Below are 144,179 nucleotides of genomic sequence, written 5' to 3'. Positions count from 1 at the left end.
TAAATTTCATAATTGGATAAAAATGCAAATCCGAAAACGAGTATCCTCACGGTGGCATCTCCCGTCGCACGCGGGTCACGCGGGTGTTGAATTGCGATGTCGTGACGCATTTTGTGCGCACTTCGTTTTTTTTATAAACTCACCAACTCGTCTTGCCGTTGCGGTGTAAAGAAGGAAACGTAACGTGGCAGTTACCGTGAGCTGCCTGACAAGTGGTTTTCGTTCAAGCCCCTAACAAGAGGGCTGTCGCGAATGGATTCGGTGAAGGTTTATTTGTGAAGGACGTTAATAGGTCCCGTTTTTTGTCCTTTTGCTAGGTTATTCATGTTCTGCAGCGACTTTTTTTTAGCGAATTTCATCTTTTTGCAAACCTTGGAGAAGATACTTCTTTTGAGAGACGACACAGTTTTGTGCCTTGCAACTAGTATACAAGAGATGGAGGTGTAACTGCAGAGCTGTAAATGAAACGTGGAATCTCTTTGGTTTGAAATGTTTGACTATGTTTGCCAAGTCTTGGAACAACTTCAATCCGGAAGTCCGGTTTGGTTATTAGTCAACATTGAGAAATTTCACTAGTTGTTTGAAGATCTTCATGAGACGCCGCTGTTGCTAAGTGGAATATTCTCCAGGTTTGAAAAGAGGATTCTCAGCAATCCAGCAGGAAAAAACACTGTTCCTTTGGAACGCCTTCCTTTCAATAACTAGGTATATCAAATACTATGTATTTCTTGGAGTAGCTTCAAGATCCCTGTTTTATGAATATCACTTCGATGTATCGCCTTTTAGGAACCAAATGCGACTATTTGTCATATTTCGTTGTCATACGTACTTTTAGTCTGAATCTCTTTCAGACTTTAATGGGCTTCATTGATGATCAAACACATCAAATTAAAGTCCATCAGTTTTGAGCCTGTGTCTCTGCAAAGACTTTGCATCCGTGAGCATGCACTGCAACATCATCAAGAATAACTTCCTACACCTTATATCGGTGGGCAAGTGCATAATTTCGCATAACCTTAATGCTATGACCTATTAAAGCTAGTCCTAGAAATTCTAAATCTCATACACCCTACCCTTCCCCAATAACGGCTAATAGATTTCGAGCATCCAGAGAGGTGATGGTGGCGCATCAAGCAAAACGGAACAGAATTTCCTCCACAAAATTGTTAAAATTAGAACATCAGGAACCGACCAACAGTTCCCTGTCGACACGTTCACAAACTCATCGTCTGGCGTCGGTGAAATCTATTCTACAGTTTCGCTGGCATTGCCAACATCAACAATAATACCAAATCGGAAGGAAAAGAGGAAGAAAAAATCCCCAGCGCCAGAGTCTGCAACCTTCAAAGCAGAGCCGAGGCAAGCCCAACTGCCCAAACAAAACTGAAAAATCGAAAAGAGCATTTGTGCACACTCCCACCACCGTCGCCAACAGCGAGCGGTGTGATTTCAAGTGAAAAGTGGATGCCCTTTCCCTTCTCCCCTTAACGGATTCCCGACCCGAAGCCTAATCAAACGGATCACGGCGGAATCTTTGATGTGTTTAAAAAATTGATATATTGAGACAGCGGGCCAAAAAGGGACAGGATGGGCAGAGCAGAACGAACCGGTGAAAACGGGAGGGACGCGCTCGGTAGCAAAAGCGGTACACGAGTGAGCGCGCCCCGAGGCCATCCTGGCGCAATCGGTAGCATCGCGCTGGCAAGTGGAATGGAAAGACAAGTGTTCAAACGCAGCGTTTTTGAAGTATAGATATGAATTTTTTACCACACTTGTGAGTAAAGGAGAAAAAGGAAAAAGAGAGAGAGAGAGATAAAGAGAGAAATAGAAAAGAGAAAGAGAGATAAAGTGTGTGTGAGAGAGAGAGAGAGAGAGAGAGAGAGAGAGGAGGGGGGGGGGATAGATCGCACAGGAAGCTTGCTAAAAGACGGTTGCCACGTGAGGCGATATCTCTTGCGGTGATGTTCCATGCGCTGGTCGAAACGTTGTTCTGTTAGCTGAAAACAATGTTGCCTACGGATTCGGGGCAGGGCTGGTCGGGTGATTAGGATACTGCGTTTGCTGCGGAATGGCAGCTCTCTGCTCCTCCCGAATGACCCAAATGCCCAAAATTACCCAATTTTCCAAGAAAAGCTCGCACAAAAGTGAACCCATGCCAATGTGCGAATGTGCGAAACGGGGGTGAGTAACCAGAACCAACAACAGAAAGGAAAAAAAGATATTGCTGAAATAGGCACAAAAAATATTTCACATTTTTCCTGCCCCAAAAACGATACGTGTCTGTCTGTGTGTGTGTGCGTACGTGTGCATGTACGAAATGCACAAAAATTGTGAAAACAAAACGGAAAAACTTCGCTCAGTGAAAAGTTTGCTGCCCTTCCACCTTCGGGGCATCGGAATTTTGGCTGCCAAAGTGTTCGAATTTTCTTCCAGCCTTCCGCTTTATGTTGTCGGGTTTTTTTTTTTCTTGTATCGCTGATATCCTGCCTTCTTGAACCTTTGCAAACATGGCATTTGTAAGCGGGCGGGCAGACGTGACCCACACGTTACAGCGACGGAACACGTCACCGTGGTCTAACGTCAGGTAGGCATTCGAACTATAGGAAGATGAAGATAATTGGTCTTTCTGGACATTTTTGTTTCTTTTTTTTCGGACTTGTCCCTTTCCCATTTCGGTCGTTTCAATCTTATTTCGTTTGATAACGAAATCCGTCATCCTCTATTTGCGCACGTTCCATTCGGAACTGGCGGCTCCCGGAAGCTCAACGTACCCGAGTCGGTAATCAAACGAGACGTTTGACAGACATTGATATTTAGAGTTTTCATTCTCCCCGCCCGGGTGGAACGCAACCCGGTGCGTACAATTTTCATAACTCTTTGAAGGATGTTTCAATCAATTTGTGTTAGCTGGGTTTATGGAGCTGGATATCTTGAAGCGTACAGGTATCATTCGGGTTGTGTGAACCGATGTTTGGCCTTCGTGAGGCAAATCGTGGATTAAGATGACACAGATCGAATGTCTTATGGAAGAGGAGTCCGGAAAATACAGTGCCATTTGATGGGGAAGCACATGCAATTGATTAATATTATTAGATAAGGTATACATGTTTTTGGAAAGCAAGAACTCTTACCATAAATCCTATAAAAGTAAAGATGCATAAATGTTCTTCAAAGAAACATCTGAAGTCAGTGGAAAAGCTGTACAAAATGTATTGTTACATTTATTACTATTCTAAGCCTACAAAAAAAAGAAAAAAACAGATTGAAGAAAGTTCCACCATTCTCAAACTGTTCTCTTGAAATTCCTCAACATCTTTAAATCTTTGCAACTTTCTTATGCCAATGGTGCAGCCGTTAAAAATCGTTAAATTGCCTTCGGTGTACCTTTCTTGCACATTCCCGAAGGTAAAATTAAAAACTTTCACACCTTTACATCATTCCCGGTGCCATGTCCCATGTGCCGTGAAGTGAATCAGCCACCCTCCGGCCGTTGAACCGCGTAACGGGTCTAAATCCCAACGCTCTCCCTCACCACAGCACCTGACCGAAGTCGGAATCAGCCCGGTCCTGCAGACATTCGCAGTATCCTCGGGGAGATAAAAACTTTCCTCAGAATCGTGGGGGCAGCTAGTGCCAACGTACCAACGTTTGATTTCATTTCGAAAAGGCTGAGAGGAGACGGTGGTGAAAAATAAAAACGAACGCTACTAATCTCCTCTACAACCTCCCGTCGTCAGCTTTCTGACAGCTCCCACCGCTAGCTGTCAGTCTGCCTGTAATGTTTTTTGTTTTATTTGGTTTAGCTTTGTTTTTGTTTCATTGGTTTGTTTGTCTGTTTCGGTTGACTGATTTATTAGCCTGCTGACTTGCGAATGATTCCAATTCCAATTGCATTTCATGTGCTCTAATCCCAACCCAACAATGTACATGTCTGTATATGTACGCGCGTGTGTGTTTGTGCAACCCACCCCTTCCCTTTTGAGCGATTCGTCGATATTTTTGGGCAGCGCACGTATTACAAAACCGCCCGAAGACCATAACTATGCCCCGGTAAAGCCAGCTCAAATGCTTGCCAATTTGCGTGTAATTGGAAAATTAGCATTATTCAGTTGCAACCGATTATGCAACCGGTGCAGCGGCCTGCAACAATGGTGCACACCGGTCGAGTCCGAGGGGCCATAGAGACAGTGTGTGTGTATGTGAGAGAGTGAGAGAGAGAAAGAATGAGCGAGAGTGGATAACGTTTCAGGTCGTTGCTACAACAACTGCATCGCGGGTGCATAAATTGATATCACTCGTGCGCTCTCACTCCCGCCCAAGCTGCTGCCCTGCTGCCGTACGCTGTTAGGCTGCAATAAATTTGCCAACATTCATGGTACATGTGTTTTTAACAGCAATCCGACGGTTAGGTTGTTGATGTGCGCGTGTGTGTGTTTGCATTCCCTACACCAGTGGTTGGCAAACTGTGCCACAGAATCCTTGGGGTTAGACGTAAAACACCAAATTGATAAACCTTGCATCAAAATGAATGATGGGTACGAAGAAGGCAAACAGCCGCCTTCCAGGCAGCCAAGCCGGGAGTTTGTCGACCACTGCCCTACACCACAACCCATAATGCTGTTCCTTTTACTGCAACGCAAAGTACGGCCAGGAGCTGCATGGCTTATCTGGTGGTCAATAAATTCGTACCAGAAAGCCACGAACGGCATCGCCGGCTCGCTGGATGCACTTTTCGAGGTCGGCCTGTTGGTGTGTGTGTGTGTGTGTGTGTGTGTGTGTGTGTGTGTGTATGTATGTAGCAAGACGTTCAGTACAAACGGGACCCGGTCAGGCGAATGGCCGGCACACCGGAAGGATGATAAATTAGGCTAATTGTTGGGCAGAGTTTTATTGAGTCGCGGTGTACCTGCGCTTGCACGTATACGAGGTTTGCCGCGCGCGTGGGCTTTCGTGTTTAGCAGTCCGCAGTTAAAGTGTTGTGCCCGGTTTTAGTGGGCCATTGCACTGCATTGTTTTTGCTGATTGCTGATACAACGAAAACGGCAACAAACACACACACAAACACACGTATACTAACAGGATGCGAGAAAAACTTTGCCCCGCAGGCGTGCAGTGGAGCGTGAAATAGCCTCACTAAACGCTGGCAGATCGTTGCTATTGATTCTTGATTTGCCGGTTCCCGCTGGCAACATTTTGAAGCAATTAACTGTGTTGCCTTCACCCTTCACCCCTCCGCTCCTTATTATAGCACACACACACAGGCGCGCGCACACGAAACACTTTCACCTCGGAAACGACGTCGCGAGGTTTCATTAATTACCGAATTATCGCTCACCACGACAAAGACGCTCAGCGCACATCCACCGGCAAAACTGGAGCACCCATTTTCCCGCTTCCATCCCGTTTCCTGTCTTCCCCCAGCCTCGTACTCACCTAGCTGGAGCATAAATGTGTTAGTTCATTGCATTGTCACCGGTTTGCGATAGTACCACAAGCACCTCGGTACAAGAAACCCTTGCAAAAAACCGTGTCCCCCGCCTCAGACGGTCTGCGGTCTGTCTCTGCGTGTAAATGAACTTTCCAAGTTTTTAGCACTGTATGTGTGTGTGCTAGTGTGTGTACGAGCGCTCCCTACCGGGCGGTAATGATGCCCATTCTCCTTCGATCTCATTTTCACACTTTAAAACCCAAACACAATGCACAACCATTTGGCTGGGATGGGCGCAGGGAATGAATAGAGTGGAGTGGCGACACGCTGCAGCTAGACGACGACGACGACAGCGACGGTGGCGGCGTTGTCGACGCAGCCTTTACCGCACGGTCTTTTCTGCAAATTAACACCGAAAAGTGGTAGTGAGAGTGTAATAAAAATTAATTTTATTAAAAACATAAGTTTCACTTTGTCTTTTCGCTTTTTCGCTCCCCGGGGCTATGCTGTTTTCGAATCCATCGGAGCTGGCGGCTGTGGTGGCTTGGTCGGAGCGGCGACCAAGGCGGGGTTCGGTTCCGGGATGGTGTAGTATATTACCCGGGCGCTTTTACCCCCTTTAAGGGACGTTCAATTGTACACTGCCGCACCGTGCTGGCACGAGCCGCACTGGAAGGTTCAACAGGACGAGCCTCGTGCGGTAGTTTTGCGACTCCTCCTAGATGGCGCTATCTTGTGTGTGTGTTTTTTTTTTGTTCTCTTCTATTCCTGTAAGTGTTAGAGTGTGTAGACTTCTTTACGATTCAATTTACACGCGAATGCACATTTCTGTTTCGGAGTCTGGCACCGTTTGGTGGTCGTTTACTCTTACATTGAATTATGCACCGTCAGAATTGGCAGTGCATGCGGGCAACAACCCCGAAAGATGGATACCGACAGTTGCGAAAACATACAGCTCGATTACATGAACCACGAAATGGACGCTGCTTGTGCTATTGTCCGTTCTATGGCTAAAACCTTGATTTGTTGCAGTCGTAGAGTGTGTTGCTTTATGGAATTTCTGGCAAACAGAACAGACGTTATTCTGGTAAAGGCCTAAACTCTCCTACATTCAATGTCATCTTCAAACCGCCTCAAATGTCACACTCAGTTCTTGGCGTACAGTAAAAGGACTGTTATTTTAAAACGCTGAAAGCAACACTCCATTCTGTACTCCAACTACATCAGGAACAAGCACCAAGTAAAGAGATTAAACAATTTATGTTGCCTGCAGTCACGAGTACCGGTTGCCAGCACTCGTGACTGCATGCTTAAAAAACTTTCTGTCCAAAATGCAGAACTGGATTTCGGGAACCAAGAGCCGAAGAGCTCGCCAGGCAAATACCCATAGCCAGAGATCCCGTGGACCCAGAAGCTAGTGTTAAAGTGTTGTTTATAATTGCGGTGGCCGTTGTTTTGTGGCCAAATGTGTCCCAGGACGTTTTGCTAAGGGTCACGTGGCCAATGTCTGTTCCAAAACCGTAGCCAAAAAAACTGCATCAAATATGTCCTCCAAACCGGCAGCATGACCACTAAGTGTTGCCGAAATGGTTCATCATTTTTGCGGATGAAGCTCACCGGAAACGGCTCATAAAATTTTCTCAAGGATCATCAAACTTGAGCGCACCGAGTTTGGTCGCTCTTCAGAGGCGTTCAACTCTGGAACAATTGTTTCGAGATACTCCTGGTGAACTCGTGTTGAGGTCATGGTAGACACTCGCTTCTCAATCTCTTCTCGCCACACATAAAACCTAACCCAGGTCAAGAATCTCCTTAGGGTTATAATTGCAAAAGCGAACTTCCTCGACGAACTTCCAACGAGTGCTGAGTTGCTTCAGGGGGAGCAATAGATTTAGCCTGACTTTTTTTTAGTTCTTTTGCGAAATCAAATAAAAACCCTCGCTCAAAGTAAGCTAACGAGCCCGCTTTCCAACAAACAAAAAACGAATTAAAGCGTGTTTGCAGCGATTTGCTGCATTTTCTTGCCACCGTGCTGTGTAATCTAGTTTTGCAGATCGGCGAACTTCACACCTCTCCACGCTCTCCGCTGCGTTACTGTTGTTGCTTTCTTTTCTTCCGGTCGTGCGCTTGCAACCAATATCCATTACAGTTCGCTTTACAACCAGGTACCGATACCTGCTGTTCGCAAGCCATGCGCAACTTTAGTAATTAACAATTCTTCCTTCGCGTGCCAGATAGCGCCGACGGCCTGGACAACGGCACCGGGTGGACCGGGAACACCATCCACGCGCACGGTAACTTTCCATCACGAGCTGCACACCCGAGGTGGGTGGTAGGCTAGCTGGTGCACCGGAAATGCAAAGTGATACCGGCATGACTTCACATGCAGCTCATCCGTTACACATTACAGTTTGCGGGTACCAGCCGATATGTAGGAAGCATTGTAGAGGATGCGAGTGGGCTTGTGCGTGCTGGAAAACTGGAGCAGAAACAAAGGAAAAAATATCGCCAGAATGTTGAAAGGTACAGGGAGGCATCAAAGGAATTGTTCTCACTGTCTGGCGAGGGACGGAGTGTTTGGATAGAATGGGGAAAGAGCCTGCTATAACGAAAGTTATATCCTTTCAATGTTCAATGTAGTGCATTTTAACGATGTGCTTTCGGTGCCTACGTAGCACTGGAATCATAAGGAACACCATTTGGCGTTGTCAGGGAAAAAATGGGGAAGTCATCACACACTAGCAGTCGAATATGTTTTAGAGAACCAACAGATTCTCCTAAAAACTAAGTTTTGACATAATTTTAGACCTTTTCCCGAGCCTGTGCCAGTTCTGGAACAAACATCTAACATATTGTATTCTTCTTCTTCTTTGGCACAACAACCGTTGTCGGTCAAGACCTGCCTGTACCACTAGTGGGCTTGGCTTTCAGTGACTTATTAATTACCATAGCAGGATAGCCAGTCCTACGTATGGGGACACGGTATATTCTGAAGTTGATCCCATGACAGGCATGTTCTTAAGCCGTACGAGTTGACAACTGTACTACTAGACCAGTCAAATTTAACCAGATCTAACCTGTTTGCGGTAACCGATTTTAAAACCGCTTCCGAACCTATCTCAGATGTGGAACTAATCAAAACCATGTTACACTCCTGAAATATATACCACATTGTTGTTTTCGGTTCGCTTTCTTATCTTTAGGGCTGTAATCGTGTGACGTCCTCAGTGAGGATCACGGCATGAAAGAGATTATACGATCTCTCCCTCTTTCTCTTTATCTCTCTCTCTCTTTCTCTCCGCACTGCCTTTGTTATTGTTATTTATCTGTATCCCGTGTACAATATAAAGTATACCAAATATAGCAATAGATTTATATAGAGTTGTATCCTGTGAAGACACAACACGCCACTTTTGGAAGTAAAAAATTACGCTTTTTTGGTCCTAGAACTCACAAACCGTTTCCGATTAAAAAACTTATACTAGATTGGAAACAGATGCCAATTTACTTAAGATGCTGGTACAAGTATTGGTGTTAGAATTGTTCATGAACGATTTCTCCGTCGTGTAAACGATTTCTTAGACGCGAAAGCACCAGTGGTTTGATTTTGAGTGACTATGATCTGATGCACTCATCTTCAGCACCTCCAGATGGCGCTGTGTATCTTAAATATTGTTGTGGTTGTGGTTTAATATTGTATAATCACACCACCATGACTAGTTTTAATCAAAGGGAAGTTGTACTCTTACGTCTATGTCCACCTATGTACTATCCTTTTTAGGTGTCCATCATCCTCACTACACGATTTGCGTATTTTTATTTGTTTTTATTTCCTTTTTTTGATCCCCCCTCAAATGTCCCCTATCGAAGGCCAATACATTCATTACACTCAGTGAGCGTAAAAGAGAATCCAATCGTCCACCTCGAACGGTACGGTGTCGATGTGGTGCGACAAAACAAAAACAAAAGCCTCGAAACATACCGAACGACAACTATTCGCACACACACGCACACGTGCGCGACAAGGGGAGGACAAAACAGGATTCCTGCTTCCACCATTGTCAGCACCAGCCAGACATAAAGGCGGAAAGCTGCCATAAATCTATGGGACCGGTCACAAAAATAAACTCCTACTGCTTGTACTAGCCGCTCCTCCACACAAATACGCACAGACACGAACGTTGCGAGCAGGCGAAAACAATTCTCCAGCCGATTTGATTCAATTATAGATTGTGTAGTGTCGATTCGGTAAGGCTACTAGGCTGCACACGCCTTGTCGAGGCAGGCTGCGAAGCAGGGTAGAAAGCGGACGCGCTGAGGCGATGGATTAAACGATGGCACCGGGCCTTCGGGCTTGTGTATTCAATGACCGCATGCTTCCCGCTTCCCTGCTGGACAAACAGACAGGCACAAGAAGCAGACTCCGGCAACTATACCAATATGGCTGGCTCCATCCTCCTAAGCTGCGGTGACTCGGCAAAGCTCCGGTAGTAGTAATGGTAGTATTAACTGTCGATGTTGTTCATTGTTGCTGCTAATTGTTGGAGGTGGATTATCTCCCCGGAGCTCGCTGTTCTGCTTTAACGTACAACTTTGGCAACGAACTCACTCCCCCTCGTGTACAGTAATCGATGAAACCCGTGCACTCGGTATCGACGGCAGTGAGGAGTCGTCAGAGGGCTCGAGATGGCTTTACAATTGTGATAATTGCCCTTCGGAGGCAGCACGGAAGTACGCGGGAGGATGCAAATTTTCCTATCAATTGACCATGACCAGCACGGGGGGCACAGCTGGATGTGCTACCCGACCCTCCGTTAGGCCACGCACTCAACACATCTCCTCGGGACAGCGTACAGTAGCTGGACCGAAATTGAACCGACCGGGCGTCGATGCTTAGTAGCTACAAATGGTCCGGAGTAACCCTGACAAGTGGGAGGCAGGTTTTGACATTTGCTTCATCCATTCTGGATTTCCCAGTACATCTTCTCTAGTTTTTATTTACTCGAGTGAGTCGTGTCGAGAGTGGGCAAGCCATGGGGAACGGTAGCCGGGAAGCTGCCAAATGGTGGTGGAAAACACTGGGAAAAGATTTATGAGTTTTTGCTACCCGCTTTGTTGTTTTTTATAGCTGCTGTTGTGTTGCATAGTTTAAATTTGTCTTCATCACGCCTTTCTTTTCCCATTCTTCTTCAACACGTCCACGGAGATAGAGGCGGGCGATTGGGACCAACAGTTACTTCAAGGGTTAGGCACCAAGCGAACCCAATAGCAGCACAAAAAATCGCAAAGCAGGGCTTTAACCGACAACTAGCGACTAGAAGATTGTTGCACGATGCCTCGAGCGGAAAGCCATCAATCATAGGCACAAACCGGGAACCATTTTCCCTCGCTAGTATTGGTGGCTTCCTGGCAGCGCACTTCAGCGACGAGTGGAGGCAAAAAAAGAAGCATAAACCACAATCTACGCTAGGTAAGTGCTCGCACACCAGAACACCGACACATTGTAGTGCTTGGGTGACACACACACACACAAACACAAACACACACCAACACCTTGCTCTTTAAAGATAATGGCATATTGACAGCGGGGTAGTGTGCACTTTTTGGAGGAAAGTGCTGTGATGACTAGACAGACATCAATTAGCGTGATGGCTTTGGCCCGCGTATGATGGGTTTGGCGTACCGAGCGGTGCTACGATTGCTACATTGTCTCGGTATATGGTTTCCACATTGTTTCCCGCTTGAAGTTGCCTGGGAATGCCGAACAGGGCTTTGAAATACTTCAAAGTGCTAGAAATTTCTCGATACTCTTTGAGTCGAAATGAGTGTGAACTACAGCCGAAAGATATCTCAACGCTCCTGTTGACATTTCCAGTAAATGTGTCAAATGACAGCTTTTCGCTGTCAGTAATGTACTAAGTCAACACAAAATTGACTTACAAGCCAACGCATTTGCTAAACTCATACAGTCCATATGCAAACTAACATGGAAATATTAGTCTAAACTGTCGAATGGTACACTTTAGATGCAATTAGGATACTTTTTACCCGCTCCTGTCCACTGAAACTTTCCCATGTAGTTCAAACTGGTCCACAGTCCGTACGAACTCACCGGCTCATCCGGCAGCCAAGAGATACCTGTAGATGGTGGTCCGCTCTATCGGGTCAGGTTGAGTTTGCTAAACAGGAAATGGGGCTGCCCCAGTCTCGGGGCCTAGAATATGATAATATCGTTCTGATTCAATTTCCCCATACATATGGATGAGATGGGTTGATAAACTTGCCAACCCAGCACGAGATGCTCGGCGCCCGGAAGACTACTCCAGGGGGCCCATTGCTAATCGATGTGGAGATGCTAGAGACATGCAAACGGAAAGAAAGCACTAACGATTAAAAAAGTGTCTAATGCAACCCGAGTACATTGAGTTTTCCCTTTACTGCAGGGGTAGGCTTCTTTAAATTTTGAATAACATAGTGTTGGCTTCAATTAGAAGTCATTTTTTGTCTCAAAGGTTGGAAATATTTACTATTTATTTATCAAAAAAATTAATGTATTTTGAAAATAAGAAATGAGCGTGAAGCTTATACACACACTCATTTTAAATACTCGTTCAAATCTACAAATGTTCTTCCGTGAAAATTTGTTAATTGATTAATTAATTAATTTATTTATATATTTATTTTTATGTATTTATTTTTTATTCATTTTTTGTTCATTTAAATATCATTTTATTTATTAATTTATTTATTTATTTATTAATATTTATCATTTATTTATATATTTATTTGTTTATTCATTAATGAGTTTATTAGTCTATATTTCCATTTATTTATTTATTTATTTACTTTTTAATTTATTCATTTATTTATTTTTTTATTTTTTTATTTAGCTATTTATTTATTTGTTATATGCGAAGGCACCCGCATTAAAACTCCCAGAGCGTAATAAATCCTATCGTGTCACGATGCAATATTATAAAACCCTGCATTTAACCACACCGGCTCGACAATACGTTTCTGCATTTGGCCACGGGTTTAGATTTGCGTTTCTGCACCCATTCCTGTGAGGCACCCAAGCATGACCGCCACAACAGACAGGCTGGTCGAAAACAAGTGATAAATCGTTCCTTCCAGAGCCTGTAAGGACTCACGGTTCGGTTAAGGAAAATGAAGAAAAATAAAATAAACAAAAAAAGCAAAAAATAGACACCATCACACCGCAAACGTTGCCCGCTGTAGTTTTGCTCTTTTTCCACTGCGCAGGAAGTGCCCAGCCCAAGCATGGTACTGGGAGCTGTGTTTTCGGTGCTTTATTTATTCAAATGTTGCATGGTTCAATCGGAACGTGTAGAGAAGGTTCCGGCCAAAAGGTTAAGATTAGCATTGCCCCACCCAGGACTGACACACTGTTCCGACGGGTGTGAAGTAGGGAAGGGGCCAAAACCCGGGAGCTCCGGAAGCTCGATTGCCAATTCGGTTGTACATTTCTCACCCTTTTGCTTCTGTGCCACCGGCAGGCGCTGTAGGGTGTACCCGAGCTTTGCATTAGGCTCTGTAAAGCAGGATTTAGCTAAGGATCAACACCGGTAGCTCTCGGGATTAGCCATTGGGGAGAGCGATGACAGGTCCCGGTATTAGGCCTTTCGGTTCGGTATCTAACGCTAGAGAAAATTACTTAAAGATTCACACTGTGCTTGAGCTGCAGCCAGATGCTTCTGGGAGAGATTGAAAATAGGTTTGGCCTGGTTTGAGCGTTTGAGTTTGCAGGGAATCGTTGCTTATTAGTAGTTCATAGAGAATTGTCCGAATATCCTGAGTTGTTGTGTACTGGTATGGTGTGCTTGGAGACTCAAAAATGTCTGACAATGGAGAGAATAGAAGAGAGAGATAGAGAGAGAGAGAGAGAAAAAGAGAAAGAGAAAGAGAGAGAGAGAGAGAGAAAGAGAGAGAGAGAGAAAGAAAAAGAGCATTAGCAATCGAAATCAAACGCGCTTGACGAAACAAAAATATCTTACGGCTGCCTATCGGTCCCAATTAATTCCGCAAGCCGAAATCTTACCTCAAATTTTATCAGGGTGTACGCGCCTTTAAGCGCCTGCCAAAATTTTTTTTTATTTTCATCACGAGCAAGTGGGCATAATTTGTACTACTGACATCCAAAGAAACGAAACATTTCATATTGATTTTGAAAATTTTCTGTAAAATTTGCTTTACTGAAATGCATTTAGTTTTTTTTTTACTGAGTACCAACAAAAACGTGACGTTTGTGCTGGAACTTAGCAAAACTATCTGTTACTGAATAGCTTGTAGCTCAGTAAAAAAATACTTTAGCAAGCTAAAACATTTTGCTGTGTACACCTCAAAACAAAACATAATACGATGCCCGCTTGTTTGTCATGAGCAAAAAGTTGATTTGGTATAGGCGCTTACAGGCACTCCAATAGAGTTTCAGGTGAGATTTTAGGATTATATTGTAAGAATTTGCAGTTGTGTTGATGTGTAAAATCTTTACACCATTGTGAGCGCTTACTGAACCATCAAACTTGTTATGGCAGAATACAGAATACAAACTGTATCAAACATTATGAAGCAAAAATGAGCTGAAAGGTCTGAGAGCTCTCTGCGCATCAACAAAAATCTAAATTAGATTTTTTTCTCGCCACTTTTTCATAGCTATTAATTACTGAACAATTGATAATATCAAAATAACTTTGCTACGATTTCAGTAAACGAGCTTTCAGTAAACGATTTTGGTCAGCATACAATGCTACTGGATGGTTCAGTAAAAATACTTTAACTCCAATGATTACTAAACTTTCAGCTGCAAAAAACAGTTAAAAATTAACTGAACTGCAGTAAAAAAATCGTTAGTACAGTGGACGGCAAAATAAAGTGCTCATTACTAACAATTTTACCTATTTTTCATTTTCCAAAATTTATCAAAATCACTGTGACAAAAGAAAGTGGCCGCTTTATTCTTTCCACAGAAAATATTTTTTTGAACAAACATAACACCAAACTAATAATGTATATGCATTCCTCTGGGATTCTATACTTGTTTGAGGATCTTTCACATTTTTTTAAATTTATCTGCACATATTTGGTATTGATTCTTCCTAAGAGCATTTCTGAGCTTTAACATATTTTATTTTTCCTAATCACGTCATTTTCACCACACTTGCATCGCACACGCTTCTGGGACACATTCACATTCGCATCGCAAATCGCACACGAAATCTCTATAGGATTAAAATTAAGTCTGAGTGGGGGCCATTCAAGAAGTTTTAATAGATTCGATTGAAAAAAATCTTCCTATTGGAATATTAGTTTATTTACTAACATCGTATTTTTTACAGAAAACAGATAGATTCGCGCATGATCTGTATAAGCTCTGATTATGCCGTCGATTCATACCACGCTGCCCACGTATAGCATTATTTTGTCGCAGTGATTTTGATAAATTTTGAAAAAAAGTTGTTCTTAAAGCATACTTTTCATTTTCGTCATGATAGGGTACTGCACATTCATAAGCATATAACGAACAATGTTTAAAAAAAGCAGTACATAACTTCATTTTTCACGAAAAAATAAAAACATGTAAGATTGTAGAAAATGGGCACTTTACTTTGCCGGCCGCTGTAGATCAAGTAATCAAAAGTAAAGTTTGAAGATCAAATTGTTGCACCAAAACGAATAGAAAACTCTAATTCAATGGAAGAATTTCGTCGTATGATTTGTCCTTTTGCGGCTATCAGGCTTTTTATGTGAGCCTAAAATTTTAAATTTCGTCCTTATAAAACATTTCAAAATTTTTTCACGGGCTGCACAGAAGACACTTGCGACCGCATGAGGCCCGCAGGCTGCGTTATTTCTCAACACATTAATTGAATATGCTGTTTTCATAGATTCTATTAAAATAGATTTTTGAAGAAATATAAATGAATGAAAATATTGTTTTACAAAATCAAAAACAATTTAATCCATAATATTGGCCAATAATGAAAGCAATTTCCTATTGGCCAATAATGAATTGTTTATGTCTAGAACACAGGTAAAATCTTCCAAAAATGTTTGTCTTACATCCAGCATACCGGAGTATAGTCTTGTGATTTAAAAAAAGGGTAAAAGTCTATCATCTTTTGTATTTATATTTTCGAATCTTCACTGAACAATAATTTATTAAAACCATAACGCGTAAAATATATAAAAATATAAAAAATATCAAAATAAAATATAAAAAATATAAAATATAAAATAAATATAAATCTGTCCTTTCAGAATCTTAGGCAATTGACTGAATTCTAATAAATATTGGAAAAAATATCGCATGTTTTAATGAATCCTTAAATGCTCAGATGATTCACACGCAATGTAACCAAATACAGTGCATCGTGCAAAGCGATAGATTTAAAATAAACAAGAAAAGAAGAGTCAAATAAGAAAAGAAAACTGTAAAAAATCGAATATCTATAGCGCGACAAACAAATAATTTTGAAACTAATCAAGCTCCAATGAACACTATTCATTAAAATTGCTTTACATAAAGACCACCCGTTTGGAGCACAGCTACAGCATGAGACTCTCTCAACTACTGCTCCATCATTACGACCGAAGCAATGAATTAATGCGTTAGACTTTTACAGTACGTTTACAGTATAACATAACACCACACAACGCACACATACACACAGCACAAAGAAAGCGAAGTGCGTGTTGAGACGCGTCCCAGGCATACATTCTGCCCGCGAGTGGGCTACGATATCACGAGTCGCATGGTGTGAAATTTATCATGCATACCTTCAGGCGCAATACTCGACCAGCTTCGGCCGCCCTAAAGACACTCTACTTTTGTGTCTCTCCCCCCCCCCCCCCCTTCTTGCCTACGTCTTTCGCCATTCTAATCGAAGACATGGGCTGGTGCTGGGGTTGCCCTGACGCCGGCTCGTCCCTTTTCATCTCGCCCCCGTTCACCGCATCGCTCTCCGAGGGCAAGGAGAAGGAAAAGCAAATTTATTTTTTATTGCACCCCTGGCGATGATAAAACCGATGCTGAAGTAGATTAAAAAATTCCACATCCACCTCGAGCCCGGAAACTTCCACATTCACCCCCCCTGCCGGCCTTCTCCCCCTCATGCCAATCGCTCGCGGGATTGGTCTTGATTTGGGGGTTTGCTTTCTCCCCCTCCGATGCAGCGTGCACAATTTTTAACCCTCCCATGTCTCGCCTGCAGAGTGTCGCCTTGGCGTCGTTTTCATTTCGCTCCGAACCGGGCCCGGGAGATGTGTGGCATACGACCTACAAACACACACACACTCACACACATACACACTCCCTCGGCAAGCGTCAACCACCATCGTCAGAAGTCGGCCACTTCCTTGCCGTGTGTATTTCTTGTTTGAATTTCGTCTTTTTGCCTTTGCATCCTGCCTCCCCTTCCCCATCCCTCCAAACAGTCCATTTAGGCCCCGCACCCATTCACCGAACAGAACACAGACCACAGCAGAGGGTTAGAAATTTCGATTGCGCAAACCTGCCACTTTCTGACTCTGTTCGGTTGAATCTTTTTTTTTTAAGGAAAGGAAAAACAGGAAATGCTCTGTCCACAGAACGTCGTTCTGGTAGGACGCCGAGTGAGAAGGAAGCTGAATATGTAAAACCAACCAGCCCCATTGCCCGTGATGCAACGCCGGACTGCAGTCCGACCTGTGCCTGCGTCCGACAGCGTGGAGCGCCGTCAGTGGGGTAATTGAAAAGTGCCGTCCCGTAAAAGGGTGCGTTTGAAAGGGAGCCGCCGGTAGGTAAATTGGAGAAAGGCTTCGGTCACATAAAGAGATGAAAGGGTAACGAGATGAGGCCGCAATGAGAAGGGGTCGGTGGCTGGTGACGTTCGAGAATGGCACCGAGGCAGGGACGTGCTTCTATTAAGGGAAGGATTTGAATTTAAATTATTGAAAAGCTTTACATTAGAAATTATGAGCGCCAAAGGGTACGAGTCGGTGGAGTGGAGTGTATGTTTATTTATTTAGCCAGCCGTGAGTGTTCCTGCTCAAAGGGCAATCGAATTTTTGTTTAATTTGAATGCCATCGCGTACCATCAGCAACTGCAGTGGAAAAAGTTATAAACACACACAGAAAAAAAAAAACCAGATATTGTTATACCACTGTTATACTGTAAGCTTTAAAATGCAAACCATTTGCCATCCAGAAAGTCGTTGCTCCAGAAATCTTTTTGCAGCTTCTGTGTCAGGGCGCTGTTAAAGCTTCTCTTCGCTACACACCGCGCCTGCTTGAACGGCACAATGAGCGTTTGGTGTTTTGTTTACTCTTGCAACCTCCCGTGCAACGATAGGGTGGTGCGCCCGCCAAACAATACGCGCCCTGTCATCGGTGGGCAAACTTGCACTTTAATGAGAATTAATTTTCCCAAAAATTAATTTACCCCTTGAATGTATGCAATCGAGCGCATCTCGGCTCGGGCGCGTCTCAAATGCTGTATGCCCTGTTCGGCGCCGAAAAACCAACTCAAACATCTCGCAGCGCGCGGCGGGGGGACTGACAGTCGAAGCAGCAGCAGCAGCAGCAGCATCAGGAAGGAAAATTAATCTTCCCACCACCGCGGGCGGGCGGTGAAGCAGGGTGCGCAAATAAATAAGGAAAGCTAAACTTCATAAGCACGAGCATTGCTGAAGGGGAAAGGCAAAGAAAAATACCGACGCAACAGAAGACAGCAGAAGCAGACCGAAAAAGAAAAAAAAAGCAAAAAGCGACCATCGGAAGAAGCTCCCATTTCCCATGCAGGGAGGGCAGTTTTGTGTAGTATGTGGCCCGTTCCAGTGCCCGGAAACCGACGCGAGAAAAAAAAACCCTCCAGCAGCAACAACAACAATCGTCAGTAGCCTTTTTTCAGTTTGTGCGAGCGAGGAACGAAGAGGCAAGGAAAAGGGAAAAGGGAGTGCGAATCGGTGGAAAATAAAAATCAAAACAACGAACAATATTAGAAACGTGATGTATCTTTAAAAAGTTCCTCTGCAAACAGTGTATAAAATTTTATTAGAATGTGAAATCCAACGTCGAGTGTGTGTGTGTGTGTGTGTGGGTGTGTGCTGAGAAGTGGAAACTCGTTTTCGAAACGGTCCATTCGGCTCGGGGGCGTTCACTCCACATTTCCCATGACAGTAATCGAAGCCGTTGAGCTGCCGCAGGGGAAGGGGCGAGCAAAACTCGTTTGAGAGCGGCCCGAGATGGTGGCGAGTGTTTGTCCAGTGCGGAACCACGAAGCTTTCGTCAGTGTTTTCTTTACCACGTAAAAAATTCTTTTCTTTATTATTATTATTTGTTTTTTTCTTGGTTCGCAAAGTAAAGCCAGCACTTTGAAACAACGATAAAACAAGTTCAATTGTGATATTCAGTGCTTCAGCACAACACACTGTAGCAAACAGTTTAAAATGGTAATAGTACACTAAGAAGTGCGTTGACCATTGCATACTATTAGGCGCTCTATTTATATTGTTCAATAATTTGTCTTCTATTATTATTTTTTCAATAACTAACAGGGAAATGCATTGACTGTTTTATACTGTCAGGCGTTTTAATTTTTTTTTTTCAATAATTGTTCCATACGCTAGAACTACCACTTTTTGATAAAAATACACCAAAACCAATATAGCGTCCAATCTTCTAGCACCAATTTCACATCGAGTGGACCAATAGCACCACTTGCCATTATGCCAGTGCTCCGTGAAGACATACTGCTGCTGCTTGGAACGGGTTGGACGTCTAGCTTACGTTCCCGGAACCGATTCGATGCAGAACAAAAAGTAAAATAAACCAACGCTTTGCCCTGCTTCAGCTCGGCCCGCTCTTACAAAGCTTGCCATTTTTCCAACTTGTTAAGAAGCTAATCGGAGCCGAAGATTGGGGATGGTATCGAACGCGGTACGGAAGAGTGACTGGACTCACACACAGCCACACACAGATACTCACAAACTGACCGAACGTGCAGCGCGGGAAAATGAATGATGGAAAATCTAATATTAAATTCCTTATACGCCGAACCGAATGAAGCGGAAGAACGGCAAAAGCTTGCCTGAGGAGAGAGCACGAGATGGAGCGTGCAGCGTGAGAAGTTTGAAAGGCACCACGCTTTCCTTTCCCCTTTCGGAAGAGTGGTAGAAATTTCTGAAGTGTGCTGTTTTTTTTGTCTTCTTTCCTAGTGTATGTGTTTCCCAAGATATCGCCCGTTTGGACAAACTCCTACCACAAAGAGCCTTTTGGCAGAGCGCGAAAGGAATTAAAGGATTCTTATTATACCGCAGCTGGGCAGGACGCAGCGGGCAGAAGCGAATCAAACCTGTCTCCGTTGCGTCCTCTCCTTTTCCCGATCTACCCTCCCGTTTGGCGAACGGGTGAACGTGATGATGGGAAATTTGAACCAGCAGCAACCACGCTTCTACCACGACGAGAGACGGGAGTGCAACCACAAAGTGATTCGATGCATCCGAGCAGCGACCGCGATTGGAAATCCGGTGGTAATAAACCACCCACTTGTGCCCCTTTCCAAACCCCAAAACCCTTATCCCGCTTGCTCCATGTGGGAACCATTCTAACAAAATTAAAATCTGCAAACCCGAGCAGATAGCGCGAGAGTGTATCGTAAGACATCCTGGTGCAATGTGCCGTGTGTGCGGCCCGGATTGCTCCGCCCGAGGCGCTTACCCGGCACGAGTTCGATTGGAATAATATTGCTTGCAAGAAAATATGAACACAGTACACGGCCAGCTGCGGAAGCGCTGATGAAAGGTTATTGCAATATCTTCGCAATGGCCAGTGAGTTGGAAATGTGTTTCAGCGGACAAAATAAAGCACAAAACCAACCAAAAAATGACCAACTTGTTTCGGAATGGAACGAAACGAATGAGACAGGGCGTCTGATACTGTAAACCACTTAGGTAAGTAGTAGCAGCGGTCGACGTAAACACCGCCTAAAAGTATGCACTGCACAACTAAATACATACTCAAGGTATGCAATTGACTGTTGAAAGCAGTTTCCTACTGCATTCATTCTAAAGTTATGCAATTTGCTGATTACGCCAGCCTGAACTATATTCTGCCTAAAGCTATGCAATTGATTTTTTAAACCAACTCGTAGCTACATTTGGTCCAAAGTTATGCAATTGCCCTGTTTTAAAATGCCCATATAGTTTAATGGGTTCTCTCATCAAGTCTGTTCGCAACTAAGCGTGCAGACAGCATTTAGTACAACTTTTTTTTATTTAAAATTAGAGTTGTGCCGCTTTGGGCGTATTTTACTACATGACTTGCTTTACAACAATACTAAACAGAAACGAATACAATTTATTATGCTTTTGCATTACTATACAAAGATACGTTTCACGTTATACGAACAGCTCAATCTAGATTATGGTTTTACGGTAGTAAGTGCGTTTTCAGTCAAACATGTCCAGCTATCAACGAAATAAATAATCTCTCTACACGCATAAGCACATAACAACACGTCTGTCGTTATACTCACTTCTTTGCAACTTTCAATAAGTATCACTTTTGTTTCGTTTAGTAGCGCTCCTCCTCTGCGTACCATTCGGTTCCATACACTTCGCTTTAACGTTTCTATTCGATAGAGTGTCAAATGTTTCCCTTCTCGGAAAAGTAGCTAATCCACCTATTGCTGCTTTCCTTCCACACTAAGTAGGGTACCAAGCTTGCCCGTTCCATTCGCAGCGTGCACAATAACTCCCGAAAGGTTCGGATCACGTACCGGAACTACACGCACGTGATTGGCATGGCTAAAGTGCAGCCCCTACGGTGCGCGGTGAAGCAGCAACCGGGCTGCAGACGCTCCTTCGCATGCCGGCTAAAAAAGGTGTCGAATTGATTTTCCCTCACGAGAGTGCAAGGGTACGCTTAAGGTAAATCGTTCCGGATAACCATTAGGACGCTTACCGAATCGTTTCAAGAGGGCAAAGAGAGACTGAGAGAGAGAGAGAGGGAGAGAAAAAACGATAAGGCTAGGGCTCCAAAACCCACCGCAACCCGGGTACGAGGCAAAACTTTAAGGCGACAATGGTGACAATTGATACCTCCGATCCCGAAAGCCCCTCCTGCCTGTGCTATGCATTGGGAAAGTTTTATTCTCTCACGAGCTGTTGCCTTCGGGAGTGGAGAGGCAGCGGATAGGTCAATAGGGCGGGTTCAAGTGGTCATAACTATAAATTTATGATGGCGTCCTATTCAATGTTATTGCCCTAGATGCCTGAACTGCCGGCAGGTGTGTCCCTGGTGGGATATCATTCACTACTCTGGTGAGAGGCACCGTTCCAGTCTGGCAGAGGGCAGCCTTCTACACTCAGCGGCAGTGGCAGGCAAGCGACACAGGCTAAAGGGCTAATTGATAATGGCAAAATTAGCATAACTCGTAACACTTTCACTTTCACCATGCAGTCGAAGGGCCCTCGTGCCTACACGCCATCAGCCATCAAAAGGCATCCGACGTGCAAAGTTTTGCCTGGAAGGTAGGCAATAAAATTTAGGACACTTTGTATACATTCAGGGGCACTGTTTCCCTGTCCCTCATTTGCGGAGGGTTCATGTCATGTCATGTTTTTTTAGATCTTTTTATGATATGAATGTTTAAAACCAGTTCCTCCGAGTATGCTCAAATAAATTAAAACAAAGTTCAACCTAAATAGATGTGAGTGTTTTTTTTCCATTACCAATATATTGCAACCGCACAAACAGGCTGATGCATAATGAGTCCCATTTTCCGGTTGCACGCTAAATGTAATCTGCCACGGGCATGGGCGTGAATTTTGCGCACAGTGTCAAATGGCAGACCCCGCCAGCACAAAACGATCGCTGTACCGTAATCGTACGCGGTCGTAATAAAATCAACAACCCGGGCATTATGTATCCCGCCGCCTACCCCCTGAAAAGTGGAAGGTCGCCAACGCCGTTCGGCAAACCGTCCATCATAGTGCTAATATTACAACGGCGAGGCGGCTGGAGCAGTGCGAGATTTCGATTATACCAAGATTAGCAATGAATCTTCCACCGAAAATGGCCCATAAAAACCCACGGATCCCACGGTAAATCGCCACTTTACGCTCGCTTATGTCGCTCGGGCCGCGTACAGAGGCCAGTGGCAGAGCCGCCGGAACGAGAAAGAGGACGAAACACGCAAAAAAAAAAACAGGAAGAAAGGGAGAGACACTAAAAGTAAAATGATGAGAAACCGGGCCGGGAGGACGCTGAGCTTCATTCAAAACGTATCATTTCGTCCCCTATTTTCCCCCGCTCCCCCGGTACCGCATATTCACAGAAGGAAATTACTCACACGAAGCACTGCCACTGCCTTTCGCGACCATAGCCACGGGCCGAATGATGGTCCGCGGGTTGCATATGTGCCGGGAGCGGGCATTACGCGCGGGCCCATAACATTACTCTTTCACGATAATGGTTTGAAGTAGTCGGCTCATAAAATTATGATTATTATTCCTCCTACCTCCTCTGTAGCACCCGAGTGGCCAGAGCTATAGCTAAGCCCAGCAAACCATGGCCATGGTGATGTTTGCGATCGGGTATATAGTGTTAGTGTTGGTTTCCATGTGCGTATCTGTACTGTTTGGATGGGAGTGTATTTTCTCTCTCTTTGCGGAAGTTTCAATCCTATGTTATGTATGTTGCATATCATTCGAGCTGAGAAAAGATACCCACAATTGTTCTATTTTGTCATGAACAGTGACAAAACGAACTCCTTTATGATTTTTTTTCTTCGCATGCAATAATATTTTCAACAATATTTACAAATATCAAGGCTTCAAAGAAACCACAAATGCAATTGAAACTTTAAATTTATCTTTAATGTAACTTTACCGGCATGGGAATTATGATCTGGATGTCGTTTGCTCCCTCTCACTGTCTTCAGCCATTTTGATGGCTTCAATTAGGCAAATCAAACGATATGCCATTTGCCATGAACTTTGCATACCTCTCGGGCGCATCGCTCCCTGTCGAGGCCGGAGGTTATGGAGTTTTTATTTACGCACAAGTTAATGAAGCTGAAGTGTGTCTCGCTATTTTGTTTTGCCTTTTTTCAGCCTGGGTTTGAGGATGTTGAGTGTCAGAAGTGTTATTCTTTCATTCTTCTATTCTCCTCCTTCTCTTCTCACTGTAGCCTTCTGAGACGAAGACTTCGCTGCTTTAACGTTTTGCTTCGCCGTCACAAAAAAGGAAAAATATTTCCCATTCAACACACAAACCCGGCACTCTCTATCGCTGACGCAATAGACCATCAACCGAACCGAACAGCGACGTAATGAGATGAACAAACGCGCGCCCGCACACATACACACACATACACAAACACAGAGCAAATGCGAAGAAAAGGAAACTTTGCTACGCTTTTCACTATTATTATTTTGCTTCGTTCGTTCAATTCATTTTGCAACGCTTAAAATGTGGCTGTCATTTTTACCAACGCATATCCCCGAAAGCACACTTGCTAGTTGGAAACCTCCACTCTGCACAGCGCCAGTGTTTTACCTTTTGTTCCATTTGGCCTTGCACGCACTCGGTACCGCTCGGTGCGAAAATAGAAAAATAATGTAAATTTAATTTAGAAACTTTGGCGAATGCGCGCAATTTTTTATTTCCTCATCAAAGGCAAAATCAAGCGAAGGGGAATGCTGGCGATGCGACAGAGCACGGTCGCGGGCAGTATCACGAAACAACGGCACTTTTTTGTTGTTGTTGTTGGGCGCCAATTGTGCCTTTCATCTCGATGTATGGTGTTGTTTTGTTTCTCGGTGAAAATGGTACTACAAAACGCGAAGAAGCTGGCACTGCTATTTCGAGCGAGTGTCACTTTTTCCTTCTTTTTGCAGCACTTTTCTCCCGCTCAACGACACGTTAGCATATCGTTTGACGATTTTATTCCACTTCGCTCATCATTTTGGGGCGCGTTTTGGCTCACCGTTGCTTCTGCCTCACCGTTGCTTGCACGTTTGCACTGTAAAGATATGATTATGTTTATTTTATTGCACTCTGCCATCGACCAGCCGATGGGACGCTTTTGATGAGCTTGCTGTTCAAATTGTTTGTTTTCGTATTTTTGAGGCACTCAAACAGACACAAATTGTAAAAACTCGGCAACGGCAGTTAAGTTTCGTGCTGCAAGCGTCCCTTTATTCAGCTCCACAAATTATCTTACACAAAACCCACCATACGTCTGCCAACCATCGCTGGGTTTGCTTCATCGTACACGTATGGTACATCCGTTTCTTCGTTTTAAAACTCATCTCTCCCTGCCCTATAGACAAAAATGAAAGTCCAAATATTCCGAAGCATGCTACCTACCCCAGTACCCGGTTATGCGGTTCCGTACCCGCATATAAGTAATGAGAGAAGAATTGAAATTTTATTACTTAACCGCAGTCGAGTGCAAATAGCTTCAGGAGATGAAAATTACTCGAATGGTCTCCCGGTCGGCCCTTCTGCCCCCGAGCACTGTCACTGTGGGCTTTTTTCCCTTCGCTTCACAGTCACGGTGCATGTGCGCCGGGAAATGATTTACAGGGCGATAAAAGGGATGAAGGCGATGAAAAAGGACAGCAAAAGCCGAGTCACAAACGGCGGTTGGCGGAGTCGATAAAGCAAGACACTGTGCGCCCGTTTTTGTGCGCTAAACCAGGCAAGTAGTAGCAACAAAAAAGCGAGAACATGGGATCTACTTCTTTGCGTACGCTAACGGTACGCGGTAATAGAGGTAGCCTTTGGCAAAATCCGAAAAAATGGAGAGAAAAACGTACCGACACTGTAAAGGCTACACTCACTGAGATAACAGAGCGTTGAGAAGTAAAACAAAACGAAAAAAAAGTAGACTCGCTGGGCCGGTGAAGGACATGATTTATCATTAGCCCTTGGCGCGTGAACGGTATGAATTATGTGATACATGTGAACTTGGCGGTGCTTAAGTGGGTTCTCATCAATTCGGGTCGGCCCTGCTGGACCGAGCGGATTAGCAATAACATTTACCATTCATGGGCGAACAAGTGGCTCGAGCCGGCACGTAGTGATGGGTTGACGAGAGCGTTGAAGGCACGTGTGAAGAATTTAATTCGCAGCAGTGTACACCGATAAGTTATAGCGTCGTTATTTATTTAGATGTTTTAAACTGTTGTATTTCTATACAGTTGTAATTGTTTTGTGAGTGTGTATGAAAAAACGTGAACAGTTGATAATAAACTTCCAATAACGAGCTAATGTCGATAAAATTGCATACAAAGAGGCGAAAAAATTGTCCCTCTCATAGTACGCTTAAATGTATGCAAAGTGATGCATCATTCGAAAGTTGCCTAAAAGTATGCAATTATAATAATTATAATAATCATAACGCATGAAGCTTTAGTTGGAATACCGCTGTGAGCGTTGTGTTGTGACTATCAATTCAAATTTACTTATCTTCATTAGGGTGAATGTACCATTAGTGGTGGTAGTACCAGTAGCAGTATTGTTAGCGGTGACGTTCTTCGACATGAAATTGCCTACTTTGACACGATTTGAAGTTTCGCATTCAGTATTCACTTTTTCATTGTACAGTTATGTCAAAAATTTCGTTTGCTTCGATGACATTTTTTGGCGACATTAATTTGACTTTCATTTTCGAGTGCATTAGATCTCCTTCTCCTTGTTTTGTAACACACTTTTCTTTTAAATTCATATACCCCAGTAAGAAGACTCTGTATGTAAGAAATTATTTTATTTTTCCGTCATTTACGATCGGTTATGTCACGAGGCAGTTTTGGATTCACAAGCTGAATGTAAATTGACATTCTAACACTGACCAAGAGTGGTTGTACTGCACTAAAATACGTGTTATATGATAATTTAGAAGTCCTGAAGTTGTTTATGATAAAACGAAATAATATCTGGTCTTTTACAATAGGTTTAAAAGTTCAACGAAGTGCATTGTTTGATATTTCTTATACGAGGTTTGAAAACTTAAGACATATTCCTAAAGGCCAACATGGCAAAGCACACTATAAATTTTAAAAAATCAACTCGTATCGAATAAAATATCTTTAATGTTCTCCCCAACCTCTAAATCTTGGTGTCATCGATATTTTGTAACCGATTCTTCGTGCGATATGGGATATAACTAGCGTAGCAAAAAAATAAATGAAAATATAAAGCTCTGGATAACGCATCAGAAGAACCGAATGCAAAAAATAGATGCAAAACTAGTTAAATTTTTAAAAGTTTATAAAAAATACGCCAAGGATCCTGAAACAAGTTTGAAATGTCAGGGAAACGGATATAAGAAAAATTAGATTGGTATTATATTTGATTACAAAAAATCTCTATAATAATTATTTTTCTAGAGTAATTTTGATCCATTTAGGAAAAAAAAATATTTTTCTTATACCAAACTTCTCATTTTTGTCATGGTTTGGTACTGCACATTCACAAGAAGCAAACGAAAAATATTTCAAAAAATAAACCAGTACGGTAACTTCGTTTTTCACGGAAACAGCAAACAAATGAAAAAAATGAAAAGAAATGAACAAATGTAAAAGTGTAAGTAGGTGGCATTTTATTTTGCCGACCACTGCATAAATTGCACCACAGTTATCAAATATACTATATTTAAATATATACATGTTCACAATACCTAGTTTATTTTGTAAATTTTAAAACTTGTTCTTAAATTTTTTGTTTGTGGGTGTAACATTGCCAACGTCTTGTTTTTTTTTTTGCTGCATGCCAAAAGTATCATGCTTGAATTGGAGCGCTTAAACTTCAGAATAACCAGCAGAATACTGTAGCCACTCGAATAGCCATCAATCGCTTTGCTCCAATTTTATCCGGTAAACACACTCACAGACACACACAACGACTGATAGAGCTTTTCCAGTTCTCCCTTGCCAGTACAGCAAACAAAACTAAAACTGCAATAGTACATCACAAACACTCACACATTGCAAGGTGGTAATGAAACGGAATGGAAGAGGAGGGGAAAACGTAAATGCATCGTAAACCGAAAGACCATAAACACCCAAGCTAACCCTTACGGACGCTTACAACTGAAACACTTCCAGGCACAACGTCGTGAGTGAAGAAGATTGCTTTTTCTGCTAGTAACTGTGAACAAATGTTCGGGAAGATGCGTCGAAGCGCGTTTGCCGGCAAACAACAAAAAAATAACAGGACAGAGCTATCCTGAACGCAAAACGCATGAGAAGTTTGTTGTTGATGGGATTCCATCTGGGGTATAATACACAAAGCAAAATTCTTTAAATCACAAAACGCACACCGCACAGCGAGTGGGAAAGTGAAAGCGAAACTCTACCAGCCATCGACGATGCACACGAGACATCACACACGAACAGTAAACGAGATGGACGAGCAATTGCGCCTCCACTCGTCCGCCCACGGAGCAGAAACAGAGAAAAATTGGCAAATCGCTCGATATCACGTTGCTGATTCACGTTTGCCGGGCGAAACGGAAACGGCTACGGCATCAGGCATCGTAAACCGATGATGAGGTGGCAAAGAGCGTGACACATAAGAACGCGGCATTCGTTGGGGCAGAGCGGCTGGGTGGGTGATAAATTTCCCATAAAAAAAGAACAAACAAAAAAGAACAGCACTCGACCGGTGGCTTACGTTGTGATTTTGGGGGAGTCAACAAAAGGCGGGGGCAAAAGTTAATGGAAGGAATGGGGCGCTTGAGGCAAGTGGTGAGAACGACTGGAGATGAAAAAGAAAAAGCAATAGAAAGCACGTAACGGAGAAGAAGCATTGGGATTGGGGTAGAAACAGTGATGGTAAAAGAAAAAGGAAGAAAAAACATCTGCTTCAAGCCGCGAAGTGGAAAGGAGAAAAAAACACTTGCACAGACACATACTAACAAACAAAATACAAAATAGCAAAGCATGAAGCTGGAAAGGGCGCGCTCAACCCGTCACTCCCTTCCCCCATGACGTGTGCTACTTGCTGCCGGATTGCATAACTAAACCATTCCTACCGGCGACCGGTGATGAAGTGATGTGATCCGCTCGAGAGACACATACTGCGCGGCTCGATAGATGGATGGAGACAATAAAATATTCAATTCCTGCTGCTGTCCGCTTTGCGCTCGCCTGCCTATCGGTCGCCAGAGCTGCCTGGTTGCACGGCACGAAAGGGGGGGGGGGGGGGGGAGGTAGAACACTATAGTCACAAGACTTGGACATGGAAATGGGCTTGGTTCATTTTTGTCATAGTTTAAAGCCTCCATTTGAACGGCTTTAAAGCGCCTAACAATATGCAATAATTATTATTCAGCATGGTTTTTGCATGCGCCACTGCTGTCCAATTTATTTACGTTTTCACCTCTTGACAGATTATTTATTTTTAAAATATTTTTAATTCCTTCAGGTGCTTTCGAAATGGTCGTTCTACAGACCTGATAAAGGTAACTGGCTTTTTTTTTGTCTAAATGAACGCCTGACAGTATGCAATCTGCTACTTTTGGTGACGTATTGCTTTATTATTAATATTAAGAGTAAAAATTAAAAAAGCCTTCAGCAATCAGTCCACTCTTTTACCACCGTGCATGTGAGCTGTACAATCGTAAAACAAAGCAAAAATCACCTCGTATGTTGCATACATGAGGATGAAAGCGATCTCCCGATACTTTCACAACCCCATACAACTTGACTGCCTCCTCCCAAACATCTCCTCTCCAGCCCATCACCAAAACGACACGCGAATGATTGCTAACCCGGAAGGCGAACGGGATGAATACCAATAGAAGATTATGTTTTGATGGGTGAACTCTTCCCTCCTCACCGGGACGGTAAGGCGCGCGGGCATAATTGGGCAGGGAAGGGAGATGAAATGCTGTTACAATCGTCAAAATCGACTTTCAAACTCAGTCTCAGTGGCAAACCTGCAAACCATGGGTGGACGGTGGGGCAATGGGTGAAGATTGAAAATGAATGCATGAATACCAAGCAGCCATGCATGCAAACGCGGGAACGCGGGTACGGGCAGGACAGGGATCGGTTGAGTGGGGGTAGCCGGTACTTCCCCGGCTGATGGGGTAGTTATTTTTTCATCGCGGCAGCAGCCACCCACTTAACGCCTGTTTCGTGTTTGATTTTGTTTCCGATTGCCTTCACATCCGATCAATCGAAACGAACGCCGGGAGGGGTGGAGGGTGCACCGTGAAAACCAAAGAGCAACCAGTCCAGCAGGAATCCAAAGGGAGAGAGGTGGAAATGGCTGGAACGAGGTTTCGCTTTTCCGCCTCGTTTTGTAGCGGATTTACGCTTTGGTTCTCGTGTTCCGCACACGTTTGCCGAGCGCCGCGACAGTGCTGCGCCCGCATGAATGGCTGCATCCGATTTTTGTTGCCGTTGTTTCATTACAAGAACCGATCGTTTGCGAAATGGGTGCTTCACGGATCGTTTGGATGCACTGATTGGTAAAACGGTGTACGTTCGATACATCGACGAGTGGATAGGAGACTGATGGGCTGGTTGTTCTGTATGCGTGTCTCTCGTACTGGTACGGTTTGGGCAAGCATCAACTCCCACCTGGATATGCAAATCGGATGCTGAGCTGCATAGTGCATCAGCTGCTGAAAAGGTTGAGGCTATTAGATGGTATCCTGGTGAGTTTGTGGACACATTAAAATAATACTAGAAGGGTTAGGTTTGGTTGGTATTGCTGTTGCATACATTACATATTAGTTGCCTAACTTTAGGCGCAACAAATCAACTTCAATAAAATTGTCATCATTGTAGTAATTGTTGTACATTGTGTAGGATAGTCAATCCATGCTACGGGGGGACGGTCCATTCTGGGCTTGAACCCATGACGGGCATGTTATTGAGTCGTTCGAGTTGACGACTGTATCACGAGACCTTCTCAGCACCTAAATGTATAAATAAAAAAATTGGAAATGCTCCGGTAAAAATATCACAAAAAAATCGTTGCTCTTTGCTATTCTTTGAAAACTCTGAAAAAGTCACTCACAAAACGTAAACAAACACACACTTCCTCTCATTTGTCTCATACTGCGTATCTCGTGCTCTAACTGGTGTGTTTACCATCGATTTTGTGATCCAACCCAAACCGATTGATTCTACTCACGCATCGCCCATAAATGTGCCGGTGCGATTGGCTTCGAAACCGATTACGCTACGGAATATTTCAAGCACCGGCCATGTCATTTTGGCCAGCGTACGAAGCTGCTGACAATCTTGAGCCTTGAGCATTGGAATGTTCCAGCTACGTCAGTTACGGCAGCATTTAACAAGCGTTCGAAGTCGTCTAAAGGAAGTAGAGGGGAAGAGAAAACAAAAACCCAATATAACCGACCCAGTTCGGGGGCCGATTCCGATTCAATGTCAACCGCCTGCCCAAACGAAGCATTGTCACGCGCCTAGCCTGAACAGAGCGTACCAGAACTGTCACGGTGACACATGTTCGGAGTTCGATTCAGCCTAACAGTTCGGAACGCCATTGATAAAGCTTCGATTGCAAGAATAATAATGAATTTATTAAGCAGGTATAGGCAATGCTTCACCTAAAACCACTCATGGTACAATCCCATGATGTGGCACAGACTATTGATTGTTCATACGTAATATATTGTAATATTTTAGCTTTATTTATGTCACAGCGTTCTTGGCGTTTGATACGTTTGATAAACATAAGTAAAATGAAGTAATATTAACGGCAATAAGGGTTGTACAGGGTTTTCCAAGGGTTTTTGGTTGTTTCCTCAAAACTTACGGGTGCTTCCCATAATTTGTTGGATCGTTCTGTACGATTTATTGGATACGATACCCATATTTTTTGGATCAATTGTATTGATATCCAAAAAAGACGATTCCAATCAATCACCCTCAAAAAATTACGGAAACCAACCAAGCTTTAGCATTAGTGGGAAAACCCTGTATTACACCAATAACACTATAATGTAACGGGTGTTGCATAGTTTAAGGAGTTTTTTTTTATTGAGATAGCCTACCTTAAAAACTGTTTGCTAGAGCCACATTCATCTTTCATCATTTTCCAAACATAGTTGACCAACGTAATAATATTATTATTTTTTGTTTGTTTCTGATATAAGAATCACATGAATGAATGAATATTTTACTTAAAAAAAAAACAAACAAACAAATACATAGTTTTGGATCTTAATACTGCACTCTACTGGACAAAAACAATTGTGAATTGATTTGTGGTTTCCAATCTCAACCAAATAGGTACAAAAAGCAAAGGACCTTCCATTCGTCGAGGTTCCCACACACGTCCGTCGTTTAGAGTAAAAAAGGACAAAACTTGCCATAAAAAAACACTTCCATTTACCATTTCCCAACGCTTTTCTGGCTCGGCTTCGACGGGCGGCGTGTGATCTCTTTTTTCTTGTCGTTGCTTTTATTCACTTTCAAGAAGGCACACCCTGTTCCTAAGCACCAGATAATAGCCGATGACAAGGGGATGCTGATGACGGTGGCTGCACGTTCTACACGATGATGCGGTTTTTGGCCGCAGAGTGGCTTTGTCAATTTAGCCACCTTTCTTTCGGCGAGCGGCCTGAAAAGCCATGCCTTTATTATTATTTTCTCATGTACCCCTCACAGCTTCACACTGGTCATTCTACACACACCACGGTAAGATTGCGGAAATCATTCCACTCGACTATAACAAACGAACAGAAAAACGAGAGACACACTCACACGAAATGGAAAGAAAACGTAAAATCTCTACAGTATCTGAAGCGTAAAAACTCGTCACTCGGTGACGTGACCAGGATCCAGTGGATTTTTTTTTCTAACTGTCGACACGATTCACCCCCTCGCTTTTGTGTGTGTGTCTGTGTGTTTTTGGAGACGCTTTTTGGGAATTTACCCTCTCATGTTGGCATTATTCTCGCCCATACCCACCCCATAACCAAATTCCCCTCTCCCTACTCTGCCTTCTGCACACTGTAACAAACCAACTCAAACATGAAGCTAACCTCAAAGGACGGACATGATACGGCGGGGTTCGACTGCTCCGACTGTGTTTGACTTGTGTCGTACTCGCCGCTTCCACGCTGCTCAAGATACAATGCTGTTTTTGCTGCTTCGTGTACGTATGATTCGTCCTTGCTCACTTCCTGCCAATGTCTGCCATCGTGCGAGCCGATCTTCGGCAATCCAGCTTCCGCTACCAAGTGGGGCCAATAAAATATATTGTTGTTGTATCAATTCACCTTTCCCAGCATCCGAGTATGTGACTTCCCAGTCGTGTTGTGTGCGGCAGCCTATGTGTGAAAAAATCCTGTGCAAGGAAGCAAACGGAAAGATCTGTGTGTGAAGAAGTCTTTTGCTGCCAGGTTTGTTGTTTTCTTTTTCCACTTGCTGTTAACCATTTTTCGTGTGATTTTTCTTTATAGGGAGGAAAGTGTTGTTGTTGTTTTTTGCTGTTGCTGCTTCTTGTAGTGCTTTTCCCACAGCAGGGAGTTTTATGATACCACGCACGTAACAGCCACTTCCTCTGGAATCGAGGCTCATCGAGACGGTGTGCGTGTGTGTCGATGAGCAAAAAATGGGGAAAAATCAAGCCAGGAAGAAAGGCGAATCGATGAAGACTTCCGGTAGGGACCAGGAAAGCATCACACTCTCTTCTCGCCGTCGATGGCAGCCCGCAGCAAACACACGTGTCATTCGTTAAGGGGATCCCATTCCATTCCATCGCAGTGATCTTTGCCCATTCTCTATCCCACTCTTGCGTTCCCTTTTTCTCAATATCTTTTTGCGCTGGGTGCTGATTGTTGCGTTCCAATACACGAGTAACGAGCGGAATCGGAATCGGATTCCCTAAACGGATTCTAAGCTAGGCGACAAAGCAATCCAAACAAAAAAAAAACACTCACACTCATTTATTGGAACCTGATTTTCTTGTCCCATCCTGGCCAATAATGTGAGTGTATGTTTTCGTTATCTTGTTTGTGCTCTTTACTCCCGTGGGAGATTGTCCCTTTCGTCCCTGCACTGTTCTAGTATCTGTGAAACGATAAGCAAGGGGCCTTTTTTGTGAAAGAGTCTTTTTTACAGCAAATATTTCATATTTTATTGTCGTCTGACACCGTTTGCGAAACGTTCTTTCACACCTACACCGTCGCGTGAACTAGATCATCGGGAACTGTACTAAACACTCACTCAGCGAAGGGGCCACAAATAATCGTGTGATAAGCGAAGTATTACTTTAATCGCCACTTCCATCACTAGTGCTCATCAAATCTTGGATCACAATTATTTATGGGTTAGTGATGCAGGCACTGGGCGTACAGTGTCATACGGTTTCCAATATCATGCACTAGAGTGCCGTCAATCAGCCTGTTGTCATACTTTAACAGCCAGCCCATAGGAAAGGGAATGGGTACAAAAAAACGGCGAGGAAATATGTATTAAAATATTATTATTATGTTTTGTTTATTCCACCCCCAGGACGGCTTGTCCTGGCAAATGTTGAAATAGTTTTCCCTCCTATCTCTGTTCCCTATACGAGGATAAAATGGTTCCTTTTAGTGATTTGCACGAGCAAGAGGCCAGATGACCATAAACAACTCGATGGCCCTCGCGTTCTTTTAGCGTGGAACCTAACGTAAGTCCGATCACGCGCCGCTCCATTTGCGTTATGCTCGGCAGCTCTCCATCTATCACCAAATAAGAGCAGAAACAGCACACAAATGCTAGCAAGATAATCCAGCGTCGCTTTGAATCCCGAGTTCGTCATAACAAAAAAAAATCGGTAGCTTGATTTAGAATACTGGGGCAGATCTGCGTGGGGTAAATGGAGCGTTAAAAATCTCCTGGATGAAGATGGAATAGATGTCGACGGCAAAGAAAAGAGGGGCCGAGTGGGGATCGCCGGAATAGAAACAAACTTAGCACGTGGGTTTGCTCAAGAATCTTTCTAAACCGCTTCAGAAAAGTCAGCCGAGAACGATGTCGTTTTCGAGATATACATTTTCTATTGACACAATTATAATAGATATTTCTTATACCTCACCAATTCTTGCATTGATTTCATAATAAACGGTAGCATCTGTCTGTAGCATGTAGGAGGGATTTTGTAGGGGTTTGAATTGTGCTAAACTGTTGCGCATTAAAAAGTTAGGCAGTTTCGTTATGACTTTCGCGATGGAACGACGCTCCAACGAGCAGTCAAGCATGAAAAAAGTCAACAAATCCAGACGAAAATAGGCACAGACACTTTATGACAGCGGTCGGCAAAGTCCAAATGTGGCCCATCACAACATTAATTCTGGCCCGCGAATTATTTTTGTCTGATTTTGAAAGACGAAAAGAAACTAATCGTGTAAAAATTATTGAACATTTTTGAACATGACGTATAGTAAGTGCTGCTAATGTGAAACAAAACCATGTCAGCAGTACGAGCTCTACTGTGATGGTAAGAGGTGAGACTCAAATAGTCGACACGACCATCACAATTTTGTGGTGAAATTTTGTGAAACCAACTCTTAGTCACCCACTTGATTGCGACATTTTCTGTCAGTGTTCATCACCGTAGTCATGAGAGTAGTGGTGAGAGCTCAGAATCGGACCTACCCGATTCCGATTTCGTGTTTGGAATCAATTCCGGAGCCGATTACGATGCTGCAGTCGATTCCAATTCCGGAGCAGATTTCGGAGTTGGTTCCGAAACCAATTCCAATTCCGGAGCCGATTCCGATTCTGGAGCCAAGTCCAATTCCGGAGCCGATTCCGGAACCAATATCGGGGCCGATTTCGGAACCAATTCCGGAGCCAATTCCGGAACCAATTCCGGAGCCGATTCTGGAACCAAATCCGGATCCGATTCCGATATCGATTCCGGAAACTAATTCCGGATGTACTATCTGGAATCGATTCCAGAAAACTTCGGAGCTAGCCGGAATCGATTCTGACAAAATTCTCATTTTTCCCATCACTACAAGAGCGATATATGGTGCTTGCGAGTGGTTCCAAGAATCAATAAAGGCATGTTTTCTGGCTATGGCAAAGGTCATGAGTATTGGCAACTAAAAAAGTAGCATTTGGCAGCACTTTTCACAGCCAGAAAAAAATCATGATTATACTTGCGCCGCCATTAAGGTCAGCTGGTCGGTCAGAATCTCACGTTTGACTCAAATACTCGTATGTCGTGTTCAGCATGTCATGGCGCACTTTCATTGAGTATCAGCAATGAGCATCAAGCTACCAAGGATATGTTAATTGTTCGTTAGTGAACATTTCATGATGCTCATGACATTTTGCAGCAATGCATTTAGTACATACTGTCGTGCTCTTCAATCTTTGATTATCGTTAAATGGATAGACCCATACGGTATGCGGCAGATCTTGGAGAAGATGGCAGTGCACCGACACAACACATACCATCTCCTCATTGACTTCAAAGCTGCATATGATAGCATAGCCAGGGTAAAACTGTACGACGCTATGTCACTTGCCAGGTGAAGATGGATGGAAAACTCTCAGAGCCTTTTGCTACCACCAAAGGTCTGCGCCAGAGGACGGGCTTGGAAGTCGAGGATGGAGACTTTGGGAATCATCTTCTGCAAATCAACCCAGATCCTGGCACACACTGATGATGACATCATTGGTCTACGGTTCTCTAATAGAGCAGAAGGCTACCAAGAGATCGAGCAGGCGGTAGAGAACCTCGGATTTCAGATAAACGAGGCAAAGACCAAATTGATGGAGGCAACATCAGCGGGCTTACCAATAATAAATCCAAACATCCCAATACAGATAGGTGAAAGCCCTTTTAAAGTCATCCAAGAATTTACCTATCTTGGGTCAAAGGTCAGCAACGACAACAGCATGGAAGCTGAGATTCTACAGCCTAAGAAGGCAGTTCACTTCAAATAATCTGTCGTGACGGACGAAGCTGAGACTATATACGCCTCTGAGACATGGGAGACGTAAGAAAGTAAGTAATATGGATAGATGGACTAGTTATTACCGGGGTTTATAGGAGTTCTCATAATGTTGGGACACTTTATTGACCCTATGCAGGCCATTCAGATGAAATAGGCCAAATTCTTGAACGATTGAAGCCTTATTGACTGGAGCAGAATCCTGTAGCGAGCAAACACTGTCTTTTCCAAAAAAGTTTGTTAGTGCAAGGCTCCAAATGGCTTTTAATAACAACGACAATTTTTCCTCTTATTAAGGTAGCTCCCCGACCAACTCCCGAGCCAATAAATTTTGTTATCGTTGTATATGCTGCTTGTATATGATAAAGCCGTGGAATGCTGGTATATCAAGACATGATCCATAACAACGATCATTTTGTTTGTTCAAAGCCATCACCAGAAAAATCATTCAATGTAACTTAAATAAATGGAGATGTTTGCAACGTAGAAATCATTATAGATAGATACTCAAAAATATTTGTTTACTCAACAAGTTACTTGACTCCTCTCTTCAAAACGATATGCTGGTCGTTTCAAGACAACCTAAAACAGACTAAAATGACAAAGAACCGCTGTGATTTCCTCGAAACCAAACTATCGCCATAATCCAGATTGAGAAGTTTGACTTTAATCGAGCAGTTTCCCGTAGAACCGGAAGCATCTGAGAGCGGTTTCACATAAAAAAAACATCGCTTCAACCCAAAACCACGCAACACCGGTAACAATCTGTTTACCCTGTCGTCCTTGGAGCGAACCACGATCGTACCGCTCAATTTCACTCACAATTAAAAGCCTCGAAAGCAGTAAGAATAGTGCTTCGGCACCATATTGAGGACTTCAAGATTGGTACACCATTCCTCACTCTCCACACCAGCCTGAAACTGGATGCAACCGCCGTCACTGGAAGTGCAAACAAACTGCACCACCGAGCCGGACACTTTTCACGCGCGCGGTGAAGTAATAAATAACTTGCGGAGATTAAATTTCCCCTGGAAAAACAAAAAAGGCCTTAAGATGGTCCACCAACGCTGAGTGCGCTGTTTTGTGTGAGAGGAAGTTTTGGCTTTCGTGCTCTAGCTGCTGCCTTGTCGCTTCCCATCGGTTGAAGAAACAAAAGCAAAACTGCTAAAGTCTCCCTCCTTGCCGCTTCTTTCCGAGCTGTGGGCCTCATTGATTGGACACTTGCGTGCGGCGAGGATGGGGGACGAGTCCACGGCTCGAAACCCACCCATCGGCTGAGTGATGAATTTATGTTTTACGGAATTTTTCGGTGCGCGAATTATCCTCACGCTTGCCGCTGTCTATTTGTTGTATTGTTGGCTGTTTTTCGTCGCTTACTCTTTCCTGGTGAAGCTCTGTGTTGCACCACCGTCTACGATTCACGAAATGCTTGCCACACACCATGAGAAGAGAGCGAGAACAAGAGACCGGAGGAAGGGGAGAAGTGAAGGGGTTTGCTTTCTCTACGGTGGGTTCTCCCTTTCGGATAACGCACACCGCCAGTCGCGCTGGTTGCTTAACGCCATCGACACAAAACGGGGATTTCTTGTATCTTCTGGCCTCTTTACGACCGCGCCTCACTTACGCAACCGTTGAAGTTACTGCCACGGTTGAGCAGACGCAAAGCAAGCAACGAAACTGGTAGCAAAAATGCTTGCCTGCCCCTATGCTCCCACGAACTCATCCTACTGTCGGTTTTCCGAAACTCCGTCAAGGACAACGCATGAACACTCGCTTGATGGGAGTTTTTGTACCTTCTTCGGTCTCGTTCTCTCTCTCTTGCTCTTTCTCTCTTTCTCTCTCTCTCTCTCTCTCTCTCTCTCTCTCTCTGTCCCTCTTTATCTCTGACTATCTTTCTACTGAGTCCGTTACCTTCACTTACACTTTCTGTCGGTTATTTTCCAAGTTCTGCTGGGAGACGCTGCTTACCAGCGGACACATCACGCCGTACTGTATCAATACGCTTCGTATGGGGATGGGGCACTTTGGCAACAACCAACACGAAAAAAAACTCCAACGAGTGGATAAAGAAATTTCTTCAAGCCCACTAAAAGAATTCAGTTTATTAAATTCTTGCTAAAAATGCTCCTGCAAAAACCTCTTCGCCATTACTGTCGGCCAAGCAAAACAAAACAACCCAACGGGAAGATGGATGTTGCCCCGGGAGGTGTGGAATGTTTGCGTTTTAACTAGGGATCGTTGATCTTTCTGCTTAAAGAATTGAAAGCCAAGAGCAATAGCATACAACGACACACACACATACACACAGCGAAAAGAGAAAACCGTAACATTCAACTCCACTGACCTGGGGGAGAAGAGATGGGAAAGGAAAAAAGATGAACCATGCTGGTGAGTGGATGATGGGTATGGGGGGGGGGGAAGACGAGAAGAACGTTCCAGGGCATCCGGTTTGTGCGCAACGGGAAGCAAATACACATTCCTCGGTTGTATTAGACGAGTGGCAAACAAAACGGATGCAACAAAATGAATAAAAATTGTTTCAAAATAAAAACAACTACACTGCATCGATCAGGCACCGGAAGACGCAATGAGAAACCCTCGGAGTAGCTTAAAGCAGCGCTAATGTACGATGTAACTTGCAGGTGAGATGTAGCGCTGCGCGGTTTGCATGCTTTTAGGCGATTTTTTTTTGTACTTTTTGAGTGAATATGGGAAATGTAGTGAATACTTTTAGGCGCTCGCATCCAGGTAACATACCCAAGCAGCAAACTGACGAGACAGCATTGATATTGCATAACTGTAGGCGCGTCATCGTCTTTATAACACGCTTTTAAAATAAATAATGGGCCATCATGAGATGATGTTCAGCATTAAAAATAAATGTAGAAAAAGGGCGTAACAAAAGAATTGTATTAAAATAGGTTTAAGACATATTCGTTAGCTGCAAGGTGTACACACACACACACTTGCCATCCGGATGCTCATTACTAACCGGTTTGTGGCCTACCCCGCATTAGCACGCAATCTCACTCAATCATGACGTCGATTCCCATTTCCCAAACTATTGCTTTAGCTCACCAGTGCTTTCCTATTTTAAAAAGCAACATAAATTGCTGTGCCCGGAATGTGCGCACTTAATACGTCGGAAGCGGTTCCAAACTATTGCGCCATTTGCGTGTTCGAATGCTACAAATCGCTTGTAAAAATCTGCTTCCGTTTTTCCGTGGATTGCCTGCCCTGTGCATTCTATCTGCTGCCTCGTGGCTGATTGTGGGATTTTTCCCGCTCGCCGTAGGCTCACGCCAAAGGAAACGGTGTCATTTAAAGACTAATGTACGACTCTACACATTGCTCTTGCACACACACACGCAAAGATATCAGAGGTGCAAGGTGAAAAGAAAGAAAAAAGAACAACGCATGAAACAGTTTTTCGTTCCAGTTTTGCTCTGTGAGAATGTGAGCGTGACGCACTAGCAGGCAGGAAAGTGTGCTTTTGTGCCCTTTTTTAAAATAAAAGTAATAAACGAACGGCAGAGAATGAATGTCCCATCCCATCCAAGCCGGCACGGGAGCAGTTAATGGCACAAGATAAAACGGCGTCCATTTTTCTGTCCACAGTTGCCGCTCCTGCGAGCGATAGTATACTGGCAGGCGTAATAACCAGTTCATGAAGTGATAAAGAAATTAAAACCAAAAAATAAAACCACCCGGAAATGGCTCCCATCTGGACGCGTGTGCCCATAAACACACGTACACACACACAGGTTTGGCATTTCGTTTCTGGTTCTTTGCTTTTTTTTCTTTGATAACGTGTCACAGCGTCCAGCAATGCGCCGACTGGGTGGAAGGAGAAACAATTTTCAACCCGTTGCGATTTGCACACCCAGATGAAAACATAAAAACCAATTCATTCACCAAACGGGTGGATTTGGGGCAAACGGGAGGGGATTTGGGGGAAAAGCGAGGAAAAAACACACTCCATTTCATGCGTGCGTACGTGTGTGTGTGTGTGTGCGTATTTATGTGTGAGAAACAATTTATCACCTCACACCTTTGCTTCCTCTGCCTCATGCCACCGGTTCGTCGTCCGTTCAATGTCATCAGTGAAATTAGTGAGCGAGCGAGGGAGAAAGTAAGTGCTGGGCAAGCAGGGCAGCTTTTTTCTCCCTTTCCCTCTACTCACAGCACATCCGGTCGAGCAAAGTTCGACTGTCCACAGCACACACACACACACGCGCGCGCGTGAAAGCAAGCGCCGGAAGCAAATGGCACGCTGAACGCTGAGCAAAAAAAAACACTAACGCACAAAACAATACTATGTAAGAATTGGCTCACAGAGAGAGATGCACACACGGGCGCCTCCGTACAGGCGTACATAAAAATAAACAGCAGGATGGAGGACGGGGGACAGGGCACGCTTTTCATCGCATCGACACCCCGTCGGGGCTCGCCCGGGAGCATAAATGAAAATTAATTACCGCTCAGGCCGTGACGCACCGAAAACCAAACGGAGGACGGGACCAGCAGTAGCACCCCAGTGGGTTCATCCTGGGAGAGCGGGCTAGCAATCGGTTTTGATAGCTTTATTTGTTTTCCAGAAAGCCTTTTGCTTTTCTGGTTTTGATGTTTGGAGGTTGCCATTGTTTGTGTGTGTTTGTGTGTTGCTGCGCTCTGGTTGCGGGTGAACCGTTGCTGCCGGACGAAGTGCAAACAGCGCTTGGTAGATACATATACTGGCAGCGCTTCTTTAAGGACCAAGCACACTGTGGAAACGAGCTGAAAGGTCAAAGTTACACACATTGGTTCATTTTAAGATACATTGTACAAGCTCAAAAGGCTCTAAGAGTGCTTGAAGAGGATCTACCAGTGTACATTGCGAAGCAAACGATATCTTAAACACAACACCGCATCATCTGGCCCAGATCGTCCCATCCATGAAGCTGCGTTGGCCACAATCGACTCGACGCTTCCAACGATAACAATAATCTCTTAATCTACCCCCCAGCCAAACAAAACACACTCCGGCTGTTCAACAGTCCACTCGGCCCATCCAGGCTCAGCACTCGACGCCTTCAAGTCGAGCGTCTTTGCTCGATCACCCCAAGGTAAGCACTGGCAGGGCGTTAATGCTTACTCTTATTATTATTGCCAGCGCCAGCTACCTGTCTCGGAAGCCCTCTGCTGCCGCCGCTCGAGTGGCTGTTCACTGCTAAACGGGCACTTGAGCTTACCGGCACCGGTGTGTGACGGTTACCGATGCTGTGCGCCGTGCGGCATCGGGCAAAGGTTGTCCACTCGAGCTTAGCTAAGATGATAAGTAATGCTCTCCTGCGAGGAGTACTCTCACTACCAGCTGCTAGCGATCATTGTGGTGAGAGGGAGAGGGAGAAGGGAGGAAAACCTCTCATCGACGATAGGGCATGGGTTGTGAAATTTGGCTGTCTGCGCCCGTCTAGCACCAATCAAGCATTCTGGTTTTGCATTTGCAGGCTCGGCGTACACCCACGCACTGTTGCGTGCGTGTAGGTGTACCTTTGCTGGCTCTTAGGAAGTGCTGTCACACTTCATCTAGCAATGTAACTACGCATTCAGCAACAAGCTTATTGTGTTAAAAGCGCCAGAAGGTATGCAAAAATACATTGTGCTTCACAGTTATGGGTGGAAAACAAGACAATAAGATACTCATAAATACCATTCGCAGAGCGCAAAGTCAAAATGCTTAAAATAAACGATCCCCTTTAAGCTCCATTTAGTGATAAGGTGCAAGTGATTGTCCAAAAATATGTTTTACGGTAACTCACAAAATACTTATCAAAACAAATAACATTGAATATTAAGTGAAAGAATATTACATTTCCCAACTATTAGCAACGAGATCTGCTATAAAATAGAACATAGATTTTAACGAGTACAAATAAGCACAAACTCGCGTTTTGCAGCGCCTAAAGGTATGCAATATGAGTTTTTGTTAGTTAATAAATAGCTATTCTACAGATATTAGGGCAAGTGTACGGATGATGGCTATCACGAACCTTATTTTAGCTCTAAAACAATCAAATTTGTTCTGCTACACCATGAATGGATTTTTAGTTCAAATATCAACATTTTAAAACATTTATCCTTCATTAGTTTCGTGCTCGCCAAGATTATTATCATTAGTATTGTTTGTGTGTCTCATCTCCTATCATTTTGCTAAGAGGAACACTGTATCAAGGCATGTATCCATCACTTCATCCATAAAATTATTATATTGGTGTAAAATGTTAGTTGATTAAAAATGTTACTTCAAAATTTTCTAAAATTGCTACGAAAATGTGCATGTGCCCAAAAATTTAGAATTGGCTTATCTATCATCACAGTATGCAGTAAGTATGTTTTGTTTACAATCGTAATTTTGGTCGTAGTGGAAAGTTAACAAGAGAATAAAACGGGTTTCTGGTTGTTATTTTTCTAATTGAAAGATCTAATTTGCGTGTTATGTATCAGTTACGTGTTAGAATGTTATACAATCAAAAAAGTTTCATCAAAATATCGCAGTCTTTTATGATTTTCATACAAAAAAAAAGCGTTATCTGAACACCGCTCGTATGGTCTCGTTGACAAGGGCCCTCTAGTTCTTCCCTCATCGTCACATAGCGAAAGTCTCAGCCAGAATGTTTACCGGTCTTCAAGATAGATGGATAATGGCCACGATTCTTCGTTTAAAGAGATTCAAATAGATTATCCTGAAGTGGGTCAAAACTTTCGATTTTTATTTGAATTTAATTTTTATTAAGAAGATTTCAGCCCCATCAATGTGGTGATTTATTATTCGCAGCTATAAACACAACCAGTGATAGAAAACGGCAATTTAAAACTATTGATTCAACACATTTAATGATGTTGTCATACAGTTATTTACCTGCAATGAATTTATTCTAACTTGCTTTGAGTTTTAAAAAAATGACACACAATTATTTTTGGTGTAAATATTCACAATGTTTTGTTTACAGTTATAGCTATGATTATGGTTTATCTATGGCAGACTTTTACGAATACTATAGCCATAATGGGTAACTTGAGATGCAATTATTAATTGAAAGCCTCAATAATATCGATGAACATACAGTCAAAATAGAGAAAAAATACTCTCTTACTTCACACATATAAGACTTCAAGCCAGACCGCATGCAAGGACTATGCATGTTCGCGTAGGTCATTACGCCGAATAGAAAAAGCTAAAATTGGTACATTTATCTATTAAAAAAATATAGTTCAACATTAAACCAAAAAACTAAAGTGAATTCAAATAATTAAACATTTGTTGCCCTCAAACAAAGTACAGTATCTCAGCTTATATAACCCATCGGGGGTCAGTTTCTGCATTTACCGGCTCTTGTCATTCTTCGCTGACATAAATTTTTACCCCGAATGGATCGTGAAAAGCTATGTGAAGCGCATAAATTATTTAACAATACCTTTCACATAATCACTCAATGAGCCATAAGTTGGCAGAATAAAACGCCTGAACGTATGTAATAATTTTTTTTTTTCATTGTATAACTTTTATGAATTTTTTTAATTTAAATTATTGTTATTGCGACTTCCACTTCCAATCGAGAATATTTTTTCCATTTTTTATTACCTCTATGTATTTCCTTTTTTATACGAAAATTGTTTAACATTTAGAGTACTTATATATTTGCATACTTCTAGGCGCATATACACAATTCGTTTCATTTCAGGCGATTCATTTCGTTCATTCTTTTGTTCAATTAAGGAATAAATTTGCATACTTTTAGGCGTTTAGCGATGTGTCTCGTTATACAGGGCTGAATGATGTGCAATTGAAAATCTCTAGCCACTTTGGGCATATATTCATCCCACAAAACGAAGCAAACGTTTCACAAATTGTCGTAAAAGCGCCCAAGGTAGCTCAAACGAAATGATAATTGATGAAATTAAAAGCTTCACTTAGTCAGCTGTCAGTTGGTTTTGTTTATGCTCCTTGACTTTCTTACTAGCTCTCCGGAACATCTGTCCATCTCTGTGCACTGGCAAAATTCCGCCAAATGGCGTGCTACAGGAATCGATGTGTTTATTAAATTACCACCGAACGCTTTTCGTGCAATCCGGAACCGAGGGCAAATGTTTGAAAATGTTGTCTTCGCGCTGGTTGTGAATGGTATCTTGACGCTCTCTTCCGCCGTCCCTTCCGCCGACACTTGACGAAACGAGCAAATCAAATGAAGGTGTTTCAATAATGCCCATCAAAAGTAAGGCTCACGAGCGCATCAATTTATACAGCACTGCTATTCCGGTTGGTGCTTAGCACGGCTCGCTCGATTCCCCTCCCTTTCCTTCTCCTCTAGCTGCACAACGACACCGACAGGTTTCATTTCATTAGGTGCTAACAACTTCATAGCCATTGCAAACAATTAACCCGAACACAATATTGAAAGCACCGCTACCGCTGCCCTACACAGTGACATTATTTATTAATGTCATCATTGCCAATGCTCATTATGTTCACATTTGTATCATTAGACGTTTGATGCCGTGTGTGAATGTGTGGTATTTGTCGTATTCACACAGCACAGGCTTGGTTACGCGAGAGTCTACCCGTCCCGTTGCACAAAAGCTCGGCATGCGGGCATTTCGCACGAATCGCGATTTTTATCCCAGACCAAACGCCATTCCTATCACTTCCCTATTCACGGTATGTGCGTGGGTACGATATAAAATAAAAAAAGGCATAACAGTAACCACTTTATTCTCTTTTGCTCGCTGTCTCCAACTCTCCACACAGGTTTTGCTTCGCGTCGTAACGCCACGTTACGCCGCGCGGTTAATGGGGCTAAATATTTGCATCCCAGCTACGCAAAAAGCGTGGCTAGCGGCACAAGTGGGTGAAGTAGACCACTGGGAGGTGGTGCGTTGAAAAGGAACAAACAAACCACCATCAGCACACAACCGCACCATAACCATCAGCGCGATTGTTACTGCCACTGTCCGTCGGGGATTATATGACGTTTTAAAATTTGAATTTTATGAAAATCTCTCAAATTAAATTAAATTTTATGCCCGCGTACGATGCGCCCACAGGAACTGTACAAGAGAGAGGGGCAAAGAGAGGTGTAGCAGAGGGGAGAAGGTGTCCAGAGAAGCAAAGAGGGGAAAGGCAGAGCACGATATGCGTTCGCATGATTCAGTGAGTAAACTGTCCTGCAGGCTAATGTTTTGGCCGTTTGCTTTACTGTACATCATTTCAGGATTTTTTTTTTGCTATAGAATTTGCTGCCATTTAATGTCGATTCATTTCATTATATGCTTTTGAAAGAAGTTTTCACTAACAATCTTTTTGTTTCTTGTAACGAATATTCGTGAATTATGCAATTTTACACTATAAATATTAAACGCCTATTTATTTATTTTTCTTTTGTTTCTTTTGGCCATTAAAAAAGGAGTCGGTGTAAAATTCAAATTGGTAAGTAACTACAGTGAAACCCTTCATAACGTGTACCCCTTATTTTCGCATAACCTGCATAATAAAGTTTTCTATTATTAACAGTGAGATTTTTTCTATTTTGATTATTGTTGGGGCAAATATCGATACTAAGGATATGTTAATACAAATCTGATGCGAAGAGGAGAATTGCTGTATATTTGTGCAGAAGTGTGTGGTAGATTGTCAAGTATTTCTGGCGTTTCGATACTAAGATTAGATCAACGCTTGATCTGTTGTACGTTTGATGCCAATGGATGTATCGAAATTTTGATTCGTGTGGAAGAATATTACCCAAAAATCAAATTAAAATTACGAAATATCAAACATCTGAACAACTCTGACTTAACTCTTCATAGACACAAACCAATAAAATATCGTTTTATACTTGTTACACAAGCGGTAACATGAAATTGTTTCCTTCTATGTCTACAAACATCATGCAAATTGTGTAATTTGTCAATTTCTGGAATAATATATAAAATACAAAACTGTCACACCACTTTTTCAAGAAAATTTATCAAAAATGGTGATAAAGAAATAGTAAACCAAAAACATCGTCCCAAACATTAGTTTATATGCTCATATGCCATTATATAGGACATTTGCTTTCTTGGAACCATTTTTTTTTACTTTCAAAATTCTTTAAAATTTTATGGAAAAGTTTCTCCCACATAACGCATTTCAGTTTTCGCATAACGAGTGCATTGCTGGAACGTATTCAATTAGTTATGAGGGGTTCCACTGTACTTATTTTACTTGGTTCAACCACACCTCATTTGTACATTTGCTGAACTAAACTGCTAGTTAGCCGGTTTGGTGGTACAGTCGTCAGCTCGTACGACATAACAAAATTCCCGTCATGAGCTCAAATTCCTAATGGACTGAATCTCCATACGTAGAAATAACTATCCTGCTACGGATTACCAGTAAATTACTGAAAGCCAAACCTACTAGCGGTATAGTCAGTCCTTGACGGACAATGGATGTTTTGCAAAAGAATAATAAGAAATTGAAGAAGAAGTTTAAAAACTATTGTCATGAAATATTTTACCAAAAAATATATGTATTTCAATTATTTCATCTAAAAAAATAAAAATTTAAGCAATTAATTAACCATTGTACTCTAAGAGTACCTAAGCCATTACAAGCAGCGAATCGGTAAGGGTTAATCATTACTTTAAACAAATGATCGTATTGTAGCGACCCCCTGTGTATAACGATTCCCTTAATAAATTATTAAATGATAACTTGATAAATTTTTAAGCTTAATAATTTGGTTTTGACTTTCAATGTAAAAAAATGAACATTTGTATTGTTTTGGTACGGTTTGGGCAAATTTAGCTTTTACATTTTTGGCGCTTAAGGCTTACGAATTTGTATGAATTTCATTTCCGATTTTCCCGGTTTCAAAATAATCAACTATTCAATGAATACAATTAAATTTAATCAATACAATAATATAAAAAATAATATAATATAATATAATATAATAATAAAACATAATTGTTATCTCAATTTCCAAAGTTCTTTCTGGCGGTTATGCATTTTCTTGTTTTTTTAGTATCAGCTTAGAATTTAATCAATTTATTGATTTTTTTAGTAAGTAATTTATTTATTGCCGGTCTCATGGTACAGTCGTCAACTCGTACGACTTAACAACATGCCCGTCATGGGTTCAAGCCCCAAATAGACCGTGCCGCCATACGTAGGACTGACTATCCTGCTATGGGGGGAAATCAATAAGTCACTGAAAGCCAACCCCACAAGTGTGTTGGCAGACCTTGACCGGCATCGGTTGTTGAGCCAAAGAAGAAGAAGAAGAATTTATTTATTGAACAAAATTGAACGTAATAACTCAGTAATCAAAAAGTTACAACCCGTGTATAACGACCTCCTTTATCTGAAATTGTTTATTTTTAACCTAAAAGGGGTCGTTATGCACGATAAATATGGTACATTACATACTGACAGGGATAAAAAAGAAACCTTCACAGTTTGCATACATTTAGGCGTTTGAAAAAATCGTCTTACTTAAACAGCGAAAAGTTCAGGTAAAAAAAGTATTGTAAAAAGTAAACAAAAAGAATAACAAAAGCACTATCTAGCATGCCTGCAGTCACTTTTATTTGCAGGAAAGTAGTCTAATACTTTATTTGCTCTGGTGCAAAAAAAAAATGCAAAGCACAAAATCCAAGTAAATAAGCAAAAATCATTCACTGCCTCCAAAAGATGCCCAAAAATAGTATTACCTGCATTAGTGATCGAAAAAGAGAGTGAGAGGCATAAGAAAGAAAGTAAAAGAAATAAAAAATAACTCTTCGTTTGACTTCTTGAATGTTAGTCCCGCACCCCGCGCCAAAATTCCCACGCCCGAGAAGAATTAGGTCGATGGGTTCCATCCCTCTCGCCGTCTCTTCTGCTCTCTCATTCTTCTTCAAATGCACCTAAAATACCCTGGCGAACGTAATGTGCCGAGTCGTCGAAGCAAAATTTATCAGTCGCCTTTGAGCTGGCTGGTTGTATCGGTTGTGTAAGCACCGTACCTTTCCATACCGGAAAAAGGCTCCCCAGCCGTCCCCCTACCTACAGCGTCTAGGCAACTCAAGCAAGCAGCACTGGAGCGTCGAAGAAATTGAAAATGATCCATCTTTACCGGCAATAGTGTGTGACACGAGCGGGCACACCGCGCAACGGAGCAGCCGCGTGGGATACGTCACTATCTTCAAAAGAAAGTGCCACCATGACCGTCTGCTTGGGTCGCTGGGAGGGAGCTGGCAACCCGTCCAAATGTTTGGATTCACATCCTGGCTAGGGCGACAACTGGCGGGCAGGTTCGGACGGGCCGTGGGTTGCGATTTCAGTAAAGTGCAGAAAGCGTATAATTTATGATCATGGAATTACGAAAATTTTTTGCCTGCTTGAGGTTTTCCTTTGGCTTTTCCCCATTTTGTTGTTTTTTTTTGTCGCTGCTACGTATATCTCTCTGTACATTCCACCAAGTGCTGTTTGTTTTGTTTCCTTTTTTGCTATTCTGAAAACCGGTCGCATGTCGCTCGCTCCCATACCAGGACTATTCAATACAACTTTCACCATTTGCTTCCCAGCATCCGCCAACTTCACCCGTTCCCATTAGCTCACACTTTTTCTCGACTTTTCCGTGTCGGTTGTTAGCTGCCTCGTTAGCTTTGCCACAGATAGCCCGCTACGAGTTCATTTTTGCTCCATTTTTGTACCTGTTTGTTTTTTTTTTTCATGCTCAGCTCTATCGGACCACCCGGAATGACATCGCTTTCTTGCGCGCTTATGTCCCTTCTGCCCTTCTCTTGGCACAACCCGGGCTACGGATCTTTTATTTGCGGTAAGTATCTCCCACCGTTCATCCGGAACCGGAAACATTCAACAGCCAAACATGTGTACAGTTTTGGAGTCCATTTTTAGGTGGAATCACAATTTAAGTGCTTAGATTTAGCAGCAACTTACGACGGGAAGGAGAAGTAGATGGTCGCGTGAGATGGTAAGGTTGACACAGGTTTTTTTGCATATTTACCATCCTGTTTGGGTGATACCCTAGAAACAGTTCACATTAATGCAGCTGCATTAGTTTTATGATGATGGGTGAGAAATGTATTTATTATACTTTAAAAACGGCATTCAGGCAACCCTGTGCGCCATTCATTTCGCCCCATATAGCACGCAGACAACAAATACACAACTTAAGTCCCACAGCTTAAGTAAGTAATTCTAGTCTCACAGGGGTTTGAGTCAAGGTAACGGACTCTCCTGTATGCTATTCAACATCGCCCTATAAGGTGTCATTCGAAGCGTGGGGCTGGATAACGACATCCGTGGCACGATCCTCTACCGGCTTGTCCAATTTCTTGGCTTCGCGGATGAAATCGACATCATTGGCAGGACAACAGCGAAGGTATGTGAGGCGTACACTCGACTCAATCGCGAAGCAGTAATAATGGAATTGAAAATCAATGCGACGAAGACGACGTACCTGCTTGCCAAAGACTCAGTCCGTATTAGGGCCGACCTGGGAGGCCATGTATTGACGACGATAATCTCGAGGTGATAGAAGAGCTCTGCTATCTTGGGACGGTCGTTACTTCAGACAACGACATCAGCAGCGAAAGCCGGAGACACATTGTGCAGGGGAACTATGCTATAGACTTCGCCAACTACTGATATCGAGAAGACTTGGAGACTGCACGAAATATGACATATATTGATATATTGTGCTTAAATAGCTCATTGATCCGCCCGGTGGTCCTCTATGGACACGAGTCTTGTACCATCTGAGCGAAGAATGCAAACGCTCTGGGCGTGTTTAGGTGACGCATCCTCCGCACCATCTTTGGCGGTGCATAGAGTAGATTACCTTCATATATTTAAGGTCTCGAGTGCACAGTATATCACGAATCGGAGTGTATGGCTGTCTACCGATAATCTGAACTCCGTCCATAAATGAGGATCTCGAGAGTTAACACGACATCACAGCACCGAAAGCAAAACACCAGCACCGAAACAATGCAACACCATTCATAGCGAAATATGCTATGAACAACAAAGTAATCATCGGAACCAGAACCAGCACCAACATCGTATCAACATCTGGCCAAATCAAATATCTAATAAATAACCGTAGCATAAACATAATAACCATAGCATAAACAATGAAAAGTAGGGAACCGAACATATATAACATGAAATCAGGAAAGTTTAGGCAGTTCTAATCAACATCTTGAGCTCAGAATATGTGCGCGACAAATTGGATAAATAAAATTATTTTTTTATTACAATTCCAACGCATGTGTTCTTAACTGGCGCCCGAATAGGGACCCGATATTGTGAAGTTTTTATAAAATTGTTTTGTGAAGTGACTACGTAAGAGTAATGTTGCAACAGGACAGTTTGTTAAAAACGAGTGTTACCTATCGCCCCGCAAAAAAGTGACATTTTCAGTGGCAGCAGTTCGTGTGATACCGTAGTATCAACAAGTGGTTAAAAGCTCATCTTGTTGAAAAAAGGAGCCATTATCTACGAACCGAGAAGTACCGCAACATTATCGGGTCAACGCCACGACTGAATGACTTCCACCGTAAGAGGACAGGAGCAGCAGTCGTCATAAGAATTTCAGAAACATCGCCGTAAGAGGATAGATACTGATTTTCTTCGCAGAGAATTCCAGACCATCACCGTAAGAGGCACGAGGCGGAATTTTCATTATCATTTTGAGGTATCCCCTAAAATGAAACTTATGTAAGTAAAAGTGAAAGAAGCGTGAGTACATAAAAATCAAATGCAAAGTGAATCGAAAATATAAAGTGAAAATAATAAGAGTTTCCAAATTGATTTTCAAAAATTTCTATAAAAAAAACATAAAATTTAAATCAATTTATAGTAATCCTGGACGAATTAATAGAATCACTATATAATTTTTCATTCAAAATGTCTCAACAAGAAGTAGTGGATAGAATTCTAAGCAGACTAGCTGCTTTAGAAGCACAACAACAATCGATACCTGGAGTAATAGATTACTCGGATCCCCCATTACATTTTACGAAAACTGACGGAACAGCCGTAAGCCCTGAATCATTCGATAAAATACCTGATCTTGTAAAAGATTTGCCTGTTTTCTCTGGTGAACCAAGTGAGTTAAATAGCTGGATTGATGATGTTGATGGTATAGTAAAACTATACCAAACCAACAGTAGCAATACCGTGGAACAACAAAACAGATTCCACATGGTTTGTAAATTCATTCGAAGAAAAATTAGAGGTGAGGCTAACGATTCTTTAGTGGCCTCAAATGTTGGAATAAATTGGAATTTAATCAAGAAAACCTTAATAACATATTACGGAGAGAAACGTGATCTTGAAACACTTGACTTCCAGATAATGAACGTACAACAAAAGGGTCGATCGTTAGAAGTGTATTATGACGAAGTCAATAGACTATTGTCATTAATAGCAAACCAAATTCATACTGATGATCGATTCTCTCATCCAGAAGCATCTAAAGCTCTGATTGAAACTTACAATAGGAAAGCCATTGATTCCTTCATTAGAGGACTTGATGGAGATGTGTACAAATTCATAAGAAATTATGAACCCACATCATTGGCCGCTGCTTACAGTTATTGTATTTCATTCCAAAACATCGAGTGTCGGAAAATGCTTACCACACCAAAATCATACATACCACCTTCCGCACCCAGGAATCTTATCCCAATAGTATCAAGGATACCAACAAAACCAAATATGTACAGACCACCAACCACTCCAAACCACCCTAATTCACCAATTTACTACAGACCTCCTACCTATCTGACTCCGCAAAATAGACCAAATCAAAACTTTTACAACCCACATTTACGCATTAGACCACCTGTAATTCCACAGAGAAATCCGTTTAAACCACCAGTCGCACAAAACCCGCCACAACCAGAACCCATGGAAGTTGATAGTTCCATCCGTTCTAAACAGGTAAATTACGGTAATCGTCCTAATTTTTCAGGAACATATAAACCACCATTAAAAAGAACAAGAGCATTTAATATAGAAACAAACACAGGAAACGAGCAAGTAGAATATGAAGAGGAAATGGCAAAAACATTAGAAGAATGTGACGATGATGTGCTCTCCGCCCATGATCGATACTTGGCATGCATTAACAGACAAGATGGATCAGAAACATCCGAAAATGGAGAAGAAGCCGAATTGAATTTTTTAGAATGAGTTCCACATTACCATATTTCCTTTACTATGGTAATGCAAAAGAACCATTACGAATCTTAGTAGACACAGGATCTAACAAAAACTATATACATCCAAAATATGCAAAAATTTCTCACGACTTAGAAAAACCATTTTTTATCTCAACTGTTGCAGGAGACGTCAAAATAACCAAATATTCACAAGCTAGATTACTTAAACCATACTCGGACAAGATGATAAATTTTTTCATCTTGAACAACTGAAATCGTTTGATGCTATTTTAGGTTGGGATTCTTTAAAGGAAAATAGTTCATGGATAAATACAGTACAAGACACATTAATAGTAAATGGAAAATATACTATTCCATTATTGCTATACAAGCTTCAAGAAGTAAATCAAATAAATATTCGCGATGAACATTTACAAACTCAAGAAAAAAATGATTTAAGAAACATGCTCTACGATTTTCAAGATATATTTCAGCCTCCCGATAAAAAACTACCTTTTACAACAAAGGTTAAAGCTGAAATAAGAACTACCGATCAATCACCAGTTTACAGTAAAACATACCCATATCCACAAGCACTAAAATCGGAAGTGCATTCCCAGATAAACAAACTTTTAAACGATGGAATTATACGACCATCTCGATCTCCATACAATTCACCTGTATGGATTGTCCCTAAAAAACTTGATGCTTCAAACGAAAAAAAATATAGACTTGTCATAGATTACAGAAAATTAAACTCAAAAACCATAAGTGATAGATACCCTATTCCAGATACTGCATCCGTTTTGGCCAATTTAGGTTCAAATAAATATTTTACTACATTAGACTTAGCTTCAGGATTTCATCAAATTCCTATGCATGAAAAAGACATAGAAAAAACTGCGTTTTCAATTAACAATGGCAAATACGAATTTGTACGTATGCCTTTTGGTTTAAAAAATGCACCATCGATTTTTCAAAGAGTAATGGATGACACATTACGTGAACATATTGGAAAAATTTGCTATGTTTACATAGATGACATAGTAGTCTTTGGAAAAACTGTTGAAGAACATTTAAAAAATTTAAAAACTGTGTTAGAAACACTTAGAGAAGCTAATTTTAAAATACAACCAGATAAATCAGAATTTCTCAAATCAGAATTTGAATTTCTTGGCTTCATTATTTCTGCAGAAGGTCTTAAACCAAACATGAAAAAAGTAGAATGCATCAGAAAATATCCCGAACCGAAGACATTAAAAGATTTAAGAGCATTTCTAGGACTCTCCGGATATTATAGACGTTTCGTAAAGAATTACGCAGAACTTGCGAAACCACTTACGAAACTTTTAAGAGGAGAGGATGGACATCGGCAAATTCCCAAAAACCAGTCAAAAAATTTCACCATAACTTTTGATGAATCAGCAAAAAAATCATTCCAATACCTTAAAGAAGTGCTATGTTCAAATGATGTTTTAGCTTTTCCGGATTTTGAAAAACCCTTCATTCTTACTACAGATGCATCAAATATAGCATTGGGAGCAGTACTTTCGCAACAAACCTCGGATGGAGAGAGACCAATTACATTTATTTCCAGAACTCTTTCCAGAACGGAAGAATATTACGCGACTAACGAAAAAGAAATGCTAGCAGTAGTATGGGCATTACAAACTCTAAGAAATTTTATCTACGGAGCAAAACTTAAAATTTTTACCGATCACCTCCCACTAACATTTACACTTTCCCCAAAAAATAATAATGCAAAACTTAAAAGATGGAAATCATTTTTAGAAGAACATGATTATGAATTATGTTATAAACCAGGCAAAGCAAACATTGTTGCAGATGCTTTATCACGTGTTCAAATTAACTCCTTAACACCCACTCAACACTCAGCAGAAGATGATGATAACGATTATATTCTTTCAACAGAGGCACCCATTAATGTTTTCCGAAATCAACTTATATTCCGATTAACCCCTAATTCCTCCTATGAACTAACAATACCATTTCAAGGGTATAAAAGACACACCTTCTGTGAATCTGAATTTTCAAGTGACTTCATTAAACAAACTTTTAAAAAATTCCTCAATCCTAAAGTACGTAATGGTATATATTGCGATCAATCCATAATGGGAAATATTCAAGAAATTTTCAAATCAATGTATAATTCAAAAGTAATAAAAATTCGTTATTCTCAATTGATAGTAGAAGATTTGCAAACAGAGGAACAACAATTAGAAAAAATTAAAGAAATACATAACTTTGCACATAGAAATGTTAAAGAAAATTCTATACAATTCATAAAGAAATATTATTTCCCTAGAATGCGTAAATCCATTCAAAACTTCATTCAAAATTGTGAAATTTGCAAACTAGAAAAATATGATAGAAAACCACAGAAGTTCATTCCAATTAAAACCCCAATACCTACCTACCCAGGAGAAATAGTTCACATAGATATTTTTGCCTATAATGCAAATAATCTTTTTATTACATCCTTGGACAAATTTTCTAAATATTTAAAAATCAGACCTATAAAATCAAAATCAATAGCCGATATTAAAGATGTCTTGTTACAGCTTTTATATGACTGGAATCTTCCAGCAGAAATAGTAATTGATAATGAGTCTTCTTTTGTATCAAATGTTGTAGAACAATCAATATTGAATTTAGGCGTGAAAATATTTAAAACTCCGGTTAATAGGTCAGAAACAAATGGTCAAGTAGAAAGATGGCATTCAACTATACGAGAAATAGCCAGATGCATTAAATCTCTTAATCCAGATATGAGTATCACTTGCCTTGTACAACAAGCCACTTACAAATACAACAACTCTATACATAGTTTCATTAAAGATACACCGAGAAACATTTATATTGGAGAATTTTCAAATGACCATTCATTTGCAGAAAGATCAAAAATACGTGAAGAAAAAGATAGGAAAATCGCTCAACTTTTCAAAGAAAAAGAAGAGAAAATAGTCGATCAGGAATATCAGATTTATGAACCAGGAAGCATTGCATATGAAAAAATAAAACGAATAACAAAAGAGAGAGTAGATACTATCCCATAAAAATTAAAGAAAATCATTCGACTTATATAATCGATTCTAATAACAGAAAGGTACACAAAGTTAACCTTAGGAAAACCAACTAACAAAAAATTTTAACATTTTTTTTTCTCTTTTCAGACTCGCCATTTGCGTGTCATTTACAATTGTTTATGCTAACATAGGAATACATGATATAACTAACAACCCCTTAGCAGTAATTCCATTAGGTCAAGCACGAGTCAAGACAGGAAACATAAGAATCATACACCCAATCAAGATAGATCTTTTAGAACAAGTTCTCATTAACAATGAGGCAGAATTAAAATACCATGTGAACGATAATCCTCTTTACAATATTATAAAATTAAAGGTTAATAAATTGCATGAAACATTTAACAAGATTAGGCCACATACGAACAGAGAACGACGATGGGATACTATTGGCACCATATGGAAGTGGATCGCAGGAACACCTGATGCTGAAGATTTACGTGTTATAAACTCCACTATTAACTCCTTGATTGAACAAAATAATCAACAAGTACTGATTAACGACGAAATTGATAAACGCTTGTATGATATAACCAGAATTGCAAACAGCGTACTCCAACTGGAAGAAGAAAGATTTCATCAAAGATCGAATGAAATTATCCAACTAATTATCATCTCAAATCTCGATACTCTGCAAAACTATTTAGAAACACTGGAAGATGCTATTTTACTAGCAAAACATGGAATACCCAGCAGCAAACTATTATCTCTTGACGACCTGAACCAAATGGTTAAGTTTTTAGCTGAGCACAACATACATGTATCATCAACCGAAGAAATGTTGATAAGATCCACAGCTCAGGTAACAATGAACAAAACACATATCATATATATGTTGAAATACCCATTTGAATCCAAACATACTTTTGAATACAATTATATTGATTCAATTATAAAAACTGACAAAAGAATTCTCTTGCATCACAACTATATACTGAAGAACAACACTCATGTATTTGAATCGTCACAGCCCTGCGAACAAATAGATAATGGTAATTATCTTTGTGACAGCATACACCTAGAACCATCAAGTAAGTGTATTCAAAAACTAGTACATGGACATCATTCCGATTGTACTTATGAAAAAGTATATTCCGATGGAATAATTAAACGTATTCATGATGCCGTTATACTCATTAACAATGCCACAGTCAGAATTTCATCGAGTTGCAACAATGACACACAATTTCTCACAGGCTCATATATAATACATTTTGAAAAATGCAACATCTACATCAACGGAGAAGAATTTCCAAACCTGGAAATAACAATCAACCAACACTGGGGTTAATAGCAACCGAAACCGACGTCATCGACATACCACCATCAAAATATCTAAACAATCTAACTATTGAGCATAGAGAAATATTGAAAAAAATCAAACTAGAGAACAAATCTTTGTCATGGAAAGTTAATTTGTTTGGATCAATAAGTGGTTCAATTGTATTCATTGTGTTTATCGTAATAGCCGTATTGATAAATATTTACAGATATCAAAGCCTGAGGTTCATATTACCATCTGCATCAAGGGAAACAACATAAAGTAAACGAGAGCATCTAGAAACTTCGAGGACAAAGTCATTTAAGAGGAGAGGAGTTAACACGACATCACAGCACCGAAAGCAAAACACCAGCACCGAAACAATGCAACACCATTCATAGCGAAATATGCTATGAACAACAAAGTAATCATCGGAACCAGAACCAGCACCAAGATCGTATCAACATCTGGCCAAATCAAATATCTAATAAATAACCGTAGCATAAACATAATAACCATAGCATAAACAATGAAAAGTAGGGAACCGAACATATATAACATGAAATCAGGAAAGTTTAGGCAGTTCTAATCAACATCTTGAGCTCAGAATATGTGCGCGACAAATTGGATAAATAAAATTATTTTTTTATTACAATTCCAACGCATGTGTTCTTAACTCGAGGAGTCAAATTCCTTGCAGGTCCATAAAAGGTTATCCTTCTCCACATTCGTATACTTTGGATTCTACTAGATTGATACGTTCCAGGTGAGCTTTTAGTGCAAAGTGGTTCGACATGTCCTCATGTCCAACATGTCATGCAAATGAACGCACGTTCAACAGAAAGGCCAGGAAACCAAGGGAGAAATGGAAAAGAGTTTACGCCCTAGTTCATCGGCTTATCACAATACAGGGTTTCACACTTTATCTCAAGACCGCGGGACCCCTTCCCGAATCTGTCTTAGTCAATGCCAATGCGGTATGATGCTTGAAAACGTTGATGATACCTGAATTCATAGGATGCAATGCTGAATCTGCGGAACATTTCTCGTAAAGACTGTTCCGCGCCGTGGACATGCGGTCGAATAATTTTTTACACGTATAACCTTTATGTACATCAGTGTAGTGGAAACATCCAATTATTCTTTTCGCGTTTTTACCAAATAATAATATTTAAGGCCTGGGTCTATCAACATGTTGCGGCAACATTTGTTCAATGGCAATATTTTTGGATCTTCCTATTTATTTAAAAAACTGTGCACAAATTTGCTCACAAAAACATTTTAAAATTGTAGGCGGTATTCTACGCCAAAATACCCCTGCATATACTACTAATGGGGTAGATGACGCCGAGATTCCAATCACAAGACATCGGTGCGCTATCCCAAAATTCAGTAAAAATTTATTGAATCTCGTTTTCTAATCGTGCCCCTTTATTATTGGCCAGTTCAGCAGTGATTAAAGTCGCGCAGGTACCTGGTGCCTTGTTTTTTCATGTTCTTACTCTTTGGGTTTCGTCGATGCTATCTCGGTAATATGGTCGTTGAGTTATTCATCAAAGTACTGAGCCCACCGCGAGAGGACGAAAAGACAAGGTCCTTGGGTATAACGTTGTTTCGGTGACTTGCTATCGCAGCTTGGTAAAACTTTCGTGTTGGTCCGTATACGGCTTGAAAGTATACACTACTGGAAAGGGAAAGAGCAATAAATAAACATTTGTAGTCTACAAGTTCCTAAACCAATACAAGTATAGAACCGGCGAAGGTGAATTGTTACTTTCACCCATTATTTTGCCTCAGCTTGTATTTTTTTAACATCATACTTATTTATTTATTTATTTATTTACTTTTGTAAAGTAGTTGGCCTCCGTGGCCTATATACATCACTGAAATACTAAGGGACCTATAACTAAACCTAACTAAACGTTCCTATGATCTAGCACTATATGTTCTTTTAAGCGTTGCAAGCATTTGGTAACATTAAAGAACAAGTCAATTACACTCGAGTAGTCATTAAAAGTTGTGAACATCTAAAGTAAAGGATCCCTAGCTCAATACAAGCGAGAACGATGGTTAATGTATAAAAAATGTCTGTTTCTTAAATTTCTACTTGGGATGTACACATTCTCTTGTACATTGAGTACAACAATTGAGGTACATCTATGTGACCAGTCAGTACTTTAAAAACAAATATGCACTGAGCAACAAATATGCTCTTCTGTACTCTAATGTTTCCAAAAAAAAAAATAAAAAAAGCTGAAAACAAAACAATACAGAGATTTTAAGCACAGTGGCTGGTGGAACATTCTTCTTGTCCTTAGAATATTTCCTAGCATCCTGTTAGCCTTGGTTATTTCAGAGTCTTTACTGTCTTTACTGTCTCAGATCCTGGTAGAGGCTTGCCATAAATACAATATACGAAAGTTATTGGAGCACTAGAACAAGTGAATGAAATAACGGTACATTTTAACGGAGACTGATGAACAAACAATTCACATGACACCGCGAACAAAATATAGAAATAATGTATTATATATGCTGACAGTCACTAACAGATCTTAGGCGTCATCCATCAATTATGTAACGCTGATAGGGAGTGGATGGGGTGTCGTCAAACGTTACGATTTATTACATGGGGAAAGGGGGAGTTTAATTGGTGTTACGGAAAGCATTTTGTTTTGTTTTTCGAATAACAAATGAGTAAAAAATGAGGATTCTTTTTGGTAACTTCACAACCTTTGCGGAAAAACTTGCTACTTTTTATGCCCTACGCAGCCAAATAGTCCGTCATTTGGTCCGTCGAATGTGGTTACCACGGACAGACGGACAGATGGAAATAGTTAACACAGGATCGTCCCAGTAACGTTGCATTCCGTTACTGCGACGACCACAGTGTGCGTGCCACTTGATTGGAAGCAAAAGGCACGAAAATCATCTGTAACGCTGTAAACAGGTGTTTTGCTAATAAAACTCCTAACAAACTCAATTCGTTTCAAACAAATTGGAGATGAAGTTTATGCAGTCAGCCGTTTTTTCATCAGAGTTGATCGTTGGTCGTAATATTATAAATATATCGTAAATGCAGCAGAAACTCTAGCAAACATTACTATTTTTTAACGTAATTTGTAGGACATCACATGTTATGTGAAATAGAATAATTAATTTTATGATGATATAACATCTGAAGCCAAAGAAACATTTCTGGAAAGATAGACATATTTATGGAGGACCAAGAAGGTGGCTGGATAAAAAAAAAACGCTTCTGATGATGGTGATGCAATCACATTGCAAACCGTGCTGAGGATCCGGTTAGCAGCATCTTTTTGAATTTGATTACTGTATGGAAGAACTTTTCTTTATATTAAATATAATGTAATTTTTTGGTTTATTTAAAAAATTGTCAATATACCATAACAAAGTTTAAAAAAAAGAAAATCTCAAAATATCTGATTTTGTTCTATAAACTAAGCTATTTGAGGGGGGTGGGGTCCATCTGTTACGTAATTTGGGGGAGGGGGAGTTTCTTCGAACGTTACAGTTTGTTACACTAGGGAGGAGGGGGTCGAAAATTTGCAACTTTTGCGTTACGTAATTGATGGATGACGCCTTATTGGGTAGCACATTTTTGATTGCAGATCTTTAACCGTGCTAGTGAGTATGCTGTTCTTGTTGTGCTTATTGTTACAGTCAACCGTACTACTTGGTGGTTAGTGGATCAAAGAGACAGTTTATTCTTTCTTACTTCCTACCTTAATTCAAATTACACCTAACTTTGTTCTAGATAAGTTTAACTTTAGATTGATTTCGATTTGATTGGTACCGATCCCATCTGAATCCTATCTGAATCCCTACAGTTGTGTATTATTAATAATTACGAAAATACCATGAAATACAATTCAGAGTATATTCGTGCAGAACATATTGTTCGGTCATGCTCCCACTAAGTTCTCAAAGCATTTGACTTTACATTTTTGTACGAATGCACGTAATGTAATGCAGCATAACTTTTGTTAACAATACTCGCCTACAAGTAAGCAATTTCCTATTTTCAGATGTCACCGTTTCATGGTACATCATGTCGGCTCACGTCTGCCAGTTGATTGCTTGACGCAAATCGAGTTTAGCCCTTTAAAATTTGCCATAAAACATGTACCTATCTGCAGTACAGTACGTGGCTAGTTACGCCTAAAACCATTCCGCAAGACACAAAGGCAGCAATGCAAAGCCAACGCCAAACTTACACTAGCCAACTAGTCACCAAAAACGCACCGAGCACAGGCCATAACAAACAAACAAATAAACAAACAAAAACCCGCTAAACCTATTGGCAATAAATTACTCAACGCTCGATTTCACCCAGCCGTCAGGGAAGGAGGTCTGTCAGAAGATTGTTTTACAAGCGACATCAACAACTTGAGCAATAAACATTTTACAGCACCGTCGTCCACGGCGGGTATTCCAATTCGCGAGGCCTTGTCCCACTACTCGAAACGGTCGTCACCGTGCCCGGGCTGCAATGGAGAGTGCCTTCGGTTTGGTTTATTTACTATTATCTATTACCTTTTTTGCATTTGTTTGTATCGGGAGAGGATTTTTTTATTATAGAATCATGTGTTTCTGCTCAAAACTAACACGATCGCTCCGCTTACTTGCATCGTAAAACCTTTGCCCTAGAGCAAATTCAGTTCAGCATTCAGGTGGATGTATTTGCGAATGACAAAGAGCGAACTTCGGTGGAACATAAAACGAGAAAAACTAAATCTTCAGATTAATTTCAATAAACAACTGAATATAATAATTTTAATTTTCCAAGTTCGTAACCCCTCCTAACAACTCTTAACAGCTTAACAAAAAGCATTAAAATTATACATTCGCTGACCATCCGGTGTCTTGGTGCAGGTGCGGTCCATCTCACAGGAGTCACTTGTCACTTCTGTTCGCTTCTTTCCGACGCTCTACAGGTCGGAGTGGCATGTGGCGCCATGCGTAACTCCAGCGAGCGCATCCGCAACCGACCGGTACCCAAACCCAAGCCCACAAAGCTGGCGAATGGCAGGGGCAATAAAAAAAGGCATCATTACGAAGTGATTTATCGGTCCCGAATGAGTTATTAATGAGGAAAATTGATTTATGGCTAGACTGTGTTACGAGACATTCTCGCGCACCCGCGATATCAACTTTTGGACCGAAAGCTTCGGTCCCTTCCATGTACATACTTTTTGGTTTTTTTGTTTTTTTTTCTGTTGTTTTTTTTTTGTTTTCGTTTTTGGCATACCCGCAATGCAAACACACAGGACGCGCGGGACAGGGTGCAGTAAATTTATTGTCAATCACAATGCGCCGGCAATGGTGGCTAACACACAGACACGAACTAATCATAAAAACGGACCGGTTTTGATGGCAAAAGTCCGACCGTTGGCCCGGCCCGAAACCGAACGCGCCTAAATGTATGCACCCGATGCAGGATACGGCTTGATCGGGTGCGCTTGTGTGTGTGCCGTGGAGGTTGTATGGGTGACAGAAACAAGGTTAGCGTTTTTAGGCATGGATGGATTTAAATAATTCTCGCTCTACACCAGCGTCCCCGGGGGGCGGCGCGCAAGCAACTGTCAACAGCGCGAAGTTATGGGCAAATAATCGCCTGCCCCGGTTGTGGAGGATGTGGATAAAAATGGTGAAACTAAACGCTGCCAATAAATATATGGGACATTGCGATATTAAAACGCCATTGGCGGCTTCGATCGGTTGGTTGTACCATCGTTAAGCTAATGTTGTTTGTGCGGACAGGGCAATCAATGCTATCAGACTATTGAATGTCACCGTATCGGAGGCACAGCGGTGACGAATGATGACAATCGTAAGCCCTCGGGATCAGCGGAACAACCAAACAATAACGAATGCAACACACGCCCTTGTTAGCCCTTGTCACGTTGAATAAGATCGACGAAGAAGCTCAACTCACAGCACAGTCACTATTACAGCTTCGTTACCTACTTTCGAGATATGGGAAGGCTCAAGCTATCGTGAAGTACACAATACTTGACAGCGGTGTGTGTGTGACCCACCCTGCCCCATGTAGACATGTAAGGAGATAATAGGTCCATCCATCAGGGTCTCTGATCTCTCTTCACCTGTCGAATCCATCAGAGTGGGAAGCCGAAGCGTACTTCAACTGATTGTTTGACCATATTTAACATAAACACCCCCAACGAAGTAAAACGGCAGATAATAAACGGCCCAATAGTCTATTAGATAAGTGTGCCGGCTCCTACAACACCGAACGGAGTCGAAGTACGCATTGCATGCAAAAACCTGTAAATTAATATTGATAATGGAACTCTCAGCCGGTCTCGTAGTACAATCGTCAACTCGTACGACATAAACAACATGCCCGCCATGGGTTCAATCCCCAAATAGACCGAGCCGCCATACGTAGGATTGACTATCCTGCTATGGGGGGGAATCAATTAGTCACTGAAAGCCAAGCCCGCAAGTGGGTACAGGCAGGCCTTGACCGACAACGGTTGTTAAGCCAAAGAAGAAGAATGGAACTCTCCCTCTCTCTATCTTGTTGGCCTACTCACGATAGAGCACGTCGTCGTGACATGGCCCGGTCAATTAAACAATGATTCTCCAGGATGCTCGGTCCCTAGTTGCAGCCTCCCATACATGTAGACCCACCCGATCTCCGGCAGGTCTCACTTTACCTGATCCAGCCATCAAGTTCCCTGTGCTCCCCTGCGTCTTATGCCGAACTGGGGATCGCTGTCGAACATCTTCTTGGAGGGGCATGGACTCGGCATCTTCATAACATGCCCCAGACCCAGCGTATCCTGCCAGCCTTCGCCACCATCAGGATGGTCGGTTCGCCGTACAGCTCAGCAAGCTCGTGGTCCATGCTTCTCCTCCAAACTCCATGCTCGAACACACTGAACATTTGCATCCTTCGCTCGAATGGTCCAAGACTCTCGTCCACAGAGAACCACCGGGCGAATTAATGTGTGATATGTCTCACATTTCGTGCAGGCTCGAAGTCTTCGGGATCTCAGCAGTCGGTAAAGCCCATAGTATGCACTAGTGATGGGAAAAATGAAGTTTTCGTAGGAATCGATTCCGGCTAGCTCCGAAGATTTCTTGAATCGATTCCGGGTAGTAGGTCTGGAATAAGTTTCCAAAATCGGCTCCAGAATCGGAATAGGCTCTGGAATCGCCTCTGGAATCGAAATCGGAATCGGCTCCAGAATCTGAATCTGGATTCGGTTTCGAATACGGAATTGGCTTCGAGATCGGAGTCGGTTTCGGGATATCCATAAGAATAGGTATTTGGATCCAATGATGCTACGTCCTGATAGCCGCAAAGAATTTATTTATTTATTTAAGTCAAAGTTATCGGGCAGTATGCCTAAATAACTAAATGCTTATAGTGTACATGTTTAAAGTATGGCCCTAGAACTAACTTGAATATGCTGACGCAGCTGACAATCGGATTGTTTGAAATCTGCTGATAACCCTAATCTATTATAAACATCAATCGTTTTGAGTAGTGGATCATTGGCACCCAAATCCAAATTTACTTGTAAACGATCCATTCTCATGGAGATTCCTGGACTGATTTCGCTTCTGAAACTTCTTATTTCAATTCAAGAACTGATTCTCATTCTGGAGTAGTGATGGGTGAATAAATTGTTGTTTGGGAGTCGGATCGATCCGACTCCGGTACCCCTCGGGGTCGAACTCGGAGTTGCTCCGGACTGTTTAGCGGGGGGGGGGGGGGTTGCGCACGGGAAAATGTTCGGGCTCATCGACTCCGAGTCCGGATCAGCCCGAATCAGTCAGGATCAGTCCGTAGGAGTCCGGATCGATGACGTTGCTATTGCTAAATCGATGACGTTGCAATTGCTAATTCCCAAAATTGACTGTCCATGTTCGTTTGACCATTGACTTTCAAGTAAGGCAGGGGCCTCCAAACTTTTCAGCTCGTGGGCCGCATTGCTTCAAAAATAACTATATTGAGGGCTATTAGACGCTACCTTTAACTGATGAGTGACCGTTTAAATCTCGTTTTTATAACAAAATACTAATAATACTTGTACAGCTTCGTGTTACTAAAGCTTGATTTTTGTCTAGGAAAAGTAAAAAATATAATTTTATTTAAAAAGTCAAAATAACGTAATATTTTATTTTAACTCTGGTAAAGTCATCGTGGGCCGCATTGTAAGCTCTTGAGGGCCGTATTTTGGAGACCCCTGAAGTAAGGTTTCGGATATGTACGAAAAGTTTTAACAATTTACACGAACTGATCTGGACTGATCCGGACTGATCCAGACTGATCCGGACTGATCCAGATTGATTCGGACTGATCCGAACTGATCCGGAGTCAAATCCGGTTATGATCCGGAGTCGGAGTCATATTTTACGCACCGGAGCCGGAGTTGATTTATGACTCCGCTCCGGATTACCCATCACTATTCTGGAGTCAATTCAGATCCCGTTACCGAATCAAATTGCGATTCCCAGGTCGATTCCGATTCCCGAGCCGATTCCGATTCCAGAATTGATTCCGGAGCCAATACAGGAATCGTTTCCGGAATTGATTGCGAACACGGAATCGAAATCGGGTAGGTCCGATTCCGAGCACCCACTACTAGTATGTACGATGCGTCTCCGGATTTCGCTGCTGATGTCGTTGTCCAAAGTAACGGCCGTCCCAAGATAGCAAAACTCTTCTACCACCTTGAGATTTTCGTCGTCAATACATGGCCTCCCACTTAGGTCCTAACACGGACTGAGCCTCCGGCAAGCAGGTACGACGACGAAAACGAAGCATTGATTCTCAGTCCAATTCTTGCTGCTGGAGCAAACTGGATGCTGGATGTGCATTTCGTGTTTTATAATTAATGGAACAAACAACATGAAAATAGGATTGTGGAAAGCGATTGCTTTATTGAAAATTCTACTCTCGGAATTGGTCACATAATTTTGTAAGTCCCTTTCCAAACTCTCTTTCTCTCTCTCTCTCTCTCTCTCTCTCTCTCTCTCTCTCTCTCTCTCTCTCTCTCTCTCTCTCTCTCTCTCTCTCTCTCTCTCTCTCTCTCTCTCTCTCTCTCTCTCTCTCTCTCTCTCTCTCTTTCTCTCTCTTTCTCTCTCTTTCTCTCTCTTTCTCTCTTTCTCTCTTTCGCTCTTTCTCTCTCTCTCTCTCTCTCGCTCTCTCTCTCGGAGGGAGAGATCCCTTCCTTCCTCAGTTCAGTCCGGGACACAGTGATTCCTAGTGAATGAGCAGTGAGCTCAGTAGTTCCCACTCGCTGGTCTAATATTAATGTTCTGGTAAGAAAATTTGTTAGACCAAATGTCACATTGTTCTACTACATCAGTACTCAGTGGATAAACGGCTGTAACATTTTTAATTTTTATATCGTGTGATTACAACGAAAAAAAATGACAGTGAAAATTATTATGACTCCACTCCATGCGTCGGCTCATGGCTGCGACCATGCGTGAGCGCGAAGTTTTTTTTTTTTTTTTTTTCAAACTATTTTTGCGTGAAAAAAGCTTGAGTGATTATGCTATTTGTTGTTGTTGAGTACTACCAAAAATCAATGACCAAAGTGATAATAGCATCATCTTGCAAGCTTTGTATAGCCGTTGTCCACTGTGAAAAAGTGGCGCCATTTCGAATCGAAAGGCATCCACAGTAAATGATGGAGTTTTGCTAGTAAAAGTTTGTTTGTAACCCACTCCATAGCCCACTCCTTCCCCCCTTAGAAATCGAGCCGAATCGACCAGGCATCGCGCATGGAGACGCCCGGTTTGCGCACGGTCACGACGTCACCGTCCCGCTCGAGATGCAACCGACCGCTGGCAGCGCCGGACGCGTCAGTGTAGAGCGTGGCCGCCGTCGGCTGCTTGCCGAGCCCGGCGATAACCACCCGCTCGAGCCACGTGTCCGTCTTGTAGCTGGCTGTCGTGTCGATTTTCCTGCAAGCAGCACAAAACAAAAGAGCGATACGAATGATTTAATAAAATGGTTCATAAAACGGTGGGACGTTACGCCAAGTGACCATCCCGTTCGGAGCATGGAAAAGGAGCTTACCGGCTGCTGAGGACACCGTCACGGAATTCAAACTCCAGGTACAGGTAGTGACCGTGCCGGTACTCGTAGCTCTCCTCGTCGTCGATGTAGAGTGTGCCCTTGGCCCGGCCCTCCCGGTCCAGCGCCACCGTCAGCGTGTACGGATCGTGGCGCATCAGCGTGGACGCCCGGCGGATCCGCTCCTTGGTCGGGATGATGGTGCCGCCGCGCTGGAACACCGGCACCTTGTAGCTGTCGACCGGGATCGCCTCCACGCCGGTGCCGGTGTGCTTTTGCTGCGTGTCCCAATCGTACCACCAGTCGCCCTGGCCGTCCGCCCGCACCGGGAAGTACACGTCGCGGCTGCGCTGCTGCTTCTGGTCGAGCACGGGCGCGACCAGCAGCTGGTCGCCGAGCAGGTACTGATGGTCGATCGCGAACGCGTTCACGTCCGCCGGATAGTGGGCGAGCAGCGGCCGCATGATCGGCAGGCCGCGCCGCTCGTGCTCGTAGAACGCGGTGTACCAGAACGGCAGCAGCCGGTAGCGCTTCCGGATCGCGTCCCGTATCACGAGCCGCACGTCCTCCGGGAACAGCCACGGTTCGCGCCGCTTCGTGTCGATGTGGGCGTGCGAGCGGAAGAACGGCTGGAACGCGCCCGTTTGATACCAGCGCGAGAACAGCTCGCCGTCCGGGTTGCCGAAGAAGCCGCCGACGTCCGCACCGCAGAAGCTGATGCCGGCGACCGCCAGCGACAGGCACATCTTGATCGAGGCCTGCAGGTGGCCCCACTCGGCCATGTTGTCGCCGGTCCAGACCGCCGCGTACCGCTGGCTGCCGGCAAAGTGCGACCGGGTCAGAATGAACGGACGCAGGCGCCCTTCGCCCCGCCGCAGCAACCCGTCGAACGTGGCGACCAGCTGCATGTGCCCGTACAGGTTGTGCACGTCCCGGTGCTCCAGCCCGCCGTGGTGCAGGTTGTCCTTCAGCATCGTCACCTCCGGCCCGTTAAAGACGGACGGCTCGTTCATGTCGTTCCAGATGCCGACCGTGTCCGCCTGCTCGCGGAAGTTCGTCAGCAGATACTGGTCGGCGTAGTGGCGCCGGGCGTCCGGGTTGAAGAAGTCCACATAGCTGGCCGAGCCGGGCCAGCACCAGCCTTCGTAGTCGCCGCCATCCTTGTTCTTCACGTACAGGCCCTTGTCGGTGCACTCGTTGTGGAAGAAGTAGCCGCCGTCCCGCTTGATGTGCGGATCGATGATGATCGTCAGGTGGCGCCCGAGCCCGGTCAGGTTGCGGATCATCTCGACCGGATGGGGGAACTTGTGATGGTCCCAGGTGAAGTACCGCTTGCCGTCCGTGTACTCGATGTCCAGCCACATCGTGTCCATCGGGATGTCGTACTCGTCGAACTTGGCCGACACCATCTCCACGTCCCGCTCGTCGTTGTAGTTCCAGCGGCACTGGTGGTACGCGATCGCGTACAGCTGCGGCAGCGGCCCCTTCCCGGTCAGTTCCGTGTACTGGCGGAACGCATCGATCGGGCCGGGCCCGAGCAGCACAAACACGTCCATGATGCCGCTCTCCGAGATGAAGTTGGCGGCCGGCGGTTCCGTCTGGCTGTTCCACGACACCAGGTTCACCAGCGACGACACCACGTCCGTGTCCCGGTTCGCGCTGAAAACGTCCACCCACGTTTCGGCCGCGTTCAGCCAGAAGACGCCGGCCGTCGCCGTCTCGCCATGCCCGTACACCACCGGCACCGAGCCGTACAGCGCCATCCCGTTGTTCAGCTCGTACTCGAACACGTCCAGATTGTACAGCCGGTACGGATCCGTGCCCTTGGTGGCGGTGTGCCGCAGCGCAAACGAGTCCGCATGCTCCGGCACGCCGAACAGCACCTTCGCCTGCGGGAAGGTAAAGTCGAGCGCCAGCCCCTCCGGGCCCTTCGGCTTCGAGTCGTGGTGCGATTTAAAGTTTTCCTCCCACGCGCCCGGATCGTCGTCGGCCGGTGCGGCCGGCTCAGCCTGCTGCTCACCGCCGTCCTCCTTCTGCTCGCCGCGGTCGGCCGCCGCCTCCTCCTGCAGCTGCTGCTCGGTCTTTGGTTCCGGTTTGCGGCGCAAATGCTCGAACCGCATCATGCCCTTGCCGTTGGCCGTCACCACCAGCCTGCCCTGCTGGAAGAAGTCCACCTTGAAGGGGGCGACCTGGATGGCTGCCTTCACGTCGGGCGCCTCGCCGCACGCCACCATGATCAGCGTGCCGGACGTGCTCTCCACCTTGGTCGATGCGTACTGCGGCTCCTGGACGAGCGCCTCCTGCACCCGGTACCGCACGCTCAGCGGCTCCCGCTCGTCCACCTGCATGTGGAACGAGCCGGCCCCCTTCAGGCAGGCCAGCTTCAGCACGTACTCATGCCGGGTGCGCTGGTGCACGAGCGTCAGCGTAATGTACTGCTTGAACTGCTGCAGGGACTGGGGCAGCACCTCGAACTCGCTCGTCTGCGGTTCCAGTGAGCGCAGCCGGCTGCATAGAACGCACACACACACACACATGGAACAGTAAACGGGATGTAAGAAATCAGGGGGATTACACACACATAGAGATAGAGGGGACAGAGGGTTTTTCAACACTTACCGACAAAAGCTGCTCTGCTCGCAGGTTTTGAAATTGTTTCGATCGACACTTGCGACCGACGCGAACAGACAGAGGGCCACCAGCAGCAACATTCCCTGCCCGGCGGCGGCCATTCTGCTTTCCGCTACGCTGCTTCCTAGCCCTAGCCGCTGGGCGTCTCGCGAGGTAAACAAACTGTAAGAAAAGTCCCTTTTTTCGCGTCGCACTACCACCGCTTTTCGATGGACCACGACGATACCGAATTTACTGATCAATTGCTCGGCCAAGGACACCACCGGACTGGTCCGGATCGATGATATCGGTTGTGTGTGCAGGGATGTGTACTCCAGGCCCCGTTCAACTCCAGAGCCAAAGGCTATTCCGAATGTCGACTCAAAACTGTCCAACAGTACGCGATACACGTCAGATTGTAGGGCTGACAGGTGCAAGGTCGACTTTTATACACACGTACAGGCAACCTCCAACATACGCTATTAATGCGAATCGGAGGCAATAGCGTAAGGTCCGTGTCTGTGCTCCATCGCATGCGATTTTATCGCACGTGCTGTCAAACGCTTTTTCGTATAATATTGCGATTATTTGGATGATTTTAATAATATAACGATTATGAAAAATTAAGTTGAGATTGTTCCTACAAAACACCACACATTTAGTTTGACAGATAAAATCGGATGCGGCGTCCGACGAAATCAAAATTTTTTGATTCCGTCGTACGACGAAATCGCACGTCCGACGTTATCTGTCAAATTCCATATAAAATTTTGACAGGCCTTCCGATAAAATCGCATCCGATGGAGCACAGACACGGGCCTAAGGCAGTGGTCAGAACTTCGAAGCATACGATTTTGTCGCAAGCTTTTGTATGGGATTTGACGTTAATGACAGCACTTGCGAATCTGCCGCATGCGTACAGTCTTTCCCCTAGTTACGCGAATACAGGCGGTCCCAGAGATACACGGTTGATGGGGACTAAAAACGAACGCAAAATACCGCATACCTCGAATTTCCGCTTAACTTGGTAAACTATGCATGATTAACACTTTGAATGCCAGACCATTTTTGTTTATATTTCGCGGGTTAGAAAACTCACATTATATCTAAAATAATTATCGCAGCACTATACCCAAGCGCCACAGATTAAGCTTAAACGACTGGAAAATTGAATATCCATAGAAAAAAAATGAAAGCTCCACAGCTTCGTTGGTTTGATCAATAGATGGCGTATTACAACTCATCATTATATTGCTATCCTTTTCTTGCAATGTGTTTCGACAAGTTGCATTTTATTATGACCTATATAGCCTTCTAACTTTCTGAGCAAAAATCTATATAAATGGTCGTGTGGTTAGATACGTGGGTATCAACACCAATGACCATTGCTCAAATCTCAATTGCTTCAGTGCTGGTGGTTTCCGTTGGAGTTTAGTATTTAAACAATCGTATCGCCGTTCTAGTTCTAGCGATGCATAACTTCAATGCAAAACCATACAACAGTACAGAGGAAATGAGAAAGCTCTCCTCCAAGCGATGAAGCTCAACTGGTTGGGGTATCCCACCAACAGATAGCGCCACCAGCTTTTTTGCTATTTTTAGAATACATGAGTCGTTTGGCGTCTGCTAAACGAAGTCTTTCTATATTCCGTTTAGGTAGAGAACTTGAGTCGTTTAGAAGCCGTTTAGTGGTCGTTTAGTGGATTTGTGGCACTTGGGAAATAACCAGTTTCTTTTCTTAATTTTTTTTTCGATGGCATAACAATTGGTACACCTTATGGCGTATATTGGGGAATACCTGTATACCGCCCATAGTTTGGATGTTTACGCAAAACAGGTTTTTTTCTATAACTAGTCGAACCATTGACAAAATGAACTAACAGCAAATTGTTCTAGGAGTATGTTCCTCCATGCTTTATTTAAAATGCAACTGCATGAAAAATTTCAAAAAAGAATTTCATGCATAATTTTCAATGCGCACAAAGCACAACAAACCAAACCTGTCGACAAAATCGACAGCACACGACAGATGGCATGTTGTTTATCTCGCTCATGCTCACACGTTCCATGCCGGCTTGACAGTAAACAGCTGACGTACAGCAATTCTGGGAATAGTTGTTCCAAGGGTGTCGAACCCGCTCCCATCGGAAGCAAGAAGTAAGCATTAACTATTTTTATCATACAATTTTAGATGTTATACAAACTTATTTCATTCTACTTCATTTTACGTTAAAAGCAAGTAATTTAAGAAAGTTTTCGCTGTATAATAAAAGTTGGGAGAAAAATGATTTTTTTTTTGCAATTATTATGAGAAGTTCTGTGCGTCGAAAGCGGTGTCAACAATTTATCCTTTTTTTCTAAAACGCTTCGATAAGCTTCGAAAAATAATCTCGCAGTTTTACACTGATTATTTTCATTTTTTTCCACACTACAGCAGCGCCGAAGCACTACAAAGCGAGTCAAGCAAACCGGTCAATGTTAACCTAACCCGTACGTCAACCCGCGCCGTACGGCTTATCCGTGGCGTTTTGCAGCCCCCGACACGACTGTGTATTGGTTTCGATGACGTTTTTGCCACATAAATAATCCCGTACCGTTTCGCATAGAGCAAAAGTGTCCGTGCTTCACTCCCCCAGCCGCGCCGAACGCAGACCTCCCGTGTGTTTGCGTGTTTTTGTGGCTGTTTTTTAACCCAAGGACGGTGCCGGATGAAGGAACCGGAGGTGGACGGGGGTCCGGGCCCGACCGACCCGGGCCAGGAGGAACCGTCGATGGCGACGCGAGAGGTGCAAACGCAGCAGACGGAGATAGCGGCTTCGATCGTAAGAGCAGCGTCATCAGCAGCGCGCCTCCTGACGTGGGCCCCCCGATCACTGACAACATTCTTCTCCCCTCCTCTTCCCACCGACAGGTTCGGTCCAGCTTGGCCGAGATTGAGACGCAGGCCTCCGGCATGCTGAACCATCTGGAGTACGTGCGGGCAGGGCAGAAGCAAGCGCAACCGCAGCCGCAACCGCAACCGCAACCGCCACAGCCGCCCACGTCACAGCAGCGGCGCGACTCGTCAGAAGAGTCGTCCGGGTCGGCGTCTGCCGCGTCCGGGGTGTACGGGCTGGAGCTGGCCCGGAAGCCGCACGCCGAGGTGCTGGCCTCGCTGGAGCATCTGCTCGCCACCCTGCTGCCGGAGGAGGATGGCGGCACCGACCAGCAGGAGTTTGTGCTGCCGCCGCTCGACGAAGCGTCCCACCTGGCGATACTGCAGCATTCGACCGCCGCCTACCTCGGGGCGCTCGAGCGGCACCAGCTGGCCCGGGTCGTCTCGCGGCTCGCCACCGACACGGCCCGGTGGCTCGGGGGGCTGTTCAAGTTTGCCGACTGCCACACGAACTACTGCCGGGACGAGGCGGAGTGTACGCTGCAGGCGATACGGCTCGCCCTGATCCAGCAGCAGGGCGAGGCGAGGGCCGACGCGCGACCGCCCACCGCCGCCCACACGATCTATCTGGCTGACCTGGCCCAGCTGTACACGGTGCAGCATGCCTGTCGGTACCTGGGCCTGCCGCTGTCCTGCATTCGGGTCGTGCCGTGCCAGCGGGCCGAGGACGCACCGGACGGGTGCGGCGGCCGGATGGACCTGCAGCAGCTCGACAGCATGCTCACGATGGATGAGGCGGCCGGGCGGCAGCCGCTGCTGCTGTTCGCGACCGTCGGCAGCCCGCTCACCGGCGTATCGGACGATCTGCTCGCGCTCAGCACAATCTGCGCCGCCCAGCGCATGTGGCTGCACTGCCAGGGGCTCGGGCTGGCCGGGCTCGCCCTCACCGCCACGTGGATGGGCAAGGTACGTTTCGCTAGGTGCACACAAATTAGGCGTTTTTTTTAACAAACAACGGGGTTCGGGTCCCTTTTTTCCTCTCTTCCTTAGTCGAAACGTATGCCCAACTCATTCACGCTCAGCCTTAACAGCTGGCTCGGGCTGACCGGCGTACCGTCCGTGCTGGTACACAAACCGAGCACGATTACCGCCAAACCGAGCACCGTCTTCGACAGCGACCCGATCCTGTCCAATCGGGTGTCCTGTCTGAGCGTTTGGGCGGTGCTGCAAGCGCTTGGCGCTGACACCGTGATCGAGCGCATCTTTTCCGCGTTCGACTCGTGCCAGGCGCTCGGCAAGATATTGCTGCAATTCGAGGGAATTAATGTGCTGGTATGTTGTTACCTGTTGTTCGTCTAGTAGATGTGTTAATTGCGGTTTTTGTCTTTTTTTATTACGCACACACACAGAGTAAAGTGGCGTCTCACGACTCCAGCGACCAGTATCGATACTATCTTGAAGGTGCTGCCAATTACAATGTAAGTAATAATTCATAACGAAAACATAACGAATTATCCATTTGATGGATTCCTTTATTTTTTATAACTAATTTAGTGTTCCATTATATGCTCCTGTTGAATTTCACTATTGGAAACACTTTTTGGGGGGTTTCCATAGAATTTCGCTTTTATGCTCAAGTGCTCGATCCTGTGCAATAGCGTAATGTAGAATAGTTGAACAATGGAATACTTAATTCAAAAATGCGACTGGAATGGAACTATGAAGGTTTGCAATCATTTCTAGAAAACATTCAAATAATTAGGAGATTTGTTCAAAATAATTATGGATTTTTGCAACCGGATTTGGAACACCGTTTCATCGAACAACATGATCTTTGATCTATTTTGAGGTACATTTAGTGGTACAGGCAGGCCTTGAGCGACAACGGTTGTTGAGCCAAAGGAGAAGAAAAAAATATATAAATTACCGTACACTATTTACTGGTGGACATGCAAACCTTTGATCCTATTCAACTATTGCTTCTACGCTGAAACATTTTCTCCATTATTTCAACGTTTTCAGAGTAAAAAAAACGTGAACAAATGAAGATGATTTACGAACAAGGAGACTTGTTAATGTAAGACAGAACGGCGATGGATATTAACAACATATTTAAAAGCCAAATGTAGCGGATCTCTAAAAAACTAAACGATACCCAATATAAGCGCCTGCTGTGCTTATTGATTTCATTTTTATCTGTTTTATTAATATGTTCACTTATGAAAACGAAAAAAAATCCTCTGGATGTTGTTATAACCCTAGTATAAATCACCGCCAAGGTAGTTTTTGAACTTCTATTTTTTAATAACTTTTGATAGAAAAGTCGTACAGACTTGACATTCATAGAATACCTGGAAAATAGGCTTTATACTACTTCGTCCAAAACAATATGATATTTTTAAATATTTTTTTTTCTTTCGATTTGTACCCCATAGCAGTCTGCGACCGCCTACACGGGGAGGATCACGCATTTTGTATGTTTGCAGTTTGTATGCAGTTTTGTGGATTAAAAAGCTAATAACTTTTGATCTGCTTGTCGTTTTGGCATGAATTTGTTTATCAAAGCTGTATCTTCTTGTTGTTTATCTTAAGATATTTTTTTATGAAATTTTGAAACGAAATATTCCATTCATCTTTCCTCAAAAAAATACGACCACCTACACGAGTAAGCCAAGCATTTTGTATGGGAATTTGAAGCATTGGGGATTGTAAAATTTCTAGATATCATTTTAAAAACAAACTTGTCTTAAAGTTGCGTTATGTTGGCAGCTAACGAATATGGTATAGTCAAAATATTTCAAATAAGCTGTTTCTATTTTATTTTGTAATTTAAAATACCTTATATCGTTGATCAGTGTCTTTAAAAAAATATGTTTGCTATTTTTTAGTTTTTAGTAATTTCATATTACTTTAAACGAATGTTAAATGAACTTTTCGGCCAAATTTTTGATAACGTTATTTTTATTAAAAAGTTAATATTTAAAAAAAAATAAATTTAAAAAAAGATGGGCGGTCTGGTGGTACAGTCGTCAACTTGTCCGACTTAAAAACATGACCGTCATGGGTTCAAGCCCCAAATAGACCTTGCCCTCATACGTAGGACTGACTATCCTGCTATGGTTAACAATCAGTCACTGAAAGCCAAGTTCACTTTACCAGTGGGTACAGGCAGACCTTGACCGACAACGGTTGTTGTGCCAAAGAAGAAGGAGATTAAAAAAAATGCATAACAAAGAGGTTTTCGCCAAATGCATTATCATTCGTCAACGTTATTGTATTATGAACAGCTGGTATTAACATTATCGCTTTATTTAATTCTTCTTATTCTTTTTGGCGTAACGTCCTATGCGGCATGCCTACCTATACAGGCTTTAACTCATTACCACGTAGCCGGATAGTCAAACTTTGCTACGAGAGGACGGCCCATTCTAGGCATGAACCCATGATGGGACTTTTATTGAGTTGTCACACGATTTAACAACATACCTGTCGTGGTTTCAAGCATAGTAGGGACTGCCACCCGTAGCCTGTAAAAAATCACAAAAACATTTAAAAAAAACTCTAAAGCCTGTATAGGCCAGTATGACGACGTAAGTTGTTTGGCAAACCAAAAAAGATCGCGCTGATTTTCAAAAATACTATACCTTAGTCGTAAGCTAACACCATAACGCAAATTTATGACAACTTCCATTTCAAAATGTTGTCTAGAGCGAAAATTATAAGCTTTAAAATTATATCCGCAATACGTGAAACTACCATATAAAATGTTTGACTTACTCGAGTAGATGGTCGTAGAAATACGTAATATTTTTTACAGAGTACAAAATGAATAGAAAAACAAATTTAAAATTACATAAAAAATTTTTTTTAGTTAAGCAACAAGAAGATGCAGCTTTGATAAAATATTGAGGTAAATACGACAAGCAGATCAAAAGTTATTAGCTTTTGAAACCACAAAACTACAATCCCACATACAAAATGTATGGTACTGCTCGGGTAGGCGGTAGTAGAAATACGGTGTAATTTTTTTTGGCATAAAATAATTAAATAGAAAAACAATTTTCAACTTCTAAATTTTTTTTAGTTCAACAATAAGAAGATGCAGCTTTGGTAAAAAATTCATGCAAATTTGACGAGCAAATCAAAATATTTTAGCTCTTAAATCACCAAAACTGCAATCTCTCATACAACATGTATGGTCCTACCCGGGTAGGCGGTCATAGAACAACGTGTATTTTTTTTTTGTCATAGACACTACGGTTAACGTGTACAACAATTGTTCTTAGAAACTGGCGTTCTAACCATAAAAAGCAAATTTTTGCGCTCGCTATTAACTTATTTTGCGCGGTTGTCTCGCTATTGATGCCTATGTACACACACAAAACATCGCCTTAGCATCTGTTACCAAGTAATCAAAGTATTTTGATAGCTAACTAATATACGTTTTTTCTCGATAATTTGATCGTTAAGGGTTTTTACCATCCCTAGAATATCCAAATCCAAATTATGTTTGCGGCATGGGAGGAGGGGGTTATCAAGAAGCGATATAGCTCTTGCTTTGTTGTTTTGAACAGGCGAATGAGGCCAATTGGCTAAAAGTCTCTATAAAAATAAAGAAAAAAATGTTGTTTTGATTGATTATACAAAATAATAGGAATTATTGATTTTGAACCTCGCTTGGATGACTTTATTTCAGCAAAACAACATTATCACCAATCACATTGCTTGATAGCATTTACCACTTATTTCGTTTCTTAAATTTGTAATGTAATTAGCTAAGTGTAAAAATACAATTTCGATCGTTTACTAAATTTGACCCTTTGCCTTAAAAGATTGCCGACCCCTGGATTAAATCCACCATCTGGGCCCGGTGTTGTACAACATTTTCAGACGATTTTTTGTAAATTGTATGGAAAATGAAATCAATACTAAAAAACTGGTTTATTATTTGAACATAGACCTGTTTGGAAAAATACTAAAATTTCCTTCAAATCCATTATTTTTTATTTTGAATACTACGCTGAAAATGGTCGGACCTTGAAACTTAATTGAATAATTGTGTGTGTTTTTTAGAAAAGTTTAATTAATTGTATAGGGCAAAGTACGTGAAGACAAATAAATGATTCACTATTTAGCGAGTGGTCAGTAGGTGTGCTGTTTATTTTACGCAAACGCTTCGACTAGTTTCTAGCTTTCGTAATGCTTGATTGCTAGATAAATGTTGCTGTTTTCGCTGTGAAATAAGCGATTGATTCAGCGACCGCTTAATTTTACTGGTTTGTAATACCGTTTACTGTTACAGCAATATTTTGTTTATCTTGTAAAAGCAACTCATCATGGAAAAGATTTAAAAGGTTTATTCTATCGTAACTAATCATTTCCGTTTTTACTCTTAGATGCTGTTCGACCATAGTATACCGGTGCTACTGTTCCAGTTCGATGGCCACACGGATACGCGCAACCGAACGGAATCGGAATCTGACCAGGCCCCAGCCAAGGCGACCACAACGACTTCAACCACGGCAGCGCCAGAATCGGCCGACGAACCGAAACCGGCACACCAAACCGTGGAGAAAAACCCCTCGAATGCGCAGTATTACGACCGGCTCAACAGCTGGCTCGGTCAGATACTGCTGCGCGACTGTGGCCAGCTCAGCCTGGAAATGATCGAGCACGAGCAGCACGGCATCTGCATCCGCTACTGCCCGTTCGTGCCCGGGTACGGCGATCAGGTGCCCCGGCTAACGCCCGACCAGCTGGTCACGTTTGCCGGCTGCATCGAGACGCAGATCGAGATACTGCACTCGACCATCCGGCACCGGGCCCGGTTTCAGCAGCTGGTGGCGGCGAGTGGCGTCCTGCGGCTGATTGAGCTGCACGACTGGGCCGGCCTCGGCGGCGTCTACTACGTGCCGGAGGGCTGGGAGACGCTCCTCACCGACCAGGCGAAGGGTGAGCTGAACAAGCTCAACACGGCGCTGGTGGAGGCGCTGCAGGCAACCGATAGTGCATTTTCCCACGCCGAAAGCAGCGATGGGTTGATCTGTGTACGGTAGGTGTTGCCACATGTGGGGCTGAAGCGTGTGCGTGGAAGCTTTGCAAGTATAAGGCATGTCTTGTTCTTCTTCTTCTCCTCAGCTTCGGCATGGTGACGAGCGAGACGGATGTTGAGGAGCTGCTGGAGCTGGTCGTGCAGACGGCGCGCGTCGTGCAGGAGAACTCCAAAATTCTCGACACGATGTCGGAAATCCTGAAGAAGGGTATCGAGGCGGCAACCATCGATCTGCAGCGCGAGGCGGAGGAAAAGCTGTGGCAGGAGGGCATACTGCGGCAGGTGCCGCTGGTTGGACGGGTCGTCAATTGGTGGTCCCCGCCGGCCAAGGAGACGGGCATGAAGGGTCGCAGCCTTAATCTAACGCAGGGTGTCGTCGAGAGTACGGAAAATATTTACAAGTAAGTCTGCTTTTTTTATGCCATATAGGCAATACAGGGGTTCGAATCAAATACAGGATTTTTGCGAGGCAATCCAATGTCAACAATATTTTTCATTGCTTGCAAGATGTCTTTCAACAGTTGTCAAATGTTTGCATCACAATGAAATATCAGTTCTTCCACATGATTTTCTACACGTCTCTAGCTGGATCGAGCTGTGACAGTTCTTTGTGGTGTGTTGAAAATCATGTGTAAGATCTAAAATTTTATTTTGATGCAAATACGCCATTTGACAGCTGTTGAAAAACATCTTGGTGGCGGTGAATAATGATGTGCACATTATACACATCATTATGTACGTAATGAAGTGATGGGTAAAATTGGTAAAAATCCGGAGTCGACTACGGTGTGTGTCCTATAATTTCGGAACCGACTCTGGAAGGTAGGTCCGCCCAGCATTGTTCGGTGTCGTCCGAAATTGCCCGAAGTCGTCCGGAGGCGGCTGGAGTCGCCCGGAATTGGAGTCGTTCAGAGGGACCTTCGAATCAAAGGCCTGAATACGAAGTACACGCGTAAAGTGAAAGAAAAAGTAAAAAAAAAACACAACGAAACGAAATGCCTGATTACAAGCAGATTGCACCGGACGGTTGACTCCGACCTACTCCAGACGACTCCGGACGACTCCGGATTACTCCGACCCTGCGTGGATTTCGTGGCTCCCATTTTTCCGGAGTCAGAATCGTCCTAATAAACGTCGGAGTCGGATCGGAGTCGTGGGTGTGCTCCAGACAGTACATCATTATATTTGATCCACTCGGTGGAATCTTTCAAATGGCTAGTGGAGAAGTGCAACGTTGCTATGGAGGTTTGCCAGCATATAGTGGAATTGCTCAAACGCTCATAAGAAGTTTGCAAACAGCTGTGGAGTTTTGCTTACAGTGTTTGTAGTGCTGTAGAAATTAAACTGATTCAACCATTATTTGATTCAACTCCCTGAATGGCCTCACTTTATCATTATCTATAATACCCTCTTATGTCCTCTTCCTCTCTCGCTCAGATACCATATGCAGATGACGCCGAAAACGTCGCACCAGCTGCCGGGTAACAAGGCTCCACCGGCACCGCTCGTACAAAAGGCAATCAATGCCGATCCGGACGACCGGTCGGTGCAACATTCGCGCAACGCTAGCTCCAGCAGCGAACTGTCCGGCGTCGGTGCTGGCCGCACGAGCTTGCCGGCCCGCTCCAAGTCACCCCACTCGCCGACAGCCACGCAGCCGCAGCAGCAACCGACGCCTCCTCCTCCCTCTACGGCTGCTTCTCTTTCCGTCCCGCCAGCGACGAAGCCCGTATCGCCGACTGGTACGAGCAGGGCAGCTGTGGAACCGCAGCCGACGACGCCCACGCCGGACGGTGGTGCGACAGCCGAACCATGAACCGTTACGCAGCACGACTGGAGTGGACAACACGAAACACCGTTCACCGACACCACCACCACCACCACCACCACCAATAGCGGAGTTCTCGTTTACCAAAGCTTTTCGTTTTAAACAATGTTTTTAAGTTCCGCGTTCCCCTTTCTTCTCGATCGTTCGGGATCGTTCCCACTTCTATGTCTCCCTCCCCTATGCCCTTGCTTGGAAAACCATTCCATTCTAGATCGTAATTGAAAGCAACGATAGCACGAAGGCTGAAGCTGAAAGCTCCTCGAGTTGATTTGTTTTATTTGTTTGGGATTTTTTTGTGTTTGTATTTTGTTTACAGCGATGCACACTATGCTTATCTAGTGTTAAATGTGACGGTACGAAAGTAAGTAGGTACGACTAGCACACAGAGAGGCCATGAAATGAAATATGTGCAGGGCCTTCTTCAACCCATTAACACAGGTGAGGGTTCGGTGGTTGCAGTATTCCAGAACCGATCGATCTCTCACACACTGTGTGCTTAGCTTATTGTTAACGTATTTGTTTAACATATTAGTTTTAGCGTTAAAAAAATAAACTTGCACCTTATAACACACACACATGCATACACTAATACCAATATGTATTGTAGTTTCTAAAAGCAGACACTATATAGATTAGGGCAAGCATGATACACAGAAACACAGAAGAAGAAAAACACACACACAATGCAGACAAAACAATAGAATTTTCCAATGGGAGGATGTTTTCACATTAGTTTTTTTTTCTTCCCGAGGCACAGCGTGCCGAAGGGGGGGAGGGGGGGGGATATGCTCTTTGCAGAATTAAAGGACGTAAACTTTGTAGCACATTGGATTAATCTGAATGCGTCGACGCACAGACACAACTCTTACGATCTTGTAGCAATAATAAACAAACCATACATACAAACACTGACGCGTGTTGCAGAAAACAAGCAATATACCTACGAAGATATAGAACGTTAACACAACACAAAACAGATACATTTTAGAAAAGGGTGAGGAAAATAAAAATCGAATCACTTTTTTAAGTAGCAATACAGAAAAAACAAAACCCAATAATAGTTGTTATTTATAATACCGGAAGTTGGATTACTCCTCCACGGACTCTTACTCTGTCTCTCTCTTTCTCTTTCTACCTATTTCACACTACAAACTCTCCTGCGGGAAGGAGGTTTTTCCTTCAAATTTCTACCAGAGTAAAAAAAAACAGCTCCACACTTAGCTCCGCTAAACATCCCACAAACATAGAAAATTTAGTACGAAGCAGCTACTACTTTTTTCTCACCTTCTCTCTGGATCTTTCTCTAACTATCTCCTAATCCAAATCCCCATTTTCTCACAAGCAGTTGTTTGTTATCAAGTATTTGTAAATAAAAAAAATATTGAAAAAAAAACGCACGTTGAAACTGTTTCACAGTCATATCACAGTCAGGTGACTTGAACATCCGAAAAATGGGCCTGATCGCCGACCGAAAGACGGTAACTAATGACCGGTCGGATCCGTCACATTCAATCACACGTTTATTCTTTCCATTAAAAGGTACATTTTTCTCATTAGTGCACAATTCAGTGCCTAATCAGCACAAGACAGTAGGCCTTAGACAGTGCCAAAATTTAGGCTTATTCAAGCAAGCAGGGTGGAACGGAAAAAACGTTGTAATGTGAGCAAATAGCTATAGATAAAACAAAATTGTGTGAACTGATGAATTAAGGAGGTTTGAATCCTTACTGTACATGCCGTACTCGCAGGCCGTTGTTCCTAGAGTATCATGTGCGGCCATCTACTTTAGATCACCGTTGGATCCACCAACGTCTGCATGATCTCAGAAAGTTGCAGGATCATCGCGCTACAATTGATCGGTGCAATAACACACAATGAGTCCGAAAAGAATTCCTCTCGCAAAATATTTTACAGGGAAAGACGATTAATGACCGCATTAAAGTAATGATGTCAATTAACACGTTTTGCTAAAAATAAAGCATTACTATAGTGCAATACCAACTAAACGATTTAAACACATAAACAGATTTCAACATTATTTGACGAGTGCGTGTGCACTTAAAGTATTCGTCTATCTCACTTTTAGCGTAATATTTGTATTAATATCATTTATGTAAGTTGCACGATCAGGTTTCTGAATGCAATTAAGACTATTATTGAGTAGTTGACAAACACGCTAACTCATTTCAACATTAAAAGGGGCATATTTTCAACCCAATCGCTCTACAAGACATGTTGCAATTAATTGTTGGTTTAAATATTGCGTTCCCGGGCCACGTGGTCATGTTCCATTAAAAATTGGCTTTCAATATTTACAGTTAACTAAGCCGTTTACACCAGTTTGGTTTCGGCTGGTTTGGTGTTTTGGGCAGATGACAATGCTCTGTATATTTTCACGTTCGCCTGGATTGAAACATGTGGTACTTTTTAAGTATAATTTCTCAGGACTGGGACTCAAAGTATTTAAAACATGCAAGAATACATGGCCCAATCTCTTTTACTATCGATTTGAATCATTTATCTAGCTCAACTTTCATCAATGAGCTCTATTATCATGGCTCCAAGATGTAACCGTTACACGAGATGTTGCCGCTTAGTAGTCTGTTTTCGCCATACTAACCGACGGCCGTAGAATCTCGGCGTGTTAAACTTGTTTCAATCTGTTAAGAGAGCTGTTTAAAAAAAATGAAATGCTGTATTAGATGATGTTCATTACCAAATTGGACCACTTTTGGTGGTAGTGAAGGTCCTCCCCGTGGAGGAGGACGAAGTAAAAATTGAACAGTAAAAATTATTCACTGGTTACTGGTTACATTGGAAATATTACTTGCAATCTTTCAAAAAAACTTAGTAACAACTCATACTTTCAAGCCATACAATGACCAGATATAATGAATGATCCACCGACAGAATGTTACCCATTTCTACCCCTTAACTAATTGGCTATCGCTATATGCACAGATTCTTGGGTTGATATTTGGTTTTTGGACACCACTCCCTCCGTTAGATTGACATTGGTCAAGAATGGTTGGTTAGTGCAGTGGTCGCTAACCTGTAGTCCGTGGCGTCAACAGACGTGGTCAGCGAAAGAATTTATTTTTGTACAAGAAAATCTTACTAGAATAAGATTTAGTTTAGTATAAGATTTAAACATATTTTTGATCCAGAACTTTGAACTAAATCTACAAATTGTACAAATTGCGGGCCGCAGCAAATGAGTTTTCAAAGCTAAGAGGTCCACGACCTTTCAAGTTAATTAAGTTTAAGTTAGCAAGGTTCGAGAGCACTGGCCTAGTAGACAGTTTCATACACAAATGGTGTCAGGAAAATAGCGAAACACCGATCAAACGAAGCAATGGGGTCTTCTACATGTCTTACTTCCTTCTAAAAAGGTAAGGATATGTTATACATACGATTAAGATACGATTTTCTCCATCATGCTTTGAATATTTCTTTCTTGCAATAATATTTAACTTTTGCGTCCGATTTTAAAATAAACCCTTTTTCCTTGTACTTACCGTATGTTTCCGATTACATTAAGTCAAAAGCAGTAATGCTATTCCAATTTCATGTGAAGAGCCAAATAGATACACCAAGAGTAAAAATGCCAACTGTAACAACCAAGCAAGGAGCCGCATACCGCTCGTGAGCCGTATTGTGCCGATTGCTGATCTAGATGATTTTTTGTTGCACTGACTGTAACTTCGTGAAAATTTTAATCCAAGTTATTGAGTAAAATTGGAAAATGAGCAAAAGTTTCTGCTTGCCGGAGACTCAGACCATCTGGGAAGCAGTGTATTAGTTGACGGCCACAATCCCGATGTAGTAAAGGAGTTCTGCTACTTTGGGACGGTCGTTACTTCGGACAACGGGGAATGCAGGGGAATCGTGCATACTATGGTCTACACCGACTGCTGAGATCCAGAAGACTTCAAACTCGCACGAAATGTGAGATATAACGCACATTAATTCGCCCGGTGGTCCTCTATGGACGTGAGTCTTGGACCATTCGAGCGTAGGATGCAAACGCTCTGTGTGTTCGAGCATGGAGTTTGGAGGAGAAGCATGAACCACGAGCTTGCTGAGCTGTACGGCGAACCGACCATCCTTATGGTGGCGAAGGCTGGCAGGATACGCTGAGGCTGGGGCATGTTATGCCGGCTTAAGGCGCAGGGGAGCACAGGGAACTTGATGGCTGGATCAGGTAAAGTGAGACCTGCCGGAGATCGAGCTCTACATGTATGGGAGGCTGCAACTATGGACCGAGCATCCTGGAGAATCATTGTTTAATTGACCGGGCCATGTCACGACGACGTGCTCTATCCTGAGCAGGCCAACAAGAGAGAGGAAGACGTTTAATTGTGTAAAATTATTTTGTTTTGTTCCGGAAAAGATTCCTGTCGTGTCATGCATTCAGAAAGGTCTGTTATTATTTTTTTTTTTTTCGTTAGTGTTGAGAAGAAGATTCGTGTTCAAGGAATCTTTACGTGTGCGGGAGCCTATTGTGTGACCCGATTTTCACGGGGAGTGAAACTCGCGGTTATCAATGGGTGAGTCGATTCGGACCGTCCCGGTTCCTTCTATAAGCAATTCGTCAAATGAACGAAAGGAAAATAATAACAAACGACAAACCCCCGCAGCTCATTGGCGCAAGCACGGTGTTGTATTTAGTTTTCGTTTTTTATTTGAAATCATTATACCATTTCCTCTCACCTTTCCAGAGAAGCTAATGGTTTGTCTTTCCTTTCAGCAATGCTCACATGGGGTTTCGTATTGTTTCTTCGTAGTTATTGATTAGTTGCCGTAGTACTGTTCCGGTTTTTCTCCTTACCCTGTCCTCTTCCTCTGTATCCTTGGTACAATCAACTGTCGTTTATTGACTTCCATGTCGGAAAAATGCGTTTATGCGTCTTCGAGCGTAAGTGAGTGTGTGAGAGAGAGTTCTGGTTTTATTTCCAATGTTCTGTTCGATGTGCAGTTTTAGCCAATATGTTTTGCTACTTTATATGAATGGTTTCACTGTTTTCTCGCTCTTCTATTTCAGTCAAATTGTTGATCTTTCTATGCCTGTTGAGTTTTTGTTTTGTTTTTGTTTGTTTTTTTAATTAATTTCCATTTATTCTCCTTCAGTATGAGAACATTTTTTCTGCTGTTAGTGTAACGAATACATGCGTTCAGCATTGGTATCGGATTTGCTGGACGATCTACCAGAAATAATACATGTTTTGCGAGAATACACCTCTACGCTTCAATTGGCGTTTTCACTAATAGGGTTACTGAGAGGGTTCCAAAGAACGCATTGATGTGTTATCTTCCTTCTTATCAATTTGTTTGTTATCTCCTTTCTGTATCTGCTCCCTCCCACGCCTACAAACATACTTTCAGAATGCTTCGTGTTTTTATGTAAATTTTTACTAATCCGTTGCTTCCGCTTTGTGTGTGTAGGAATGCGTTTCGCTACATATTCTCATCCACTGTTGATTTCTTTCGACAGGAAATGTCATGTCCAGCTTGTGATGTTATTTTATTTTTATATAGTATATATTTATATACGTTATTTTATATCTATGTATATTAAAGATGAAAAATGCTGTTTGTTTTTGCTTTACTGTTAGTCGCTTCCGTCCTCAACGTGGGGCGAGGAAATGAAACGAACTTTTGTAATTCGCTGATTGACGATAATGGTTGGGGAACCGGGCTTGTCCAATGAGTGTGTCTTCTTCCATGCTCTAATGCTGTTTGATGTAATGTGTGTATGTGCACTCAACTCATACATCCCTTTTCATGCTTACTGTATGTGTTTGTATGTTTTTTTTTTTTTGCTGCCCTCTTATCCTACCCTCCCAGATTCGTCTATGTTTAAATTTACATGCTTGCCTGTTCCTTTCTCAACTACAATACAGGGGCGGTCCACAAACGGAGATAACGCAGTAAGGAAATATTTTAGCAAACGAGACACGTTGTAATACAGCACAGCAATATGAGATAGGGGAGTAAGCAATATTGCTCTCCTCTCCAAGTCTATAAATTATGTTAATTTCTTTTTTTGTTTTTTGTTTTTCCTATCGTGTATGTTTTTTTTTTTTTGTTAATTTTTGTTTTTGGTTTTATACTACAAATGTACGCCTCAACAGAAACAAAAGTCCCACCTGAATTATTTCTTACATGAAATCTTGGCATTTGATCGAGTACCGAGAGCAGTGATCTTTCAGCGAGCTTAGTTAACTAATGATTGAAACACGTAAATTAAAAAAACAAACAAAAAACAATGCAAGATAGTATAGCCTAACATCACATATACTTTCACATACAGAAATCTGATTTTTTTCTAAATAAATCTGTTAAAAAACACACAAGAGCCCGCACGACCTGCCCTACTGACAACAGTCTGTGGGATACTAAGAGTAGCGATTGTTTCAGTTTACTGCCTGTTTGAGTGTCTGTGTGTGTGTATGTATGTCTCTATGTATGTGTTCCCTGCCATCCTATAGCCTTGGCGATACTTACTACCCACCACATCCGCACACTTATCTTCGTGTAGTAGTCCGAAGCGTGCTCCTCACCTTGACAGTCAACCACCTTCAATGGTTGAAGTAAAAAGATGATGATGATGATGATGAAGAGGATGTGTGTTTGTGTGTATGCTGCGAAGGTGTAGATTTGTTCGAGGTGTAAAATTGTGCACTTGTTGGAGCTTGATTGTTTCCCTGGCCCATTTCCGGCCCTTCATCAGGGAGAATAAAAATGCAACTTACACATCTGTTCCCCATCCGTGGTCGATGTTGAGCAATTAAAGTTTCCATTACTTTGTTGTTTTTGTTGTGTTTGTTCGTTTATCAGCCTTTTTTCTACCATTTTTTTTATTTGGTTTTGGTAGGTTCGTTAAAAAGTAAGTAGTGTGAGTGTCTTTTAATTGCATTTTAATCTACCGGCCAGTATTTCGTTGGTCGTTTCTTTTCGTCTCCTGCCTTTCCCCACCAGCCAATAGAACACACATGCACATCCGGCAGTGAAGTTTGCCGTACATCACGCGTGCCGTACACCAGCCAGTGATGGTGAGTGTACTAGGTAACAGCTACTACCGCTCGATCTAGTGTACTTAGAGCACGCAAGAGCGGAAAGAGGTAAACAGTAGTGTCTGTCCCCGAGTTACGCGAATAATGCATGTTGGAGACATTCGTGTTACTCAAATATCACGTAGTTCGGCCAAAATATTGTTGATAAATGGTTATTTTCAATTGAATGTAGTATGTGTATGCATTTAATTACAAATTCAATATTACAAATTACACCTAACAGAAAATTCGATTATTTCTGTTCGATTATTCAAACTTTCAACAATTATGCAATTTATTTTGCACTTGACAATTGTTGGAGAAAATTGTACTGATTTAGCATATGAACTAGTGATGGATAAAATTGGCAACAATCCGGAGACACATCCAATCCGACTCCGATAATTTCGGAACCAACTCCGGAAGGTAGGTCTCCTCAGCATTATCGGAAGTCGTCCAAAATCGCCAGGTGTCGTCCTTAGTCGTCTGAAGTCGTCCGGAGTCGTTCTGAGTCATCCGGAGTCGGCAGGAGTAGGCCTGCGAAACAAAGGCCTGAATACAAAGAACTCACGCCAAGTGAAAGACAAAAAACACAACGAAATGAAATGCCTGTTCACAAGCACATTGCACCGGACGGCTTCTATAGATCCGACGGACTCCAATTCCGGTCGACTCCGATCAACTCCGGACGAATCCGGTCGATTTCGAACGATTCCGACCAACTTCAGCTGACTCTCGACAACTCCGGACGACTCCAGACGACTCCGGACGACACTGACTCCGAACGACTTCCGACGACTACGGACGACTCCGGACGACTCCGGACGGAACCAGTGGTTCCCATTTTTCTAACTAGTGGAATCGAACTAACAATAGTCGCAGTCGGATCGGAGTCGTGGTTGTGCTCCAGAGAGCACATCACTAATATGAACTGTCACAATTAAAAATTCATGTAACTCGAGGAAAGACTGTATCGCAATAAAAGTAATCTGCTAGAGGCAGAGAGTGTGTATGTGGGTGTGTGTGCGCTGCACAAAAGAGTAGAAGGTACCGTGCTCAATCGTCGAACCTTCTCCGAACTTCTGCTGTCGAAAATTCGAGGTAACCGTCACCTGATTTAGTATTTCCGTGGATTTACGCGTAAGTGCTGCCGTTGGTTTATTTCGTGCTATACGTACATACTCGAGCTTTGTGTATGTGTGTGAGTGTGTTTTGGTTAGTAAAGTGCCAGTAGTACACCGAGTAGCGTTGCGGTTGTTGTTGTTCTTTGCGTATTTGCGTGTAGAGAGACACACTTTGAGCCGTTTCGGGTAACAGCGTGACTGACACTGTCGTTCAAACAAAAGTTTGCAGTTTGCAATTAGGCTAGGTACGCATACAGTCAGCCGAATGCTGCTGTTGATACGACGAATTGGTTTGCGAGTGATTGTAAAATCGTTGCCTATCGGTCGACGTTCTGTGCTCCCAAGCTCCGTGTCTGTCCTGTGGGGGGTGAGGGAGGATGGGGATCTGTTAACTTACAGCGCCTACATATACGTACATCCCTTGCGCCCCGGTAACTTCCTCGGTAACTCCCCTCTTTAAGCTATGACGTACAAACTGAGCAGGCTAGTTGAAAGATGTAAAAAACGAAAAACAACGACAAAACCACGAACAGACACCCTCACTCTTTGCACCTCTCACACCAAGTCCCGGTTACGGGCAGGACCACAGCGTAACTTGAAAGCAAAGGAAAGGAAATCATACGAACGAAAGCCGCCACCGTACCGTTTCTACCACTAATATGCTTGTATATCTCTATAAAACTATCCTTCCTTAAGACGGGAACGATCGCCCCATGACACAGAGCAGGCCTGGCCGTGTGTTGTAGTAATGCCCAGTTGCCGCGTGTTTGATACTTTTCAATCCTTTTAATTCATAATTTGCATACAATTCCTGCCCGGTCGACTCGCTCCACAGTCGCTCCAATTCCTGTGTTAATATATATATATATGTGTGTGTGTGTGTGTGTGTGTGTGTGTGTGTGTGTGTGTGTGTGTGTGTGTGTGTGTGTGTGTGTGTGTGTGTGGTGTGTGTGTGTGTGTGTGTGTGTGTGTGTGTGTGTGTGTGTGTGTGTGTGTGTGTGTGTGTGTGTGTGTGTGTGTGTGTGTGTGTGTGTGTGTGTGTGTGTCTTCTTGTTTGCCTTCCCCCCGTTATCTTGTCCGCCTCATCCGCCAAATATCCCTAATCCTTACTGGGTAGTCTAGTAGTTTACGGTAATGTGTACGATAAGTGTGTTACGAGTGTTTTTGCGCTTCGCTACATGAATTCGACTATTTTGTTTTTAGTTGTTGGCCGCGTGTCAGCTTGCTGCGGTGAAGGACCTTTCCTATAACTTTGTCTCCATTTTTCACCGGAAACCGGAAAAGAAGCGAAAAACAAGCCAAACTGCGAAACAAACAGCTCAGCGACACAAACGACGCTTTTGCATACTTTCAGGCGTAGTTGCGGCAAACGATGCGACCAAAAGTATGCGATCTGCACAACAAAACCCTCCCGTTATGGCTTGCTCGAGCACTGTTACAGCAAGTTGAACTGATCTTTTAGTAGGCATCAATATCAATAAGCAAATCTTTTCTTTTTTTTCAGCACGAAAATTGGTAACTTCTTTCTGAAAAAAAAAAATCCTAAATGAATGGGATTTAAACTGTGCAGCAGAAGAAAAAGAAACAAAAAATGGCACCAAAGTTAGGCGTAAGTTTGGCGCAAAAATCCTTCACGAACCTAGTGCGGCCCTTCCCCGCCAACAAAAACACGCTCCACAGCCTACCGCTGACACGATGGATCCCACGACCGCTCTGTACACGATTCGCACGGGTTCGCAAAGGGTTTGCCGCCTGGCACCTCGCCCTGCGCTTCCCCCCACCCGCCCCAAAAACACTAGCATTAGCAACTAATTGTAAGAATTGTTTTAACCTTTAGTATTCTCCTTACCGCACTAGTAACCGACCCACTCTTACAATTTTCCTACAGCGCTAAGGTGTATGTGTGTGTGTGTGTGTCTGTCTGTATGTGTGTGTGTGTTTCTATATATATTTACGATTAGCATTTGTTCGGTTTCGTTTACTGCCGCGTCGCTTTCCGGTCGATTATTGTGTTCGTTTCCGTTTTTCGTCCTGCGTGGTCGTGTGTGTTTGCCTGTAACAATAGTAGGTGTCTTGCTGTGTTGTTCGTTAGCCCACCGATTGGCATCCCGCCCAAGGGCACAATCGGGCAGTGAAGACCCTAAAGAGTTCCATCCTTGTTTTGTTCCGCATTTTTTTTTTCGTTTGTTTGTTGCACTTCAGCCGCTTTACAGCTCGGTCACCGCGTAGAAGCTGTTCTCGTCGTGCCCTGGTTTGTCCGCCAGGGCCGAGGTGTCGGCCCCGTTCGGGACGCCGTCCCCGTTCGGCTGGCCGGCCGCCCCACTCTCCAGCAGCTCCTCGCTCGTCGGTGGCGGTGGCAACCGCAGCCCCGGATCGTCCGGGTCGCTCTGCAGCTCGAGCGGCGGCGGGGGCAGTGGCAGCGACTGGATCTGCGAGGTGGTCAGCCCGGCCGTGCCGTACCCGGACGAGGAGCCGCCCGACGAACCGGACGACCCGCCCGTCACCGGTAGGGGCGGTGGCGGCGGCGGCGGGGGCAGCTGCTGCTGGGCGGCCAGGTCGGCCCCGGTGTGCTTGCCGTTCAGCCCGTTCGGCTCAATCTTGGGCGCCGGGATCGGCTTGAGCGTGGCAAACTTGCTGCCGTTCGGGTGGTCCGTCAGCAGCTTGCGCTTGACGTAGATGTCGTCCTTGCTGGTGGGCGCGGCGCCCGCCACCCCCTTCGGTATGTCCGGCAGGGGGCAGTTGATGATCGACGGCAGCGGCTTGCTGCTGTAGCCGGGCGTCGAGCTGAACGTGGTGGTGTTGGGGTTCTTGCCGCCAGCGCTGCCCTTGTCGGCCGGGCCGCCCTCCACACCCTTGCCGGGGGCTGGATGCGATTGCTGCGGCTGCTGCGGCTGCTGCTGCTGCGATGCCGTCTTGCCGTTCGGATCGTACCGCCCGTACTTGGCGGTGGAGTAGATGTAGATCTGCTTGTCCGTGCCGGCCCCGGGGTCGGTCGTGCAGGCGTCACTGCCCGCGGCGGTCGCCACCGGCTGGGGGAGTAGCGCCTTCTGCGGGTTGCGCAGCGGTGGCAGCGGGGGCGGCGTGTCATCGCCGTAGACCGGGGGCAGCGTCGGGTGGGCCCCCGGGACCCCTGCCGCCCCGTGCAGCTTGCGGTTGATCGTCATCGTCTGGGCGGGATGAGCGTGGCCACCGGCATGCTGCTGCTGCTGCTGGTGCAGATGGAGATGGTGGGCGGCGGCGGCGGCCGCCGTCGCCGGATCCAGCATCGCACGCTGCTGCTGGAGCTGCTGCATCTGCAACTGCTGCTGCTGCGGGTGGCTGTGGGCGTGATAGTGCTGCTGCGGGTGCATGGCGGGTGGATGGAACTTTCTATCGTTACAGGCGGCGTAACTTCAGTAGAAGTCGTTCGCGTCGAGCGTCTTGCAGTGCTTACTGAGGGTGGCGTACTTGCCGTTGTTCGGGCCGTGCAGGTGGGTCGGGCTGCTGTGGGACGGCAGCCGGCCGAGCGTGTGGGTGCCGCCGGCCCGCATCATCGCCTGGTGATGGTGCATCATGTGGGCCTGGGCCTGGGCCGCCTGCTGCGCCGCCTGGGCGTGGGCCTGCTGGTGGTGCAGCTGCTGCTGCGCCTGCTGCTGAGCCTGCTGCTGCGCCTGCTGCTGCATCTGGCCCAGGTCGTGCTTGGCGCTGCGGCCCGGATGCGCGATCGTGTGCGACCCGCTGATGACCGGCGGGCTGCACCCATACCATGAAACGAAACGAGAGCGGAAAGGGTGGAGAGAAAAGGGAGGGTTGAGCGTTTGGGTGCCCACTGGTCGCGCGACTTACCCCTTGGGATGATGTGGGAGTGTGCGAGTGTTCATGTTTGGATGGCTCTGTGGATGCAATTGGTGTGATACGTACGACTGCTCCTCGACCTGCGCATAATCATTTCTGCAAGAGAAAAACACACACACACACACACACGCGCACAAAACCATTGCCCCGATGTGGGTCGAGATGGGGGTGGGTATGGTGGGATGGTAGTGTGAATGGGATGATTTTGTTTTTGTTGTTGTTGTCAAATTTTCCCCAATTTTCCCAATCCGGTTCATGAAAATGACTATGTTCCCCTTCCCCGCTTCCCGTGTGCGCAACCTACCTCTTACGGATGTAGATCCACGTGTGCGAGTCGACCCACACCATGATGGTGAGCAGGATGGCCGCCATGAAGCTGGCGATCAGCATCAGCACCAGCCCGAGCAGGCCACACTCGCACAGGCCGCGGGTCGCCACGAGGTAGCTGTAGTGGACGGCGCGGCAGTCCACCAGCGCGGTCAGCCCTGTCAGCAGCCGCTCGCACAGCTTAATGTCCGCGTTGACCGACCCAAGCTTGGGCGCTAGGCCGGCGTTCTTAAACAGCACGGGCGAGATCCTAGGAAGCGAAGCGGACGGAAGAAAAAGTACGTTAATGCAAAAGAACAGAAAGCAGCAGACGACGAACCCCCTCCACCAGCTCAGGCTTGGCTTTGGGACAACAATGATAACTTGGCTTATTTTTTTTCTAAAAGATCAATTTTTTAGAGTTAAACTTAACTTATTGATTGCCCTATTCATCAACAAAATCTATAATGTTCTACCTCCAGATGGCCATTTTCTATATTTATTTATTTATTTATTTATTTATTTATTTATTTAATTACTCATTCATTTATTTACTTTTTTATCTTAATTAATTTGAACGCCATGAATTAGTGAAGATTAATTCCTATTAGAAGCAAAAATTGCGCTATTTAGGAAGTGGTTAAAGTGAGAGAAGAGGAAACGGGAACGGAAAGAAGGTACAGGGTTTTCCAAGTCACTTTATAATGTTATCTTTGTTTTTCATCGCGTGCATAATGTTATTCCATATCACTTGGATATTTCATCATAAAATTTAAAAAAAATTTCAGTTTGTTTTTCAACACTTCAACTGTCAACAGGTCAAAGCTTCAAAGCCCGTTAAAAAAATCCATGGCAACAGACCGTTGTTCTGTTCATGCTGCAGAAATTAACAATTATTATTATTATTGGAAATTATATATCAGAGTTATGTGGAATAACATTTTGCACGCGGTGAAAAACAATGTTTCGAAAATGACTTGGAAAACCCTGTATGACAGTACAAGCTTCGACGTGTGCGGATAGCTAATAGAGATAATAAATAGCTAAATTAGGTTAAAAACATCGATAGTGCTTAGGATCAAACGAGCAGTAAAGCAAGACTGAGTAATATATCGTATTTTTTCTAAAGAATCACATCCCATAAGTTGACAACGGACTGCATATGGGGTAAAAGGAGACTTTCAAGCCGACTGTCAAGCCTTTAAAGGAAACCTTCAAGTCGAGTAATGTCTCTAATACTGGTAGGACTCTATATTTTGCTGGCATATTCTAATAGAGGACAAACTAAAGCAACATACAAAGTTTTAAAGCAGCAAGCAGGATCATTGAAGTCAACTGTTGAGCGAATTATTAGATAGAGAATTTGGCTAGCTCTGCTAATGACGCTATCTATAGGAACAGAAAAGATTAGTCCGTCGTCAAACAGTAGGTGTCGAATTATATTAACACGATTTATCTGCGTACCCAAACAAAAGTAATGATGTATCAATGAACTACGATCACGAGGAAGGTTTACCACCTAGCATTTTTCTGAACACACATTTAAAAAGTTGGACAAACATCAGCAGTACAAGAAGTTAACAATAGATGAGACGATCCCGCTCAGTGGCAATTGGAAGAAAGATTTTCAAATCGTCTGCGATCTGCGCGAGGAGATGGCCGGGATAAGACAAAAGGATTGAACAGACATCATTTATGAAAAGAATGAAAATAAATATGCGGATGACATCAATTTCATTCCTCTGATTCTTCGTGTACTGATTGTGAAAGACTTCAACTCATCCTAAATTCATTAGTTGAATGATGTTCTGCTAACTGTATGTCCATTTTACTCGTCCTTATGCCTTCGATTATAAGCTACTCGATGTATCTCTGGCTCGTGTTACCTCTATTTATGACCTTGGTGCTACACTTGATTGCCAGTTAATCTCCAAAAAACAGTTGAAGGATATAATAATTGAATCAAATAAATCCTTGGGATTTATACTCAGAGCTTCACCTGATTTTAGAGATCTTTCCTGTTTAGGAACTCTCTACTGCAATCTAGTTCGTCCAATTTTGGACTATGGCATGGAGTTCTCCTAGTATTGAGCGATGCACTAGTTTACAAAATGTTCAAAGACATTTCAGCAGGGTTATATGTTGATGTATTTTTGGCTATACGCAACTCCCTCTCTATGACCGCTACTACAATTATTTATTTTTCCATCATTGGGGCCCTTTCCGTTGTAAGTTCGTAGGCTGAAATTTCAGCCTGTCCGCTTTTTGCATTGTATAGCAGTTTTCGGGCAGCTATCTAATTGAGTATAATATACAGGTGGGCTTATCCCAAGGTGTATGAATTTAGAAGGCTGATTTTTATCGCTTCTGCTTATGAATAAATATTTTAAGAGTGTTTTGAGTATTCGTCAAGTCTCAAGAAAGCTTATTTGAACAAAAGTTTTCACCCATTTTTTTAAAAAGTGATATTCAAATTTGGATTTGAAAAACATGCTATGAGACCACCTGGACTACATACACTTTGATTTTAGATTCCACCACGTCATCTCTTTGATGCACCTTAGGGTAAATGTAAACAACACTGTGTTTTCGAGCAGGCACTCGAATCTGATTCTAGCTTTGAGGCAAGAATAATCTAGATTGAAAATTGCAGGCTAGTTTTTTGTGTGGTTTTGTATGGAGTGTTTACATTATTTCAGCCTCCAACTGTCAAACTCCATACAAAAAACTGACTAGAATCGTGAAGGGCCCCATTAAGCCAGCGACGTCCTGGGAATTAAGTAAGGGAATTGGCGGGTTACTTGCTTCTTCTATTGATACTCCCGATTTGCTTGCCTATATTCGTCTATATGTCTATATGTATCTTCCCGTGGCATCCGTTGATGTTCTCCTCTAGACATTGTTTTGTCATACAGGGTTTACCAAGTTACTTCCTAATGTAAACATTGTTTTTCAACACGTGCAAGAAGTTATTCCACATCACGCTGATATTTCATTTTCATCAAAATAGTTTTTAATTTCAAATGAATTCAATCTTCGATGAAATGTAAGATAAATGTAGATTTACATCTTGCTTCACATTTGAAAGTGACTTCCGATCCTCTGCAGTCCTGTTTCTGGTGGTTAAACTACTTTCAAGATCTTTTTGAATTTAACTCGTCTTTAAAGGCTTTCCACTCGTCTGCTCTTTTTTTTTTCAACAGTCTTCCTAACCTCTCTTTCTGTTTATGTATGTATATAAATGTATTTATTTGTGACTTTTCCGACGACCTTGCATTTTTGTAATTATATTCAAGTCAAGTTAAGATACTCAGTTAAACCTTAAAGCCAGACTGTGAAAGTAATAAATGAATAAAATGTATTGAATGAATGAAACTCACTTGGACACGGTGCTCATCGCGTTGCGCGCATTGTTGATCGCGTTCTGCGACTCACGCAGTCGCTGGGTGAACGGGTTCGAGCGGGAGATATCGCACTGCGTGTAGTAGAGCAGGATGTCGGCCGGCAGCTCGTGTGGCGCCTGGTGCACGAGAAAGTCGGCCGGATCGTTGCACAGGTCGCCGACGGCCACCGAGGTCGAGAGGTACAGGCCGGACATGAGCCACGAGCCGGTCACGGCCAGCAGCCCGCACACGCTGAACAGGATGAGGGCGCAGCGCGAGTGGCGCGCCACGCCGACCAGCAGCACCGCGCACAGGACGAGCAGCAGCGCCAGTATGGCGACCGTGCCGGGCCAACGTATCAACTCCCACTGGTCTCCTTTCTGCACCGAGACCAGACAAAAAAAAACAAACATTCCAAACTCATTAAAGCTCAAGAGAAAAACAGCGAGAGAGGGAGAGAGAGCTTACCGTGAGGAAGTCGGTTATGGTCAGGCCCACCAGCGGGCGCCGGATGTCGTTGGCCGCGTTCTTCGCGATCGTAATGTTGCCCTTCGCGGTCAGCAGCGCCTGCTGCAGCTGCGCCAGGGCGGTCTGGTTGTTCGTCTTCTGGTCGAAGATGTCCTCCAGCTCGGTCAGCTGCTGCTGGATCTTCATCGTGAGCGTGTTCTCGAGGATGAAGGTTTGGTTGCGCACGGACGAAACTACGCCGTCCACCTTCCGGCCGGCCTGCAGCACCTCGAGCAGCCCGTTGTGCAGGTCATCGTTGCCGTACAGGCCGAGCCCGATCGCGGCACAGCACAGCACGGTAACGATCGAGAGCGTCACCTTGAGGCTGGTGATCGAGTGGGCCGGCCGGGGCTTCCGGTCGCAGCAGCGCGTCAGCAGATAAAGCAGCAACCCGAACAGCGACACTATCAGCAGAGCGGCCGGTATCGAGCCGAGGATCCCGAGGCTCTAGATTTGGTGGTAAAAATACGAAAGGAATAAGAGAGAGAGAGAGAGAGAGAGAGAGTGAGTGAGAGTGATAAAGAGACATATAATGTAAGTTCCAACAGTCTGAAGCAGACATTCAACAGGACACAAATGTGTGAACATGAGGTCGTCTAATCGTTCATCGATCGATCGATTCATTCATCATTCTCACTGAAAGAGATGAATGAGGCCATTCAGTTCAAATTAATTGTTATTAATAAAAAAAACCGTTCCCATCCCAAAACAAATGACCCAAAAAGACATGGATGGAATGGAATTAAATTGCTCGTCACGGCACAGCCGCAGAGAAACCATCAATCACACTCGCGAAATAGGCTAGACCGCGATATGTCGTCGTTGCGGTGCCAAGCATTGTCAGAAAGCGGGCACCAACGCCCTATTGCAAAATGCAAATCTCCAGCCTCCCCAGAGGGGGCAACCTGCCAAATGAGATCATTAGCAGCAGGTACAGTCGGTATCATCATTTGCCACATCCACTTTCTCTTGGCAGGCAAATGTGTAGTAAAATAAAACACCAAAAAGAGTAACAGAAAGTGCCCTGAGCGCACAACGAACTACAAGATGTAACGAACGTTCGCAGAGCGCCTTCAAGCACCTAATAAGCACGAGACGCTGTACGGGTTGCAGAAATTGAGGCGCTCTAGAAGCGAAATCAAGTGGATAATGCAAGGATAATGCACGCCACCACCCGAGATAGCGGGCAACCATTGTTGCATATTCTCGCTCTACCACACTACCATACTCGCATGCTTGCTCTCTATCTCCCTCTCTCTATTCTACACACACGCGCATACTCACATTCTACGGTAAGAAAGAAAAGCAACAACAACAACAACAACAACAACAACAAAAAACGGTTCAATGCAAGTTTAATCACCTCGAGATAGACATCATTTGATGGGCGAAATGTGTTGTTGATCCGGTGGAAGGTGATGTTGTAGTGGGGCAGGGCGTGCAGCAGCTTCGCTATCAGCGGCACCCGATATTGATCGTCGTCCTCGGCCATCCCCAGGTAGCCCATGGTGGCGGCCGGGGTTTAGGAATGCTTCCGCCGCCCGCTAGCGACCCTTTACACCGGGGCAGACCGCGCTGTGCTGGCCGTCTTCAATGCAGCCGGTTGAAGCTGATGTAGGAGAGAGGGGAAGGAGAGTTGGGATTTGTGTGGGAGAGTGAGGGGGAAAAGTGTGTAAGAGAAAGAGAGAGAGAGGAGCGGTCCCCTCGCTGGCCCAGTTTGAATGGTGCGGAGTTTGAGCTGATGGATGATGGACGCCCCGCACAAAACCGCACGGCCACCTTTGGTTCGGGAGCGCACTACGGGGACACTACGGGAGTTCACTTCCGTTCTTTTTGCTGTTTTTGAAGCTGCCAGTACTCGCGGGGGAGGTACCACGACGTCTTCATGTACCGCGGAGAGCGACCTGAGCTGAGCGAGCAACGGATGTCTTCCCGATGACGCACCAGGGAGGAGACAGTGCGTCACCAAATCCCTGGGATCGCTGGGTGACTGGTGTTCGAGACGTGCCAGGCGACGGTATCGAACGCTGAAGAGGCTGCTCTTGAGCAAAACCTAACCCCCTGTGCCTATGCCTCTATTGTCTGAGAACGCTTTTAAGATGTTCTCGCTTGGTAGCTTTTCGGCTTTTGAAGTTATCACTGCAGTGCCATTACTTCGGCACACATACACACAAACGACACTCCTCTCTCACTGTGCCTGTGTGAGATGACGATAAGCGGAGGCCCTCCTGCGCTGCTGCTGCTCAAGATCTTCAATGTCCACGCGGGCTGCCGGGCAGATGTTTGCCCCGACGACCCTCCGGGGAAGTTGGTTCCGCGCCGCGGGTTGTCGCCCAGATGCTCGGCCACTGGGAACGGCTGTACGGGCTGCACACCCACACCCGACGACGGTACAAGGCTCTGCTGCTTCTCGTGCGATGACGGCTCACTGGCATTGCGTGCCGTGCCAACCACCGTTGCCGTTGCCCGTCGACTGCATCGCCGCAAAAAAAGGTTGTCGCCCCCCCGGGGTCTCAGCAGTCTTCGTGCGCCATCGCCCACAGCTTTGACGGATGAATCACCGGGACTTACTCGCTAGGGTCTAGGAGGGAGGTGACGGTGTGTGTATTTTTTTTCTTGTATATTTCTTCTACTCCTGTAGGACAAAAACGCAAATTCTGTGCTATCACACACACTCACGGTACACGTACACAAGGATAAACACGCGCGCACACGCACCCAGGCTCTTTGTTGTGCGCACCCGAGGCGCGTCTGTGCGAGACAGCGAACGAACGAGAGTGAGCAGAGCGTCCTTTTTTTTGCTTCTTCACTCCAGTCCCTTCCTGCCGTTCCGCTCCCTTTTGCACGGCTGCGAAATAGGGCGCAGGGAGCAACGCACGGGATTCGTGCTGTTCTGTCACGTTTTTTTGTTGCACACGAATTCACTCCAATTTTAATTTTGTTTGGAGTTCTGGATAAAAAAAAACTCCTGCAGGATTTTCACCAGGCGCGTCTTCTACAAGGTTCTGGCTCACAAATCACACCCCTTTTTTCTGCTGAGTTGAACGCAACACAGTACTGCTCGGGGACTGCACGCTCTGCCCTACTTTCATTCACTACAGCACACCGCGCACGTACGTGCACAACCGACGGTCGTGTCACGAATTTGTACGTGCGTTTGCACGTTTTGCGTCCCAACGTCCCAAGGCAACACAACCGACCAGAAGAAACCGTGCGGTACTCGCCTAAACGCATGCACTAAACACGTCGTCGTCGTGCTGGCGTTGCCTTCAATGCTCCGGTCACACCCTTGTTTTCTTTTTTCGTCATCCTCTGACGGCGAACGCTGGCTTGGGCCTGGAAGTCTGGACTGTGGTCGGTGCTGCCTGCCTGCCGTGCCAGGATAACTCGGGCCGCGAGAGCGTACGCGCCGAAATTGCCGGAGAGTACGAAAGAGCTGGCGAAGGTGTGGAGAGCGAGCAGACAGAACAATGCTGAATGAGCGGGAAATTGAGAGAGACATCAGGCAGACCATGTCTATGGCAGTTGAGATTGCGAGAATACCCGGCTCGGCCACGGAAGTGAGAACAGAGAGTGGAAAACTACGGGAAGTGCCATGGGATGATAACAGGAATAGAGGGGTGTCGTTTTTGTTTGCATAGAAGGGAGTTGTAGGGTAAAGGACCTTTCACACACTCTCACTCTCTCGCTCAAACACATACATAGACAATGACTTCTGCGAAGCTCTCTTCTGAGTTGATTCTCAGAACAGCACATGCTTTCCCAAAATGACTCTCCTGGAAAATAGGATCTGCTGGAAAAGCCCGAGCACGAGCACCCAGAGTTTCTCAACCCTCGCTGCTCTGCCGACGGCGACGACGGCTCCCTATTATCCGGGGTGTACCGCTTTTACGCTTTACGATCTCCAAACCGAAACGAGCCTGCCACACCTCTTCACTGCCAACTGTATTCAACATTGGGGTAAGGTGCTGCAATCAATTTGCTGCTATCGTCCATCTTGTGGGAAGACCCTCCTAGTGGCTAGACAACTCAGCAAACCCAAAAAGACGTCACGCAAGTAATGAGGACTCATGATCGTATCTTTCCGTATGAGACACATCAGACAGGTTGCTTTATTAAGAAGACCACGATAATTATTCTAGTGGTATCCGTTCTTCCCAAAAGAAAGACACCGCACACACACACACACCTCACAGACGTCGAGTGGCAAACGGAGACCTACCTCACATTTTTGGCACAGTAAAAGCAAAGCCTGGGTAGCGGACAAGTTGACAGTGTATTGGAGCAACCTCAGGACGGCACCGCTGAAACGCCCTCCTATTCCGGTTATCGTTCCGGGCTGGGATCGATGCGACCGAAAGCCCGGGCGTCCACGGTGGACCGTCAGATCGAGCACTGGCAGGCGGCCGCAATGGTGACCGTCTTGAAGCGCCAGTACTCGCGCAGCGGCTCCGGCAGCAGCGTGGAGTGGTGGTCCTGCTCGCCCGACTCGTTGTCCGACCGCTTGGTCAGCACCCGCACCTTGTACGGGATCTCCTTGCAGCTGGAGCCGCGCCAACACTTCCGGCTGTTGGCACTCCGGTTCTGACAGATCGCATTCACGATGTAGCGCGGGAAGTGCGTGTAGCCAAGATCGAGCAGCTCGTACTGTGGGAGAATTCGAAACGGATGATCTACCGAGCACCTTTCCTGATAATGCCCCCGAGCGCCGGGGCCACAACGGAGCTTACCTTTGTCTGGCACGCACAGGACGATGGGTACTGGGCATACAGGTCGGTCGATATCTCCCGGTTAAAGTCGGAACGCTTACGCGTCACGAACCCGGCCATGCTGGAGCCGTCCGCCGCTTCGGGGCGCTCCTCTGCGATGCCCGGCGACGCCGGTGAGTACCCGGCAGCCTTTGCCGAGCCCGCCGCCAGATGGCGCAGATAGTACCGGGCCCAGTCGTACTTGTGCAGTCGGTCGGCCAGCGGGAAACAGTTCAGTGGTCCCCCGTCGGTCGGTTCCGATGGTTCCGTTTGCTTGCCTGGCCCAGATTCGGATGGGTCACGCACCGGCGGACCTTCCGAGTCGCCGAGCTTCTGGAACGCATCGCTTGGAAACACCTCCGCGTACTTTAGTCGGCCATCGATGGGCGCCAATATCAAACCGAACAGAAAACCACACACAACCAGCTGCGAGACAGGAGTACAATGATTTGTAGCTCTTCTTTAGCACACTCCAATGCAAAGCAATGCATCTGCACTCACCGTTAACTTCATGTTTTGTTGAGCTACACTAGAGCCTGATGCAACAGCCTGTAATAGCTTCCTTGGGCGATGCCAATTCCACCAGACGCTTCACCAGTTCATCACTACGCCGCGTCCAATTCACTGTGAATCCAGCGACAAGATGGCCTGGCACGGAGATTACCTGGATGGCCAACAACTGGTGTACCACTAACCAGCGTCCACGTACGCTTGCTACGCTTTTATAATACGCCGGGGCTGCGTAGCTCGAATTGGAGTGCATCCAGCGGATGGCGTCGTTGCCAGTGGTTACTAATGGACGACAGGTCGCCCCCGAAATGGCGCCACGATATAAGATTACCTTGCATTGCGGAGCTAAACCATTGTGTTTTGTGCATCGCCATCTTCATCCACACACGAGCACGGATTGGACCTACTTCCTGTTGTTCCTGCCTTTTTACCAGAACTCGTCTTCGCTTTTCCACGGATTCCAGCAACGGTTTTGCTGCAGGTGCGTTGAAATAAGAACAATGGAATTCCGGTGGGTGTGATGACGTTTGCTCATTGATAAAATGTATGCCCTTGGTGGAGGAGTTATTATACGTGTACTGCGGTAATATGACTCCTTGACTGGGACGCGTGTATTTCGGGAAAACGATTCAACCGCCTTTGAACTAGTTCCGAGCTATAAGCTACATCTCTATTGGACAGTTGTTGTTGTTTGTATAGTTTAGAGAGGCTTTGGATCCAGTGGGGTTTTTCGCCTCTTTTCTATTGTATAAGATGGTAAAGTTGCTCTGGGAGTTAGGTCAATTGCGTTTGAAAAACGAAACATTACTCCTGAAAACTGAAGGTCATCGGCGTCGCACCAACCCGGAAGATGCACGTGATGCGTAAAGTCGCATCACTTGGCTAGGCCGAGTAATTCCTGATTGCATCCGTTATGGCGGTGCGAACGGGGCGGCCGTTAAGCTGTGAAGGCACGCCACACCACTTGATGGTGCAAACCCTAGAAGGGCGGAAGAGAAATGGATACTCTCGCTCACACACACATACGCACACCGACCAGGCTGAGACTGCGGCGAAAAATGTTGTATTGTTTCCTTTTTACATTTGTTTTATTTTTTCGTTTGTTGTCCCAAAGTACTGACAGGAAAATGGTACTTAAATCTTTAGATATTCCCGCATACCTCAGGCTAGTGCGAGTGGATGCGAGCGGGTGGGGGAAACGGGAGTTCTGGACTGTAAGGAATTCGAACACCGCATGCATGGGTTTCTGGACGCTACAACATTCCTTCAAAAGCCCTGAACCTGAGGAGCCTCAATATGGTAGAGCGAAATAGAAGCTGTAGAATGGTGCGCGATGTCAACCCCCCGACCAACCAGTAAGCCAGGGGAGGAGGGCCGGGACATAATCGCAACAAGGCATTGGATGAATGGGGGGGGGCTCTACCTGGAACTAGAGGGACGGGGTGGGTCCTGCAATTGGTACCGGTGCAATCGGAGGGCGATTTGCGCTCCCCGTCCGGTCGGCTTACTGCGGCAACTGGAACTGGAGCAGCCACTCGACACTCTGCAGGCGCTTATGTCTCGCGACCCACGACGCCCGGGAAGGCTGGCTGGACGGGACGCGGGCAGAGACAAAGAATGCACACACATACACACGCGAACTCCAGGCAGGTGTAAGCCCATCCAGCACTTCACGGAGGCAATGGAAGCCGTAGCAATGTCCCGTCCACCATTCTGCCCTGACAGGTACAGGTACAGTGTAGAGCGCGTCGCGTCTAAAACGCACGCTGATCGGATCGATCGATTCCTGCGGAAGGTGATGGCAGTGCACACCACCAGCGCCGCCACCATCACCACCAACAAGGCAAAGTTGAGAATCGTAGAAGCGGTGTACGCCTGCGAGCGACACAGTTCGATCCGATGCGACCGACCGGACGGGCCAGAAACGGTCACCAGACATCGCACCAGCTGGACGCAGGGCCGTCTGAATCCCGTACGATACGCCCCAGGGATTCTTCTGGTTCACCGTGATGAAGCGAAAGCAGCGCCGCTACAGGTATGGCACCTACGCCCACACGATGGACTACGTGGATGTGCAAGTGATTATTAGTGGCGGTGATGGGAAGGGGAAGATATGAAGAGTTTTCGAAAAGCACGCTGTACGCAGTCCTTGGATAGGCTTACTGTGTGGTTCTGCTACAGTTTTTCAATCGATTTTCCCTTGTGCTCAGTTTATAGCAAAAAAACACGCTCTTATGAAGTTTGCACGAATGACAAATTTCACAGTGATCTTCCTGAAACACAGAAATCACCTAGAAGAAACCCTTTGCAGACCACACTGGAGCATAACGTGTTCCAGTGTACCTCCAGCCCTATCAGAGCGCATCTCTGCACCTTCAAACCTCAAAACAGTGTGCATCCTCAAACAGCTCGCCCTTCCACACTAATCCGCAACCTTCTTCAATCCGCCTTCCAGGACGACGTTCAACTCGCTCCAGCTACAGGAGCTCGAGCGTGCCTTCCAGCGGACGCACTACCCGGACGTGTTCTTTCGCGAGGAGCTGGCGGTGCGCATTGATCTCACCGAGGCGCGCGTCCAGGTCTGGTTCCAGAACCGGCGGGCCAAGTGGCGCAAGAGCGAAAAGACTACCGGTGGCGGACCGGGCGGCGGCGACCCCGACCAGGACGGGCAGGACGTGCTCTCCACCAGTACCGGGGCAGCGACGACCTGTCCGCGCGCAGACGGAACGGGCGACAGTGGGGTGCTGGGATCTGAGGTGGGCTTGCTGGTTGACGCGGCCGATGCGACCGGCAGCAGCCGAATGCTCGACGACGACGAGGACGACGATGGGCTGGGACTTTCGGATGAGGTGCTGCACGGGATGGGCGGGGGACTGAAGTCCCAGCACCATTCCCAAGCGGTGGCCTCACTGGGCGGGTTGGGCAAAAGCCTAAACGATGCGATGTCGGGCGAACAGGCTGGACATCAACTGCACCATCATCTACAGCAGCAGCAGCAGCAACATCACCACCAGCACCATGTAGGACCTGGCGCGAGAACATCACTGCTGGATACGGTGGATGTGGTGCTGCCGGGAAGTTCGAGCAGTTCGGGGCTTACCTTCGACGGCGGTTCCCTGCACGGTATGACACTCGGGCTGGCGGACGATCCGACCGGCCCCGGTGTCGTCAGCTCGTCCGGCTACAGTGTGGTGGATGCGGAGCTGCCCCGCCTCACGATCGGCTCGCTGTCGTCGCCGGGCCGTCTGTCGCCCAACCTGTTCCTGAACCTCAACTTTGACCATCTGAACTCGCTCGATGGCAGCCGGTCGAGCAGTTTGACGTTCGAGTGGAACAGCTTTACCGGCGCCAGTACGACAACCTCGTCCGCGACGAAGCTCACACCCACCGGCACACCGTACACCACGACCTCCACCTCCGTCAGCAGCTCTGCCGACGGCTGCCTTGGGACGGTCAGTGCGGCCAGCCAGGATAGTGGCGGCTGCTGCACGCTACACTCAAACGATGGGTCCGCGCAGTCGCTACATCACCATGCACAGCAGCAGCAGCTTCAACAGCATCAGCACCACCACCATCACCACCATCAGCAGCAGCAGCATCCGAGCTCGGTGTACGAGGACGAGATGAAGTTCCTGCACGTGGACCACTTCGGTGCGATGGAGAGCTTCAAGCACGAGTCCCTCTTCAACCTCGATCAAACGTTGCTGAGCGCGTCCGGACCACCAGGCGCCAACGATCAACCGATCACGCTGCTTCAGCAGCCGTCCACACACCATCAGCAGCTGGCAACGGCACACCAGCAGCACCATCACCATCAACAGCAGCAGCAGCAGGTACTGTGCGGCACACATTCGGCGCAAAAGAGTTCGCTCCAACAGCAGCAGCAGCAGCAGCAGCAGCATCATCATCATCACCACCATCACCATCATCATCATCAGGCTGGGTCGGTGCAGCATCATCACCACGGGCACCACAGCCTCGGTGTGCTGGTGGATGAGCTGTCCGGCTTTCCGTCGCTCGCGGACCACCACCATGGTGGCGGGTCGGGGGAGGACGAGCCGGCCAGCGGGCAACCACCGGGAGCTGCTGCTACCTGCGGGGACGATCCGCAGCGGAGCTCTCCGTCCGAGCTGCTCGATCTCGAGCGCCCGATTAACATCCACATTAACGTGGAGGACGGACTCGACACGCTACACTCGGATGACGGCAAGTTTTGACGGCAGGCCCCATTCCCGACAATCCTTGTGTCGATGATTGAAACGCCATTTTACAGCTAGATACCAGTAGGAAGGGAACTGCACCTTCCGAAACCAAAAAAATAGTGCCAGAACAGTGGTTGAGTGTGGGGGTGTGAAGGCTTATTTCAGTGAATCTCCATCGGTCGGACTTCAGCAAGTTACCAAGCAACGACAGAGCACGCCAGCGATTCACAAACCCGTGTAGCGTGAATGGGTTACGGTTTTTTTTTCTGTTTTGTTTCTTTGTTATCTATTTATTCTCCCGACGACAACCATCAAGCGTTCTCCACCAAGTGCTCAAGCGTTACCTTTTTTTTAGTTTTGCGTGTACGTTACGTAGGGAAATTTTTGACCATACTGTGCCATGCTCGCTACACGTCATCCATTTGTGTGTAGTTGGAGTTGAAGGTTTGAGATAAAATAAAAAGATTTAGACCGTGTTAGACGAACCTGTTTCACAACCAGTTGTGAGTGTGTGTTTGTGTATCTCTCCATGTATTTGCTTTTTTGGAATACTAAAGGTCAAGCAAGTACTCATGATCCTTAGGATTTTCATTATCTTTATACAAAGCCGTTATACAAAGAACTCTCGAGAATGCCCACTTCAGACACTGATCTCTTTTGTGTATCATCATATCCTGCTCGTCTTCACCATCGTCAGAATGTCGGGGCTTTCAAACGACCAGATAAATCACCTAAATTCGTCGCTTTGGGGCGCATTTCGGGCACATTAGAAGGGATCCCTGCAAAAGTGGACTCATTCCAATAGGGAAATTACTCACATTTCGCTGAATAATTTTTCATGTCATATATTCAGCTGGAGTATTTTAGGCCATTTTGAAATTGATGTAGAATGTTGCCCTCAGAATCGCAGAAAACATTCCACGAGCCACGATCTTTTTGTTCTTTTTTTAATTTTAATATTAGCTATTAGGAGGTTGAACTTCTTCAGCTCTTTGCTGATATTACTCATTGCGAGCACTTTAAGTTTCATTTCGGTTACTCATAGGAGATTAGTAAGGTACGGATTAGTTAGGTTTGGGAACAGTCAAACCATTTGGATGACAATTTGGAATAAACTTGAACTTGTACTTCAACGACAAGATCTGTGATGTTTGAGATAATAGTGACTAGATTGGGAACGTAGTTCCTATTCTTTCCAATTTCCAACAGGGAAAATCCAGCGACTTGGAACGATGAGCCATGCCTTAAATGAGACGAACAATCAACACAAGTCTATTCTGGAATGTCTGTTATCAATTCTGCCCCAATTAAAAACTTCGAAAATGGTTTCTGCAATCACGAGGCTCACCTGAGTGACAAGTTCAGTGAAATATTAATATATATATATATATATATATATATATATATATATATATATATATATATATATATATATATATATATATATATATATATATATATATATATATATATATATATTATTTTTTCCCTTTTTAATAGCTATCAAGCCTTGATTTCGTTTCGGATATAATTTCGAGCCGAACAAATGTTTACACCAGGCGTCGCACCAACTCTTCTAACCCTTTTGCTAGCTGAGGAAAACTACGTACATGACGTTTTGGTTTTGACTTGTTTTTTTATTGATTAATGATGATGTCTTAATGATTCTGTGTTGCTGCTGTCCCGTCATACTCTTATTAATCCGTTTACCATAAATACACCCACGCACACCGTACCCAAGCATTGCGAGACACACGCGTGCGTACTCCGACTGTCACAAGATTTGTTCATTGTTTTCATCCAAGTTGTCTTTTACTCTTCCCCGTTAGCAAATATAAATCTTCCATTCGTCCATTGCAGAATCCGACTGAGGAGTAGGCTCTATAGTGGAGTTATTGCACCAGTGGCACTTGTGTCACAGGCGGGCATGCGTGTGTCCCCTAGCGATAGTTCGGTGAGCGGGGGGTCGTTAAACGTTAAAGTTTGACGTTCGGTATCTCGCTGGTACATAGAAACACGTTTAGCAAAAAAAAATGGTTTTATCACTTCTCACATCCCTGCTCTTACTACCTTGCTGCTCCGCACATTGCTTTTCTGTTTTTTTTTCCATTCTGGACATGTTCACATTCTTCATTTGCTATAAACTAGCATTTCTTCACATATCTTTCTTTTTCGTTTAAACCTGATTGAAGCTTTTGGGATCGTTTATGTTTCTTTTCGCTTGTTCACAAAAAACACTTCACCCTTCCCTGTTGCAGGACGACTGTCCTCGCTTACAGATTTTGAGGGTAAGTATTAAATATATTCGAGTGTGTGTTGTGTGTGTGTATGTATATAATATATGTATAGCAATAGAGTTATAAAAAAAAACTAAATTTTCCTCGATACACGAGAATCCTCCTCCTTCTTCCCCGTTCGTGCTATACTCTGGGTTACTGCAGTGGTTCATTTTTAAGTTTCACTTTTTAAATAAATACAAAGGTTTGCTTACTTTTTCCTTCTTGCAATCGTATCCATACAAGGAGACACACACACACACACATTCACACCCACACAAATGCACAGTTTCTTGGGAAGATTGGTTCTTCGAGCTGCTTTCGAGCTGTTTTTGGAGCACTACATTCTACGGTTGGACTGAAGTAAGTGTCACAGCAGTGGGTTGCTTGCGTGGGTATGTGCGTGTGTGTATGCTGTTGGTCTCTCCCTGGCTGGTCGCATATAATACGTATCAATATACTACTAGGGCTAAATGAGTGTAAGGTGTGTATCGTTCGCTTCGGTTCCTCCCTGATTTCTGATGTTATCATCATGCCGTGCGATTGTGTTTTACTTACTACACCTGCTATAGTATATGTGTGCATGCGTGGGTGCCTATGCGTTTTATGTAGATAATAGAGATTTAATTGCATTTTACGCTGGCACACACACGCACGCGCACAAGCAAATGTTTGAATAAATATCGTAAATATCCGTAGCGCTTTCTGTCAAATAAGCTTCGACCGATGGCAGTGGAGGCTTGTCCTAAAACGGATCCGGCATCCTATCCAACCACACTACTGGCTCCCTTATTCTTCGTTGACTGAGGAAAGGAAGGGAGAAGCACTGCTACAATTGTATGTTATTTTTCTTTTTTTTTAACTCGGGACGGGATAGAAAGACAGAGAAGAAGAAAAAACACAAATCGACGACCTTCCCGATCAGATTTGGAAAGTCTGATGTCTGCTGAGTGTTGCTGCTGTTACGGCTATAGCTACTGGACCGATGCTGGCCTTTAGTATTCCCACTGGGTGGCCGTATCGTAACCGGTGTCGACGAGCTTGAACGTGCCATTCTTGGTGGCGCCCAGGTAGCGGCCATCGCTCGAGCGCAGACAGATGCGCGTCGGTTCGCGCAGCTCGATGAAGAACCCATCGCACGGTACGTCCGAGTCGGCCGCAATGCCTTCGCCATCCACACGCCAGTACTTGCCATTCTGACCTGCGAGTTTCACGAAGAGAAAGATAGAGAGAGAGAGCGTACGTATTAGTAAAAGAACGGTCACATGCTGGCAGTGGATCGCTGGCAGCCTTACCCTTGAAGTGTACGATGCCCTTCTGGGCCCGCTCGACCAGAATCGTCTCGTAGATGGCTTTGTTGCACTCGAGCTTGTTGCTGCCCGGCGCACGGTAGCCGACGAAGCCCTGCTCGCACTTGAGCACCAGAATCGGCCGGTTGATCAGATAGAAGTAGAACTTGGTCGTCTCCTCGATCGCCTCGGCCGTCGCGAACAAGTGGCCGGAGCGCTTGGTCGCCAGCAGCTTGCCGTTGTTGGCGCGGAACGACACCGACCCATCGCCGTGCCATTCGAGCTCGAACAGTGCGTCAGCCGAGCGGCGGTTGCCGGTCGCCTGGATGCCGCCGCCGGTCGACAGGCACCAGTAGCGGTCCTGCGTGGTGCGCAGCGCCCACCGGTGGGCGGACCAGTCGAACTCGAGTTGGAACGTTTCGTTCTCGCCGATCTCGTCCTGGTTGGCGGTCACGTCCACGCCCTGCTTCACCGACACGTACTTGCTGTTCAGTGCGGCGATGAAGGACGCCTGCGGCAGCGAGTCCTCCAGCGAGAACAGCTCGTCGCGCGTCACCGTCTGCGAGCGGGACTTCAGCACCGCCTTCGAGCCGATCGGCGACAGGTACAGGCCGTGCCGGTCGCGCAGCGCCAGATGGCCGCTGTGGTACTCGGCCGAGAACAGGCAGTCGTCGGTGCACTTGTTCTCCAGCTTGCCGTTCGAGTTGAGATACCTGGGAAAGGGCCAAGATTAACCGATTAGATAGGGAACATTGGAAGTCGGGCGATCGGCGCTCAACCCCGCCGTACACTTACTTGTTGTTGCACGTGTGCAGCGCATAGCGGCCGTCCTCGTCGGCACGGAACTCCAGCGTGAACAGCGTGTCCTCGCCCCACGGAATGTTGGCGTCGACGTGGATCTCGTCCTGCGTGTCGGACAGATGGGCGAAACGCTTGCGACCGACGGAGCGCAGATTAACCTACACAGCCAAATGGGGAAAAGGGAAGTCGTCAGCGTCGTTTGGCAGCGTCAGACACAGCGCTAGCGCTACAGTACACCCAACAGGCACCACAACATACCTGCGGCCGAGCGGCAAGATGGACGCTCCACAGCTCGCTCTTGCCCGGGGCCTTCGCCGTGCAGGTGAGCTTTTCCGGCGTGCCGCCGAGGAAGTAGCCGCGCTGCTCGTTCTTCAGCGCCCAGCGGCCCGAGTTGTCGTCGGTGATACTGATCTGGAAGCGGCTGCCCGCGTCACGCTCCTCCGACTCGCACAGCACGTTGCCGAACGTGTCCACCGACAGGTAGCGGCCCAGGTGCGACTTCAGATAGATGATGCCTGGAGTTTGGGGTGGTAAATTGGAGTTTGTAGGTGTGAGATACTTCGCCGTCCAGAGGTTTCGCTTCTTCCGCTTTCTCCAGACTTTGGTCCCTTCCCTTCCTTTCACCCGGGGCGCACCTATTGGAGCTAAGCCCAAAGCTTAAAGGCGCCGTGTGCGAGCGTTTGGCAAGCGGTGGAAATGTTTTTTGTCTGCTCGCACACGCAATCTGCGAACCGAAGCATCCACCAACCGGCCAGCCAACCGAATCATGATGGATGCACGCACACACACACACACACGCCCAGTGCCAAAGCGTGCCAATAAAGCAAAAGGCGCCGGAAACGAGCCGGCACGCACCGGTGCACGCGATCTTCCTCATCGCAAAAGCTCAGGCAAACGCACGTCCGTGGTGTACTAAAAAATTCAGCGCACCGAGGAGAAAACGCAAAGAAAATTGCCCGAATTGGAGAGGAGAAACATCGGCGGCCGATCTTCTGCACCCGAGCAAACACTCCAATCCGGCATCTCACGAAATGACAGTAATTTATGGGAAAATGAAATCGGTAGCCTCATCCACGCGTACGTACGTGTGCCTGTGCTCCCGTTTTTTGCTTCTACTTCTTTTTCCCCACCCCTGCCCAAGCCACAGATATTTGAGGGCGCATCAAAAAATCAATCGACCATCGTATCCTCTCAGACCCTCCCCAAAACCTGCCGATAACGGTAAGTAGTGGTAGAGCTGTGCGCCATTTTCTCCATCATCCCCGTGCAGCTCTTCCACAACAATCAAAAATCGCAGCTCTCCCTCCTCTTCGGAGTTATTAATTATGATACAATTATATGAAAGCGCTCAGAAGAAGCACACAGCAGAGGAGGGTGTACAGCGGACGAAGCTCATCCACTCGGAACCACTCGGGGATGTTATCTAAAGCCTAGTGCGCCCAACTTACTATCGCCGGTGGTGGACGGTTCCAGCGTCCACAGCTGCTTCTTCTTCAGGCTGGCCCCGTTCGCGTTCAGCTTGTAGCCGAACGTTTCGGCCGTCATGTATTTGTACTGGCCATTGATCAGTCCGATCGTCCACCAGCCCTTCTGCTGGTTCTGTAGCAGGATGTCGCCGTTTGTATTTATCTCGTAGCCGGAACCATTCATGGTGGCGACGGTCGGTTGGAGATACAGGGTGACTGCTTGGGAAGCTCGAGCCGAGCCCGCGGGTTTGCACGCAAAAGATGGTCCGGTGACGGTTCCGGGCACGACACACGCGATTCGCTGGTTCTGGAATTGGAAATGAAATGCAAGCAAACGGAAAGAACGATCAGTCAACTTCAACTAGCAGCACACGCGCGGTGTGTATCTCTTGTTCGGGAGGGAAGATCTTCGAATATCCAATATCCATCGGAGCTGCCAACATTGCGTCTGATGAGGACGGTTGGTGGACTCGTCGTGTAAGCGTGGACCTTGAATATCCATTAGCTGTACGCTACTGTGTGCCAGACTAGATATTTCCTTCCTTCCTTTCTGCTTAAAATCCCTCACAGCACTAACGCACAATGCCATTCTTTTCTACTTTTGTGTCTCGTGCCTGTTTAATTCCAATAGGACACTCGCCGTCCCGACTTCTTGGAGAGCGTCATCGGTAATGCACTGCACGTTCGGCCATCGTTGCCTGAATGGGTAGAAACTTCATAACAATCCATCACTTGATCATTCAAGTCATTCAAAACCATCACTCCCACACTGGTTGGAGGTCCCCATATTTAGATTAACTATTCCACACAGCACGTGCCGCCGTTCGCGGTGAGAATAACTGCCAACACACTTCTTGCCCGACCTTTCCCAACGAAGACGTTGGGCGAGAGCATGCCTAACGATCGCCGGAAGCAGGAGTCATCAACTCTTTACAAACACACACAAACATACACAGCTATACAAAAGCACTTAAAATCTGTGGGAGTTCCATCACTTCCGCCAAGCCGTGCAGCGGTACAGCGTGTTGATTGGAGTTGTAGGTGGACGAACTTTTCAGAAGTTGTTGGTGTGGTTGAGGACGACCGATTGGAAAGGACAAACCGTGGCAAAAGTGCATCCTTATAAAAAAAATGCACACACACACAACATATTCACCTTGAATTTACTAAACCGAAGATACCCCCAAAAACAGCTAACGCGAAACGAACACGTCGGACGGACGGCACACCAACTACCCTCAGCCTCGTGCGGACTTCAACTGCAGACTGTGGACCGGTGTGGACTACTGCGACGCACTGCTCAGCCAGGCCCGGACCCAGGGGCCCACCGAGCTGCAGCTGCTTTGGCTCAGTGCGTCCATCAGCTCCCCCACCACCAGCTTCGCTGCTCTCTCCTTCGCACCCGTGTGCGCTTTCTCTACTCGCGGTGCCCCTTCCCGTTCCATCGCTCTCTTTCGCCGTCCCGTTTCGCTTCGATTCGCAACCCGGCAGTCAGGGGAATACCCACGGCACAATCATCGGTTTTCGATTCTGTTTTTGTGTTTTTGTGCTTCGCTTACTTGTAGCCGGTGAGGGCGCAAGCGGCGAGAGCCTCCAAGCATTCGGGTTCTTAATGATGACCGACCGGACCACTGCCCGGGGAAGGCTTGGCGATTAGCGTGCTACACAGCAGCACTACACCCTCTCACCCATTCCAAAACCTCCACCCCGTCATGACTCATCGTTGGGAGGGGGGAGGGTGGTGGGGAGCGAAATAGAAAAAGAAAACAAAATTGCTTCGGCAAAATTCTCGCCACTTTGCCGCCCCGAAACCTTGGCAGCAATCGATGCATCCTCCCGTACATTGCCCGTTCGCCGCTTATCGCCAGTCCAGCTTACTTTCGGCGAGCTGCAGTTGTTCGTCGAAGCAGATGCGGAAAGCAGACTGATAAAGATGACGATGGCCGGTCGCTCCGGGCTTGGCGAAGGTTTTTCGTGATAAGGCTGTGACTATTGGCAATGTTCAACAGGCGCTGGCGTTATCCCCGGAGGTCTCGGTCACAGAGTAAACACACAAAGTCGCGTGCTGATTTCTGGAGGTTGCGTTGCCGTTTATCTAATGCAAATATTCCGCTTCGAATCGGTACACAAACTTCACGAAAACCAACAGAAGAGGGGACCCAGCTCAAGACCTCTGGGAGATATTCAGGAATATCTGTTGGTGGATTTTTCGTTTGTCTGTGGGTGTTGCGCTTGCCCTCGAGCCTTAACACAGGATGTGTCACGTACAAACACGCACGTCCCGTATGCCATCCATCATCGCTTCAGTCGCACCACTTCGTCCGGGCCGTCTGAAAAATGGTGAGCACGGGGTACGCCATATTTCCATAATGTTAATGCCGAATGCAGTGCGCGCGCACACACACAATAAGAAAAACGGCTTCCAGTTTGAGTCGGTGAGTCATACGCGCCACTTCGCACGTTCCTTTGGCCTTTTCCAACCGACCTAAGAACTGCATCCGGTGAAACTATTGCCATTGGATGTTTGTACATATATATTTAGATTCGTCGTGTTTTCCAGCGTCGTGTGTCGCATGCTCTGTGCATATGCGGGCCCTCCGCCCGCCAACATGCATCCAAACAACGCAACGGTGTTTAAAATTGAAATGCGCAAACAAAACGACCCAAAAAGGAAGTCGAAATGAATTTTAAAAAAACGCACGAGGCGTTGCGCGCGCTCCCTCAAGGTCAAGAGCAAATACGGAGCAGCAGCAGCAGTGTGTGTGTACTTTTTTGTCGTTACAGAATAAAAACCTTTATCGCTGTTGTGTGCCCTCTTAGCTATCGGGGCGCAGAACTCAACAGCAGAAGAGAGCACATACGCTGCCGGCTCTGTTCCAAATTTAAACCATTTCTTCGGGGAAGCAGCAACACCGAACCGGCCGCGAAGAATGCACAAGCGCCTCTTCACCGTTCACTGCGGGCCGGGTGAAACCTAACGGTGATCGGTACGGTGAAAGAGAGGTGATCTTTGTCTTGACTGACACGCACACGCACAGTGAAAGCGGGGCGAGAGAGTGTGTAGCCTTGGCGCAAATGAACAACAACACACCAAAAAAAAAACAGTCCAACGGGCTGGAAAAGTCGCGCATGCAACACGGTATGGTATCCTCCACGCGCGAAGAGACAGCAAGAGGGTCTTAGGGCCGAGGGCATTCCCCCAACGCGCTTCCCTCCTCCGCAACAGCTATTTTCAGCGCGAGTGATCGCAATCTTTCGCGCAATCATTCCCATCTCTTTGTGTTGCGCACTGCCGCAACATCGGTTTTTCGCGATCTCGAGACGCACATGTGTTTCACACCCCTCCCTCTCGCGCTGGTTGTTTCCTCGTGCTGCCCGACACCCACCATCATCCGTATCGCGGTACTTCATATTTTCGCTTCCACTTCGATCTGCCACTACAAAACGGACTACACTACTGCCCAGGCGGTGTTTTCCTTTTTTCCCCGGTTTGCTCTCCCCCCTTAGCTCGTGGATCATATCTCTCTTAACGACTTTCTTTTTCTTCTGCTTTTTTTCCTTCTTCTCCTGTGTGTGTATGTGTGCTCTTTACTAACGGGCGTTGCACTTTTTTTCATTGTGCCGGTACTTTTCTCCACTTTATGTGCAAATCGGGCCTAAAGTGAGTGAGTTTGTTTATGGTAGCGTTCACAATCAAGATGCAGACGCAGGGTCATGTAGGGAGTAAAAAACATGTATGTACACAGTAAACATCAGCATAGCAGTTTTTTTTTAATTTCCTTCAATAAGCAAACGCTTCAGAAATCTGAGCACAAACATAGAGGCAAAACTAACATATCGTAGTTAGAAAAAAAAACATTTTAAATAACACAAATGTTTGGCAAAGAGACGAACGACCAGTGCGCAATGACTGCTGCCCGACCACCACCAATCTGATTACGTCTTACGAAGCTCGGAAGATTGGGAGCAAGATTCGCAAAAGCATCCAACACAAAAAGAAGGAAAACCAAAGGAAGGAACCCAAGCAAAACGAAGGCACAATAAACAAATTCGAGCGAGTAAAATAATAGCAACAACAACCAACAAAAAAAAACAAAAACACCAAACAATCGAGAGAAAGAAAGAACAACGTTTGCGGCTAATTGACTCTCCATACACCCGGGGGCCGGACTAATGAACACCTCATTACGGGCAGCACCTTTCCAGGAGCAGGACAGGGGAACGGGAAGGAAAACAAAGGAGAGGAGAAAGGCCTGCGCGCTGACCAACAATGCGCACTCCGCTCATTGTGGGCTTCCCTGCTGCCCTCATCATGTGCAATCGGCGCAACCCCTTCTTTATGCTGAGCTAAATCTGCGCGCCGCGATCAATATATGCACCATACTCCCCTCCCAGGGTTGAAGATAACTTTAATCACACATACACACACACGCGCATTCATCAAAAATCTGCTTTTACAGCGAGGTGAAATGTGGATTGTAATGAAAAAGCGCTTGCAAGCGCCTATACTGTTTGTTTCCTTCTTTTTTCCGCTGCTCATTGCTCTTGACACTCGGTTGCCAATTAATCTACGACCTTACGGAACCAATGACGGGGTAGGCAGACCAGGGAGAGGAGGGAAGAGGAGGTTTTGGTGTGAAAAAGATGATGTACCACACTGCACCGTTACAGGCACAACCCCTCCCCCCTCTTTGTATACGGCTTTAAACCCTGAAGGATTTCTATTTTTTACTGCTGTCTTCGATTATCATCTTTGTGAGTTTATGGGCTGTATTTTCTACTTTTTATTTTTTTTTGTTTTTTTTTTTGCTAATGCAGTGTTACAATTCCGTTTTTATAGCACCTTGCATTCCACCTGTTGTTTCACTATCAGTTTTCACCCAAATTATTGCTGCGCAGTAAAACATCGCATTGGTGCAATACTACAAATTTGGTCCTTCGAGCCGGATTAACACTTCTTTTTGGCGATGTTTTTGCTTTTTTACGACCCCAAGCATTAGGGATGTTTTTTTTTTATTTTATTTTCTTCTCCTGCTGTCTCTATGCTTCTTCCCGTACTCATTAATCCACCACCTTATCCTCCCCTTTTCCTACTCGCCTGCTAATCTCTATCTCCTTCTTCGTTCGTCATCAATCATTAGAGCCACATTTTTTTTTTCATCGGTCATTCCAAGACGAACCGAAGACGGGGAGAAGACAGCGAGCGCAAATGGCCTCGTTTTTCTCTATTGCTTTTACTGTTGTAAAACTCCTCTTCTTCTTTTCTTCTCCTTTCCCGTTTTTATTTCGGCCGGTGTGATTATTTATTTACACTTAATTTTCCACTCGCCGGACCCAATATATACACGGACCGTGGTGCACCGTTGCCTAATTAGATGTAACTGTAACCGAAGCCAGGGAGAAAGAGAGCGAGAGAGAGACATACAGAGAGAGAAAGGCTTTCGCTTCGGGGCACAAAGGCTAGCGGCAGCACAGCTGAAAGAAATGGACAGAGCGCAGCAGTAAGCAACGAACCCTCCAAACCGAGTGCAAGAAAAAAAAAGCACGTACACTAACTGCACGCGAAGAAAAATTGGAAAATCCCTGCCAATTCGCCGGCTGCTCCCGTTCTTCCCTTTTCGTCATATAGCCCCGCAGGCTGTGTGTGTGTGTTTGTTGCAAACGGGGCCGAAACGGGATTTATTTGCAAAACGGTATCGAACAAACAGTGACCGAAAAATCGGACACCACACACCCATTCCACCCCTTTCTCCCAATCACACACACACATACACACATAAAGAAATTTGAATTGCATTTTGTGATTTCTTTTCCCTCTGCATACCGTTCAAATTTTCATCTATAATGCCGTTAAAATGGTGAATAAAATATGATGCCTGTTGGGGCCAGATGGCAACGGGGGAAAGGTGGGCAGGAAGGAAGCTAAAAACTGCACCATTTCTTCCACCACTTCCGCCTCAGAAATCATGCGGAAGAAGGTGGAGAGATATACATTCTTACGGTTATTATAATTTTCTTCACTGTATTTACGTGTGTGAGTTCTACACGTTCCACACCCAGGGAAAGGGTTAAATTGGCCACCGTACGCATTAGAAAGGAATGATTTCCTCCGCATCGGAATCTGTAAAATTGCATTACCTTTTGATTTGTGCTCCAACAAAAAAACACAAAAGCGCGCTTCCGATTGAGAATGGCGACGAGAGAGCCGCATAACATTTCCGGACAAAACTCGGCACTACTCCGATAAGCAGCGAAAAAGAAAACAAACGCCGACTTGCTTTATTGCATTCATCGGCCGCTAACGTGCCTAATGAGATGCAAGCCCGCTGCATGGGATAGTTCACAAGGTAAAGCGCATTCCACTCCAGCTGCATCATCTTCGTGCCTTTTTTCTCATTGCGAAGGCTGGCACTCTGCTGCCGGCACTCGTCATTCGAAATGTAATAAAAGTGTAAAAATAGAATGAGTCATGGCGAGCGGAAACATAAATGTGCCCGGGCAGTCGAGCGGGCGAGCCTAGCGGGAAGTAGTGCGGGAACAGCACACAGATGACTCAAAACCCTCCTGAGCGTGTGTGTATGTGTGTGTGCTAAAAGTGCAAATCGAGCTCGCCTCTCAACGTGTGCTCGGGGTTTTACGGCCCGCAAAAAAACCCTTACAACCCTGAAGCCCCTGTTCTGCCCCTGGATGAGTGATGGCACTGGATGGAAAAATGGAAAGAAAATAAAAATATTCACACACATACTCCCTCGATATGTTTTCTCCCAGGTCGTTCCGCGTTCCGGGGAAAATAAACCCAACCCCAACACACAACACATGCTCGGCAGACACACACTCATCTGCCCGAGAATGCAACAGTCGCTATGGCCATGGGTGCAAGGGCGTGAAAACCCCTCATGCCATCATCTGTGCAGCACATTGTTGTGTCCTCCCTGGGCATACGGTAACTAAAGGGATCAACATCCCACGTATCGAAGAGTGTAGCCTTTGTATGCATTTTCCAGACTCGCACACTTCACACACATTGGTGCGCAGGCGGCAGTGCGAGCAGGAGCATCAAAGAGAAACCCCCTACAAAACAGGGAGCATTGCGCAGTGGAAGTTTCCGCTGCTATAGACCATAGACAAACACAGACTCTGCGCAGTTTGGGAAAAGCCGGTCCCTAAAGGTAGACAAATAAATATGACTGCTTCCTCATGCTATTTCAGCGTTTCCTGTTGCAGTTGATAGCCTCAAGATACTGTCCTGAAATTCATGTGCTACATTAAATTCTATTCAAAAGAAGTTCAGGGAAATAATGTACACTGCTATGGGGAGGGAAACTGCTATACGCGTTTCTCAGTCTCTGGAAACTATTCGGAAAAAGTCATTTTTTCGAAACAACAGGATGACTTGCCCATTACTCAGACGTTGCTAGGATACAGCGGTGCCAGGGAGCCCGCAGGACGCGTTGACATGGCAATACACTTTCCCTTTCTCGTTTTATCGCCCTCGACGCGGTCGCTTCCTGCACGACTGCGCAGTGGAGAACGAACACTTCGGACGAGCTAGGAACCAGAGAGGTACATCAACCTCCCAGTGTCGGTAGTTTTTTCCCCTGAGCTGTACCACACCCAGATGACAGCAGCTCCGAACAAAACAGAAATCCTTAAAGCGACATTTCCTGACGACCGACTCAGATTGGGCGTTGGTCCAGGTTTTCTTGAGGTTAGCGCCGCGCCGCAAAAGAGACTTCTTCAGCCTTCCAACTGAACAACAAAAAACTACCGGCAAATGGAACAGAAGGTACTATCAGAATATCTCCCAGTTCCTCACCGGAGGTAATTCCCTAAAAATATACACCACACAACAATCAATAATGCATAGAGAGTTCAATAGCCGCGGCTCAATCTTTCTCTCGCAACATCGCTCTAGGGAAGGAAGCTTTTTTCTTTTTTTCTTCTTCTGATGGATCTTCTCGCCCACGCACTCTAAATCAGCCCGCTGGGTGAAGAAGGCGGCAGAGATCGAACGGGAGGAGTGGTTTGTTTTGTTTTCTTCTTTATTTATAGCCATCGTCGATCTATTGCCGATGGATTTAACCCCGTGTCGGAGCGATAGCAGGAGCGATTGATGCCCTGGAAGAGTCGAGGAGCTCGGGTCATTCGATTAATCGCTTCAGAGGGTCGTTTACCTATACACTCGGTTGCGCTTTCATCTTCTCCCAGCAGCTCGCTCATACACTATCTGGGGCGTCAACCCGACAGAACGATCTTCAACTGTCAGTATCAATCTCTATGTTATGTTTTTGTTACAACTCGGATTTGTTGAAGGGCATGGACTTTCAATTAGTTGCAGAGTGACATCTTGGAAATTGAATTTAATGTCCAGTTAATTGTTTTAGGCAACTATACAGTTTTAAAGAAGATGCATTGTGGTACATCGATGCTCCATAAAGGATCAAAGTCTAGAGCAGATATATTTCCAATGTAGTTGAACAGAAAGCTGCCTAGCGTACTCTTCTCAGTCTGGTTCATGTAGTTCCTATCCCAGGAATCGAGAAGTAAAAGTCCCCAGCGCCAGCAAGTACCGTTTTTCTCTGGAGTGACGTTAGATGCCAGAGATCGTGGATGACGGATCTCGCACCGTCATTCATCAGAGCGCTGGAGCTAGGCAGAGGAATTGAGCCAAAGAGAGCGAGAGAGAGAGAGAGCTCGACGGCACACGCAATCGTACGCGCCGCACCAGAGGTACGCAGAGAAACTAACTGTACCCGTAGCGCAATTGCCCAGAGCCGGTGGTGTTTGTGTTACGCTTCTGCGATTACGCTTCAGACCACCACTTCGCCATCATCATATGCCCGTGAAACGAGATGTACTCCACCGCTCGCCGAGCCCCGGGGGATCAGATCATTGGCCGATCCACATTGCAGACGGTTCGCTTCTTTCCTCCACTTCATTCCACCACTGTTCAAGCCACATCGGCCGGCTTCTTGCAGAGCAAGTTGACCATGACCGTGAGGAGCAGAGCGAGCGAAAAGGAAGGCTGGCAGACGCGGGCGGAGGAGGCAGTGCGCGTTTTGTACCGCGACGTCTCGAAAGCCCATTGTTGTGCGCTACCTCCAAAACACGTTGATTATTATCGCACGCAATGGAAGCAAAAAGCCCCCCCCCCGCCCCCTTCGGCTGGGCAGAGCACTCAACCCAAGCCGCTAAACGTGACGTGCGGTTAAGCACACACAATTGGTTGACACAATACAGCGCGTTGCACTAACGAGGTAGTGGTTAGCGATAGTAGGTGATTCAAGATTCAAGATGTGCAATCTGCATGCCAAATTGCACTCCTGCCCCTAGCTCCTCGTAGCGCTGTTTTATTAACTCCTTCTGCACACGGGATTTCACACAACCTTCTTATTTAGGAATAGACGACGAACGCGCAGAGATCGCAGAAAGGGAGAAACCGAGCGAGAGATTCTTACAGACCATGCCATCGCCATGTTGGCTTGCCTCACAATACGACAAGAGCAAGTCGCAAGGCCCAGATTTCCCTCCCGAGTTTACAACAAATATAACACAGCAGACGGAGTCTCTCCCCACTCCAACCTCTACCTTTTACCAAACACGCGCTCAAGTAAGCTTTTTCTCAAAACGCACTCACACACACAATATTCCCGCGCCCCATCCAGCGTGTCTGGGTGCATTGGTGCTGCACATGTGCATTGCGTGCATGCCTTTAATAATCCCCCGCACCTACTCTCTCCTGAGGGGTGGGGTCTAAGAGGGGGGGGGGGGGGGCTTTTTGAGGAATAAGGGCAAAAGGAAAGGTGTAGGAAATTGGTCCGCCTGGGACTGACGAACGCTCAAGATAGTTAAGTAGCACCCTCTCACGGCCTCCCATGCGCAGCCACTTAATCAAGACCCTAATATAACACACTGCGTGGAGCTGCTGCGTGGAGGAACAGGCCTATTTGTGGCAAGGAGGGAGAAAATTGTAAGAAAAACATGAATAAAGCACCCATCCATCGCTCCCTGGCTCCAGGTGAAAATCTCATCCAAAGTCCACACGCGCCTTCCCGGGCCGGGCGAGACGCGTTCAAAAAATCCATCATCACAGCGGCGAAGGCCCAGCTTTCCAATATCCAAGTCCGAACCTCAGCCCCTCTCCCCTCTCCTCCAAAGCAGTAGGCTCTCCCCTTGCGTGTGCGTGTTGAGATAAGCGAAAGATGCTATCGATTGCACTGATTGTGGACTGGCGAGTTTTGCTCTGCTCCGGTTGTAAGTGAGGTTAGGCTGCATTACACCACACGCGGATCGGATAATTATGGCAGCGCACGGCCCTGCCGAGTTCGCATGATATCATACACCCGGATCCAGGGCGTTGTGTCATTCCAGGCATCGCGAACACACACAAACACGTTCCAAGATGCCACACAGCAGCTCCCGCGCATCCTCGGAGTTGTTGCAGTTGTGCTTCCAAAAGCACTTTACGTTACGGGCGAGCTCTACTATCCATCACGAGTTGGGCCTGGAGTCCGGCCGCGTTTGGACACACCAGACTGATGGAAACTTACAGCCATAAAATAGGTCGCTCCAGAAGCCGAAGGACCGGTGTGACACCTGCTCCAGCAACAGCAACTCCCTCCGCAACTCGTTTGTTGTGAGCGTTCAGGTGCGACACATTGCCAATAACTTTGGCAGCGCACGGAAACAACAAACCGTTCAAAGATACACGAAGAATTAGAGGAGCTGGACCTGTTCTACCATCCACTTCTCTTAAATCGTAACGATCCGTAACCAATAGCAGCAATCTTCTATTTCCCAAGTACATTACTTACTCTCTCTCCCTCTCTCTTTCTATACCTGTCTTTGCTTCCAAGATCTCCCAATAGCAACAACAGAAACGCACATGTCGATCGATGACTCTCTACAGCGCGCGTGTGCCGCACCGCACGAACCGGATATGCGCTCACTTGCTCCGGATTGGAAAATACATATTAATTCGCAGCAATCAACAGCAAGTACGGGAGGGAATGGGCGCAAGAAGCAGCAGCAGAAAGGCATGGGATAGTTTATGGAGCCTCTCGTCTGAACGCACCGCCGCAAACCCGCACCGGCAATATCACCTTTTTTTTTTCGGGTGCCCCCCAACATGACCACATTTTAATTTTTTGTGTTACAAACCAACCAAGCGGACATAAAATAGATAGTGTAAAGCATGTGTGTGTGTGTGTGTGTCTGTGCATTAATAATCTGTCTCAAGATCAATATAAATCCCCATTTTCTATAGCGTTGTGAGAGTAATGGGGGAGAGCGGTTAAAAAGACACCGGTAAGACAGCCGAAGCAAACCGGAACAACCGGAGCTGAAAGCCCGAATCAAACGCCGTCCACCAACTTCGTCGGTGGGGAATTGGATATCCGAAAATAAAAATAAAAAGTTGGAAAGAAAACCCAAACCTTCAAAGTCGATGACATCCCAGGCGAACTTTGTAAAGCGCAACGACTGCTGCTGCCAGAGAGGGGGGACGAATTTTTGGAAAGTCATGTCTGCGGATCTCCCGAGTTTCGGAATGGATTTCCTCTTCAAACTGTGCGCAAAACAACAACAAAAACTGTCGGGCACACACCGAACCTCCAAACATTTCCAAGTGTCCGTGTCAGACGTTCCCCTGGGGCTACCCTAGCATGTTCGTACAATATGGGTGCATTAAATGTTTTTTTTTTTCTTTCTTTTGCTTGCCATCCAACTTCCTTCTACACTGGCCAAACATTAGGCCCAAATGGAGCTGCGTAGGATAATCGGTTTTCGTGCTGGCTTTCAAAATTTACCGAGAACTCCTCTCGTTCGGGCAACCGTGGAACGGTAGAAATTCGAAACGCATATTGAAGTTATTACTACATCGCCGCGCGTGCATTTCCCAAGGTTCCGGCGGGGCACAGGATCTGTGGCCCTCAGTTCTTCAAGGTCCAAAAGATCTCGAGGTATTGCGGGAAGATATGCGGAGGAAAAGCGAAATATCACATCAGGCTCTATCTCTTTCTCTCCATTTTACTTCACCGATGTCTAACGAGTTCTCAGTGTATTTTTTTATTTTTTATTTGGGAGTCAGCCGCGGAAGAAGCCGGATAATTGGGCAACCGAACACCATTGGGCAGGCAGGCACTGCTCAGCGCCATCAACAGGCGTGGCAGCTACAAATTCCCGAATGTACCGGTCCGGCGGAGTGAAAGACCCCGGACAAGAGCGAATAGTGGAAAAAACGTGTATACCACCACCAGCACCAACCGTGCATAATTATCCTTTTCGTGCCAGGTGGTACGTTGGGGGCATCGTACAGGAATTCCGTTGCATTAGAGCGCCCGAAGCAACCAGCATCCCGTCTGCCATTAAGGCTACTCGGACAGCTCAAGGCGAGTGTGGATGTGAGTTTGAATCGTGTGTTAGCACTATCGAGAGCGAGGACTTTGGAGCATGAAGAGGTTTGGTCTATTGTTTTGCGACTCAACAGAACAGAGGCGATAGATTCTAGGCTACATGCCGACCTGACTTCCTGCTTTCAGTCACTGTCACCTGCTCAGGAAAGTGACAGCGTCTCGGAAGTGTCTACAAAGCAAAATGCTACCAGAAATTTGAACCGCAACAAACAGCAAGTGATTTCGACTTCACCGGTCAAAGTGTGACATCGTGCAAACACCTGTCTTCATCTGATCGGCTATTCGCCCCCACTGTTGCGGTTCTTTCCATGGCTGTCCAATAACAAAGGCTGTCGAAAATTGAGATAATATCGAATTCAATTAACCTCTCCTGCCGCATTTCTTCAGGATATCGCCTTCCGGCTGTCAACTTCTTCGCAGTCACCAGGGTCCGGAGTCGAACGGAACCGTGTGCCGTTCGGGTAATCCCGGCACCGACACCAATGCGCGGCTAATGGTTCGTGAAACCGTTTTCCTTTGCCGCTCAGTTTCCGCGCATTAGTTCGCCGGAGGGGGGCACAAATCCCTGGGCAGGCGGTGGGCGGGCTAATGTTTCCGCCGCGCCTGCTGCTGCCTCCGGTGGTGTGACGTACATCGAAGAGCACATTTTTTGCACATTCTTTTCCACAACCCTTCCCATATTCTCCGAGCAAAACTAATTGGCGTAAGAAGGCCCACACAGCACCGTAGAGAGGTTGTTTTAGGTTTATTTGCTTATTTTTATTTTTTATTTTTTGGATCCGCGGGCGCTTTCTCGATGCAAATATTGTTCTAGAACCGAGCCACATATGCTTCTGCCGGGCCTTATTATCCACAGCCTCCGTTTGTTGTACTTCGCCGGTAGGGGGACGGGGACGGAGAAGACTCTTTAAGGAGCAGGGGCCGAACGCGCGCGCGCGCTCTCTCAGGCTACATAGAAAAACATGTTTCGCTTATCGGCCTGCGCCGCTGCTGGCGCATTTGTTTGTCCGAGCATTTTTTTGTTCGTTGCTTTGCTGTGTTATGTTTCTTTTTGCTGTTGCTTTCGCTGCCCTCGTTTGCAACCGTTTTTTTGTCTACGCGCTTCTCTGGGAGAGTTCGACGGAAAGATTCGTATTGCTGGATCAACATCAAAGAAAAAAAAGGGCAACACACCAAACGGAGCTCAAAAGTGGAAAAGTAAAAGAAAAAATAGCGGCGCTTCTACCGAGAAGCAGCCAGGCAGCATGTTTTGAGTGAGATTTTTTGCTTTCTTTTTCTTTAAACCCTTATTATTATTTTGTTTTTGCTTCCTACGTTAACCACCGACCAGGATATGCAAGAGAAATCCCCTGCAGCGAAACAAATACCATATGCAGGAGGGTAGGGAAGGCAGGGAAACCGTCGGATGGATTCGGACTGAAATCCATGGCCACGTGTTTACGGAGCACGTGGTGCAACACACAACCAATAAAAAGTCGGAATAAATAACATGACATTCGCAGATAAATGATGTTGTTAAAAACATTCAAACATTCATAACAAAAAGAAAAAAAACCAAAACAAAAAATCACCCCCAATAAACGAACGATCGCAATCTTCCGGTTTTCTGAAAGCACCAAAAAAAAGGAAGACAAGTTTGCGAACGTGATAATGGAAAGGGTATGCGAAAAACCACAGAAGCGTGTGCTTGAGCTGCGATGAAGAATAATTAGCGAGCGAATAGCATGCGAGCAACGGCAAGAAAGGAACGAACGAAGCTCACCCGCAAGAAGAAAACGGCAGCACAGTTGAACGCATTAAACGACTCGCAGAATCTAAGGACGGGATGAGTCACAAGCAGAAAAGGTAGTTGCATTGACATCGACTCATTCTCGTCGAGCGACAAAGCAGTTCGTCGCTCACGCCACTCGATTCGACGTTAGACCGTGGTGACGGGGTAGCCACTCACTACCGCGCAATGCCGCTCACACAGATGAAAGATATTGCATTTTGAATTATTATTATTATTATTATTTCGTACTTAAAATGCAAACGTACACTTCAATGAGATACCTTTCCTGTTTGAAAAGAGATAAAAAAAAACACACACACAAAACGGTGTGTTTATGCCTTCTCTTGGGAGTGTAGCAGCGAATGACTGAGATCAATCCCCCCTTGAGGCTTCACTCATTTCGGGGCTTTTCATTTGCTCAATTTGGCAGTTGAAAAATCGAACGCGCAGGTTAGGCAGCGAAACCTTCGAAACATTGCCGATTATTGCCGTTTTTTCGCAAATTGCACAACCGTATACTTGTGTGTGTGTGATGGTGTATAAGTTTTGGGAAAATTCACTTCCTCCTGGGGTTGATTTTAGCACATGCGGCAGAGGGGCGTGTGTTCTTGCTTCTCTTTCTCTCTTTCTTTTCCTTTTTTCTATTTTTGTTTTCCTTTTTTTTTGTAAAACATCCTTCCGTTTCGAACCTCAAAATCCATTTCCATTCTTTACGCTGCTGCTGCTGCTCCGCCGTTACGCTTTAATGCCGCACGGATGCGCAATGGCCCGGCGGCAGCACCGAGCCCGCGCGGGAGGAAACGCGAAGCACACACACGCGCACACACGCACAAAGAAAAGGTTCGTTGCACGCGCTGCTGCTTCCCTTTGCGCAGTCACGGTGGTGCGATACCCGCCTTCCGTTCGCTTCCACCTTTGCAGACACACCTTTCGGAAGAATTTTCAAGTTCGGTGTGTGTGTGCCAAACCATTCCCGGGGCCTTTCCCTTTGTTCGGTTAATCAAATCACCCGTATACCGTGGTTCGGCAAGGGCAAGGGCCGCACGGCGCAATGCACGGACACACCGAACAGGGAAATAAGCTACTCGAATCGGTCCAAAGACTTATGATTTATTCCTGTTTTGTTTCCCTGTATTTTTTTCACGCTACCGCCAAGGGTGTGTGCTAGGACATCACCGGCTCGGGAATGACGTGTCCGGGGAGAGGTATTTTATGTTTTGGCTGGACAACACTGGAATACACCACACATGGGAGGAATATGATATGCTAGCGCATTCAAACGTGGCAACGTTTGTGGGCCACAGAAAAGCCTTAAATTGTGTTGTGGAACGCCAAAATAACCGTTTATTGGAAAGAATTTGTAGGGGGACAAAAATTAAACTCGTTCGAAGCAAGAAACAGTTCCATTTAGCTACATGCAAAGGGTGTCTGGAAATGTCCTGCTCATCAGTACCTGTGCTGAGGCTCAATTTACATTTCCACTTCCGTAGAATTGTTTCTAGAAGTTTCTCAAAACGTTTCCCGAAACAAGGACCGCCGTAACGATCGGCAAAAGGAGATAAAAAAAACCCATAAAGCGGACCCAGGATAACACACACCCACCCTTCCCTTTCGCCGTTAGACACACAAACACAGACATGCATACTGACAGACGCACAAAAACGGACAAGCGCTTACGCACTGAGAAAATGTCCCTGCCCAACAAACATGCGCAGACAGAATGAAGCCATCACAGGACGAGGGCAACGAGCCAAGCAAAAAAAAAAAAGGCATTGCCACTTTTGCACCGGTACAACACACCGGCCGGTCTCGGCGACCCGTCTGCATTGTTTTGCGAACGAAGGAAAATTGGAATTATGGCGATTTTTTTGTGTGTGTCTTGTTTCCCCCTTTTTTAACAATCATTACAAACTATTGCCTACCGCGGAAGGACGCTGCTGCTGGTGCCGCTGGGTGCGCGCGTGTGTTGGTGGGCTGTCGTGAGTTGTTGGTGGACGTGGAGTAGTGCGTAGAGCGGGTACAGGAAGTTGCTAGTAGTCTTGGAGGGAGGCTGCGGTGCCTGGCGATTGCAACGCTTTTCTCACACACGGTCTGAAACGGTATCTTGTGTGCACTTGTTTTCTTTCGATGGCTGGCGCGAGGATTGAGGGCAGATTGAGTTGGTTTGGGCAAGATTTACCGAGAGGACACCACTGCGAGCGAGAAAAAGGGGGATGGTTGCGGTTAAACTTTTGTTTTGGTTTGTTGTTTTTTTTTCCTATGACGACACTTTCGCGGCAACACCGAGACACTAACGCAACAACATCAACAACAACAACAAAAAACCGGGGATATTCACTGTTTCGCTGGCGCTGGCGAGAGTTTGTTTCACCTGGACGACGACCGCACGACGCCTTGAGGTTTTTTGATATTGGGTTTGATTGAATATCACCACACCGGGTCCCGTTCGCTGCAGCAGGGACCGAAACAGACACGACAGAGGGGCGGATGGGTAGGATGGGGGTGGGGTTGAGATCTGGCAACAACACACCGAGCGAGGGTGGCACGGGGGGAAACGAGTGGCCGTTTGGCGTTTGCTTCGACTCGAAAGGCTGCACACGGAGAAAGGAGCTGACCGGAGCGTACCACTTGGCTGACGGAGCACAAATGAAGTTGGTCGGCGAGCCGCTTACACAGTTATTAGTAACGGGGCGCATCGGCCGACACGCACCACACCACCACTACACCGCGGGCTTGTCGCACGCGCACACCAACACACGCGTAACCACCCGCAACGCGCGGTGCAGCAGAGAGAGTGAGAGAGACCGGCAAAACGAGAGAAAGAGCGAGCGAGAGAAAGAAAGCGCAAGCGAGCGAGAGAGAGAGAGAGAGAGAGAGAGAGAAAGAGAGAGAGAGAGAGAGAGAGAAAGAGAAAGAGTCGCTCGACATTCTCCCGAAATTGAACGCAACCGGCAGCAGCAACGCTGCGGAGGATGCTGTGCGGCGGCAGGCAGGCGGGAAGCCTGGAAAACGTGCCGTGAGCCGCAAGAAATGGAAATCCCTTTTTGGGAAGGGAAGTGTGCAGGTTTGCAGCCCAGTGCTGGTCTTCGCTGCAAACCGGAGAAAAGCGCGACAGAGATGGAACGACCCTGGACGCCGCCCGACAGCTTCCCCGGTGGAAGAGGGACGGGGCAAGCGTTTTGCTGCAAAAGCTCCAACCAAACCGCGCGCGGTGAGCAATGTGAATGTGAGCGTTTCCTCTCACCGATCGGATTGATTCGTTAATGCAGGGTTAGTTTCTACGTTGATTCGGTTTCCTTGTTCCCTTTTTGCCCAATAGATTTAAGCAGTCCATTAGGAAAATCACTGTTATGTTGAACTATAATTGATGCATTTAGCTCACATCAGTGCAGTTTTGCGGTTTGCAGCAAACGAAATAGTTTATGTGTATCTTTATAACTAACAATTAGTCAAAAGCTTCGACGAATGATAAACTAGTTGCCGCTAAGTTTAGGCTCTAGGGCATGTACTTTTGACAGTTCGCATCAATGTTTGCCTCTAACGTACCTATTTTTGTCTGTAAGTAAAAAAAAAACAAATTGTGTCTTGAAGGAATCATGATAAATGTTAAGGTCCTATTTGATTTGACATTGACCACTGTTATTTGACGTCACAAAAATACTCTCGAAAAAAATTTGAATTTGAAAAAATAATACAGTTAAATACCGTTCTGAATCAAATTACGGACAGCTTTACACTCCGTACACTCGGCATGTTTTATTCATACTTATTTCTTCATAGTTCATCGCTGGCCATGCCATGATTTTTTAGATGATTGCCCTGATGTGCAAGAATCGGTTAAAAAGGTGTCTGACCACTAATAGGCCCTGCTGCGATGGTAAATAAATATTTTCTATAGGTCAGATCACCACCGGAGACACTCTGAGTATGTTTGCTAAAAACCGACGCCAGTGTAATTTTGTCTATAATTCTTAATTATCGCGTCCACGTGAATTGAAGTACATCGGAATTCATTGTAGAAGTAGTTATCATCATGATAACAACACTGGTTTAGCATATGGTACTCTGAATTTTATTAAAACACGTATTTAATACTGTCATTTAATACTAGGAGGACACCGACATTCAGAATCAAGTGTCCAGACCTTAAAAAAAAGTGGAAAACTAATTGCTGTATGTATATGGATTTCCAAAATTTTACCGACATTTTGAGGCTCTCCGAAATTTGAATCAAAACGTCTGAAATATGAAACATGAAGTCAAAACTGTCCGGAATGTTAATCAAAATATTCCTGTAATTTCATGAGTTTTTACAATGTTTTGAGTAAAATTGTCGGAAATCTTTTTTTTTTCATTTTAGAAGTTTTGCTCGCGTAAAGTGAGTTATACAGAGGCTTGACCGGTAAAAAATGAATCAGTAGGAAAATACTAAATGCCAAAATGCCTTAAATGTCTTCAATTAGAAGCGATACGGTACATTTTACAGCCATTGTTTACACCTGAAAACACGAGCCAACTTTTTTTAACCATCTAATCTTAAATTAACTTAAATCTAATCTTTTTCGGAACAAACAGTTTCAGACATTACGTTAAAATTGGTAAATAAAGCGATTGACGTACAGTCTTACAGATTTAGAGGCAAAAATCGATGCGCACTGTCAAAAGTGTGTGCTTTGGAGACAAAAATAGGTGAGTTAAGGCCATTTAGTGGCAATGACTGTAAAAAAAGGAAATTAAGCTGGCTATGGAGTACAATAATGCCAAGAGCCAACGTGCTAATCACATAAAAGAAAACATTACAAAAACGGATTTCAAAATCCATCGACCATACCGGACATTACAGCTATGTGTCAACCTTGCCAGGGAAAGGAAAATAACAGATATTGTGCTTGTGCGCATTTCCTCGTCCATCTCGTCCAGCACAGGCACAAGCAAGCGTAAAGTCAGGGCATCTTTTTATTTTATTTTATTGGCACCCCTGTGTTGGCGAGGTCTATGAGCAGCTCGGATTGAAGGAGTGCGCTGTGCGGTCGGGACTGCCCGGAAGGTATGATTAAAAAAATAATCAGCTGCAATCACCCACCAGCACTCGCTCAACCGCGACACGGAAGTCGGATGCGGCAAGATCGATTGATTCGATACAGGATCTCCCGCACTTCTCCCCCCCCCCCTCCCCTCAAATGGAGGAGAGAGAGAGAGAGAGAGAGAGAGAGAGAGAGAGAGAGAGAGAGAGAAATAGCTGTACGGGTGAACGAAACCGCGAAGCGAAGGTGAACTGAGCATTCGAAAGATGTTGCGAATAGATGAAAAAGAAGGCAAAAGAGAGCGAATGAGTTTGACTTGCGATAGTATGGCGGTGGAAATTTTGGGGAAAAACTGTTCAACCTTCTTCTTCCTATGCGCGTGCCGAACGGAAAATGCAAATGCATCGTGCTTGCCTTGCAGCGCTTGACCAGAGTGAAACGAAAAGGAAAAAGGGTTACCATTTGAAAGCTCATGAAATTTTATGGCTCTTCGATACTATTCCGATAATTTCGGAGAAACGTCACCCGTACATGGTGGAAAGCGTTCCCTTCATCCGTCCGCCCCCGTTGGAGTACTCTTGTGGAGCTACGTTCGGCAGATGATAAATCATTTTTCACCATTTTATTTGTTGCTTTGTTTTCTAGGGCAAAAACGCAAACTTTTAGCTTCGGCAGGCACACATTGCGTTTTACTTGTTTTTGTTTTTTTTTCATCATCAGTAGTATAGTGATCACATGAAACCGCAATGGGTGTCTCTAGCGAGGGAACTCGCTTTCACGCCTCGGCTAAACAAGATACGGTTTGAGGGGGTATACGGAGTTCGGGGTCGAAAAAGGGAAGCGTCAAAATTGCGATCGCCAAGCACGCCAGCACCACCGCCCGTAACGGGTGATAAAACCTACTCGTCCATTTAGCCAACCGACTCCGGGCTTTTGGGTCCGTGTGCTGTCCACATTCCAGGGCATTGTTTTCCGGAGCGCAACGAAACGCCTTGATAAATCATCCTCACGGTTGTGGAACGTGCGCGAGCGGGGCCTTTTGCCGAAACGACCAATCGTCCGGCCCGGGAAGAAGCAGTATAAGCAGAAGCATCAATCCAGGCATTAGCCATGCGAACAGAACGACACACGTACACACCGGTGCAATGTGGAACCAAAATCGACCGTCTGACGATGGCCACTGGATGTGGTTTACCCCGGGAAGTGGAGAAAGAATGAATGAGAGAGGCCTGGTACACTACTATATGTTTTGATTTGATGACTTTCTTTGGTCCTGTTTCCCGTTATCATCAGCTGCTGGCAGCATCCCCTGCCCCACGATGCACGACCATTATCATACATTGACAGCTGTAGTCAGTGTTGTACCGTGGGGTAAATAACTTTTAACGCAGTATTTATTTTTTGAGTTTTTTTTTGGGTTTTTATTTTTATCGTTTTTACCCACCATTTTTGTCACTTTTTTCAAAATCTTTCTGGAAATATTATATAAAACAAACTTGTCCATATAGTTATAGTTAAGGCAAACACATGATCTCTCTACCGAAAAAATTAATAACCTTTATTATTTTTCTAACGAGATTGTGATTCAACACATTTAATTTCTTTTCGACAAATTCGTACAATCAGAGCTTGGTCCTTACACAATTCATTCAATGTTGTGTTCAAAAGAGCGATCTTATTATTGATAAAATTTTCTACATATTCAATTATAAAAAGTGAATACATTTTCTTCAAATTTAAGACTCTAAGGATTTAATAAATTCTTAGAAAGCATGTCTCATTAATAAGTTGAAAATGCAATCAATCAAAGCGTTGTGCCCTGTACATTTGTACCATACAAATTAGATCTAGCAGATCAAGTTACGCAACTAATTTAATAAAAATGGACTCGAACAAATTTATACATGATACGACCATCAAAAAGGGAATTGACAACTGTGCCAAAGAACTTCAAGCAAGTTTTACTGGATGCAAAACAAAATGCGTTACAGATTATCAACTGCTCGAGCAGGACAATTGACGTGTTTGTAGTGCAATTGAGATTTAAGCAAGTATTTTTTCTCCTAATGTTGTAATAGATGATGCTTCACTATTCAAGTAGTATTGCTGCAACCTTTTTCGATCAGTCTCATTTCATAAATCCTCTTGAAAGGCCAGAAATGTTTCTCTACATGGTGTAATGATGAACTTTCACAATTTTAAAATAATACATTTATGCTGACGTTATCCAAGAATGGTCATACAGGTGCTTTAACGCTTTATGTTAGACGTTGTAGCACTGATGTTTTGGATGCTCTACATTTAAAATACCTTTTACTGGGATCATTAACGCGTCGTGTTTCCATGCTCGTTATAGTGTCCACTTTTACTGCAAATTTCCTTTGGATACCGTACATCCAACAGGCAAAAACTGACATTAACTGTTGTGTCATTGAAAAAATCCAAGTTACCCAACAAAAACCGTGTAAATAACCCGTGATTTTTTCCCGAAATAGAAAATAGTCGATTTGGTACATCCCTGACTGTAATCATAAAGCCTGTACGGGGTACGATGCGGCTGGTGCTTTCTCAATCATTTTGATTGTTTTGATTTTTCCGTTGACAGGCATCTGCCCTCTCCCTTCTTTCTCTCTTTCTATTCCTACTGCTTAAATAAGAGGCGAGGTAAATTTGTGCAAAGTTGCTAATTTTATATTGTTTCTTTCTTTTTTATTGCCCTCCATCACACGCTCCTGGTGTAGGAGGGGGATGGGGCACATGTCCGGGGTGTCGAGTTGATTTAGCTTCATTTCAAAGCCATATTTTGAGCTGATGAGTGATTTCCCTGTTGTTATTTTATTGCTTTTGTTTATTGCTTTCTTTTCTTTTTTTATTTCATACTTTCTTACCTTGATGGCGCTATCTTTTGCCCAATTGTTCCTTCATTTGCTTACCGAGTTGGGCATTTGAGATGTTATCTGTTTTGTCTTTTTTCTCTTTATTTATTACCTTTCTCTTTCCCTCTCATATTTTATGCTTAATTAAAAACCATTTCTCCTCTTTTCTGCTATGTCGGTCTGTTTCATCAAACTGCATTGTTGCTTTTGGGTACTGCTGGTGTACTGCTCATTATCAAGACGGGGTAATTGTTACGTGTTAGCTCAATTGCATCCCTTATCCTGTCGCACGCAAACTGCCCGTCCCAATTACTCGATAAGAGCCTTTGACCATCAATCATGCTCATGGGTCGAGCTGCAACCTGAAAAAGGAAGATTCAGAGAGCGACGGGCACACCGGGAAGCGTCATATAATGAGCATTTGATTGCATAAAGACTTCGAAGAAGTGCGGTATGATATGCACTGCTTGGGAGGGGGGGGAGGGGATATCTAGAAATTGCTAGGTCTCTGTTCCCCCGGCAGTGCCGGAGGACGGTGCTAAAATGAATGTTTAATTAAGATAGCTAGTGCCGGTCGGAATGATTATTATCGCGTTTTAAGTGCACTGCAAGGAGAGCCGTTTGAGTGACAGTTTACGGGGATTTTTGACGAGTAATCTTCACTGGGAACCACGGATTTGACCTTTTTTTTATTACACACATGCAATCAACTAGAGAAGGTTCCGACCCCATACGACCATACGTCTCTGCATCGTATATATGCTCCAATACAGCTCCCAGAAAACGGAAGCGATCCGATTCAATTTGGAACGTCGCCAACTTCCTCGCGTTCAAGCTGGATCGTTCGGAGACATGCGTAGGTGTCATGCTACCCGGTCTTGCCACAGACCATACAGCACCATTTTAACCGAGGTCACTTACATAAATTGCACTCGTTTAGACCTCAGGCTGCCACAGGCAGAAGTTTTGTTTGGTGACTGTTTTTTTTTTTTTGTTATGCTGCTCGAAGTTTTCATTTGCTTCTGGCTCCATTCGCTTTTCGGCACGTCCCTGGTCTCGTCTTACCAGGCTCGGGCATCAGACAGCCCGAGCAGACGGGCACGCTTCTCGCATCAATTAGTAATTTCCTCGCGCAAAACTGACACTTCCCAGCAAAGCAACAAAAAAAAACGAAGATCCTTCCTTCCAACGGATCACTAGCGGCACACGTTGTACAAGGCTACTCTTGTGCATTTTGACAGCAAAAACGTTTGCTTACTTCCTCTGGTTTATTTTGCTGTCGCTGTTCTGTTTCGCGGTCTGATTTGCATATCGGGAGGAAGACGCGCTGATGAGAATAGAGCCAACTCTAGCTGTGTACCGGGTAACCGAAGCAAGAATAAGAAAGAGTATTGCGAACGCAATGCCACATGTGTCACTGTCCCGATTCCGGAACGGCAGTGACGTTGAAAAATTGTGCTCATAATCATGTGCATATGTGTATGTTTGTTGTCTTTTATCCGATTTTCGTTCCCCTGATCACCGTCACAATCGAAATGATACCTAGACAACTTTGAAAATTTCAAAATATAAGTTTAATCGTCAGCTCTAAACTTTCCGAATATTTTCCCTTCATTGAAGCAAGTCCCCTAAAAGTCATTCTCCTGGATCTTAGTCAGTAAGATATCGCCAAATATTCCAAAAAGGTTTGAACGTCATTGAAGCAAGTCCCTTAAAGATCAGTAACCCAAAAACCATTCTTTTGGATCTTAGCCAACAAGACATCTTATTAGAAAAAATATTAAAAAATATTCCACAAACGTTTGCCCGTCATCGCAGCAAGTCTCCCAGAGTTCACTGCACCAACAACCATTCTCCTAGATCTTGATCAGCAAGACATCTCAAACTATTCCAAAAATGTTTGATCGTCAGTGAAGCATATCTTCCAAGGTCACTCCACCAAAAACCATTCTCCAGGATCTTAGTCAGCAAGACATCTCCAAATATTCCAAAAATGTGTGCCCGTCATTGGAGCAACGCCCCAGTAGAAGATCCCCTTGTCGTGTTATCATCGCAATCATTGAAGGAGCGAGCGCAAGCACGAGCGCTCCAGCACACACAATCAAACGCCGGAGCGTACAGAACGGTTCTCCCACACTGATAGTGCTCCCACACTAGCAGGCGCTATAAAGCAGCGCTAGATTAGGGCGAGCAGATTTAGTACGCTTCGTCACGCGCCACCGGACACCTTGCAGCCTGGATGGCCGCATGCCCGGTGACAGTCTAGTGCGGGTGCGTCAAGCAGGTGCAAGCAAGTAGTGTGTCGGTAGTGGCAGAGAATGTACTGCCTGCTAGCGCTCGTTTACATCGTCGCGTCGTGCGCTTGGCCGGTGCAGACGGAGCCCGAACCCTCGGAGGCGCTGCTAGAGTCGCTGTCCTCGCCGGCCCCCGGCAGCTGGCAGTGCAGCCGGCCCGGCCGGTTTCCCAATCCGGACGATCCGAGCTGCCGCACCTATCTGACCTGCATCCCGGACGGCGAGCCCGGCCGGGGTCCATTTACGCTGCGCCAGGATGAATGTGGCCCGAGCGCACTGTTCAGCGGACGGTACCAGCGCTGCATCACCGGTACCGACTGTGCCGCGCTGGAGGATTTCTACGCGATCGAGCACGAGTGCTACGAGTGCGGCAAGTTCGTCCTGCCCGGCACGACCGACTGCCGGCAGTTTGTAAATTGCCTCAAGACGAAGGACCCGGGCGTGTACGTGCCGATCCGGCAGAGCTGTCCGGCCGGGAAGCTGTTCTCGGGCGAGGCGCACGCGTGCCTGCCGGAGGAGGAGTACGAGTGCGATGCGGCGCACGGGACGACAACGCCCCGCCCGGTGACGGACGTGTCGGTGCCGGCGGCCCAAGTAGCGGATGCGACATTCGGTGGTGGTGGTGGCGGCCACCTGTCAGACTTTGTGTGCTTGAGTGAGGGTCGCTTTCCGGACGAATCGGTACCGCACTGCCGCGGGTACCGGTGGTGCACGAGCGAGGGAACGGAACGGTCGATCGGTCGGCTAAGGTCACGCAACTTCCTGTGCGACGCCGGGCAGGTGTTTTCCGAGACGGAGAAGCGCTGCGTACCGCCGGACAGCTACCAGTGTCCGGACGATGACGTCGGTGTGGAGCGGTTCCGGTGCGTGACCGTGGGGCGGTTCGCAGACCGCAGCGCCGCCGGGTGCGAGCGATACTTTCACTGTCAGCAGACGGCAACCGGTACGCTGAGGGCGACCCTAGCCCAGTGTCCACCGGGGACGGTGTTTTCCTGGCTGACGACGCGCTGCGTACCGGGCGCCGAGTACGTGTGTCCGGTTGGGGCGATCGGGACGGATCTGGCGGCGGCTCTCGCCGGGGAAGAAGCGGTGGCGGTGGTGTTGCCCGCCCGGAAGCCCCCGGAGCAGGCAGGCGAATCGGAACCGGCGAATGGGCGGAGCAGGTCTCACCGTAGCCGCTGCACCAGCTCGGGCCGGTTTGCAAACGATGCCGATGCGCACTGCCGTACGTACTTCATCTGCACCAGGGATGCGAGGGGCGCCTGGGCCCGGGTGCTTGTGCGGTGTCCCGCTGGGACAGTGTTTTCCCGCACCGCTGCCCGGTGCGTCGGTAGTGAGACGGTACCGGCGACGTTCTGTACGCAGGCAGAGCCGTCCACAGTTCGTCCGCGGCTGGCAGTGGACGGCGGGTCCCGAGTTCCTGCCGCTGCTATTGAAGTTGCTGCTCCGGAGGACGATAGTGGCGAGGAGCTGGAGTGTAGCGAGCCGGACCGATTGCTGCCCAATCCAACCGACCGTACCTGCCGGACGTACTTCGGCTGTCGATGGGACTCCATTGAGTCCGAGCAAGCTAGTCGCCGGTTGCGCTTGCAACTTCTACAGTGTCCTCAGGGCATGGTGTTCTCCACTGGAGCAGCTCGCTGTATGCCCCGAACCGATCTAGAGCATCCAGTGGCGGACGATATGCTCGACGAGGGCTCTTCCGGCACCTACGCTTCACAGTGTGGTGAACCCGATCCCGGCTCAGGAGAGCCTGACGACCCATCAGTAGACATCGGACATCTCTGGACATCGGGCACAAGCACAACGACCACCTTCCAGCCCGTTTCAACTTCTGCAGCGCAACAATCAACCGACAAACCCACCACCTCAACATCGGCCCCAACAGACACGCCGGCGCGAATAACGCCACAGGACGGACCGGGCGAAGATGAGGGCGGTAGCTTCAGCTACTCCGGACCCGTGCCTGAGTATCCGTGCACGGCGACCGGCCGCTTCGCCGACATCAACTCCGTCGACTGCCGGTCGTACTTCCTGTGCAAGGTGCAGCAGCCGGCCGGTTCGTTCGTCTCGGTGCACCTGACCTGCCCGGAGGGAATGGTGTTTTCGCGCAACGTCAACAAGTGCATCGTGTCCAACCGACACGTCTGCTAGCACGCGAGCACGGTGTAAGGATAGGTCGTTTGTGTTTTCTGTTGTTGTTACTGCCAGCAACCGCCCAGGCAGGCTGCTCCGGCTGATGATTGGAATAAATTGTCTCGAGCAAACCCTAACCCTGCGCCGTTTAAAACTGTTTAGTAGTAAGTGCTGGAGTGCTGCTGCTGCTCACTTCCTACCAGTGGGGTCGGCATCACGTGGCTTGACGCTAACGCGCATCAATCAATTTTAATGAGATGATTCAGCGTGGCGTTACGTAACAACTGCCGTGCACTGCCATCGGTTCAAGTTGTCCCCCGAGCCGGATAGCACTGCCGCAGCCACGGATAAAAGGTCGATCCGATGAAGATGCTCCGAAACAAACAAACGAACAGGAAAAAACGACACAAATCGCTATAGAACCCAACTCCATACAGTGGGAAGAAATGGACCTCCGCTAGGCCGTACGTGCGTGCTGCACCGGTGCTTTATCTAAATATTTATAAAGTGGCTTGATTAGAACCTGGCAAAAACAGCGCCGGAAAGGTTTTGGAGGTGTGCAGGGGCGACGAAAAGGAAAGGTTAACGGCAGCGTGAAGCAATCAGGTGCAGGCAAGCGCAACCGACACTACGGGCCTACGGGTTATTATTGACCATCCCGCGGCCTATCGCTCCGCGCCGGTGCAGCTCGCTTCCCCCAAACGTTGGCTGGCGCTGGACGGTTGTTTGGTTTTTTCTGCTCTCTCTCTCTCTCGGTGGTCGTAAAATTGAATCAAATTGTGAAGCAAACCACGGCCTCGACGACTGCTCGACGGCCACTGTGCGCTATCAATTTTTGGACCCTGTGGATAGAGGGGAAGTTGTTGTGACAGAAGCGGATCTATGTACCCCTGGACAAATTGAAAATCGCAGAATTTTTGGCTAATCCATTCCCTACTGACAAGGCTCCCTCGAATATGGAAGGGACGAAAGTTAGTTTGAACATGTTTCATCTTAAGTTACATGTACAGGGGCTCAACGGCAGAATTTCGCGTTGATCAGACAATCTATTAGATGAGTCCTATGGTTAAGGCTATATCTGAGAATAGTAAGACTAGCTTTTTCGGCTGGCTGTACAAACAAAAACTAAGAGAGATAATTTCATTCCATTCAAAGGATCCAAAGTAAATATTTAAGCTTACTTTCAAAAATAAATATACGACCTTGCATGCTGCCTTACGTCAGTTATCCGGAATTTTCGCCAGCGCGGACGAAGACAGGCGTGAAGGCATGTTTTTAAGACCCACCTCGATTTTTATCAATTCTTCCCCAGTTTTTACGACAAAATTGTTGGAGTAGCTTTTTTGCATCATATTGGTCTAGAAAACATCGATGAGACATAGCTGGGGGATGTTGGATCGGTTCCTCCTCAAATGGTCGCATTCTGCGGCAAACCATGGCGCTATTTCTGCTTCCTGATATGTTTGTTCAAGTTCCCCAGGTAGTATTTCACTGTTTCGCCGGTTGCATCGACCTCCCGGCCAAGCTAACGCAGCAGTCTAGCCACATGTCCCTCGACTTCTTCGTTTTCAGCTTCCATTGGAACCTCAAGTCGCTCAGAGGGACGTCCACAAACTGCCGCACGAAGTCCGCTTTAGACGCTACCGATGGGCGGTATTTGATCACGCACGCACCCGAACAAAGTTGCTTTACTGTTTTGGTCATCACGGTTAGAGTTTGACTGATAGAGGTGTCAACTTTTGTTTACTGATTCATGGGATACTATTATTGAAAGTTAACGTTTCGTTAGTACTGATAAAGATAAACCCATGAAAAATCGACATTTTGTCCATTTTTTAATGGAAACGTTATGATACCACAAACACTCGGAAAAGTCTGCCCAATTACTTCTTAGCGTAAAAAAATGAAATACCACACAGATCTGCAAAGATCTTGATAGCGGATTGCTATCCATGTACGATTCCATGCCCTTGCATACATTATTCGCCCGTCACTACAGCCCGACTTGATCTGCGCTGACAAAATAATCAATCAAAAGCCTCATCAAGTCAAATAGTTGCGCGCCTTCTTTCGGAACTGCCAGCAAAAAGAAAAAAAAAACAATTTCTGCTCAATTTGTAGGTTTTCGTTTGCCATCCTAGTTTTCCCTTCATTAGCACACCAGCCTTTATCGACCAGCGCCGTTAGCAGCAAATGAACCAGCGCTCTCTCGTTACTTTCTTTCAATCGCTATCACCGGTCGTCGACGGTCGGTCGGCGGATCCGATCGTGGCGGCAGTGGCTGCTCCAATAAGCTCAAGAAGCCTCTGGCTGCGCTCCGGTCGGCCAGAGGGATAAGTATAAATTAATCATGCCTCTTTCTGCTCATGCTGCTGCTGTATGCTGTGGAAAATGGGAAGGACGGCGTGCCCGCGTGTGTTAGTTCCGAAAATTTCACCTCCAATCATCAGCACGCATTGGCAGCGGAAGGGCTTTCCACGAGTTCGAGCAGCTGATAAATATATATCACCTCCACGCAGTAAACGGCCGCTGGGCTTACAGGGGTTAGCTGACGGGTTGCTTGGGTGTAACAGCAACAGCATCTAAAAAACTGCTTCCCCCCAACCGATAATGTGGATGCGTGCATGTGCAGGTGGATTGACCACGCGAAGAAAGCCGTCATGTTTGGATGAGGATGAATTAATAGACGGTCGGCGAGCAGTTCCGTTCGACTGTCCGCTTTGGCTGCTCTAAGGCGCCTGTTTCGGTGCACGAGCTGCCACCAGGCAGCGTACCTGGTAGGGTAAGCCAGTCTTTACAAGCCTAACGTCTTCATATTGCTAGTAGTGGTTGTTTTTTCAGACACATAAAAAAATGGACACTTTGAAATGCCCCTTGGCGGCTGGGACCGCTCGGAGGCGAGCTGAAGTGATGCACAAACTTGTTAGTGCCTCCCTCTCTCGTTTTCTCGCGAAGAAAGCCAAACTAAAAATGCAAGATGATCAAAGATTAGGAAGGCGAAACACGAACAAACAAAAAAAAAATACACCCAAAGAGGAAAAGCTTAACCCGAACGTTCGGACATGTGATCGGTGATCGGCAATGGTGCCCATAAAGTGAAACTCATAAACCCGACAAGACCCGGTATCAAACGGATTGAGCGGATCAAAACCGGCAACGGACCGGCCCAACGAATTGGGGGCTGTATTTCGTTGTTTTTCGTTGCTTTTTCGTTTTCCTTTTTTTTTCGTTGCGTCGATCGCGCCCGATCGTGACCGGGGGCGGTAAGGAACCGTTCGGTAGGGCGGGAGGCAATTTATTAGGTCAATGGTAATTGCTGCACAATTGTGGCTCCGGGTGCCGTTTTGGGCAGAGAGCTTCGACTGATCATCATCTTCATCAGCAGCGCACCCGCAAGCTAGCCCGAAACATTGGAAAAGAGGGAAAAATAAATCGGTAAGTATTTTTTTTCTTCTTCCTTTTTTTCTTTCCTTTTTCTCCAACGGAAGACGCGTTCGAAAGAACAACGGCGCCATAATGATGCAAAACCGCTCGGAAAAACTGGACGAGAAAAGGTTTATCCTAAGGTGTGTTTTAGTCGATATTTTATTTGCTTTCCATGTACTATCAGTACAGTGTACAAGCAAAGTGAAGCGATAGGAGCTTTCGTTTACGTTTATCACGCTTGCTCTCTTTCCGTTTTCTTCACAATACCTCGGCGCTGGTGCACCGCTTAGGTGACTACCCGTAAGGTAACGAACCTAAAACTCATCCATTAAAGAAGCACCAGCACGAGCGTTAACCAGGAGAGCGCGGAGTGGGTAGCGAAGGCGAGAAAAAGAAAATTTTGCCGTCCAGATAATCGAGCTAGCGTGGAAAGGCGTGAACGATGCCGGTGAATCATAAAATGTAACAAGCAGCGAAACGGTCAGCCACGTTTAATAGCCCATCTGAGGCATGGTCTGTTGCGAGACTTTTCTTAAATAAATCCATACACTCAACATGCGTATGTGATAGAAAGAGAGAGCGATAAAGGAGAGAGAGAGAGAGAAAAAGAGAGAGGAAGAGAGAGACAGAGAGAGAGAGACAGAGAGAGAGAGACAGAGAGAGAGAGAGAGAGAGAGAGAGAGAGAGAGAGAGAGAGAGAGAGGGAGAGAGAGTTAATCAAGATAGAGATCCTATCGTCGTGATGAGGACGCGCGCCTTTTTATCTCTAATTTAACGCATGCAGATCAACAAAGCTGTACAGTCTAATCAGGAGCGTGATAAGCTGGCGATCGAGAGTAGTGCGTTTGGGAGGAGATTAAATCTCTTGCCGGGGAAAGAGGTCTCTATATCATACTCACTCTCTATCATTAAAGTGCAGTCCCTGATGTTTGAAAATGCATAAAAGGAGCTCCTCGCTTCTAAAGTCCCCGGAGTATCATTTTAAAAATAAATAATCGTTTCACACCTCACGCACCATGTAGTTCGTGTGGGTGTGTGATAGTGTGTGTGCCAAGGTCTTGGAAGCGACTTTTCCCCGTCACACCCTACAAACACACCAGTTAAAGATTTTGATATCCGTTCCGCTCACTCAGTGCCGCCTTCACCACCGGAAAAGTGGCGGCGAGAATCAGGTCTCTTGGCAAGGCGCGCCGCGCCGCCGGTGGAAGAGAAGAGTTATTAATTTGTGCATCGTTTGCATCTCGTGCAAAATAGCTTCTTTCGTGCACGCACGCACGCCACACCTTGCAACGCATCGTGGCGCGCCGCGATCCAGAATAAATTTTGGACCGAAACCCGACGGAAAGCAGAGGGACAAGCGAGAGTGCGTGTGTACGAGATTTGCTAGCTATGAATTATGCTGCTGCTTCCGAGCCCGAGCTTGAGGGGTTCGCCTGATGGGTAGTTAGCTTCTTTCCTTCAATGGTTGGAATTGGAATTGATTTTGGGCGGGGGCGGAGGGTGGAGATCTAAAGCAAACTGCCGCGCGCGCTGGGCACGCTCGGGCGATGCAGGGTTCGTTGGACGTTGGACATCGCTGGTTTCTCCTTTCACCTGTGTGCACCGGTTCGGCAACGGGGATCATAAATCTGGAGGAGCGTGCTCGGCAGTCATTTAGGCTAGGCTTAAATAGCTGGCCGAGTGTGGAAGTGTGTAGTGGCCGAGATGAATGAAGCAGATTAGTAGTAATTGTTTCAACGAAAAGGCATCGATTTTAGACACCTCACTTGGGGAGGGATGCGTAACGCAAAATGTCTTAAGATAGAGGCGAATGATTAAATGATCTAGCTGAATAATTTTTAGCGGCCAACTTTGTACAAGCTCTATGTTAAATGGAGCCTAAGATGTAAATGTACCATGGCGAGGCCAAACATATTTGAGAAACCAAATTGAAATACCCTTTTTTGTAACGTGCGCCGGTAGCGTTCCAGCCGCTCAGCAGTTTCAGCAGTGCGAGCGACACTACTGACCTACAGACGGCAGCGCGACGTAAATTCATCACAACGCATCAGCAATTTTCTGTAGCATAATGACTACCACACGCCACAGCAGTTTCCTATACTGCAGCTGAGGTTGGCAAAAATAAGTTGTGCCTCATCGATGATTGTGACTGTTGATATTTGTTTCCAGTGGTGGGTTTAACGAAAGGCGAACGGAGCAGAGTTGGGGGCTTATCCATTAAATGTTAGTACAGCTTGTATTACAGTGGGTAAGGTTGTTCCCGTGGCCCCGTACTGGAGTAAGGCCTCCGTGATGAAGGAGGTTTTAAAGATGTTTATCACGCAGTGATGTTTCAGCAATCGTTCCTAGCGC

The 144,179-nt window shown here is 45.4% G+C and overlaps 8 protein-coding genes across 10 annotated transcripts; 3 read left to right on the top strand and 5 right to left on the bottom strand.

Moving 5' to 3' along the window:
• Positions 1–50,853: 50,853 nt before the first annotated feature.
• On the top strand, positions 50,854–57,352 carry LOC121598393. Its single transcript, XM_041925177.1, has 2 exons — positions 50,854–51,121; positions 55,764–57,352. Exons 1-2 carry the CDS (start codon positions 51,111–51,113, stop codon positions 56,965–56,967), a joined length of 1,215 nt encoding a protein of 404 aa, XP_041781111.1. The 5' UTR covers positions 50,854–51,110; the 3' UTR covers positions 56,968–57,352.
• A 9,340-nt stretch (positions 57,353–66,692) lies between these two features.
• Positions 66,693–69,753, bottom strand: LOC121590055 (neutral alpha-glucosidase AB). The gene is made up of 3 exons (XM_041909422.1): positions 69,641–69,753; positions 67,025–69,529; positions 66,693–66,909 (listed from the first exon to the last, which is right to left on the bottom strand). The coding sequence occupies exons 1-3, from the start codon at positions 69,751–69,753 to the stop codon at positions 66,693–66,695; spliced, it is 2,835 nt and encodes a 944-aa protein (XP_041765356.1).
• A 1,961-nt stretch (positions 69,754–71,714) lies between these two features.
• LOC121587928 (pyridoxal-dependent decarboxylase domain-containing protein 1) lies at positions 71,715–81,045 on the top strand. The gene is made up of 8 exons (XM_041905294.1): positions 71,715–71,788; positions 72,066–72,453; positions 72,543–73,472; positions 73,557–73,838; positions 73,916–73,984; positions 77,903–78,558; positions 78,645–78,959; positions 79,996–81,045. The coding sequence occupies exons 2-8, from the start codon at positions 72,340–72,342 to the stop codon at positions 80,372–80,374; spliced, it is 2,745 nt and encodes a 914-aa protein (XP_041761228.1). The 5' UTR covers positions 71,715–71,788; positions 72,066–72,339; the 3' UTR covers positions 80,375–81,045.
• A 9,727-nt stretch (positions 81,046–90,772) lies between these two features.
• Positions 90,773–91,858, bottom strand: LOC121590053 (formin-like protein 7). Its single transcript, XM_041909408.1, has one exon. It carries the CDS (start codon positions 91,856–91,858, stop codon positions 90,773–90,775), a length of 1,086 nt encoding a protein of 361 aa, XP_041765342.1.
• Positions 91,859–91,861: 3 nt separating this feature from the next.
• Positions 91,862–99,964, bottom strand: LOC121593318 (protein tweety). Of its 2 annotated transcripts, XM_041915575.1 has the most exons (6): positions 97,959–99,964; positions 96,557–97,042; positions 96,086–96,468; positions 92,704–92,976; positions 92,391–92,495; positions 91,862–92,297 (listed from the first exon to the last, which is right to left on the bottom strand). In XM_041915575.1, exons 1-6 carry the CDS (start codon positions 98,100–98,102, stop codon positions 91,958–91,960), a joined length of 1,731 nt encoding a protein of 576 aa, XP_041771509.1. In that variant the 5' UTR covers positions 98,103–99,964; the 3' UTR covers positions 91,862–91,957. The 2 variants fall into 2 exon arrangements, with proteins under 2 accessions (XP_041771509.1, XP_041771517.1); XM_041915583.1 differs by lacking the exon at positions 92,391–92,495.
• Positions 99,965–100,672: 708 nt separating this feature from the next.
• LOC121592445 lies at positions 100,673–102,024 on the bottom strand. The gene is made up of 3 exons (XM_041913886.1): positions 101,845–102,024; positions 101,326–101,769; positions 100,673–101,242 (listed from the first exon to the last, which is right to left on the bottom strand). The coding sequence occupies exons 1-3, from the start codon at positions 101,854–101,856 to the stop codon at positions 100,979–100,981; spliced, it is 720 nt and encodes a 239-aa protein (XP_041769820.1). The 5' UTR covers positions 101,857–102,024; the 3' UTR covers positions 100,673–100,978.
• Positions 102,025–103,760: 1,736 nt separating this feature from the next.
• LOC121598627 (homeotic protein ocelliless-like) lies at positions 103,761–106,592 on the top strand. Its single transcript, XM_041925744.1, has 2 exons — positions 103,761–103,888; positions 104,309–106,592. The coding sequence occupies exons 1-2, from the start codon at positions 103,863–103,865 to the stop codon at positions 106,068–106,070; spliced, it is 1,788 nt and encodes a 595-aa protein (XP_041781678.1). The 5' UTR covers positions 103,761–103,862; the 3' UTR covers positions 106,071–106,592.
• Positions 106,593–107,671: 1,079 nt separating this feature from the next.
• On the bottom strand, positions 107,672–128,089 carry LOC121591017 (protein singed). Of its 2 annotated transcripts, none has more exons than XM_041911318.1 (6): positions 127,994–128,089; positions 111,870–112,194; positions 110,680–110,936; positions 110,416–110,579; positions 109,627–110,333; positions 107,672–109,532 (listed from the first exon to the last, which is right to left on the bottom strand). In XM_041911318.1, exons 2-6 carry the CDS (start codon positions 112,069–112,071, stop codon positions 109,327–109,329), a joined length of 1,536 nt encoding a protein of 511 aa, XP_041767252.1. In that variant the 5' UTR covers positions 112,072–112,194; positions 127,994–128,089; the 3' UTR covers positions 107,672–109,326. The 2 variants fall into 2 exon arrangements, with proteins under 2 accessions (XP_041767252.1, XP_041767262.1); XM_041911328.1 differs by lacking the exon at positions 127,994–128,089 and adding an exon at positions 113,044–113,141.
• Positions 128,090–144,179: the final 16,090 nt, after the last annotated feature.

The sequence above is a fragment of the Anopheles merus genome, chromosome X, assembly GCF_017562075.2.
Source record: "Anopheles merus strain MAF chromosome X, AmerM5.1, whole genome shotgun sequence".
NCBI classification, from domain to species: Eukaryota; Metazoa; Arthropoda; class Insecta; order Diptera; family Culicidae; genus Anopheles; species Anopheles merus.
The sequence above is the reverse complement of the archived record's forward strand: the minus strand, read 5'-3'. Positions and strand labels throughout refer to the sequence as shown.

Bases quoted from the DNA above. Each gene is read 5' to 3' on its own strand.
- LOC121598627 (XM_041925744.1), top strand. From the start codon at position 103,863: ATGAAGCGAAAGCAGCGCCGCTACAG. The intron at 103,889-104,308 runs GTATGGCACCTA...TCCGCCTTCCAG, and splicing joins CGAAAGCAGCGCCGCTACAG to GACGACGTTCAACTCGCTCC.
- LOC121592445 (XM_041913886.1), bottom strand. The intron at 101,243-101,325 runs GTAAGCTCCGTT...ATTCTCCCACAG, and splicing joins CCTGTGCGTGCCAGACAAAG to TACGAGCTGCTCGATCTTGG.
- LOC121591017 (XM_041911318.1), bottom strand. From the start codon at position 112,071: ATGAATGGTTCCGGCTACGAGATAAATACAAACGGCGACATCCTGCTA. The intron at 110,580-110,679 runs GTATGTTGTGGT...TTGGCTGTGTAG, and splicing joins ATCTTGCCGCTCGGCCGCAG to GTTAATCTGCGCTCCGTCGG. The intron at 109,533-109,626 runs GTAAGGCTGCCA...TGAAACTCGCAG, and splicing joins GGGCATCGTACACTTCAAGG to GTCAGAATGGCAAGTACTGG.
- LOC121593318 (XM_041915575.1), bottom strand. From the start codon at position 98,102: ATGGGCTACCTGGGGATGGCCGAGGACGACGATCAATATCGGGTGCCG. The intron at 97,043-97,958 runs GTGATTAAACTT...CACCAAATCTAG, and splicing joins CAAATGATGTCTATCTCGAG to AGCCTCGGGATCCTCGGCTC. The intron at 92,298-92,390 runs GTAAGTCGCGCG...GTATGGGTGCAG, and splicing joins CTCCCACATCATCCCAAGGG to CCCGCCGGTCATCAGCGGGT.
- LOC121590055 (XM_041909422.1), bottom strand. From the start codon at position 69,753: ATGGCCGCCGCCGGGCAGGGAATGTTGCTGCTGGTGGCCCTCTGTCTG. The intron at 69,530-69,640 runs GTAAGTGTTGAA...CGTTCTATGCAG, and splicing joins GAGCAGAGCAGCTTTTGTCG to CCGGCTGCGCTCACTGGAAC. The intron at 66,910-67,024 runs GTAAGCTCCTTT...TGCTGCTTGCAG, and splicing joins GACGGTGTCCTCAGCAGCCG to GAAAATCGACACGACAGCCA.
- LOC121590053 (XM_041909408.1), bottom strand. From the start codon at position 91,858: ATGCAGCAGCTCCAGCAGCAGCGTGCGATGCTGGATCCGGCGACGGCG.
- LOC121587928 (XM_041905294.1), top strand. From the start codon at position 72,340: ATGAAGGAACCGGAGGTGGACGGGGGTCCGGGCCCGACCGACCCGGGC. The intron at 72,454-72,542 runs GTAAGAGCAGCG...TCCCACCGACAG, and splicing joins CGGAGATAGCGGCTTCGATC to GTTCGGTCCAGCTTGGCCGA. The intron at 78,559-78,644 runs GTAGGTGTTGCC...TCTTCTCCTCAG, and splicing joins GATGGGTTGATCTGTGTACG to CTTCGGCATGGTGACGAGCG.